The sequence below is a fragment of the Maylandia zebra genome, linkage group LG23 (assembly GCF_041146795.1).
Source record: "Maylandia zebra isolate NMK-2024a linkage group LG23, Mzebra_GT3a, whole genome shotgun sequence".
NCBI classification, from domain to species: domain Eukaryota; kingdom Metazoa; phylum Chordata; class Actinopteri; order Cichliformes; family Cichlidae; genus Maylandia; species Maylandia zebra.
Genome location: NC_135188.1, coordinates 930,528 through 1,071,102, shown reverse-complemented (window position 1 = coordinate 1,071,102; position 140,575 = coordinate 930,528). Strand labels below are relative to the sequence as shown.

Below are 140,575 nucleotides of genomic sequence, written 5' to 3'. Positions count from 1 at the left end.
CTGCAGGCAGTTCCCATAGCTCTGCAAGAGGCCTCATGACAAGCGACTCAATTGACAGGAATGCAAGAGTTTCTTTATGGGCTTCCAGACCGTGGAGTTTCCTCATAGAACTGGATTATTTTAATTTATTGCCCACTAGTCATTTATAGCTACTATCCATGAAAATGACGTGAATGTCTGGATAAATCTATTCATATTTAAAATAGAACAGGGACGAAGCAGCGTTGAGAAGAGAGCCAGAGAAGAACTAATAACTGAATTAAAGTGGTGTATAAACATGCGAAGAAACACAGTGCATCATGGGAATCCCAGCAGCCTGGCTGCCTGTATCATAACTAAGGATTCCTTGGTTTGTTTAACAGCTTTAAACAAAACTTTTAACGAAATGTTTGATAAATGTAAAGAATATTTGCTGTATAACCTTTAAATCGGAATTCACTTTGTGGTGAACGGTGCATGAAGCCTTTCTAATTATTATTATTATACTTTTATAATATTGTCCTGTGAGCTCTCTGGGTTGTATGTCTGAATGAAGGTGCTCTAAAACGGTACAAAAAACCATTTATTTAATAAACAATAAACCCAAAATACATTTAATCATTACCTAAAACAAAACAACAGTTAAACAGGCGTGTAAAAAACACGATTTAGCCCTTTGTTCCTGAGTGGTTGAATTTTTATCATTTGCTCTAAGAGGTGATGAGTCTCATTTACATGCTGAAGAGCATTCCTATGAGTTGGGTCCAAAACGTTTCTGGATGCATTTGATGGATAAATGTAAAGATGAAGCTCGGTATAGTTTTAGCTTCGGCTGCCTGTCGAGCAGTCAGCAGCTAACACTGACTGAAGTGGCTTTGTGTTCAGGACTGCTCCTTTATTTCTCTTTAAAAACAATAAGTACATGCTCTCACAGCGGTGACCTGCTATTACAGACTTGCTCTTGAAACAGAGCATCAACCCAGTAGTTCCATTAAAGCTGTTGTCTTTGTATGTGTGTCACCTGGGCGGCGGTGAAGTATCCGTGGATTTTCCTGTCCCAGTCTGACCCTTAAGGCCATGTTCATGGTCTTTTCTGATTACCAAGATACAGACAACAAAGAGCAGCTTACATAACAAAGTTACTGCACTGCAGTATTCAGTACATACTCTGTGTTCTGCAGTTTCCATCAGGATGGCAGGCAGCAGGAGGGCACAGTGCTTAGTGTAGAAAACATCAAGCATGGAGACAGCTGAGGTATTCAATTATTTTATTGTCCACACAGGTGGTTTGTCCAATGTGAACAAGCATCAAGGCAATGATGAGGAATGTCACACTCACTAAAAGTTCATCTAGATTATATGTGTCACAAGTCCTTAAAATAATAACATGTTACATATATTTTGTATAGAGCGCTTTGAGTCCATTTACCAAATATTTATCAGCAGAGAAATCAAATTAATTTAGTGTAAAATGTGGATACGATGCTTTTATGTTAAAAGGACCAGCTGACAGCAGAAGGCCACTGTGGTGAACACTGTCCTGCAGCAACACATCTAAAATATTCACATGCACATGTTCTTATTGCCAAACTTTAGAAGACCAACTATTCCCCAAAATATGGTAAATGTGCGGGCAGCAGAATCAGGCTGTGACAGACGACACGATGGCGGCCGACAGCTTTCCATGTGTCTGCACAACGCTTCGTCTCAGACGGACAAAACAGCAACGCAAGAAGTGCAATCGAAAGGTTCTGGGAGTGTTCCCGTTACGTGTGGATGGAACACGTCGTGGTCGTGTGCATCAGCTCACACGCTGCCATCAGAAATAAAAACGTCATGTTAAGAACGTCTTTATTATTAGGAAACGTTTTGGCCTGAACAAAATGTGTCAACATCAAAGTGTTTCCTTTCCCTGTTCTCGGCTCCGTTTTTATGTTTCTGTGACTTTGTTACCTTCAAAGCCAACTGAGGACAAAACCTGCAAATTATGGCGAGCTCTGCGGCTCTTCGTGGACCGCCCCGGCTTCATTTTACTAAAGGGCATTTACTGGCAGTAGTCTGTAAATCATCCCTGTTGAATGAAAACAAATGAAAAAGTAAATAATAAAAACACGCGGAGTCATTATTCAGAGACATGTTGCACAACCAACATCAGGAGTGCATGTATTTTTGTGACCAGCGCCAGATGTGCCTCTAAAAGTTTAACTGCAGACCTCAGAAGCAGCACTTTGGGCATTCAAAATAAATAAATATACATCCATTAAAAAGCTGACTTCCAGGGAATGTGTCAGGCATGGCAGGAGAAGAGGAACAAAGCAACTACTTGGAAAAGGACGGCGGCCAAATTTAAACGGGTCACAGTTTTCACTTTCTTACGGGCTCAGGCTCTGAACCTTTCGATCGCACTTTTCTGTATCCACTGTCAAGTTCGTACGTAATAAAACCGACGTGAAATAAACCAGCAGAATAACAAAAGCAAACTGAAAACAGATGATCGCTCAGAGAATAGGCTCTGTGTCATTCCAGCTGACACATGCATCCTTCCACCTGCAAGAAGAGCAGACTCGTCTATTACAGCTTCAGAACTCGTTACAGGATTAAAAGGAAAAGCAAAACATGTCGAAACATTTTATGGTTGTTTCAGGGATCTGTCTGTATGACGGCTCTCACCTTGTTCGGATGCAGAGCTCCAGAGGAGGAGTGAGGTCAGTATCCACCTCCTGACTGCTCTGGGACAATCTGCCGACCGCTAAAAGTAAAAACATTTTTATTTCGCAGCTTTAGGAACACTCAGAAGCAACGACTTGAAAAATCTGACTGAAAACAGGTCACGATTAACCCAACACATTTTAGACGTCATGTAAGGCAGCGGTCTCCAACCTTTTTTGTGCCACGGACCGGTTTATGCCCGACAATATTTTCACGGACCGGCCTTTAAGGTGTCGCGGATAAATACAACAAAATAAAACCAGTACTGGTACCGAAAAAAAGAAGATTTATTCATAACACACGTGGAAAGACCCAGGAAAACCGAGTACACGATAAAAACGATGACAAAATAACGCTGAAAACCGATAAAACCCTGAAAACCAGACATTTCACACCCGAGCCTCTACTCTCGCGGCACGGTACCAAACGACTCACGGACCGGTACCGGTCCGAGGCCCGGGGGTTGTAAGAAGACAGACTGGACACACGGGGCTGCAGACAAAGACAATCAGATAAACGATGCTACGTACAAACAGTGAGGCGGATCTCCTCCTGCTGGTTGGCCAGTCCATCGAAATAGTAGAGGTCGAACTCCGTGCCGCCGCCCTCGTTGGTCAACAGCTCCCTCTGCAGGCCAAACAGCACGCTGAAGTGGCTTTCACTGCACACCACCCAGATGGGGTAGCGTGGCGTCTTCAGGTAAGCTCCTACCTTAGAAGGAGAAAACCAATTGTCTTTGATCACATCAGCCATACAGAATCACTGAGTGATGCAATATGTGTACTGAAAGCAACGCAGGCATTACTGCTCTGTACGTAAGCCAAACCCATCTTAACCATTTATTCCCGACGACCTGATGTAAAGACGTCTCGTGTGTAAGACGCCAACGAAGCGAACTACGACAGAGTCGACGTAACAGGTCGCCGAGCAGAGCAGCAGAGGAGTGAAGTCAGACACAGATGGTGCTCCAAGACTTCATGAGTTTGGAAGCTCTGCACCGGCCAAAGAAACAACTACAACAGCTTTGAAGGATTTGGGTGTTTCTGGAGCTTTTGGTGTCCCGGGTGTGCACAAAAACAGCTGAGCCGTGACGCAAACCCATATCCCCCTTATTCAAACTTTTCAACTATGAGAGGAAAACCCTGCTCACCTCAGGGTGTGACCTGACCAGACAGTCTGTGAAATTCAGCCCCAGAATAATGCTGGTGGCCTTCCCGTCTGCGTGGACGGGGACCAACTGGTCAGGAGTTCACTCATTTACCAACACGCTACCAGTTATTACGAAAAATCCAGTTAAAAATGAAGATTTTTGAGTACTGGTTTCCAAATGCTGCGGCACATACGTTTACTTGAATATCATATAGATTCTATAATAGTTTAAGAATATACTTGTGGCGATGCTCCCATCATCAGAGTGAACAATGGGCCTGAAGTCAGGGCTTGTCGGTGTAACATGAATCAAACTGGGATGTGGTCTGTTAGAGGCTCGGTGTTTCTCACCTTACAGATGTTATAATGTTCAAACAAGGACAGCAGGCCGACGTCGCAGTGACCTTTGATTCCTTTGAGCAGAGTCATGTTGCCGTTGCCCGAGTCCAGCTCCACGTCATCATCGAACACATTGGAAACTGCTCTGCCACACAGCAACAGGTTGACCAGCTCCTGGTGAGAAAACACACAGTTATTACTGCGTCGTGTTTCTGTTACCTCCTGTAAAGCTTAGACAGCGTGGCGCGTACTGTCAACACGTATGTTTAAAAACAACAAAGACAAAATGAAGAAATGTTCCTCTGACAGCAAACGGCGCAGAGAGCGAGCGGCCTCGGCCGAGGGGTTCATTGCTTTTTCACTGTTCAGTTAAAGAGTATTGTTTAGGATTTAGTGACACCTAGAGGCGAATCTTCCAAGCTACACTTCAAAGACACCTGATGTCGCACCATCACTGCAGATTCACAGCCCAGAAATACAACAACACTGTGACAGCTTTAAAAGCAGCTTAGAAGCTGAAGCTAATGAATCTTCTTATATCCAACTAGCACAATACCTGTGTGCAGTACCCATGGGCTCCAATCAGCGTGGTGGTGGGCACATCCATATCTTCCTGTACTCTAAAGAAAGAAGAACCACATCATAGTTGTTTCACAGTCTGGTTCCAGCTACTTTGTTCTGCATAAAAGATGTTTTTAAAAAAGTACTTTTGAATGGACCGCGAGAGAACAGCAGACACAGTCAGCAGCACGCAGCCCAACATCCCAGGTTCAAACTGTGGGGAAAAAACAGATAAAAAGGAAAGTGGAGGATAAACGTTTGTGCCCTCGAGAGGGAAAAGGAGAAGAAATGTGCTTCTCTCACTTGCTCAACATGCTGCTCAAGGATCAACTCCAGATCTTTGAGGTTCTCCACAGTCAAACAGGTGATCTAGAACAAAGACAAGTCGTAAAACGTCAACAGAACAAAGTTACGGTTACGGCTCTGAATCTTACGTAAGTTTGACAAATATCATTTCATGAACCTCACCAGTTATCTTACATTCATTCTGATTAGCTTCAGTGCAAATATAAAAATGTGTACCTTTTCAAGCACCCCCTCAGATCTGTAGGGTCGAGCTGGGGTGAACTGATTTCTCCCTGAATTTCTGTTTCCAAACAACAAAACCACAGCAACACCTTCATAAACGTAGCGACGCGAGAGCAGACTCACACCAACGCAGTTCCTAACATCTGCACAATATCTGCAGATACAACACCAATAAAACGGCTGTGTGCTTCAGTAAAACTGGAGATCTCACATTGCAACTGTGGCTTGCTTTTCCTCGCCAGCCCTCCACAAGATCTCAGCCAGAGCCAAAACGAGACACTTTCTCCTAATGCTGTTGGACGGTCTTAATCTCCTGAAGGGGGAAAAAAATCTCATCTGAGCGAGAAGCTCTCTGGTGATAGTACGGTTGAAACTGAAATACAGAAGTCACTTGCTGAACATCATTCCCCCGTGTGAAGTAACAGCTTTAGAAAGTGACTGGAATAAAGTGCTCGCAGGTTCATGCCATGAACTAAAGGGTGACTTACTGCAGGCCCGTGGTACAGCTCTCAGTGCTTTCAAACAGCAGTTTCTTAAGAACAAAGGCTTGAACAGACGCCAGAACTCCACAAGGACCTCCCTTAAAAAATTCAAAGCCACAATTAAATAAAGCCTGTGAAAATAAAAACAATTTAAGCATCCGGCTTGATTGAAATCACCTTTCTCTGCACAATCCCATATCGGAGGTCATGCGTGTCTGAGAATGTGAAACCCTGATTCCTCCACTCAATATTGAAACAATTTAGGCTGGATCCAAGAAGAAGTGTTTTTAATTCCTAGAGGGAATAAACGGAAAACAAAGACATAATCAAAGGCAACTGCAGAAAGTCTGCGCAGCAGCTTGAGAGAAACCCTGGTGTAAATCACCCACCGTGGCAGTGCCCTGGTCCATCGGGCGACCGGCGAGGCTGTGTTCGGGTAAGGTTCCCCGCAGAGGGGCGTCGCAGAGTTCTCGCAGATCGTCATCATAATCCTCGATGTCATCTAAATAATTAACACAAATATATCCTTGAAAATCAAAAGTTAGGCACCGATTTGTTTTCAAAGGGCGAGAAACAATCAGTGAAGCCCCGGACCGCACATACAGAAAGTATTTGCCCTAAAATAAACTTTAATACTAGATGAAGACAGCCCAACGCCGTTTTTAAACGATGAGTTCACTTTTAATGGGAAAAGATTATCCAAACCTTAAACTAATAACTGCTTGTGCCACCAACAGGAATTTTGGACCCGTTTTTTGGCAGAATTGCTTTGATCCAGTCACAATGGGGGCTTTTTTTTGCAAGCCCCTTTTTGTTTAAGGTCATTCCAAAAGTATGATTGTTTGTTTTGCTGCCGGTGTGCTTCAGGGCTTTGTGCACTTGAGCTTCACAAACAAACGTATGATTAAACCTTCTCCTTCTGGATTTTATAGCAGAGAGCAGAATTTGTGGTTCCATCAATTACAGCAAGTCATTCGGGTCTTAAAGCAGCGAGGCAGCCATCTAACTAATGCTACTAACTCATCAGGGAGAGTCAGGGTGTGGCTGCTGACATCCACCTCAGCTTTCCCGAAAATGAATTAACCACGGGTAATTTATGAATAAAGAAGGTTTGGATAACTTTTAAAATCTGCGCTTTGCATTTACTCAGGTTATCACGCTCTAAGGTTAAAATTTGTTTGGTTTTCTGAATGCTTAGGTGTGACAAATATGCAAAAGAAATCAATAATCAGAAAGGGACAAGCACTTTTTAACAGCCCTGTACTGCACAGCACTTACCCAAGACCATCGCAGACGCATCCAGATCAGCCACACTTGGCCTGGTCTTTGCTCTAAAAAAGAAAACAACGTGTAAATATTGAGAACAAAGCCTGGGAAAGCAGTGAGCATGAGGCCATTACTTATTATGTGGAGTCAAACAACTTAAAGCTATTTTACTTTGCTGTCGTCACCATGCTCAGTCTCACTCGCTCAAAGCTGTTTTCACTCGGTGTTCTCTGTGAAACGCTCAGCGCCTCGCGCCCCGCTCGTACACGGTCAGCTGAGCCGATTTCACTTCTGCTGCCTTGTAAACTTCCAGTCACCAAACGTCCATCCTGAGTGGGTCTGGTTTCCTCTTCTCCTCTGAGTAGCGGCTGGGACACCTTTCGACTGTTACGTTTTCTGTTTGATTCCTGAAAGGAGAAAGTGGAGGATTAACAGCAGATGAGCACGCGATCACATGTGTTTTTAGGCATAAAAGCTTTAGTACCTGGGGTACCGGTCCAACCAATATGCCTCTCCTAATGCGATTAGTTCTGCTCCTTTGGGTGGTCTCAGAGGTGGTTTTTTCTGGTTCTTTTTGGATTAAGCTCTTCTTGTCTTGGAGGGAATCCATCGCTGGATGGTCTTGTTGAACTCCTAAGTCAGGACCCCGGAAACCTGTCTGATTATTACTGGACTTTCTATCGTTTGCTGGCATCAGTGAAGCATTTGTAGCTTGAGAAGGGAATGTTGCTGTTATATCAAGCCTGTGAAAGACAACAGCATATTCATTTAAGCACATTATTACAAAAAAGAAAGTAAAATCAGTAGAAAATAATCACAAACGCTGCCTGTAAAATACCTCGATCTGGTCTGTTTGCTTGGAACAGAAGCCGGGCTGCGGTCCTCCTCTCCTCCATTATCCATCGAACTAGTTTGGGCTCTCCGTGGGGAAACCTCACTGCTCACTGGTTTCTCATTCTTTACTTGTTCAATGAGATGCTTTACAATAACCTCCAGTAATGTTTTCAGAGGGTTATTTTGAAGCTGCAGTGACAGAGAGATCAGCTACACACGTTACCTGTTGCGCACCACAGCAGTCACCTTGCAGCTTTAACGCTTACCTTGTTCTTCCTGTAGAGATCCTCAATGCTGAGAATCTGCCTCAGCTCCGACCTGTTGTTGATACTGGCCTCTGTGCGTGGATGCTCCTCATCCATGCAGGCAATAGTCCTCTTCAGCCCCTGAACAACATTTCCAACAAAAAACAAACAAACCGGGAATTAGTCTATTTATTTCCCCTCATATTGCGAAAGCTTGCATCTTGGTCGCATGCTCTCCCTCGTGCACTGCTGCTACGACTACATGCACGTTTTCTTATTTTAAATAAAGCAGGGCTGCTTACAGACACGCTCGCTGGACCAGAATCGCATCGACACAAACTCGCAGCGGAGCTGCAGCTGGCTAGCTAGCAGTGTTAGCGGTTTGCACAGAAACGCTGTGATGGGCTATCAGTCTGAATTACCACACGTTAGCCGACTCACCTTACGACTCAAATACTCCCGTACAAGGGACGAAGACACCTCTTCGACTGAAGGGACCATGCCGAGGACGAGTCTGTCCGTGTTAGCATACATGATCAACGAGAAGCGGCCATGGTGTTAGCAAACAGCAGCGGGATGCTGCGCCGACAGCACTGAAGAGCTGAGTTAGCTGCTTATTGTTAAGGTCTTAATAAATCATAGCTGGGTACAGTTTAGGTTCAAACAGGGTGAAAAACATGCAATCTCCACTCGGTGTCGTGGGGTGTCCTCGCGGGGGCTACAGCTCCGTGAAACTGCGGCCCTTTCTGACCCTGTACGGCTGCGTTACCATGGCAAAGCTAGTCGTTCACGGACGCTTCGAGCTTTTTTGATGCCCTGGGCTACTTTAGCCTTGGTGCCCTTCTCTCAGGTTTGTGGGTACAGCTTCTATCCGGTACAGCTCGGTAGCACTGGATTCGACCCCCCCCCCCCTTTTTTTTTTTTTTTTTTTTTTTGAATTACGTTCGTTCAATTTGTGTAGTGATTTGTTCACTACACATGATGCAAATCTCCTGTTGCACCACATCCCAAAGCGGCTCTATAGATTGAGATGTGGTTACTGTGGAAACCATGTGAGTACAGTGAAGTCACTCATGTTCAAGAAACCAGTCTGGGATGATTTCATATCTAAATACCACAGAGATGCACCACAGATAATAAATTGTTACGGACAACAAACAGCTCAGGAGCTGCTGCTGAAATGATGTTTCATCCTTCATTTAAATACATCACCACTGATTTTTTTAAATATTTGATTCATGATCATTTCCCCTCCGTGACTGTTAAGTTTGGAGAAATCAGTGTGATTGTAAACTGTCACTATTTCAATTACCACACCACCCTGCCAACAAAGAGGAACAATGTGTGCTTGGAGATGAGAGAAGACAAAAGGAACAGACTGCCCATGAAATAATCGTGTTTGCAGAAAAATATCTTAGAGCTTTATGTGACCTTGTATCTAATCCATGTGTCTGAAAGTGCTATGAAACTATGCTGGGAAACCCACGGTTCAAACAAGCTGACAGGACTGCTCTTCAGCGTCCTCTCAGACTATCACAATTTTGCTTCTTCTTGCAAGAATAAAAGAAAAAGCTCTTTCAGCACATCGATCAGGGTCTCCATTGCCTTGGTTTTTATTAAAGTGGTGTCACCTTTGGATTTATCTGACATTCCGCTCCTTCAAGTCAGATCCTACATCCCAGCCCTTTGCCAAAAATAAGGAACCTGCAAATTGTGGGAGGCCTTGGGACCATTGCTGGATACCTTATTACTCCCACTGACCACAAATTCAAAAGACCTGTCCGACAACATTTGTGTTATCTGAATCTTATCCAATAAATTTACCAGGAAAATGTTTGACGATAAAATCAGACTTAAGTGTAATTCCAAGTGCAAAGGGAAAGCGAGCCATCAGGTTAGTGAACGAGAAGCTTGCTTGTTAAGTCATTGAAGTGCAGGGAACTTCTGCAACCCGATCCTCAATAACTTCTGATCTTTGCAGAAAAACCAAGACATAATTATGCCATTTAAGACAACTTAGCAACAACTATCAGAACTACATTGTACCTTTATATTATAAACACAGATACCCGACCTGATTTAAATGATCAACAGATCAAAATGGGAAGCAAGCCACACACAAAGAGATGACGTCTGATGCACTGGGAACTACTTTGAGATAACATAGGCACATTTAACTGTAGAGAGCCTTATTGAGCCATGGGCCTTGCTATGCCTAAACAAACAGGAGGGCTGGTACAAGGTTAGAAAGATTTCTATGTGATGCTGAGGAAGACAGCAAGGGTGTACGATGTGCTCTGCCCTTCCAACCTTTCAACTGCATTGGAACCAAAGAGTGAAAAATCACCCTGCTCCAACCAGACTGGGCCAAGCTCCAACTAAGTGATGTGCAGCAGCTGACCATTACTGGTTGTTGCTGTGTGCCGTGTCTAGGGTTGCCAACTCCCTGAAAAATAAATAAGGGACACCTCGTGGCCAGGACCGGGCGACCCAGTTGTCTTCACCCTTCCCAGTGTGGTGAATTTTCTAGCTCTTTTTTTGTGTGTGAAATTATTTTTTTAACCATTTGACTTGAAGTTGATTTAAGTAGATGCATATTCTATTCTTTGTGATATCAACACATGTGAAACAAATGATCATTTAGCTATTTATTTTTAGCTCAAAATGACAACATTAACACAATAAAACAAGTCTCTTTCTTAAACAGAAGCCTGTCATGCTTAACTTTTGAGAATATAAGTAAATCTTTCTTTAAAAGAACTCTGTCCTGCTTAACTTAAAATAATAGAAAACAATAGAAAGAAAAATATTCTTGTAACAGTGCCAAGCTGGTCAAGAAGGCTCACCAGCGCCTCTTCTTCTTGAGGACTCTGAGGAAGAACCACCTGTCCTCAGACATCCTGGTGAACTTCTATCGCTGCACCATCGAGAGCATCCTGACCAACTGTATAACAGTCTGGTACGGGAACTGCTCTGCCTCGGACCGGAAGGCGTTGCAGAGGGTCGTGAAAACTGCCCAGCGCATCGCCGGAGCACCACTTCCTGCCATAAAAGACATCTACAGGAAGCGGTGTCTGAAAAGGGCTGGGAAAATCATCAAAGACCCCAGTCACCCATCACATGGACTCTTCACCCTCCTGCCCTCTGGGAGGCGCCACAGGAGCCTCCGGACTAAGACCACCAGGTACCAGAACAGCTTCTTCCCCACAGCTGTCAGACTCCTGAACTCTGCCTCCTGACATCTGACCCACGTTAAACTATTGGACTGAACATACACACACACACAATGGACAACTGTACCCTCAAACACACAATAATAACATGGAGTGAACCACCACTCACAACCACCAGCACTTTATATAGCCTCTGTAGAAACTATCTACACCCTCACTTATCTTAACTGCACTACTGTATAGCTCTGTGTAAATAATCATTCTGTACATTCGATAATCTTTAATCCTACAACTGTTTACAACTTGCATAGTTCCCATTTCTGTATAACTGTATATCTCAGATTTCTGTAAAGTTATTTATTTCATATTCTGTATAGTTTTTCATATTTATATCCTGTCCATAGCCTGTACATACTTATAGTTATAGAATATTCACAACATACTTCATACCGTGTACATTATAACATACCATAATAGACCCATTTCTGTAATATACTCACATATCTATATTATTGCTAATATATATTGTAATATATCTATATCACTAAAGCACTTCTGGATGGATGCAAACTGCATTTCGTTGCCCTGTACCTGTGCATGTGCAATGACAATAAAGTTGAATTCTATTCTATTCTATTTAGTGCATTTAGTACAATTGGCTTCAGTTGAGGTATTATTTCAGCTTTTCTAAAGCTAATCAGCTGCTCCTGTTTGTAAACCCACTTGTTCCCATGATTACGCATCATAACTCATCATCATTATTCACCTATGTATTACTTTTATGTATTAGTCATCTATTTGTTGTAATCATCTATCCTTGCAGTTGTTTATTACACAAAATAAATTATATTATCACACTTCTGGCCACATAGCGCTGATATTCACTGCACATGCCCATATTAACTTTTTCCAGCCAGGTGTTTTCCTTTTCCCATTCTTCCCTTTCTCTGAGGGGAACAAACATTGCTGCTCTAATGCTGGGCTCACACTGTGCGGTTTTAGGCCCATTTTGAGCCGATTTTTGAGTGATCGGACCGATTTTGGCCTTCATCGTGCGTCGTGTAGTATACGTGGGGTAACGAGAAGTGATTAACACCTCACGACCAGCTCCCGATCATCAATCGCTCGTGAGGGTGTCACCGCAGCTGCTCGCGCGCAAACACGTAAACGTCGGTGAAAAAGACGGAGCAGCACGGCTGTGCAGCGTGTGATCTGGACACAAGTGATGGAGGCACAACTTGTAGAACTTTGGAAAGCTCATCCGAGCCTTTTCGATGTGGCATCACAAAATTATCACGACCACAACAACCGTGAAAATAGTTGGATTTACACTGCTGCTCAATCACAGCTGCCTGATCATGTTTTTCATTAGCAATTTAGCAAAGTTGATGGTGGTGGTGTGTCTGTGTGAGTGAAAGACAGAGAGAGCGAGCGACAGATTGTCTGTTATAACCTTCATTTTATGGCGGGGGTAACTACTTTGGCACAACAGCGGCACAGTGTGAGCACTCAGGTCGCATCAGAGCATCGGGCGGTATAGTGTGAGAGTACATCGTGACCTATGAACTTCTAACCCCTGTGAGTCAATCGTGCAGTTTGAGCAGGAGCTGAATAACGTGACTGAAAAAATCACACAGTGTCTGCCCAGCTTTAGGTGTACTGTCGTCCGAGACTTGCACCGCAGAGTCGGCGTTTGTTTCCCTGTTGGCCATGCTTCTTGTTGTGGTCATCTGTTGTCTTCCGGTATTTTCTCCGAAAGCGACCTTTCCTCGACCAATGAGATGAGCGGTAATCTGAATTGTCATACTCGAATTGTCATAAGTGTGCTGTCAGCTCATTGGTCACAAAGCAGGAGAGGGGCTGGGAATTATGTTTTCAAACAAGGCGTTAATTCCATAAACATTTATAGACCACTTTTGGTTCTCACTGTATTACGGGACAAAGTGCGTCCCTTATTAGCTCAATACGGGACGTGTGCTTTTGTTTCTAAATACGGGACGATTCCGTATTTTAAGGGACGGTTGGCAACCCTATTTGCTAATGTACACAGTGTTTTAGAAGCTAGTTAGCTCACTTTCTAATTTCTGCACCTTCATTCGGGGATTAGTGGTGTTGCTTCACAGCAGAGGGAGATGGGGGATTGATTTTCTTCCTCTTTGTTCTTTGGTCAGTCCAGATCACATACTGTCGTCTTACGTCACATACCTGCTGCTCAGTGTATGGCTTTTTGTCTGCTGATGCGGTACCAGCTACTACCGCCTACTGGGAAACCCTAAAAACAGAGTCAAGCTGAGCTGAGCCGAATAGATACCAGTGGAAACTGAAACGGTCGAGCTCACGAGAAGGTTGTTAAAATTGCAAAGAAGGAGAAATTTTGGATGAGAGAGATCAAGGTGCTTTCTTACTGTTAGTGTTGTACTAAAAAGGTTATTCCAGAAAGTCACTGCACTTTTTTAAAAAAGAAAAACGGGACATCTTCTTCAGATTAACAAAGGAAAGTGCAGATAACGAGCTGCCAGTGCTTTTCTGTACTTTCTTTTTTTTCATTTCTTAGTCAAGGCCCAAAGAGCCAAGCTGAAGGTTTCAGACACCACAGCATTTCTTTATAATGTGGAAACACTGAGACATATTGTTGAAATTACACTTAATCTTCTAAGGACATCTCAGGGATTAAATGTGGAGTTAAACGAGGTGAGAAACACTTTAGAGGCTTCTAACAGTAGTTTCACTTGTCTGGCCCACGTAGGATCAAACTGGGCTGTATGCGGTCCACAATGTTCTCAGTTTGACATTTTGTGCGTTACGCTAAAATGTACATTCACAAGTATGCATTACATTTGAAATCCCACTTTTGAATACATAACGGGGAAAAACGTTACATTAAAGCGCTGTAGGCCTGGACCAAAATCCACAATAATACACCCACATCGTTAAGAGTGTTCATGACTCGATGTTGTGACAGAGTTTTTATAAACCAAAGAAAGAGCTCTGTTTATCCACCAGTTGTTTTTTGTGGTCTTTCACCGAGGCTGAGCTGGTCAGTTTTTCTTCTTTTGAAGATTGTCATGTTGTTGTTGTCTCTCTATTTTGGTCTTTTACCTCCACATCAGCATCAACATCTCTTTGGACCTCATGTTGAGAGTGAACAGCTACTAGGTGCAAGTTCGATACTTGGGATCAACTCTGAAAATCAGGAACTATGTACAAAAAAATTGGAAATATAAATATTTGCATGTGTGTGCAAAGTCCAGTTTAGTGTCTTAAACCAGGTAAGGGTGAAGCCTAGCAGCTACAACAAAAATGAGCTATGCAGAACAGCTTTTAATAATAATATAATAATATATAATATAATATATAATAATATTTATTATGATGGTCATTTCCTTTTGCCACACTAACGCACAAACATAATGACATACAGTACGTCTGCTGTAAAGGTTGAGTTGCTCTTGGAGACACCCTCAAGTGGCCATTCAATGAACTGCAACTCTGTGGTGGCATTTCTTTAATTTAATAATGAAGTAATTTATCTATTTATTTATTTTAGCATGTGCTCCTCAGACTCTGGGATCGATCCAGATCGACAGGCAGGAGTTAAAGAAGACCACCCAAATACCTCGGGTCCCTGGTCCCGGTGGATGGCGAGACGCTTCCAGATGTGCGCTCACGAATCAACACAGCATGGCTAAATAGCACGAATCCACCAGCATCCTGTGTGATAAGAGGATGCCTGAACACCTCAAAGCTAAGATCCAGAAGACAGTCATATGGCCGATGGCCCTGTATGGAGCAGAACGCTGGCCAGCCACCACGAAACACGAGCAGATCCTCAATGCTGTGGAAAAGAAGACAGTCAGGTGGATGGTGGGCTTCACCCTCCTGGATCGTGTGACGAATGAAGCTGTTTGAAAATGACTAGGAGTTGCCCCAATCACAAAGAAGATGAGGGAAGTGCGCCTATGGTGGTATGGGCACGTCATGGACACGTATGCGCAGTGAGGAGAATTCAGTGTCAAGAACAGCCCTCTGACTCGACCCTGGAGGCCGCCGACCGTGAGGAAGACCAAACGAAGGATGGATGCAATCACCGAGTGGATCTTGCCCCAGAGTACACCCAAGATCGATCCAAATGGAGAAGAAAGAGCCACGCAGCGGACCCCATGCTGGGAAGACGCTAGGAAAGACAGACCTATATACTTACCGCATTTTTCAGACCATAAGGCGCACCAGATTATAAGGCACATTAAAACAGTCAGATAAGTCAGACTTTACTCAACTCATTCTTCTTGCTTCCTCCACTTCTGTACCGTTGATTTATGAATGTTGAATTCTCTGCAGCTGCTCTATTCCCATGTTGTTGCAGTATATTAATGACTAACCTCGTATTGTGGATGGATGATCTCAGCTGTTCTCCTGACTGAAGTTTGGTCCGTTTACAGCATCCTGCCATGCGATTGCATTTGTCCCTAACCATCGGGAACCCTCACGTTAACTTTTATCGAGGGGAAAAAAGTTAGCGTTCATCCTCCAGCTTCGCTGTGTTTATGCTAGGCTAACATAGCTGTGTAGCTAGCGATCACATAGCAAATCATTACATAGCAGCTAGCCCAACTTCAGTAACCCTACAAACGTCACTGCTGTTTAGTTTTCTGTCTTCATTTATGTTGGAAGTGATAACAGAGCTGTACGTTTGAATTTGTTTCAGAAATCTCTCAGTCAGAACATGCTATATCATGTTTAGGTGGAAGCTAGCGAGCCAACTTCCTGCTAACTTCTAACTGTTAAATTTAATAAATTCTGTTTTCATGGATGTCTGGATGTTAAACTTAATTGTTACAACGCTGATTATTTTATTAAAGATGAAAGAATTTGGACAGTTTGTAACTCTCAGTGATGCTGCAGTGTTCGCTTGACTTTGTGACCTGAAAAGACGGAGTTTAGGACCCAGATTACTCCGCGCGGCTCCTGACTACGGTAGCTGTAATGCTCCAACAATCCATCCAGCGGTGCGGCTTCGTAGCTTAGCAAAGTCGTACTAAAACATTTTTGACAGATGTTTGAGCGCCGTGTAGCACATAAAATCGGTTCGAGGTCAGTAAGCACAACTAGAATTCATACATAAGGTGCACTGTCGATTTCTGAGAAATTTTAAGGATTTTAAGTGCATCTTATAGTGCGGAAAATATGATATTTATTAAATTATTTATTGGCTCCATGAGCTTGCTGCTTGTATTTTCTTTCTTTTTACAAAGATCTGAGAATCTTCCTTTGCACATCTGCCAAACATGGTTTCTCTTTTAAGGCAAAGGCTGTAAGCATAAATGCACGTTCTGCTTTTATCTTTATGTTTGAGTGTAAGGACATGCAATCGTATTCAGTGACTCCCTTGGTCCAAACCACAAGTAGCCACTCTAGCCATAGCCACTCTCCAACATGTGTTTCCTTTGCTCTGACAAGTGTGATCCTGCTCAGCTGGGCTATAGCTGTTTGTCACCCAACTGGAGCTCCAACACAGGGCGCTTTGAAGTGATGTGGGCCCCCCACATGGAGAAAGCAGTGCTGTAGGTGTACAAGCAGACAGAGGCCCGGGGGTGAGACACAAGGGGTTGTTAGGATGAAAGACAGTGCTGTGGCAGTCCAGCTGTTTGCTCTGCCAGCCCAGCGCTAAAGAAAGACGGGCTAAGAAAGAGTCAATATTTGGTGCTTTGTGTGTCTGCTCATGTCAGTAATAGACTTGTTGAACTCTTGAGAGATGTTGCTCAGCTGCCAGTTCACCATTTTTGTGGTTCTTTGAATTCATGCTTTTTCAAAGCTGTGAAAAACACTTTTAATATATATCCTGAATAAACAGCAAACCTTGGCATCACATTTTCCCAAAGCTTCCTGTAATGTTAATCAGAAGGAAAAGAAGCAGAGACATGACACCGAAGCTGTGTGTGTGGTCTTAGTGAGGAAACCAATGGAAGCCTTTCTATACTGTAACGTGGTCGCCATTATCTGGCTTGAAAGCTGGTGGTTTGATTGTTCTGCACATTTTTGAAAGCCTCCACCACAGCAGCGCAGTGTTTGACTTGATTAGCAAACTTTACTCTGCGTCACCAAATAAAACTCCACATGCAGGCAGACATCGAGAGCTAATTAACAGAAAGCAAGCATAAGTGCACACACTTGTCAAAAGCAGGGTCGTGTTTTCCCTTCACAGATGAAGAAATAGTGTGGAAAGAGTGTCGGCCTCTTTCCTCTCAATCAGGGTCCACGCAGGATCGTGCTAATAAGATGGCATAACTGAAGTATGTTTGTGTCTTTTTCTACATATCGAAGAGGAAAAGTTTGTATACACTGAATAAATGAGGATTAAGCTCAGTAATGTTAGAGTTCAGTAAAGCATACCACAGTGATGTGGGGATGTGTGAGTGAGAAGCAGCCTGAGGAATGTGACTCGTACTGTCAGCGCTCTCTGCAGCCCGTCCATCTTCATTATACCTACAAAATGCTCATGTGATTCACTTCTCCAGTGGGCCCCAGCTCTTGTGATATAGGGCAAATTCCTGAGTGGGATCAGTCAAGTTTCATAGCCAGCGGGGGTCAGGAGCCCAGGAGAGTGGAGGCATGAAGATAGGACCGTGGGGAGGTGATAAGAAGCTAGAATTAGTGCATACAAAGAAAAGGAAAGGAGAGATTAAGCAACTTTAGCTCATATTTTTTTATCATAACAACATATCAAATGGCAGAGTTCATGCAAACAGCAGTGCCAGAGTGGAGCATTACGCAGCTAAAGAGTCTGAAATATTATTCAGGAGCAGAGATGTGAAAACAAACAAACCCCACAGAGCTCGGAGAGATCAAACACTGAAGTGGCATTCACTATGTGACCATCTGAATGCTAATTTCCTGCTTGCTGACAGGTTTGCCATATGTGCTTAAAGGGACAGTTCACCCCAAAATCAAATCAACATGTTAGCTTGTAGTGCTGTTTATCCATCCAGAGGGTGGCCTTAAAGGGACAGGAGCTGGAAGCAGAACAGCTCGCAGCAAGGTGCAGTTTAGACAAGTAAAACCCACTTTAGTCCAAGAATGCATGCAGTGTGATGCCAAACCTCAAAAACATAAAAGCACCATATAGTAAGACTGTAGTTTTAAGAGCTAGCAGACAACAAAATGCACAACAACACAGAAGCAACACCAAAGCAACTGGTGTTGATTTATAAGTAACACAACAGGCCAGAAGAAAACCGTGTGTGTGTTTATTTCTTTGTGAACTGTCCCTTTAAAAGGAACAAAATGCTGAGATCTTAGCTTGTTTCTGCTGCCCACAAGTGGCCAATGGATCATCTATTGTAGGTTTAATGCAGCGATGTACATGTGACTGATAACAATCAAAGACATGAGTGGGGAAGACAGACAGACAAAAAGAGGAAAATCCAAACGAGTCACTTCAGGCTTTTCTCTGGGAGCTGTGAGGTTTTACTGTGTTTTAAAAAATCCAAGTTTTGTTGATACAAGACCTCAGCAGAGATTGCAGGCAAGTTCAAGGAAGCAGCCAGCTGCGCAAGACACAGCTGTGGGCTCACGTAGTGCTGTGGTGGTATTCAGCCTGAAATGTAACATATGCTGTTCGTGCACGCTGTCGGGCTTTTATACGACATGACGTACGGTTCAATTTCACAATGGAAAGAGGCGCCGGTGCCAAAATCCACTCGCGCTACAGATTTACGAAGCTTTAGAGATAACATTTGTAGCTCCTACCAAACCGCATGTAAACCATGCGACGTAATGTGTTGTCTCTTAATGGTGATTTACTTAAAGCTGCTGTGTTTCTATCTGTTTACATCTCAGATATGTTAGTATCAGCTCCGTGGGAATAACATTTTATGAAATGATCCAGCTGTCTATTAAAATGATATATACTACTCTTTAATTAGTTTAGATATATTTTGACAATGTCTCAGGATTACTCGGATGATAAAAACATGATGTGTAACAGACTGAAGCCAGCCTGTAAGAGAAATGAGCTAACGAGAGCTGCGTGAGTCGTGTGGTTGAAAACTGGGAAGCACATGTCACTTACATTGATTTCTTTAATAGCCAGAAGCTGTGTATCCAATGGGAGGAAGGCTTTAAGACAGGTGATTTCAGTGACTCTGAAACATGATTGCTGGCAGCAGACTGGCTGGTCTGGGAATTTCATAAATCAAAATTCAAATTCAAATTTTATTTGTCACGTACACAGTCATACACAGTACGATATGTAGTGAAATGCTTGGACAACTGCTCGTGACCTAAAGAAAACAAAAAAGGAAAAGGCTATGAATAAGATAGGAAATAAATATGAAAAATTAAAAAGGGTAAATTTAACTAGGAAGGAATAAAATATAAATTAAGGTTAAAAATGAAATAACTGTACAACACAAATTAGAATGAAGGGTAAATTTAACTGGGAAAGAATAAGATAAAATATATAAATTAAAGTTGAAAATAAAATAACTGTACAACAAAATACACAATATAGAACTATATAAGAATGTATGAAGAAATATAAATAAATATATACACAATAACAGCAGCTGTACAAGTATTAACCGGAAATGAAGAATATAGTGACCAGTGTTGTGCAAAACCAAAGTCCAGAAAGTCCAGTGTGTGTGTAAGAACTGTATGTGTGGGTCAGTACTGTGTGGTGGTGTGATTGAGAGACCGTATCGCCTGCGGGAAGAAGCTCCTCCTCAGTCTCTCTGTGTTGGTCTTCAGGGAGCGGAATCGCTTTCCTGACCTCAACAGAGAGAACAGTCTGTTGTTGGGATGGCTGAGGTCCTTCACCATCTTCCTGGCCTTGGTCCAGCACCGCCTGCTGTAGACTGAGTGCAGGTCAGGGAGCTCGGAGCGGATGGTGCGCTCAGCTGACCGCACAACCCTCTGTAGAGCTCGTCTGTCCTGCATGGTGCTGTTCCCGAACCAGGTTAAGATGTTTCCCGTCAGGATGCTCTCTATGGTGCACGAGTAAAAGTTCCTGAGCACCTTGGAGGGCAGTTGGAAGTCTCTCAAGCGTCTGAGGTGGTAGAGACGCTGTCGGGCCTTTTTCACCACGGTGTTGATGTGACAGGACCATGACAGGTCCTGCGTGATGTGAACTCCGAGGTATTTGAAGCTGTCCACTCTCTCCACTGGGCACTCGTTGATGACGGGGGTCTGGTAGTTCCTCTCCTGCTTAGTGCTGAAGTCCACTATCAGCTCCTTTGTCTTACTGACGTTTAGAAGGAGGTTGTTCCTCTGGCACCAGTTCTCCAGATTCCTAATCTCCTTCAGGTAGGCCGTCTCGTTGTTATCAGAGATCAGGCCCACCACGACGGTGTCGTCAGCAAACTTGATGATGGTGGTGGAGCTGGTAGTGGCCACACAGTCATATGTGTACAAAGAGTACAGCAGGGGGCTCAGAACACACCCCTGGGGGGCTCCAGTGCTGAGAGTGGTGGAGGCTGAGACATGTCCGCCCATCCTTACTGCCTGTGGTCTGCCAGTTAGGAAGTTGGAGACCCACTGACACATAGATGAGCTGAGTCCCAGATGCTCCAGCTTGGTGGTGAGTGTGGAGGGAATTATGGTGTTAAATGCAGAGCTGTAGTCTATGAAGAGCATTTTAACATAATTCCCCCTTCTAGTGTCCAAGTGAGTGAGTGATGTGTGGAGGAGATGAGAGATGGCATCGTCTGTGGAACGATTTGGACGGTAAGCGAACTGTAGTGGGTCCAGTGTGTCTGGTAGTGAAGAAATGATGAAGTCTCTGACCAGGCGTTCAAAGCACTTCATCACTACTGAGGTGAGGGCTACAGGGCGATAGTCATTGAGAGAAGCAGGGTGGGGTTTCTTCGGGACAGGAACAATGATGGACTCTTTGAAGCATGTGGGGATCACCGACTGAGATAAAGAGATGTTGAATATCTCAGTGAACACAGGAGCTAGCTGGTATGCGCAGTCTCTGAGGATACGACCTGGGATGCTGTCTGGTCCTGCTGCTTTCCTGGTGTTCACTCTCTTGAAGGCTCTCCTTACTTCATGCTCGGAGATGACGAGCACGTTTCCGGTGCTGGCAGTATCTTCCTGTCTGCAGCCGTTAGCGCCGCTAGCACTAGCATTGTTGGAGTCCTTAGCTGCAGCCTCGAAGCGAGCATAGAAAGTGTTCAGCTCGTCTGCCAGAGTCACGGCCGCGTTCGTCATACCGGTTGTTGGTGCTTTATAGTCCGTTATTGTCCTTAGTCCCCGCCACAGGCTCCTAGAGTCACTCTGTTGGAGTTGTGACTCTAGTTTCCTCCCGTAGCGCTGCTTCGCCTCTTTCACCGCCCTCCGCACGTTATATGACGCGGCTTTGTACGGGTCCATGTCCCCCGTCATGAGTCCCGTGTTGTAGGCAGCGGTGCGGGATCTCAGAGCGTCGCGGATGGTTTTATCCACCCACGGCTTCTGGTTGGGAAACGTTGTGATAGTCTTTGTCTCCACGGTATCATCCGCTAGTTTCCCGATGAATCCCACAACCGCTTCCGTAAACACGTTGACGTCATCGTCGGAGCTGTTTCTGAACATGCCCCAGTCTGCGTCATCGAGTGCGTCCTGTAACGCGGCCACCGATTGATCCGTCCAGCGCGCGACCTTCCTCTGAACCGGAACTTCCTGTTTCAGCCTTTGTTTGTATTTTGGCATGAGGAAGATGGCGGCGTGATCAGATTTGCCAAACGGGGGGCGGGATTGTGCCTTGTAGCCGTCCTTGACCGTAGTGTAGCAGTGGTCCAGTGTCCTTTCACCCCTGGTGGGGCAGGTGATGTGTTGATAAAAGTTCGGCGCTGCGCGTTTGAGGTTGGCGCTATTAAAGTCCCCCGTCACAATAAGCGCAGCGTCCCGGTGTTGTGTCTGGTGCTGTGTGAGTGCCTCATGCAGCTCGCATAAGGCGGTGACCGTGTCCGCTTGTGGTGGAATATAAACGGCACTTACAATGACCGATGTAAATTCCCGAGGTAGATAAAAAGGACGACACATGATGGACAGTAGTTCCAGATTTGGTGTGCAGGAGCGTGTGAGAGGAACAACGTTCGCACTGTTGCACCAGTTGTTGTTCACCATTAAACACACGCCGCCTCCCCTTGACTTCCCCGAGTCCCGTGTCCTGTCCATGCGGTGAACCGAGAAGAACTCGGCCGGCTGGATGGCGTGGTCCGGCACCGCTGGGTTCAGCCATGTCTCGGTGAAGCAGAGGAGATTGCAGTCCCGAATGTCTCTCTGGAACTTTATCCTGGCCCTGAGGTCGTCAAGCTTGTTCTCCAGTGACTGGACGTTGGCGAGCAGGATGCTAGGCAGAGGTGTGCGGTGTGCACGAGCTCTCAGCCTGTTCCTGACGCCGGCTCGCTTCCCTCTAGGCCGCCGCCGCTTCCCTTTGTTCTCCCTCGAGATCTCACTCGGCCAGCTCGGATCCGGAGTTAAAAACTTCGAATTGTGAGTACATTGTAAACCAATAGAAACAAGAGTGTCACTGTCATACCTAATGTACCCAATGGTGATGATTTTGCCGATTTAGAAACGCTGAAAACTAACTTAAAAAACAAAGACAAAGAAAAAGTGGTCGGAGCAGTCGTGACGGCAGCCGACCTCACCGGCGCTCTGCTGGGACCTTCCCACATAATCATCTTAAAGGTTTACAGAGAATACGCTGAGAAGGGGGAAATATGCATTGCATGGCAGTTTTCTGACTGAAAATGCATTGTTAATGCTAGAGGTCAGAGGTCAGAGAAGAATGGTCAAACTGCTTCACTCGATCACTTTAAACACGGTTTGCAAAAGAGCCACAGCAGAAGATCACAGCAGGTGCAGCTAAGGGCAGGAACTGAGGCTACGATTTGCACCGCCTCACCAAAGCTGACTATAGAAGACTGGAAAAGGCGAATCTGCTGCAACATTTGGATGGAGGTGTCCGGATTTGGCATAAACACCATGAAAGCAGGGATCCATCCTGCCTGGTGGCGTAATGGGATGGGGGATGAGCACACTTTGTTCCCTTCTACTGAGCATCATTGAATCACTCATCATTACCACGGCCTACCTGAGTGTAGGTGAGTAATGCACCGTTTCACAAACTGGTTTCTCCGACATGACACTGACTTCTTACAGATCTCAGTCCAATGACAGCAGAAGGAGGTCAGCTGTGGCTGGCAATAGCACGCTGTACCTAATAAAGTGTCTGGTGAGTGTATGTTCAGCATGTGCAGGAAACAATGAACATTTAGCTCACAGAGACCCACCCACTCGCCAACATACAGCAGCGCTATGAAAACAAGGAGGTTTGTAACCGTGCCGACACATTCCAGGCTGTTGTTCCCGATGATAAGCGTCGTTGCTCCGGGGCGACCATTCCTGCCTCGCCGAGGGGCCGGTCTGCTCAGACAGCACACTCATTACCTGCTTGTACAAAGAGCTTGTGACGTGAGGTCATGTGGCAGACGTGGTGTGTAATGTCTTCAAACAACTTCAGAGCTCAAAAGGGCAAAAGTGAGGTGGTGGGGAAAGAATCAAAGTAGCAGCTGGCAATAAAAGCACGCATAAAAAGACTGGGACTGGTGTTTGTCTGCTGGGAGCCAACAATCAGATGATAATAAATCTGATTAGTATTTACATGATAATAAGGCCAAGTAACATATGACCACAGCAGCATATGTTGCTCCGACTTGAACATTGTTTTCCAACCCCGGCACCTCTCCTTCCTCCTCCACCCTACATCCCTCTGTGCCTCCCAAACCTTCATTTTTTCCTCTCCTCCTGTGATCCCTTTTCTTAAAGATGGGAAAGAAGCCAGCCAAATATGATGCAGTTACAGAGAACTTAATGGCAGTATGATAATGATAATCATTACTGAAATGATGATGAAAGACGTGCGCCGTGAGTAATTCTGTGATGTCAGCGGAAGACAATGAAAGCTGAGGTGCAGAGAGGCAGCTGTGCACGTCCTGACCTGTGAAGCCAAAGGACGAGGCTGAGGGCAGCTGGGATGAAGTAAGGCTCGCGAGATTCATTGTGAAGGACTAAGTGGAGGTTGTCAAAGGGAGCGTGAATTCTGGAAGGATTTGCAAAATTTATGATCAATGAGGCTGCGTTTGTATTTTAAACTTTTGGCAAAATACAAACAAAATTAAGGTCATGTGGGAATCAGGCCTAAAAAGAACAATGTGTGTATACTTAATATGATGAGCGGGGATGAAATCGGAGCATCTTCTGGAGCCAAGATTTTCCAGATCAGAGCTTTTCTGGTTTCCAAATATTAAAACGATTGCTGTAAATATGAAAAACACAGAAAAACCCAACAATTGTGTGAGGAAATCTTCTACATTTAAAAACCAATAACCTGTAGAGGCTTTCTACGACTGTCCTGCTAAAAGCACGTGGATTCATCCAACAGCAGTGAGACCAGCCGGTGTGTTCATGACAGCGTGATGCTCTCAGTAGGAACAGCAGGCTGTCGTCCTCCTATCAACAGAATCAGTTTGCTTTTGTCAGCAAATCGAGTCTTGGAGAATAAGACTGATTCTTTGCACTTACATGCATTTCTGTCCGTAGCTGTTATTCTAATTCCCTTCTTCTCCGTGGATCTTTCCTACTGACCGGTTCCTCTGCTAAATCAAAGAACTGCTTTCCTGGACAACTCTGTGATCTGCTTCAAACTTTGCAAAGTGGTGCTGAGAGGTCGATGTCCTTTCATGTGTTTTAGTGAAACATGGCGTAGTGACGTCATTCTCCCCCTCGTGTTGTTTGGACCATCAGATGGCCACGTTTGAACGAGCACGAGTGGATGTGTTTGTGCAGAACCAAAGAAATTCAGAAGATTGTTTATTTTCTCTGAATCAGTCTCTCTCTCCAAATCCCCCAAGTATTATTATTATTATTATTATTATCATCATCATCATCATCATCATCATCATCATCATCATTATTATTATTATCATTATTATTATTATCATCATCATCATCATCATCATCATCATCATCATTATTATTATCATCATTATTATTATCATCATCATCATCATCATCATCATCATTATTATCATTATTATTATTAGTATTATCATCATCATCATCATTATTATTATTATCATTATTATTATTATCATCATCATCATCATTATTATTATTATTATTATTATTATCATCATCATCATCATCATCATTATTATCATCATCATCATCATCATCATCATCATCATCATCATCATCATTATTATCATTATTATTATTATTATATACATAACTGTCGAGACTGGGCAGTGATAGGACGAACCAGAGGAGCTGAAGAAATAAAACACAGCTCAGAGGAATGCCACAAAACACATGTATACATGAGAATGTCTGTGACCTTTAGCCCGCACAAAAGTAGCTAAACAGCAGGTTTGCATAATAGCAGGTCATCAGGTGTAGTCCTAGCTGAGGGCCAAAGGCTGATAGCAATGATTTGGCAGCTCGGCTTCACCTGGTTTTCTCTTTCCAGACGTTTTAGAGCTGCTGCAGGACTGGTTGTACCGTAGTAAGAATTGTTTCCTACGTTAGCTTCAGAACCAGGTTTCCAGTTTCTCGGATAACATGAAGCTAAGTCAAAGATCCAACTCAGCATCAAAGCGTTACCATTTCCAAAAACTATTTACATATTACACTTCAGATGTTGGCTGATGTTAACTTCATTTTTGGTCATGGAAATTTCAGATCCACTCACACCAGTTTGTTACTGATGATTCATTTCAGCCGCAAGTATTATTGAGTGGTTTCCATAGCAACGTAGCAGTACTGTAACATGGAGCAGGAAGAGGAAGTACCCAACACATCACCGTGTGCGGCTACATTAGAAACACAGTGCGTCTTGTTAAATGGGACATTTTCATGTCCCACCAATCTCAGCTGGTGCAGGCAATGGTTTCAGAGCCATCCACACTCTGCTGCTGTGTAGTCGCCCTGATGCTCCTGCTGTCCTCGACCTTATTGAGGAATTTTCTCCACATTGAGGTGGAACGTGTATGGTAGGCGTCCGCATCAACACGTGACCCTTCTCCGGGCCGTGGATGAGGCATGCAGGGACATCACAGCAGACCAGAGTCCGGCTGGATTCGTCACGCCTGAAGGTTCTTTCCAAGATGTTTGGCAAGTGAGAACATTTGTTCTGACATGGATGAGAGAGTGTGGCCAAGTCCACGTGACAGAGCTGATTTCAGAATTGTTGCTTTTCTTTCAAAGGAGGTCGTGTTGTGATTTACTGTGTATGTCATCAGTCAGATGTGTTCAGTTATTCCACTGATCTCTGTTGTTTTTATGAGTGCATGTAGCACCACGATGAGACATGCGACACGTCCTCTGAAGCTGCATGAACAACAGTGAAACCGTGTTTGAACATTAGCCTGTTTGATTTTTGTGTTTAGTTTTGAAAAATAAAGAAAATGTTGCTTTGCTACAATGTAAGTTGCAAATGTTACTGACGAGTTCACAGCGCTGTCAGTGTAAATGTCACCGCCTTTCTATAAAGTGGTACATGAGGAACACTACAAAGATGTTGATGAATGATTACAGGATGAGTTAAATACTGAGAAAACTAAACTAAGCTTCAGAGTAAGTGGCTGACGAGAACGCACTTAACTCCCATCATGTCTCTGCCAGTGTTTCAGATGTTATTAGTCCTTTATTTATCCAGGTAAAAATCTCATTGAGATTAAAAATCTCATTTCCAAGAGAGACCTGGCATCATGGCAACAAAAGTCAGATGTGTGCACTAAATGCCTGAATGAAAAGGGTGCTTTGTTTCATTGGCTGTGGGAATATCCAGACATCCAGAACTTTTGGAAAGATTTCAAATGTTTGTCAGAAACACTAAATATGAAAAATCCCTTTTGGTCTTAAACTCTGTGTTCTTGGAATATCTTCAAAAGACTTTTAGGTAAGATCAAGACGGAGCAGACGTTTGGACAGCAGACTGCTTCAGCCCGAGACGGTTATTTGATGGTTATTTTGGAAAAGTGCAGCTGCATAATCACTGAAACTTGGCTGAGAGAGCTTTTGCGCTGCAGTGATGTGGAGAGACGAACGAATCGTTAAAGTAGGAGAACTTCTTTTTTTAATGCAAATCTTTTTTCCCCATTAAGTCCTATTTTGACTGTTGTAGTAAATTTATGTTAATATGCATTTTTATTTAATGAATGTCCAGTGTCTGTGTGCATTTGTGTGTTTGTACGAAATGTTCTGTTTTAAAAAGGTAACAAAGAAATACTCCAAACACTTTGCATTGAAATCAATGGGAGAATTTGACACAGCAAACGATGATAGACATGGATCACCTCGAAGACTAAAGGCTTTGTTAAATCTTCTTTGGGCCACAGAAACATTTTAAGCATTTTGATTTACTCATAAATTTATTAATTTATCAGATTTCTCTGATTAACAGTTTTTTAACCACTAAAATTAAGAAATTACAGGAAAAGGACCCAGAGTCAGACTGAAACAACATTTAAATTAGCAATGCAGGCAGAAAAACAACGAAAGGAAACTATGACAAGGACTCAGAGGAAGACACAACTATATCTACACAACAGGGCAGTTAGAGGACACGAGCGCTGCTGGGCACAGGTGAACAGAATCCAGGTAACGACACAGGCAAGGAATACAACTAAATACACAACAGAAGAGACACAGGACTGCAAAAACAGCAGAAGGAAGTCGCTGACTAACACTTACACGAGAGCCTAACACACTCAAACACCACATAGAAGATCAAAGAAACCAGAATTCAAATACAAGTAAAGTGAAGCCGAGAAATAAACAAAGTGAAATATAACAAACAACAAGAACCAAAGTGAAACCACAAACTCAAAACACTGAGTCACAGACGCGGGACCGTCACATTCATCAAACTAAAGCTTCAAAATAGACTTTTTATGACGGCAGCCAAAGAAAGGCCATGCTTCCTCGCACAGAGTAATTCCTCCTCCTGCAAAGACATGTTGATTACATTTCCCTCGTTAACCTGATAATGTAACTATAGTTTAATTTCAGAGTGCCCTTTCTCTTCATGTCCTCTTTAATCCTTTATGAAAAATGGTTCATATAAATAAGCATCACCTTGGATTAATGCCATTGTTTCTATCAGCCTTCACGGTGACAGCGAGTGAGACTGTTTCCACTTACTGTGGATAAAAAGATAAAAATGGACCTTTTGACCTTTTGCTAACTAAACGAAACATAATCAAACGTGTACGCGTTGTCTCGTGGTCTGCTTGCCTCCTCAGCTTTTCTGATTAGAAGACCAATAAGTTCTGTTACTGTTAATGCTGCCAATACTCAGCGTAGGTTGCTTCTCTGGGAGGTTATATTTTATGACTTTAAGGTCTCTTAAATTCTTCCAGAGTGAAGCTATGAGAGCATGACCCCCAGCCTGGTTCCACTGATGACATAGCCTCCATCTAGCTTGAAGTTTGCCTGTTAATTAATGAACAACATTGGTCAGATGTTCTACACCTGTGGAGGCAACAATAGAGAAAGAAAAGTGTAACCCGGCCAGCAGCAGCACGATTACGTGTGCCTGTGCACAGACATGTGCTCGCGTGCTTGGAAAAAGGTACATTTCCATCCTTCAAGGGGACCTGGAGAGGTAAACATCATTAGTCTTTGAGACGTTTGATGGTCCAGCATAAAGCCACAAAGCAGCTCTCACCCACCTGTTTACAGACTTAAATGCAGCTTGTTTTTGATGCCTGTGCCTCTATTCCACTTCTCATTTAAAGAAAAGCAGAGTAAAGTCTTTTATATACAACTATTACAGCAGTAACTGGTGATTTCTGGAGAAAATGTGCTTCGATGCACTTTTAGTTCTGCAGAACTTGTTAACACAAAGTATGTTTATCCAGTTTACACTCTGTGTGTCTCAATAATTAAAGGTTAGACGCTTCTGTGGGTTAAACAACTGCACATAATATTTTCTCTGACTCCAACCCTCTGCTGGAGTGGCACTGCTATAAACTGAAGCACAAATACTCTTTAAAATGATTAATACTTCAGATCTGTTCTTTCATTTTAAAATTGTATTATTATGCCTTTTTAAGTAAGCACAGTTATCATAAAGCAGCAATGCTTAAAACACCGTGTGCGCGACGTCCTGTCCAATGCTGCTCTACTTAACCTGCGATGTTTGGTGCCCCCTGCAGGAGCACAGCAGCCTCTGTGTCAGTGCTGAATGAGGTCAAACAGTCAGGAGACTTCCAATCACTCCAGCAGCACCGTTTTTACTGAAAGCCTGCAGCGGTTGCTTTAACTGCGCCTCTGACAGACTGAGTGAGCGAAGACTCGCTCTTAGAGCTGCAAAGTTCACTGGTCTCACTCTGAGATTAACTAATGCAAAACAATAAAAACAACAGCAGAGAGCACAAAGAATGTTTGAAGAGAGAAATTAATAGAAAGCAAAATTGAGAAAAACATAAATGAATAATAAAACAAACAAAGAGTGGAAACAAAGAAAGGGAAGAAATCTTCCAGAACAGAAGTCTTGGTGTGCTGACAAAACAAGGGACCGACAGAGACCAGGGGACAAAGCTAAATGTACGAGCATGAGTGTGTTTAACCAAGAAAAACAAGAGAAGAGAAGAAAAATGTTAAACATGCAGCACAAGCATCCATGCATGCTCGTGTGTCTGGACAAACACTGAATGGGTTTAGATGAGATGTGAATATGGGTTTATTTGACATCTGTGGGACGCTGTCTGTGTTTCTTGGAGGACGCCGCTCACTTCCAGCTCAGCCAGCCTCAGAGCTGCTGCTGTGTAGCTTCCTGCAGCTTCCTGTCCACATTCCCCACCTCCCTGCCTGTGTTTTTGTTGGCCAAGACAAAAGGAGGCACAACTTAGAACTTCTCCTTCATGTTCAATACTCGAAGTGTTATAAGATTGCTGTTCAAAGGTTCCCACCATGACTCTTGTCACACTTTTTTACCCGAGACGAGCGTGGGACTCACTTTTCTGCATTTTGAGTAAATGTCTCACTTAAATGGTTTTATATGAACTCTAATACACGTTTTCAAGGTAACCGTCCATCTTAAGGTTAACTGTGACTGGATTCTTTCTTTAAGTCTTCAGGTAACACCATCATCAGCTGATGCAGGTGTGTGTGCACAGCAACATAAGCGTGTGTCACTCGTTCGCTGTAATAATACAGGTGCAGAAATACCTGGTGTTCAGACTGAGTCCTGCATGCAGAGCCTGTTGTTTTCTCTCTTTTTAACCTGAGATTTATCTGTGCAGCACACTGACACACACGTGTTGTACTCTGTGTTTCTGCTGTGTTGTTCGTTTTTGAATGTTTTTGTGAGGAACATTCAGATTTGAGCTTTCCAAACTTTTTTCATCAGGTAATTATACAACATCAAATCACCATGTTTAAGAAAATTACATGTGTGATTGATGAATGACCTTCATGAAGTAAAGGATTGACTACTCATTTGTCCAAAACACAGTATATATAACCTAATGGCACTTTGAAAAAATTAAAAGGAAACTGCCATCTGCCAATCAGCTCACAGGCTTGTGAAGGCAGGTGAGTGAACACCTGTGACACTGTAGTGAATTCTCTCTTATTTGGTGTTCACAGATCAGGGGTTGCGTTCCTAAAAGACTGCTTCCATCAGGAAGGAGGTTCTGCAGCATCCGGTCCCGAACCAGCAGACTGAGAGACAGCTTCTTCCACCAGGCCATCAGACTGCTGAACACGTCATAGACACCTCAGCTTCACTGCTGGAACTTTAACATTATGCACTCCATACTGTACAGTAATGCCACTGTTTTGCACATATTCAACTCTGTATATTTTATATATTTTATTTTATTGTTTACTCTATTTAATTTGTAAAATATGTGTACACACACACACACACACGTAGAAAAACATTTAGTATACACATCCAGAAATGCATATACTATTATATATTACATATATTTATTAGTCTCAGATGTAGCCATTCTTGTATTTTGCTTGTTTACATTATTGTATTTTGCACAACTCTGTTGCTTGTGAAGCTCGCACACAAGAATTTCACTCACATGTGCTGTACCAATGTACCTGCACATGTGATATGACAATAAAAGTGATTTGATTTGTTGCCTGGGTGATTTTACCTTTGACATACCTGACACCTGTAGTGCTAATGCTAATGCTAAACTAAAATGGTAACCAAAGCAAACATTATATGTTCCAGTCATCTCGAGGGCTTTTGCATGCTGATATTCAAGGGTGGAGTAAAGGGTTGGTGATGAACACCATCATCTATTCAACATCCTGCCCTCTGGATAAGGTTCAGATCCATCAGGTGCAAACCAGCAGACTAAAGATCAGCTTCTTCCTGTGAGCTGTCAGACCTCTGTGTGAGCACACTTCTCCCATACAACCACTCTGACGCTGTTATTGATCAACTGCTATGTGCTATATCTCAGTCTTTCCTTGTTCGGTGCAATATTTTGCTCTCAGTGAATTACCATCCACCATAGCTCCTTCACCATTATTCATTTATTTAATATATTATATAACTGCCCTTGTATACAGCCCAACAACGTTTCTGTTTCAGTGTTTCATACACCATGTCTACAGTTTACTCACATATATGGATACATATATTTTGCTTTTTCCTCGTTGTAGATTGTTTTCTTTACTTTTGCACCTTTGTGGTCCTGCTACCCAATTTCAGTGTGCAAGAAACCGAACAATAAAAGCTCTAAAGTCTAAAGTCACTGGACACCAGTCAGTGATGAAGGCTAAAGGGGCACGTCCCTTGAACCTAGGGTTGCCAACTCCCTGAAAAATAAATAAGGGACACCTCGTGGCCAGGACCGGGCGACCCAGTTGTCTTCACCCTTCCCAGTGTGGTGAATTTTCTAGCTCTTTTTTTGTGTGTGAAATTATTTTTTTAACCATTTGACTTGAAGTTGATTTAAGTAGATGCATATTCTATTCTTTGTGATATCAACACATGTGAAACAAATGATCATTTAGCTATTTATTTTTAGCTCAAAATGACAACATTAACACAATAAAACAAGTCTCTTTCTTAAACAGAAGCCTGTCATGCTTAACTTTTGAGAATATAAGTAAATCTTTCTTTAAAAGAACTCTGTCCTGCTTAACTTAAAATAATAGAAAACAATAGAAAGAAAAATATTCTTGTAACAGTGCCAAGCTGGTCAAGAAGGCTCACCAGCGCCTCTTCTTCTTGAGGACTCTGAGGAAGAACCACCTGTCCTCAGACATCCTGGTGAACTTCTATCGCTGCACCATCGAGAGCATCCTGACCAACTGTATAACAGTCTGGTACGGGAACTGCTCTGCCTCGGACCGGAAGGCGTTGCAGAGGGTCGTGAAAACTGCCCAGCGCATCGCCGGAGCACCACTTCCTGCCATAAAAGACATCTACAGGAAGCGGTGTCTGAAAAGGGCTGGGAAAATCATCAAAGACCCCAGTCACCCATCACATGGACTCTTCACCCTCCTGCCCTCTGGGAGGCGCCACAGGAGCCTCCGGACTAAGACCACCAGGTACCGGAACAGCTTCTTCCCCACAGCTGTCAGACTCCTGAACTCTGCCTCCTGACATCTGACCCACGTTAAACTCATGGACTGAACATACACACACACACAATGGACAACTGTACCCTCAAACACACAATAATAACATGGAGTGAACCACCACTCACAACCACCAGCACTTTATATAGCCTCTGTAGAAACTATCTACACCCTCACTTATCTTAACTGCACTACTGTATAGCTCTGTGTAAATAATCATTCTGTACATTCGATAATCTTTAATCCTACAACTGTTTACAACTTGCATAGTTCCCATTTCTGTATAACTGTATATCTCGGATTCTGTAAAGTTATTTATTTCATATTCTGTATAGTTTTTCATATTTATATCCTGTTCATATCCTGTACATACTTATAGTTATAGAATATTCACAACATACTTCATACCGTGTACATTATAACATACCATAATAGACCCATTTCTGTAATATACTCACATATCTATATTATTGCTAATATATATTGTAATATATCTATATCACTAAAGCACTTCTGGATGGATGCAAACTGCATTTCGTTGCCCTGTACCTGTGCATGTGCAATGACAATAAAGTTGAATTCTATTCTATTCTATTTAGTGCATTTAGTACAATTGGCTTCAGTTGAGGTATTATTTCAGCTTTTCTAAAGCTAATCAGCTGCTCCTGTTTGTAAACCCACTTGTTCCCATGATTACGCATCTTAACTCATCATCATTATTCATCTATGTATTACTTTTATGTATTAGTCATCTATTTGTTGTAATCATCTATCCTTGCAGTTGTTTATTACACAAAATAAATTATATTATCACACTTCTGGCCACATAGCGCTGATATTCACTGCACATGCCCATATTAACTTTTTCCAGCCAGGTGTTTTCCTTTTCCCATTCTTCCCTTTCTCTGAGGGGAACAAACATTGCTGCTCTAACGCTGGGCTCACACTGTGCGGTTTTAGGCCCATTTTGAGCCGATTTTTGAGTGATCGGACCGATTTTGGCCTTCATCGTGCGTCGTGTAGTATACGTGGGGTAACGAGAAGTGATTAACACCTCACGACCAGCTCCCGATCATCAATCGCTCGTGAGGGTGTCACCGCAGCTGCTCACGCGCAAACACGTAAACGTTGGTGTAAAAGATGGAGCAGCACGGCTGTGCAGCGTGTGATCTGGACACAAGTGATGGAGGCACAACTTGTAGAACTTTGGAAAGCTCATCCGAGCCTTTTCGATGTGGCATCACAAAATTATCACGACCACAACAACCGTGAAAATAGTTGGATTTACATGCTGCTCAATCACAGCTGCCTGATCATGTTTTTCATTAGCAATTTAGCAAAGTTGATGGTGGTGGTGTGTCTGTGTGAGTGAAAGACAGAGAGAGCGAGCGACAGATTTTCTGTTATAACCTTCATTTTATGGCGGGGGTAACTACTTTGGCACAACAGCGGCACAGTGTGAGCACTCAGGTCGCATCAGAGCATCGGGCGGTATAGTGTGAGAGTACATCGTGACCTATGAACTTCTAACCCCTGTGAGTCAATCGTGCAGTTTGAGCAGGAGCTGAATAACGTGACTGAAAAAATCACACAGTGTTTGCCCAGCTTTAGGTGTACTGTCGTCCGAGACTTGCACCGCAGAGTCGGCGTTTGTTTCCCTGTTGGCCATGCTTCTTGTTGTGGTCATCTGTTGTCTTCCGGTATTTTCTCCGAAAGCGACCTTTCCTCGACCAATGAGATGAGCGGTAATCTGAATTGTCATACTCGAATTGTCATAAGTGTGCTGTGAGCTCATTGGTCACAAAGCAGGAGAGGGGCTGGGAATTATGTTTTCAAACAAGGCGTTAATTCCATTAACATTTATAGACTACTTTTGATTCTCACTGTATTACGGGACAAAGTGCGTCCCTTATTAGCTCAATACGGGACGTGTGCTTTTGTTTCGAAATACGGGACGATTCCGTATTTTAAGGGACGGTTGGCAACCCTAGCCGTGTCTTCAAGGACTTATTCAGAGAATTATTATTACAGCACTGATTAAGGTAGATTGCATAGATGATATAATTTTGTATACAGAGGTACCCACGATGGGCAGATGGTGGCCATGATGACACCAAGTATTGGCGATCTATAGCTTTGTGTTTGGTTTAGCTCCTTTACATATGAACTTGGTTGTAGCTTTTCTTTTGCGTTTATTATATTTTATTTGCAGTCTGTTTGGGTTCTGGTTAATCTTCCGAGTTCAGTCATATTAAGTTGATTCCCTTTGTGATCCTTTTTCCCAGCCGTCGATGGTCCTTCGTCTCGTGTGTGATGTTCTGCTTTGCTAGCTTTGGTTCTTTTGTGGGTTCTGTTCAGCTGTGTTCCCCAGATGTTTCCACTCTGCTCTTACCTCATGTGTGTGTTTACGTCTTCAGTCTTCCTCTGTTCTTTCTCACATTGTTGTCATACGTGTCCTCACGCTGTGTGTTCTACGTTTCCTCCATAGTTCATGGCTTTCCATGTGAGGTATTATTACCCTTTATACTCATGTATTTTGATCTTCTTGATATTGTTTAGATAATAATAATAATAATAATAACTTTATTTATAAAGTGCCTTCAAACAAAGTGCTGTACAGCTATTTGACAGTAAGAAGATGAATAAATAAAAGAGATAAATAGCAGTACAAGTAAAAACAGTAAGAATTTAAAAACTAAAAGGCAAAGAATTAAGACCTGTAGGATAGGGTGAACAAACATGTCTTCGACTTAGTTTTAAAAACCTCCACAGTGCAGGTCTGCCTAATATCTTGAGGGAGGCTGTTCCACAGAAACTGGGCACGAAAGGTAAAAGCTCTCCAACTGTCTTTTTTCTGGCTCTAGGAACCTTTAGAAGGCCAGAGTCCTGAGATCGGAGCGCACGAGATGGAACATAAAGGTGTAAAAGGTCGGAGAGGTATGAAGGTGCCGATCCATTTAGAGCCGCGTAGGTGAGCAGCAGGACCTTAAAATCTGCTCGAACCTGACGAGGTAGCCAGTGATCTCAGAACAGGGTAATGTGCTCAAATTTCCCAGTTCTTGTTAAAATGCAAGCAGCTGCATTTTGCAACATCTGTAGACCTCTGAATCTTTTCTTTGGTAGCCCAGAAAGAAGAGCGCTACAATAATCAATACGTGAGGACACAAATGCATGGACAAGAACCTCTGCAGTGTCGCTTGACAAAACTTGTCTGATTTTGGCGATGTTCCTCAAATGATAAAAGGCGGTCTTTGTTATATTTTCTATATACTACTGTTTAAGCTTTTTCATTAATATGTAGCTAAATTATAAACAGAAGGAAAGTTAATGAAGTTCTGAGAAATCTGTGTGCTTATAAACGCTCGTTTAAGTGCGTCTGTTTCACCTCCTGCTGTGCACGAGGAACAATGTGTTCTAGGACATGAGAGACGACAAAGGAACAGACTGACCATGAAATAATTGCTGTGCAGAGAAATATTGTTGACTTGCATGTGACCCTGTATCTAAACCATGTGTCTGAAAGTACTATGAGGAAAAGCTGAGGGGCCTGGCTCTCATCTTCCTCTCAGATTATAAGAGTGAGAGTGTTCTTGCAAGAATTAACAAAAAGCTTTTCCATCAGTCTGACAGTTCCTCCTGCAAAGTGCAGGATGCAATGAGCAGCAGCACTGTATACAGAAGTATTAGCCTAAGCTTATGCTAGCACAACCTCGCCCAGAGCAAGGAGGGCTAGAGGGGCCGCCAAACCACAGGCGTAGACCCTCCAAATATGTGGAATGATTAAAAAAGAAAATACATCAAATGCATGTTTTTAAACTGACAGTGTGTAAATTGCTAAGACTATAAACCTCTTTTTGAGGAACTTGCTCCTTGGTTGAACATTATGACCACAGGCCCTGTTCCTGCTGTGTAACTCCTCAAGTCTGAACACAAACTGTATTGAAATCACGTTTCAGCTGAACGTGTTCTGAATACAAATGTAGAGATGCAGATAAAGAAAAATAACAAAACTAATACCTACATTTTGTGACAGAACAACAACTAAAGAGGTGCAGTTCTCATCAAGTGCAGCTGATGAACGGGCAGTGCGACGATGCGGTTCGAGGGCAGTTGCCTGCTTTGTCTAAGGCATAGGTGTCAAACTCTGGCCCGCGGGCCAAGTTTGGCCCGCAGCCTAATTACATTTGGCCCGCGAAGCCACACCAAATTACTATTAGAGCTGGCCCACTGGTATTATACAGCTAATATATATATTGTTTAGTATTAAGCTCGGCTTGTTCCATATTCAGTTTTTCAGCAAAACGTGTCCATAAGAAAAGATTCATTCTTATATCTGGAGGAATAAATATATTTCAATAAATATTAGCGTTAGCCCGCGACTTTGTTCCAGTTTTGAATTTTGGCCCACTGTGTGTTTGAGTTTGACACCCCTGCTCTAATGTGTAGTCAACCAAGGATGGGATCCAAACATGTCTTTGTAAGGGAGGAAAACTTTGTGCGGCCTCCTTCTTGAAACTGCTTCATCCTGTGTTCACAGCGTGTTGCAGTTTACTCAGCAGTGTTATCCTGTAGTTACAAGGCCCTTTGATTGCATTTGAACACAATACTTACAATGTCAGGTCACAAGACATTTTAAATACTTTGCTGCCTTAAAATAAAACTTATAGAAAAAAGCAATGAACCTATTCTGGCATTTCATTCTACAAAGGTTACATTTATGTATTTGCAGTTTCCTTCCCACAGTCTTTTCTTATGAACATGTATAATGTTCTTTTATTATGTGCATGTCTTTATTGTTGTATGTTTTCTCTGCACAGCTCTGTGTTGGACAAAAAGATGTCCACCTCAGACGGTTTGGAGCCATGGTGCGCTGTCCATGTCTTAACGGATCATTCTGAGTATTCGAACATTTTCATGGTTTTTATGGGGAACTTTTCATTTTGATAAATTACCACCCACTGCATTTCCATGGCATACAGCTCCATTCATTGTGCTGTACTATGGATGCATGCTACACTGGGATGCTAGTGTTTGTGGAGTGATGATGGGTTTCCTCAGGTGTAGCTTGTGGTTACTCATTCGTGACGGGACAGTCCGTCCTTTCAGGCAACAGGTTGCAGTTTGTTGCTGCAAAGGTTGTAACAGTGAAAGAAATCAACAATGCAGTTCTTTGTGTTCATTTTATTAAAAGGTTTTTTTTCTATTTATAATATACGACAAATAATCGGACATGTCTACTTTTATATTCATTATCAATCCTCGACAACTTTAAGTGTAGTACATTTAACACATGAAAAATTCATCTGTAGAGGCTGCAAGTAAAACTCAGGGATGCAGCTGTTTTGTTCCTGCAACATGTGGCTGCCTCTAAATCGTCGATATAACTGCTGTTCTTTAAGTGAATGCACATCTTACATTTAACATTTCAATACCTCAAGCTTAACATTTGCCATTTATGGACCAAAACGTGTGATATTTACAGAACAGTACCAGAGCAATGCAGGAAATGTGCTGGTATGACGAGTATTGTCAGGGCCGCGCAGGAGAGATCGTTTTGAAGTTTTGGTGCAGCCCTTGTCGTGGGAACAAGAACCACGTGTTTTTGGCACAGGTATCATCTTCTATCCTAGAGGGGAGTGCAGCTTTACATTTGAGCAATACGTAAACAACATCTTGTCTTTGTTTTTTGCATATGTGTGTTATGTGTCCCTCCCTTAGGAATGCCAAGCATACTGCTATTTCCTTCCCTCTGTTTGACAATGCCAGGAGGGACGACGTTTTACAAAAGGAGTGAGAGACAGAGGGAAACTCTCTAGATCACGAGGCGGCATCAGTAGTCGTAAGCTGCAAGAAAGAAACAGAAGGACGGTTATCCAACTGGCAGAGTCTACGAGGAAGAGGAGCATGCGATCCACTTCGTGAAGAGAGGTTCATATCCAGACGGGCATGCAATCACACCAAGGTGGTCTTACTTTCTATTGTGAGGATGCAGGTACTTGCTGCCGTGCCTCTGCTGTTCACGGCCTTGCACATGTACTCTCCCTCGTCCTCGGGGAAGGTCTCCGGCAGGTAGAGGCAGTATGTCTCTCCTCTCTCTATGTACTGATAGTCCTCACAATCTTGAAGCACCTCTCCCTCAAACCACCAGGTCACCTCTGGCTTTGGTTCCCCGGTGATCTTTACGGTGAACCGAACTGGCTCAGAATCTACCACCGACTGGTTTTTGAGGGGCTTTTTAAACCACGGGGCCCCTGACCTGGCGTGATCCTCCTCATCTTCGTAAGCCGCAGAGCCGTTAATGATGCTGCCCTCGTCCTCCACGTCGTCATCCTTCTGCAAACAGAGGACAAAACAATCACAAAAAGTTGTTCGTTTGTTATCTCGGTGCAGTTTGTCATGAAAATGGAAGATTTACTTTTTGGAGCGCGGCATCGATCTCCTGCTGCTCAAACTGCATCCTCTGCAGTTTCTGCTCCTCTATCCTCCTCCGTTCCTCCTCCTCTCTTGCTTTGGCCATCTGCTCAAAGCGGGCTCGCATGTCCACTTTCTGTTTGAACGGTGACTCTTCGGCCCTCGCTGGAGTCGTTTCTTGGTCCTCATCCTCCGGAAAAAACAAAAACTTGTAATACATGCTGCCGAGATCATCTTCCATTGATATGAAAAAAAACCACATGTGCTATAAAGTGCTCTTACCTCCTGGAACCGCTCAGCTTCTCTCTCCTTAATTTCATCATCGATGGCCTTCCTCTTGGCTCTCTCCGTCTCGATCTTCTTCTGAATCTCCTCCTCAGTCAGCTGCTTGATCTTCTCAAACTTGGACTTGAGGCTTTTGGCCTGAATGGAGCCGGTTCTCTTGAGCTTAGTGAGCTCTTCGTACTCTTTGCTTACAACATCCGAGCTTTCATTTATTTCTTCCTGTAACGATATGTGGAACACAACTTTAAACATTTAGTCACATTTTTCTGTAAAACACGCTGTCGACTCGACTGGCTGCTGTCTGATATTTTCAGCTGTTCGAGACTGACCTCGCCCATCTCTTGTCTGAGTTGTTCGAATTCCTGCTTCTCTTGCTCCATTTTCTTTTTGCGCTCCTCTGCCTTGCGTCTCCTCTCAGCTTCCTCCTTCTCTTTCAGCAGCTCTTCAAAGTTGATCTCCAGTTTCCTGGGGTGCAGGGCTTCCTGAGACTCACTCTTTACCATCCCTTCGTCCTCATCTAGTACCTAAACACACAAGCACCCACAAAAGTGTTTCAGTATTTTAATGTTTAATGAAATCCTGCAGCAGTAACATCTTCAATTTGCAAAAGCAAGTGCAAATCTAAAGCATTACAAACATTAGATAAACAGCTGCATGCAAAAAAAACAAGATGCATCGTCTGGAGGCCACTGTGTCCTTGTATGTGTAGGGAACACATTGATAATAAGACTCTTGGAGTAAAAATAATTTATACTATATCTGAAACTGAAAATCTCTTACTGTTTCATCTCCAAATGCAGACTTTTCCTGATCCAGACCAGGGCTCTTGAAGAAATAATTGAGACAAGGAAACAGCAGTGCAGTTGTAGCCCATCATTACTGATGTGCAGCATGAATCTATTACAGGCAACACTTCTGCAGGGTCACTTAAAGAAGGTGTTGGCTTAATCCACTGATGCTGAATGAAACTGTGTTTGATTGTTTTACAAATATCGTAAAACTGCTTTTCATGCATGTTTTCCTGCTCTGTAACAAGAGAGCTGAGCAGCAAAGCAGCAGCAAATCAACTTGAGGCTTTAACAGCACAAAAAAGCAGTAACACATTAGTGATCAGTCCAAAACATGCAGACTGTGCAACGCTTTTGTCACCAAGTGATGGACGTTTACCATGCTCTTGCGGGCCTCAGCAAACAGCCTCTTTTCCTCCTCCAGTCTCCTCTTAGCCTCCTCCTCTGCCCTTTTCTGCTCTTCCTCTCTCCTCTGGCGTTCCAGCTCCTCAAAGCTGACACATATCTTCCCAGGCTCACTGCCCTCCAGGTTCAGCAAGGCCATCAGCACCTCGTCATCCTCGTCTACAAGCTGAGTGAAAACCCAACGGTGCAAAGACCACATTAATGTCTGCCTGGTTTTAAAAAGCAGTTGATCTCAGCGCCTGTACACACAGTAAAGGCAGCTCTGCACAGAAAGCTCGATAATTATCCAGACTAGTTTGTTTCACTAACCAGGCCAACCAGCTGCTGACTAGAGTGTAACGTTCAGTTGGCAGATGATCGCTTCCTCACGCACAAAAGTTCAATCTACACTTTTAAGGCAAACAAATTCATTGATATAATCAACAGATATGTATCCACTCTGAGAGAAAGGTTTTGTATTAAATGCAGATTTAATATTGACCATGCTTTTCCTGGCTTCAGCAAAAGCTCTTCTCTCCTCCTCCATCCGTCTCTTGGCCTCTTCCTCTGCTTTCTTGCGCTCTTCCTCTACCCTTTGTCTCTCCAGCTCTTCAAAGCTCAGTCTCAGTTTTCCTGGGCGAAACTCCTCCTTGTCTTCCTGTCCTGTGCTTTCCTCGTCTTCTTCCTGATGGGACACAAACATATCGCAAACGTGATTAGGCCATCTTCACAACACAAAGGTGATTTGGAAGCGCAAACACAAATCCCCTAAAGTTGTTTTTAAGAGATGTTAATCCCAGGAGGACTTCTGAAATATTTTCACATGGCTCGTGATTTATATCTTGCTTGAAGTAACTGTACACTGGAAGATGCTGGCAGTCAGAAGGAAGGTTGTTATATCCGTCTGTAGATATGTATGTGTGGTTTCTCTGGTACCGCCCTAAGCTTGCATAGAGGAGGGTTGCAAAGCGACATGCAGATGTACAGCAACTATGGGAATGCTAAAGCTGCTGAAGCGCACTTGTTGCCTTCATGAGATCTGCCAGTGAATCGCACATGTACAAAAGCTATGCTTGCTGTTTTGCAGTCATGTGTACCATTCCCAGCCTGGCCTCCTCAAAAGCTTTCTTCTCCTCTAGCAGGCGGCGTTTGGCTTCCTCCTCCGCTTGCTTCCTCCTCTGCTCCTGCCTTTCTTTCTCCAGCTCCTCAAAGGTCAGTTTCAGCTTTCCAGGAGTGACTTGAACCTTATCGGAAGCTTTCTCCTCTTCATCCTAAAGCAAAAGAAAGCAAGAAAGCAGACCTGTGGCTGTAAAACACAATATCTCCTGTTAACACTGCGTTCACATTGACATCTTCATTTACCTGTTGATTAACTGAGCGTCTCTTCACTTCCCGGAAGGAGCGCTTGTTTTCGTCGTAGCGTCTTTTTTTCTCCTCTTCTGCCTTCCTTTTTAGCTCCTCCTCTCGATTCTTCTCCATGTCTTCAAAATTCACTTTGATTTTGCCGGGAGGTCGTGACGGCTTCGCCGGGACCACACGCACCAGGATTGTGTCATCTCCTTCCTAAAAAGTTAAAACAGCCGATAATCACGGTCTAGAGAATTCACAACAACAATATCATCACAGTTTATATTAAAGCAAATGTGACGAGTCAGATATGATATTATTATTACTATTATGTGTGTTGTCTGCAGCACTGAGAGAGCAAACCTCCCACGTTCACTGGGACTGTGTGTGGGTAGGGAGCGACTCTGCAGTTCGCAGTAGGTCAGTGTACGGGTGTCAGTCTAAGATAGCAGCAGTCGCAGCAGGGAAGGCTCGAGCTAATTCTGTCTGTGGGAGGTGTGGGAAACAGCTGCCAGTCATCTGCTGTCTACACCTGGCAGCTCTGTTCCAGCTGTTTCCAGATCAGTGCATTCCTATATGTGAACAGGCTCTTTTTAATGGTGTGATCTGAAGCGTCATTGTCTTATGTGGTCAACGAGGCACAAAGGAAACGGTTAAAGCAGCAGTCAGGGGTCAGAGTAGCTTTTTAGACACGCTTTGAAGAAACTGATTTGACTTCATGATCTGATCTTTACCATAATCAGGGTCCCAGATACACGTAATTGTGTAACGTAACGTACAAAGTACAATGGAATCTGTTCACTGGTACAGATTCAGCGAGATATTTGAATAAGCAGAAGTTATTGTTTCAAGTTTGAGGAGAAAACATCTTTTGGGTTTGTTTTTTTCCGATTGTGTTTCAGTGAAAGCAACAGTGTTACGCTCCTGGTCTTTCAGGCTCAGTGTTATTAGTGATGACTAAGGCAGAGCTTTGCAGCCACATTCAAAGTTTCACACTGAACAGGATCCATATAAAAGTCCCATTTTCAGACAGCATTGTGAACCTTATTGCTTTGCTACAGCAGCAGAATCAGGTCAAAGAAGTAGTGCACTGCTGCTTGTAATTGCCTATTTGGCACGAGATCACTGACGTAACCATTTCCAAGAACTGCACCGTCTGAATGTATAAGAAGCCTGAAAGTGGACTAATTGGAAATCTCCGTCTGATTTAGCTTGAATCGTTTTCCTGCATAGTGAGGTTAAATGTGTGCCAGCAGTTCACAGACTGGTCATGTTAGCAATGCTACTGGTGGATTCAGACCTACATCCAGTCTGTGCCAACTCTTTGGACCTCAAATGCCCATTACAACTCATCCGAGAGGCAGCTGAGGATTAACCATTACAGTGGTAACCACACTGGTTCATCGCAGCCTCTCAAACACCAAAACACACTTTGTTTTTGCTTGAGCCCAGGTTCACTGACCTCAGCGGCTTTTTGAGCCAGTTCTTTCTGGATTTTGGCTTTCTCCAGCTTATCCTGGGCCTCCCTCTTCTTCCTCTCTTCCTCCATCCTCTTCCTCTCCTCCTCCTGTCTTTGTTTTTCCATTTCTGCAAACTTCCCCTTCACGCTACCTGAGGATTTCACAAAGCGAGACACAAGCCTTAAGCCTCGTCTTCCTCCTGGATAGTCATCGCTCATTACCATCCCTTACCTTTGATTTTGGGGACGTAAGATTTTTCCACCTTCGCTGGCTTCACCTCCTCTTCCTCATCACTGGAAGCAAGCAGTTCTTTTATCTGTGATCGAGCAGATAGAAAGTGTGACGAGGTGAGGTTACGGTTTAGCTGGGATCATCTCCTTTGCCACTCAGGAGCCATGCTGGTCCCAGCAAGAACACGAGCCTAATCCCTGCTAATAGCAGGGTCATGTGGCTTGCAGCAGGCCTCTGATTGGCCCGTCGTGTTGTTGAACAGATAGGGGATGAGTGCAGGTGTCCGAGCCTGGCCAGCTACGGCACAGCAGTACACAGGAAGGGCGTTTTGTCAGAGTGCCTGATAATCACACAACACCGTATCACTGCCTGTATTTCACTGCAGTCGAGTAGGAAGAAAAGCTGAACCCTGGAATTCTTGATCTCTGACCTTCTCAGTGGGACTGATGTCTGCTTTTTTCTAATGGATTAATGACGTTTTGGTGATATATTAAATCAATTTAAAGCAATTTACCATCGTGGACTAATCTGATTAGTTGATCACTGGATTCAGACGTTTCGGGCATCGTTCATGCTGCTTCACTATCACGTGACCCGCTGGATATTTGACATATGGTGAATTCTGAATTTAAAGTAGTGGTGAGAAAGTTGTTCAGTGCATATTAATATGGTTAAAGATGGCTTTTTACAAAAGGTCACTTTAACAACAAGCACAGGCCAGTTTGACTGAACATGGGCTCATATCTACAACGTTTAGCAGGTTAATACATGAGATGTGACAGATGTGACAGATGTGTCGGTGCAGTGTAAAAATCGAGTTCTCTCACAAACCGCAGTCTCTGTCACGGCGCCATGCCTCATCATGCCATGCAGATCACAGTGGGAGGTTAGTGGGGTTATCAGCCTTTGACCTGCTGCTTCCTGCGATGCCACTCTCTCTCCTTGATGTATTGCTCCTTCCTCTTCTGCTGCTCCTCCCTGTTCCTCTGCCTGCTGCGCTCCTCCCTGGCCTTCTGCATGGCCTCAAATTTGCTCGTCACGTTCTCCTTGTCTTTGTTGAGCTTTGGCACGTAGCTTCTTGCCACCAGCTTTCTGGATCTGAGGAGTTTCTGTGGTTTAACAGTCGAAAAAATGATGAGTTCGTTGATGTAACTGTGGGAAAAAATGGTACCAGAAATGTAAAGATGCTGCCAGTGTTTTCCATCTCACCTCTTTTTTGAATGCCACATCAGAAATGTTCTGGTCTTCATTTGTTTCAGGCTCTTCCTCCTCCTCGTCCTCCTCCTTCTGTGAAACACCATTAACATCTCCCGAGCTCTCGTTTCGCCCTTTCTTTTCTTTGTGCTCCAAGCCGTTCACGTGTGTCTTGTCGGTCTCATTGCTCGCCGTTTCATTCCTGCCACGAGGTTTCTGATCTTCTGTGGATGCTCTCTCACCTCTACCCTCGACGTCATTGGCTGTCACATCGCTTTCTTTATCTTCCACGTCGTGGGCATCTACAGCTGCCACCTCAGTCATGTTTGTACCACAGTGACAGGCCGACAAACACACTCTGTTTAAAGTTCTTCACCTGCAAAGCACACAAGTCACGGTTCAAACACTGATGACCAGCCAACCTTGCTTTTTTATTCCACCAAACGTGTTTTTAAGAATCTGCTGTTAAACACACAAAGACACAACTCACTCATCACAGCAGAATAAAAGCTTAAAACTAAACTGACAGATACATGCTGAGTTTGTTAACCTTTGCCATGTAGTGCCGCACATAAGTGCTCCCTTTGGCCGACAACATGGCAGACTACATTAATTTTACATGATTAAAATCCTAATTTTAAATTTTTTTTTTTTATTAATCTGTGTTTTGAATCAATCATTTTAATGCCATTTCTATCTTTGCCTAATTTGATTTTCCATCCTTTAGCTGAATATCAGCGTAGCACTTTACTGTCGTTTTGCTACATTTCACAGTTACTGTCTGTCTGCACTGTCACATTTTTACCACTGCAAACAGAGCTGTTACTCAGTATCTGGAGAAAGAGTGCAATGGAAGCTTGCCGGCCCCTATTTATAGCCCACTTGTGGCTCTAGGGCATGTGATCGTGACTATTTCTGATGACTGATAGGCAGTTGGACACAGCTCGAGCTGGCACCCACATGTCGCCCCACAGACCCTCGACAAAATGGCCAAACTGAGAGCAGGACAACTGGATGAATGAGAGCTGTTTGGACTGTTAGTCACCCCACACTAAAACTGTTGCTGTGTATCAGCGTCCCCAAATACCTTTCAGACTCAGATATGAAGATCTCACTGTGACCCGGCACAGCTAATCAGAAGCTCTGCCATTGAACCAACAGTCAACGCACTGAGGCGGATCACTGTAGGCCTCACAGGTGGGTTCAGCCCGACTTCAGAAGTATTCGAAGCACTTTTACATTATAGCAGAGAGTGGCTAATTGAAGCAATTATAGTTATCAATTTTAGGCCTACAACACACTGCTGGAGCCAGGGTAGGTTGTAGCTTGATTTAGGGACGGCTGATTTGATTTTCCACCCTCGTTTTAAGAGGTGAATGCCAAAGTCAGACAGTGACAGTGTTTGTTGCCCTTTGTGGATCTTCACGCCATATTCTGACTGTTTAAATTCCAATTTAGAGGGATTTTGAAAGAAATCCATTATAACTCTATTGCTGCTGATAAATAAAAAGAACCTCTCTCAATATTTAAACAAACGCTAGTGTGATTTCTGTGCACAGCTGGCAAAATCATGCCATAAAAGCCTGATTCTAACCTCAGTCACGTTTAAAACTATTATTAAGCAGTGAAGCTAGAGCGACACCAATGAGCATGGCTAAACCCGCAGTAACCAAAGAGCTGGTTAATCCTAATTCAGGGTGTAGGTAAATAATCTAAAACCACACACTTTGGTCTTTTCCAATCCCCCTCGTGCTACAGAATTATGAAACCAGACTTTACCTCTTCAGTGCTTTCGTCCTCCTGCTTTGATTGATTTTCTTTCTTATTCCTCTGGGAAGCCACAAAACCTAAAGTGAGACCAAGCGGAACAATGCGAGGAGCGACCGCTTCCACCCACTCGACTGGCTTCTGGTTGCTGGTTGCCTGTTGGTGAGCAGTTTCCTTAAAAGTACCGTTACTTTCTACCGGACACTGCATTCCGCGCGCGCCTGCTGCAGGTTCAGCTGTTCAGCCCCGCACGCGCTCCCACACACATGCACGCGCACCGGCGCACGGCCCTATCCCGGTCATTTATTCACAGCTCGAAGCCTTTGTTTTTAATAAAATAAATACAGTAATTGTTTTGGAGGATTTCTGGCTGCAGACTCAGCGTTACTTTTGTCAGATTATTATTTATGTATTTATGAAAAGATCGTTACAAAAGTGTAATTAGCGAGCTAATTATTGCTGATTTTATACCAATGACAACAGATGGATAGGTTATCATTTTTGGTTTTTATTAATTTGTCTGATTAACGTTTTTGTTTTGTTTTTAGAATGAACAAAATGAGCATCATCATCATCATCATCATTATTATTGTTGTTGTTGTTGTTGTTAACCAAGGACGCACTGCTGAGATAAGAGCAGCTCGTTTGGACTGTTTGGTAGAACTGGAGTCTAAATGCAGACAGATTATAATTATCTGCTCGTTATCCAGTTCAGCGCAGATTCAGGACTTATCAGTTCAGAGGGACAGCAGCTTGCCCTTTCCTTTTTTCTAAAATGACCTAGATGTTGCTGTCAGTATGCTATGCAGTGACAGTTGGTGCTGACATTGTTGTGCCAACACAAATCCAGTTGTTCAGTGTGTCACATGCGCTCAGGAACCAGGCATCTGTTTAACTTATCTTAAGTCAAATAACTGAATAACAGCTCCACGGTAGTGCTGATAAGCCTTCTTCTTTAAACTGAGGTGACAAAGTGTTTCTCTCACTGTAGATGGATGTAAATAGAAACCTGGCTGCAGACAGCCCGCTCTAATGCCCCCATGCACAGCTGCTGACTCACTGACCACACAGGCATCCGGCAGAAAGTGCACAAAGTTAAGTCCCCATTCAAGCACTCCAGGGCCCGTATCCCTAAGGATTCTGAGAATCCTCTCAGAGAGCTCCTAACTTAACCTAAAAATTCCTTGCCAGGAGTTTTAGCTTAGAAGTGATTCCAGAACATTTTCAGTGAACTCTGAGCAAGGAATGGATGGAAAATCCTATCTTAGTGAGGAGGTGTGGTTGACCCCGTTGCTAGGTATGAGTCATCATTTCAAAAGCCGTGATTGGTTGATCCTACAAGTTTGATGGAAATGAGCTTTTGGTGATAATGAGCAAAGGATGTACCCTCAAATCAATAAACATAATTATACACTCTAATCTTATGCTGACTGTAATTGTAAATAATATTTCACATTCAAGAAAATATCTGGAAAATGAATAGTAAGCTGTAGGGGTTATAGCCATTAGAATCTAAAATATGTGAAAACTTAAACTCATTACACCCTGTTCAAATAATGATTCGTGTCTTATTTGCTCATATTAATATCCTAGCTGGCATATTTTGTACTTTCACTCCCATATGGACCCCGTTGAAAACAAGATGGCCTATCTCAAGAGGCTGTCCTTAATGAAGTAGAAATCACAACGTTACAAGTCCAGTGTGGTCTTAACGAGGGTAACACGGCTCAGCTTTTAGCAATGTCTGTGATTGCAGACCCAAGTCATCACTGCTGCATTGTTGCATTTTCCCGGTTGCCAAATACCTCGGGGTTGTGCTTACTTTCGTCTCCGGTGTAATAGCGTTGTGGCGTTGAGTTGGTGAAGTAATTGCATCTCTAAGGAGATCCACCACAAACATGATTCCTGCACGATCCAATCTGTAGCGTCTCAATAATTCCCTGTCATCCAGTGTTTGCAGGACATCTCTCCTGCCTCTTCTGTTGGCCATTTTGTGCAGCTGCTTAGGGGAACTCCTAAGCCACTAAAAGTCCTCTTCCCTGCTCGTAGCAGATCTCGCCTTAGGAGCCCTTTTAAGCGCTAGGAATCTTGAGGAATAGCTTTTATATTAACTGGGATTGTCGTGTCACTTTTAGGGGAAATTCTAAGAAAAGGTCATGACTCTGAGAATTTTCTTAGAATTTGGCCACTTTTTGCACAAAGATTCTTTAGGGATACGGGCCCAGGAATGTTGCAGACAGTTTTTGAGAGGCTGCGCACAAAAGGCTCTGCTGATCATGCTGCTCATTTGTCAAAGCTTTGGTCATATCTACTTTTTGGACATGCCAAAAATGTAGGAAAGCTTCATGATTCTAGCAATTACACTGTGACTATGTGAGAGGTGTTGATATTTTGGACCCCCCCCTCCCAAACTGAAGAGCTAAAACTCGGGCTAGTGTTGCACTTCTAAGTGAAACATGAGAGTCACAGTGCCTCTGGAAAAGAAAGAAAGCTCGAGGAGTCCTTTGAGGAAACAACATTAAGACTAAGCTGTTGTGTTAACTCGTTCGGTGCACACAATTCATCAAAAGTGCACAGTGTAGATAATAAACACAGAGAGTTTGCCAAGGTCACTACACGTCTTCAAGCAGGCATCGAACTTTGGATTGTTGTATCTGCGTCTCGACTTTGACTGATGTTTGCATTTGAATGATCACATGAACTTCCTGCCCAGATTAAAGCATTAGCTGGTCAGGGGTACTGTTCAGTGAGCTCTCGGGGCACTGGGGTCGTGGTCCTCCTCTGTTTCCGAGTCCGGTGGGGTATTAGGGACAACAAGGGGACTGCTTTAAATAGCACCACAGCTGTGGAAACTAATCAGCACTGCAAGGACAGCTAACCTGAGTCAGACTGGGCCTTAGCATCAGCTGCTGCAGCACAACAACTCAGACTCCCCTGTGGATATTTCATGGTGGTACAGCCCGCGCCCCCACGCTGAAACCCCTGTAAAGTGGCTCATCGGGTCAAAACTGCGCCATGTGCTGCTGAATGGACACACCTGTCCACACCTCTAGCAAAGGTACACATAACTTATGAGCAAATTTCAAACCACATAACCAAGCAGTCAATAGAAAAGGCCGGCGCTACGTGACACGCTCATGAGCTCAGCAAAAGGAAAAAAACTCATCAAATCTTTTATGTCTCTTTTCATTTAAGTCACTTATAAACAGGCTGATTCACACAAGCAGGACTTGGACCAGTTAAAACACATTTCAGCGACCCTCTGATTCTTCCATCCACGCCTCATATAAAATATATTCCTGACACTTGGTCATGATGAAGCTCAGCCATGTCGGACTGTGAAGCAATCCTTCCTCCTGAGCAGACAGGCCAGTCCAGTGGCATGCAATCATGATACAAAGTTGTGCTTTGGAAACAGTTAAAAGGCAAATGGAAAGTAACAAAGTGTGATCATGAGCAACAGCCTGCTCGGGCCCAGAGCAGTACTAATCTGCAGGTTGAGCTGGATGATTGCATTTTTAGAAGAAATTGCTGTGTTCTGGCCAGACTTGGCAATGCACTGTAGGACATGAACTCTGTGATGCCTCTGCCTTTTCTCCAGCCTACATAGTTAAATGAGATCAAATTAGGTGGTCCGGAAAGAACAGAACAACCCTTCATCAGCTGAGACATGAACAGATGTTTGTGCTGTTTTCAGAAGAACAAGCAGACTGTTGTTCAGCTCGTGCCCCCGTGTGTCTAAATCAAAATAATCAGAATGAATGCTTGTTAGCATCCGTGTTTGTTTTGTTGTTGTTGTTTTTAACAGTTTCTCTCTTGAACTACATTATAACTAATTTGGGAAATGTTACATACAAACATGAGATCAATGTGGTTTTATTTGGCTCTTCTGTATTAAAGTAGGGACTTAGAACATTTCCGTAATAATGATTCAAAACAGCCCAAAGTTAAAATATTCCAGTTATCTGATAACAGGCACTGGCTTCCACTCTGCACCACTGGCTTGGTGACAGCCCTCCGAGGGACGGTTATTATGGTACTACCCATGACTGGACACAATATTAACAAGGACAGATTTATATGTAATCGTGCATCAGTCAGCAGCTGGTCTCATGGCCCGGGGCTTGTGTACATTTATTACCTGAAATCATGAGGAAAGCTGGTTTATCCTCCTGTGCTGTTAAACAAATTAAACCTTCATCGAGGCGCCTTCCTGTCAGCGTGGATGCAGAATATGAGCGTCTCTCACTGCCCCCTAGTGGAAACAAAGGGAAAATACCTGTAACAGTCCTGACCGTAAAATGAAAGGCAAGAAATATATCATGTGAGCTGGTGACTAATTATAAATATTCATTATTCTGCACTTGATGTCTTTATGCTTCAGTTTAAAGGTTGTTCAACGACCTGAGCAAACTAAGAAACTCATTATGATGTGTTGACCTGAAGCCCCTTCATTAAAAGCCTGTGTGTATGTGTTTGCATTGATGTCGTCGGTTTGTGTCACTGTGGCTGAACCAGTTATTAAGTAACAAAACACGTTACTTCACTTTAGAATCAGAGCCTTTCAGTCTCACTGAAATGTGAAATTAAGTGATTTTATGGAGAGAACATTAAGATTTTCTTTGACTGTTGCTGAATTTTGGGTTTTTTTGTTACTTTATTTGAGCTTTGAATACTAACACCCTTGTTTCTTTTATTTCCATAATGTTGTGAAACATGTGTCTACAGGTGTGTTTATGCTTTATTGGTAGTGCTGTAAGAAAGTCAAACATTAATCATAAACAGTGGATTTCAGACTGTGGGCTGGGCACTGCTGGGCACAGAGCCAGTGGACGTGTGGGTGTGGACTAGTGGAAATATCGATTGAAAATAAGTTAAATGAATGTGATGTTTGTTGTCATAAAATGATGACAAATATATGTTTGTGTGTGTGTGTGCGTGTGTGTGATTTTTGTAGAAAAAAGTACAATTTTCTTATACCCCACCTACCTTTATTTCACTAAAATGTGACATCTGACATGTTTTCAGCTTCCAGAGTTAAAGTATCTTCTTCTTTTGGGTTCCAACACATCAACCCTCTGCCTGCTCTGCTTCAGTACATCCATGAATCTTCTCTGTGGTCTTTCTCTTTTCCTGCTGCCTGGCAGCTCCATATTCAAGATCCTTTCTCCAACGTATCCATTGTCCCTCCTCTGTCCCTCCACATGTCCAGACCATCTCAGCTTTTCCTTTCTCATTTTGTCTCCAAGCTGGTCATCCTGAGCTTCCACTCTGATGTACTCATTTCTAATCTTGTCCGTTCTGGTCCCTCAGGCCAAAAATCTTTAACTCTGCCACCTCCAGCTCCTTCTTCTGTCTTGTTGTCAGTGCTGCCATCTCTGAACTATACATCATAGAAGGTCTCACTAAACCTTCTGGGCATGAGCTGATGGCTGGATATTCTAATAGAGAGCAGAAGTCACGATTCCATCAATTACAGTGTGCAGTCGTCCAGGTCCTGAAGCAGCAAAGCAGCTCAGACCATCATACTAACAGACTAGCTACGATGGTCTGTTTATGAAAAACCTTCCAAAAAGCTCAGTTTTTGTCTCGTCAGTCCGCAGATTATTTTTCCAAGAGTCTTGGGGATCATCAAGATGTTTTTTTTTGGAAAATGTGAGACGAGCCTTTGTCTTCTTTTTGGTTAATAGTGGCTCTTTCCGTTTTTGCCCACTCTGTCTTCCTTATTGTTGAATCATCAACACTAACAATAACTTAACAGGTGAGGCCTGCAGTTCTTAGACATTGTTTTAGCCCTGTGTGGAAAGCTTTTCGACACAGGGCCAGGTAGGTTTGGATGGCTTTTTTTCCCGTAATAATTTAAACTGTCTATTGTTATTTGCCTGAGTGTGACAAATATGCAAAAAATAAAAATAAAAAGATAGAATCTATTTATATATCTGTATGAAAATGTATGTGTGTGTGTGTGTGTGTGTGTGTGTGTGTGTGTGTGTGTGTGTGTCGGGGGGGACTGGCTCAGTATTTACAGGAAATACATTGTTATTCACAAGCATTTGTGCCCCTGTGCCGAGACAAAATACTGAAAGCAGTTTAGCGCGCACGCTCCACACATGCGCACTATTGACAGCGCCCATCACGTCGAATAAACAACTTCCTGGTCCGGGAAAATCTGACATTATCGCGATAGACGGGCTGATCTGTTAGTACTTCTGCACTTCAGCGGCACGGGCCTGACGCTGGAATGCAAAAGCATAAGTTATTTAGCCCAAACAAAGAACCGGGAAACGTCGGCGCACCTTTTCAGAAGTATCACAGCTATCCCTCGGGACTCCGCTACAGCCCGAGACATGAAGGGGACTCTTAACGTGTGGTAAGAGCCATGGAGCCGTTTTAGTGGCTAACGTTGGCTGGCTTTAGCATAGTTAGCTAGCTAATCCATCAACACCCGGGCTTGTGACAGCAGCTGACCAGCCAGCCGGACCGAGCTAGGGTTAGCATTAGCATATTTAGCTGACAGGCTGTTGAATTAAGTTAGCCTGGTTTAAACGCATTGTTGGTTTAGGGGTTTATGACGCTGCGTTAGTGACAGGTGACATCGGAGCGTCTTCCAGGAGTGGCAGGATTGTCTTTTAGGGTGCACAGGTGCGGTTGTTTATGTGAGTGATGTACGGAGGCTAATTGATGCTGATAACTAGCCTGCTAGCTAGCATTGGTATGTCGTCGTTGCTTGGTGCAACAGTATGGCAAACAAACAACAGACTGACAGCCACCTCCTTACTTAGCACGCGTGTGCTAATGGGAATAAATGGCACAATAATCCATGTTTTCGTTTCGTCTGTGTCTTCCATTCACGGATTAACTGTATTCGGTTAAATAAGCAACATGACATGCCGCACAGTGACTGTTTAATTGATACGTGCGTTAAGATTACTGCTGACACATAGGGTGTGTGACTGTCATTTGGCAGGCCGACAGTCCTGATGGGATCATTGCAGGAATTTCCACGTTCAATTATTTGTTTGCTTTGTTTGTCATCAGGGGATGAGACGAGATCGGTTATTTCGACATTTGCAGCTCTGGGCTCGTTGACTCTCTGTTTTGGCTCAGGATGGCGCAGGGAGGCTCTCAGCTCGACTACCACATCCTGCAGGACCTCAAGCAGCGTTTCCCAGAGATCCCAGAGGGGGTAGTGTCACAGTGCCTTCTGCAGGTACATATTGAAAGCTGCTATTTGGATTGAGACTTGTTATAATATATGTATTAGTGCATCATGTGTTTGCACTAATTCTTGCATCGTAAAAACATTGCAGAAGATATTTATGATCAGAACATGATACCTATTAATCACACTCCTTTCTGCCTCAGAACAACAATAACCTGGATCTCTGCTGCCATCTGCTGGCTCAGGAGAGTAACAGATACCTGTATGGTGATTTCCATCCCAGTCCAGAGGAGGGGCGGCTGAACCGAAATCACATGCTACACATTAGCTTGGGCTACCCAGGTTCAGATGCAAGCAAATCAAATGGAGGAGCAGGAGGAGTAGGGCGCTCCCTAGTGCACAGCACCAGTGACAGTCACATCGATCCGCAGCGACCCAACTACCCCGAACCGCTGTCAGCTCCTGCCGCCATGGCTCCTTCCCCTGGATACAATCCTTTTTTCATGAATGATCAGAGCCGCTCGGCCAGTACTCCCACCCCTCCACCCACAATGCCAGGCATGTCTCCCACATACTCTTCTGTTTCACATTACACCATGAACCCTATAACAGTCACTCTTTCGCAAAGCATACCCAACGTCCCACAAGCTCTGCAGATCCCTCCTGGACACTACGCAAACAACACCAACCCAAGCCTGTACATTCGACCCTCGCCATCTCAAAGCCCACAGCCAGCACCCTGGTCCTCCTCAGGTGCACCTGTCTATCAACATCAGCAGTCCCCTTACAGCACTCCCACATACGGCTCACCTTACAGCTCCCCACAGCATCAGGTCCAGGCGCAGCCCCAACCGCAACCCCAGCTGCAACCCCAGCTGCAACCCCAGCACCAGCCCCAGCACCAGCAGTATGTCTTCCTCCCTATTAGCTCCCCAACTCTTCCCAGCATGCCCTACCATCACCAGCAGCCGCCCCAGCAACAGCCTCCTGTTTACAGGCCGTACCAAACAAAGAACCTCCTTAAGAACCAGATAGAGATTACTCTGGAGGGTCCGCGGCCTCGCAGCAATTCACCTGTGCACACTCCTCACCCCCAGGGACAACTTTACATGTCTACCAGTTCTTCGCCCAGCTCCCCTTCGAGGGGCATTGCAATGAGTGCAGGTCCGCAGTCGTACCACCCTGGGGTGTACATGCAGGGAAGACCTCGGCCCGCCTCGTCCCCTCAACCGGGGCAGTCAGCCTATACGTTCAAAATCAAAGTGTCCCCAGGAGGCCAGGCTCAGAGGCCCCCGAGCTCACCACCCGTCACTGAAGCCGAGCCTATTCTCAACATAGTAGACCAAGGGGCGCACAACGCCGCCCCTGCACCCATCCTGCCCATCTCCGCTCTACCGGGGACTATCACCAGTCAGTTTCAGCCAATGCCCAGACGTTCCAGCTCGGGCTCTGATGACTATGCCTACACGCAAGGTAAGGGCTTCTTGTTTTGGTTTGTCCATCAAAATCTTATATTTCAATATTCATATCATTTTATATATGTTATGCTTTGCAATACTTAAGATCTCGCCTGTCATGGGTTTATTAAGCAGCGTGACAACTTCTGCTGCTCATTGTTTGGACAGTGTGGTTGCAGCTGCACCTTCAGCCTTGTGATATTTTTTTACTGCTTTGTGCTTGATTGTCATCTTTAAGTATGTTTGGTTGTCTGCGTGTTGTGATGAGAAAAGGTGATTGTCAGCCTTTTTCTTTTCTTTTTTTAATTTAAGGCTGCATGTTGGTCTTTTGCACGTGTTAAGTACACATGACACTGCTTTCATGTGATTGTAGTCTTCCCCACGCCCTCTACCTGCACCACTTTCAGGCTTATAGCAGATTGGAGTCGCAGCAGAGCATTGCAGCTTTTCTTTTCTTTTTAAAAAAAGCCTTTTTGTGTTTGATGCGTTTCCCTTCAGCTCTCCTGCTCCACCAGCGGGCGAGGATGGAGCGTCTGATGAAGGAGCTGCGGCTGGAGCAGCAGAAACTCGAGCAGCTGAAGGGTGACGTCAACAACATGGAATACGATGCCCTTCAAAGACGCTTCCGACGAGTCAACTCCACCAGTCTTATCCCCCGAGTAAGGCCTGAACGTGTGCTTGTCTTACATGTCAGTCTTTGTGTGCTGCTTCACTGACCAAAGCTATAAAGGCAAGCTGTGAAATGATCACTGATTTTATTGATTATTATTTTATTCACTGGGAACTGCTTGATTATTCTCCCAAGACCTTCGTGGCTGCTGCTTACCTTGCAGAGTTTTCACTTGACTTCATTTTCGTTGATGTGCTGAAGGACTTGTCTGTGCATGTTTGTCCTGTTTGTGCAGTATTATCTAATCTCACCCGCTGCACACGCCTCACCGGTCCAACACCTGCAGTGAATGGCTTTTTGTGGTGTTAAGGTATATTGCCACCACTTTGTGGTGATATGTTGCCTGTAAAAACACCATATTTAAGGAGTATTAGAAAATCACTGAGACGGTCAAGCTGGTGTTAAGACTGGTTTGATTTCACTGCTAATACATATGAAAGTGGAGTGCGAGTGTGGGAGTGGGCTAATCAGACCGGCTCGTGTGCTTACTGTCTGCAGCCTGAGGAGATGACCCGACTACGCAGTCAGAACCGACAGCTTCAAATTGATATTGACTGTACACTGAAGGAAACAGATCTACTGCAGTCTAGAGGTATGTACGCATCACTCGCACACAAATGCATTCCCACACAAAGCTTTGAAGTGTCTCTGATTTATTTGAAAGCACTGATCTTGAAAGAGCCGAGGCCTGAAGCAGACGGTGTCGGGTCCAGAATGATGGACGAGTATCCGCTGCAGCGCATGCAGATGCAGGCTTGTGAAATGACTGGCCGGTGCGTTGCAGGCCTCGGGCTGATCTGTGCTCGACCTCCACTCTGGGCCCTGCGTAGTATTTCGCTGGCACATGATTCTTGTTGATTCTGCAGTTGAAACACTTGGCCTACAACACAGCGTGTGGACATTAGTTCCAATCCTTTATCTGTTTAGCAGGAGTGATGATGATGATGGAAGCAGCACACTCTCAGGGACCGTTTCCTTCAGGATTCATTTGGCTGTGTTCGTCTGACCCTCTGCTTTGCAAGATGTGCTGCAGAGAGCAGCCCCACAACTCGATGCTGCCACAACACACTCCATGGCACATTGTGTGTCTGTGGATGTGACATAAATGTTGGCCTGTGCGATCAGACGTTTCGTTCAACAGGATGGCAGCAAATCACAGTGCTCGTGTTCACCTGTGCCAGCACCGTTAGGAGTCTGATACCTAATTTTCTAACAAAGACAAGATTATCAGTGCCGTTAATTCAAGATAAGCTCGTGTGCCTGTGAGATGTGGCCTCATGTTATTCATGTCACATCGTGAGATTCTTGTTGTCCTGAAATGGTAGCTGTTAAAGGTAAAATTAATTTGACAACACGCAAACATTTTACATAAAACTTGTTTACAACTTTCTTCTACAAACTCGAGGACTTTGCTTACAGAGAAAATCCAACAGTTATTTAAGTAAACGTCTCACCAGCCTGATAAAAGCAATCACAACATGTGTGAATGTGTCATTAATCTGTAATCTATTATTTCAGTTCAAACAATCGTTGTGAAGCCTGCTTGTTTGTTGTTTAACGATTCTGTGTGTGTCTGTTTTTCTTTGCTTCAATTTAATATAAAAATCTTTGAGAAAAAATATTTTCCTATAGATGATAAAACACTTAATTATTTGTCATCAAACAGTTAAAGCAACAATTACTTGATGCTCCCAAAGTAGGATAAGACGTTTCAAGTAGGCCTGCACGATGCTCGTCTTCTTCCAGGTGTTTGATTGGCCGACAAGTTGTTGAGTAAACTGAGTCTTTGTGACAGCTGCCTCTGTCTGTCGTTGCCTGTTGGGACAGTTCTGGCTGAAACAGGCTCTCTTTAAAACAAACTAAAGCTTTCTGTCTGATCTCTGCAGGGAAGTTTGACCCCAAAGCAATGAACAACTTTTATGACAACATTCAGCCTGGTCCTGTGGTGCCACCCACATCTGGAAAGAAAGGTAAGCACTTCTGCAGAAGTCAGAGACATTTTAATATTTTACCAAGGTGCAGATTTGAGGCTTCATTCAGATCTTTGTCTCACTTTGGTCTTAATTCTTACTGTTTGGTCTGTTCATGCTGACAGCTGTGAAATTAAATGACACAGAGCTTTTTATAAAGTGCTGCAGATGCATAAAAATGTGTCCGTTTAAACATGTGGTTGCTCGGCAGCATCGTGATGCGATAGGTGTGTAATTCAACTATAAACGAGTTTTTGTTGCCTTAAGATTAAAACAAAAGTCTTTTATAAAAAAGGATTTTAGGAAGATAAACGTTAAAATCAGGTCAGTTTAGGTTACTTAGTTGCTAGGCAACGTGTCGACATTATATCAGACTCAACTGAACTTTAGTGGATAAAAATCTGATTTCACTGTTGTGAAATTAAAATGCTGTGTAGCTTTTCTAAGGTGCTGTGGTGGCCCCACAGCTTACACGATCGCCTCACTGAAACCCTTTCGAGCATCTGGAGTTAAAGTTGGCCAAAACAAACATGCGGCACTTCCCACACTACCCACCCAAAAGTAGAACTGGCTGTAGTGCAGGACATCCACTAATTGGAAAGTTGGTGGTTTCTTAGCTTCTCCAGTTTGATAGCAGATACTGATCCCAGAGCTGCTTCACTCACATTCGATAAAATGATAGTTTAGCGTAGACAAAAGGAGTAGAGTAGGAAGGTGCTGTATGAGAAGCAGTTCATCTAGCATCATAATATCTGATGTAGAGAAAAACCTTCAGGGCCAGACGATGCACCTGTTGCTCAGCTGCTGAGTGTAGCAGGACCTCGGACAGAGATGTAAGATTCGCTCTGCGGTTTAGTAAATGCATGTTTCTGTCAGGTTTCACCCTTGGGCGGTCGTGGCTCAAGAGTTGGGAGTTCGCCTTGTAATCGGACAGTTGCCGGTTCGAGCCCCGGCTTGGACAGTCTCGGTCGTTGTGTCCTTGGGCAAGACACTTCACCCGTTGCCTACTGGTGGTGGTCAGAGGGCCCGGTGGCGCCAGTGTCCGGCAGCCTCGCCTCTGTCAGTGCGCCCCAGGGTGGCTGTGGCTACGATGTAGCTGCCATCACCAGTGTGTGAATGTGTGCGTGAATGGGTGGATGACTGGATATGTAAAGCGCTTTGGGGTCCTTAGGGACTAGAAAAGCACTATATAAATACAGGCCATTTACCATTTTTACCATTTGAATGATTACCTGCATTCGTTTTAATGCAGCTCTGAGTTGCAGCCTTTCATTACTGATGCGCATGTTTTACCACGTGAATGAGCTTCTTTCTTTTTGTCAGAAGGGACACAGGCCTCGAAGCGGGTGCCCCAGACGGACGAGGACTTTGAAGGCGCCCAGTGGAACTGTGAAAGCTGCACCTTCCTCAACCACCCTGCACTAAACCGCTGTGAACAGTGCGAGATGCCACGCTACACCTGAGCTTACGCACTGTGCTGTATCTCCACTCCTGCCTCATCCCTTGCAAATCCCTGGATACTATAAGCCCCGCCCCTCTACAGTCTGCAGAATCTGTGTAGAGGTCTCATCCCATCAATCAGTATACGTCCCCTCCTACCTGCTGAGGAAGAGCCACTTATCCCTCTCGTCCTGCTCTGGTCCCCTACTCCTGTGCACTTTGACCTTTGTTTTCTTTGATGGATAATGACCACGGAGGGCTGGAGCTTCCGGCGGCAGACATGTAAGAGCATACTGCGGCTCAGACGGCGGGCGCAGCAGGCTTCAGAGATGTCAGAGCGCTTTAAGGATTGAGGAGGAGGAGCTGTGGTTTACCTGGCGACCATTCCATGCAGAACTAATGACTGCCCTGTTTACACTGTGCCCATTCCCGAAGTACAAATGGAGACACTTGTTTTATCCAGGACCTCCAGCTCCCCCATTCTGACAGTGGAACAATGAAAGCAATGAGTATATAAGTTGTGACTAATGCGAAATGTAGACTTTACACTGTATCTGGCTCTGTATGAGAGCTCACTGAAAGAACACTAAAGACACTTGCATACGAGTATGTTCCTGGTACTTTTATGCATATTATTACCACCCTGTATTATGTGTTCAACAGATGTTGATTTCCTGTGCAAATGCCTCAACTTGCTGTACTTAATAAAAGAGCTGATTCTATGTGACTTGATCCTGCGCAGGTGCAGAGTTTCTCTCCTTCCCAAATGAAACACGCACGATTGATTTATTTTCTACTACATGTTTATTGTGTTTATCAGACCAGTGGGAATTGTAAATGCATGCACACATTCATTTACTTTGATGTTGCAGGAGGGAGTTCATGAACGCTATAAAGGAGCTTTAGGAAGACGCCCGTTACCACAGCACGCCGCCGTAGGTCGTCTACCTCGCGGTCCTCGTTTCACTCGTACACAGCACGTCTCACTCTGGCGTGCACCTTCGCTCAGACGCTAAAACCGAGTCTGTTGCCTTTTTCAGCTACAGTCTAGGGAAGCAGATGTATTTTTAATGGTGCCTGTTGAGAGCGTTTCATTTCCTACTGAGAGGGAAGATAAGGAGGCATCACACGGGTAGGTCTGTGAGCACATGCTGGGTGGTATGATCATGCACACTCGCTCAGCAGACGTGGTCATTTGCCCTCTACCTTCCTACTGCTGTGCTTGTAACTAACAAGCTTTATTATTTTATTTATGATGCAGTTTCCTGAAAAAGAAGGTATGACTGGGGGTATTTGAAAGGTTCTCACAGCAGGTTTACTAAAGCCAAGACTTCAGGTGATCTCACGATCGGCCGCTACTTTTAGATCGCCCTCTGACACTGATGCTGGATCTTCCATAGTGTAAAAGCTATGATCCGGGGCCGGGCAGCAGCCTAAGCAAGGATGCCCAGACCTCCACAGCCCAGCCACCTCCTCCAGTTTATCCTGGGAAATGCTGAGGAACCTCTTCAGCTCGACTCCTGTAGCTGGACATCTTAAACCAGCGACTGTCCTCCCTACGGAGGGCTCAGGTTCAAACAATTCAATTCAATTTTATTTATATAGCGCCAAATCACAACATAAGTCGCCTCAAGGCGCTTCATAGATACAGAGAAAAACCCAACAATCATATGACCCCCTATGAGCAGCACTTTGGCGACAGTGGGAAGGAAAAACTCCCTTTTAACAGGAAGAAAACAGAAGCTAATGTTTGCAGTCTGTGGTCATGGATACTTGGAATTCCAGGGAGCGATCTAAAAATAACAGCTGTGCTGGAAGCTTTGTGGGCGTGTCGCGGGTAAAAGGTAACTTTGAACGTTAGATGACCAAATTAAATTCAGGCAATGCTTTGGATTTTTTTTATAGTTTTGTTCTCAGAACTTCTTGATCGCATCTTGTAAATCAGGTTTTGTGTAGAAGACACTCGTGAGTCATTAACTAGGATTGTGTTACTTCCACCCGTTTGGAAGGTGTTAGCTGTCTTAGGTAGCTTCTGTTTGTTTATTGACCCAGTTATAATAGACACAAGCAGGACAGGACAAATGCAGTGAGTCCAGGGAGCTCCGTGACATGCTTTCTCCGATATATTAAAGTCTGCTGGCAGCAGAAGAAAGCTTGGCCAGCCTCCAGTTATTGTTGCGTCTCTGGGGAAATGTGGCATGTTGCATTCTTTAGGTGTGCCTCCTCAGTTTGTCATCCTCAGGATATCACTTCAAAAGAATGTCTTCCTCTCTACATCTCCTTCTCTTCTCTGATTGGCTAATTAGTCCATCAATTCCTCCGGGTATGGGGCCAGCGAATCCATCTGTTCACAACACACCTTGTGTCCAGAACTAAGACCTACTGGAGTTACACTTAAAGGGGACGCAGGATTATCTGACCGGTGGCATTCGCTCCCAAATGAAAGTGCCTCGCTTCTTTATATGACTGGATTCGCTGCCAACCCTCCTAAGAGACCTCAGGGCTTCAGTCCAATGAGCAAGGACAGCATTTCAGACAAGTTCACAGTATCAAATACAAGAGCTCCTTTCCAGTCCTGAAATTTTTAATGAGCATTTTTTTTCCTATTTCTGGTCTGGTTGTGCGATGTGTAACAGAGGTGCTATTACTAATGTGGACACTAGCTGGGTGAGGTCCCAGGTTTCTCCTCTTGTCTTTTCAGTAGTAGTCTTCATAGTTTTTGGGGTTGAGGCAGTAGAGGAGGGCGCCTCCGAAAGAGAAGATGGTGGATCCCCATGCCAGGCCGTAGCCCCAGTTAAATTCATGGTAGATCCTCAGACTGACCGTCTCTATGAACTTGATGGGGAAGAGAACCAAGCTGCACACTTGGAGCACAACTGCAAGAAAAACAGACAGTTCAGACGCAAGATGCATCATTAAAGTTGGGGTCTTCCTGTGCACATTCGATGAAAATGTATTTTCTTTACATACCTGCAGAGAAAAGCATGACGGCCACAGGCTTGTAGCAGCGACTCCTGGAGCCAAAGCACAGGGAGAACAGCGCCACGAGGAAGGCGAGCAGCGTGAGGGCTGCTCCCCCCAACAGCAGAGCCAGGGTGGCGATCTGCCAGTCTGAGACGAGCACAAACACAGGGGCAGAGAGGAGGGAGAGGGGGAGGGAGGAAAACCGTGAAATCACACTGAAACAGAGAGTGACACAGGTAGCTAAAAAAAGGTTACTCTGGAGAGCCGTGTCGGCGCTGCTGACAGGAGGGGGGAAGCGGAGAGACAAGATGAGGACGGATAAAGGGAAGAAGACAGAGGCAGCAGAATAGGTCACAGGCTGCAGTGGTTAGCCACAGTAACAGTGCAATACTCAGTCCCTCAAAAGTAAATAACACTGGTGGTGAATTGCCACAGTGTAAACACAAACTATTTGTGGTTCGGAGGCTGAGCGATGGCGGCGATGGCTCGGAACATTTCTGAGCCACCGGGGACCCGTTGGCGGGGTGCAGATGAGGAATGCAAACCCTCAAACTGAGCACAGGCCTTTTTCTGGCACGAACACGCGCCTGGTTACACGTGCACATTTCCAACAGTCCAGTAATGGATCCCAATGGAGCAGAAAGGTGACTCTGACAATGAGTATATCCCTGTCGGCTGATGACTGCTCAGCAGCATCCTCAGCATCCCATCCACACTTGAGTGGAAATAGCTGTCTGCCCCAAACAGACGCAGCTGTGAAAGGCAGAAAAATACGATCGTAGGCTTCTTCTTCTTTTTTAGATGCCTTGCCTTTTTCTTGAGAAAACAGTTTTTCTTAGTCTAAATTAGCCACGGGACACCAACTGACTGTTGAGAGACAATATACGTTATTGTTTAGAGATTAGGGGTCTCTTTCATTGCTTTACTGTTTACTTGCGGAAACAGGAGGTCTGCATGTAAACAGGAGGAGGATATTATGATGAAGCATTTGATTACACAGGAGGAAATCATTTAAAGTACGGTGGGTGGAAAAAGGTAAACATCAAAGCATAAAGGGGATTGGGCTCTGTATACGCGGCTCAGTGTTACAGAGTGTGGAAAAGTTTACAGTGACTGACTAAAGTTTATTTAGTCTGTTTTTAGTACGTGTACGAGGTATTGTTTATTACGGAGTCTGGGAAATAAAAAAAGATTAAGCATGGCTGAGAATACTTCCTCTCTGCTGAGGCAGAAAATCATTAAAACAGCAGAAGAAAGTGACGGAACATAAGCTGCTTAAAATACAGTTCCCACTCTTGTTGGAGGGAAATTTTATTGGAGGGGCCAAGCCGCTCAAATATAAACAAACATCAACCACTTCTGACCAAATATGGCTCAGGATTTAGAGTTTAAAAAATGGGTCCTGTCACCACAGGATGCTGGAGCGAGCCCACAAAAAGCAGAGCACCACTTTTCCTTCAGCCTCCCTGCTTTCACAACCACAGCGACCCCCTCGCTGCTGCTGCCTCTCAGCAAAGAGGAAGGGTTACACTGACTTGACCCGCAGCTGTCACAGACCCATCACTGTTGAGATACTGTATCTTTCCTGGGTCATTTTGGTGCCCGCAGCCCAGCCGGCGCGCAACTTTATCATGAAAACAGCAGGATGCAGAAAGTCATCTCATCTCAGAATTGGAACGGATCCTGTTCGCTGTGCGAGAGACACAGCCAGAGTTAGGGTGCTTAAAGGCTTTGACGAGCAGGAAGTGCCAAACTATTAATCTGAGCCCCGCACGATAACAGATGGAAAAGGAGATACAGTACACAAGATCCAATCTGAGCATTAATTATGGTCCTCTGTACGGATGTCAGGAACTGCTGAAGTGTTAAGCAAATAAATCCTTCAAGGCCCCCGATTCAGTTGCTTTGTCTCAGACAACTGTGGAAGATCTGTGTCACAGAAGTGCCTCGAGTGTCTCTCTCTCTCGCACTGTCACACAATCTCAGCCTCACTCTCTCAAGGCAGCAGGATGAAGGCCTGTTTGAAGAAGCACCATCTTCAATCGGAGGCCCCAGGTTCGTGTCCTCTGTGTCGCTGAGCTGAGGCTCTGTCCCACAGAGCCGGTATGTGGCCTGCACAGTTCTGTGACCTCCCGTAAAGAGGAAGCAGGCCCCCAGAATGGGATAGCTAACATATTACATTATTAATACGCTTTGCCATCACTGCATCTCACTGAGCTGGACGTGCTCACACTCTGGCTCCACATTGATATCCTGATCTCGCACCACCCTGGCATGAACACACTGCTGCTGCTGCATTCCTGGCTCTATGTGGAGTCTGTAGCATTTATACTTGACCACCGGCAGCTCCTGACTACATGTGTGTGCGTGTCTGTCTGAGAGAGAAACACGCAGACAGGATAACCTATATGCATCTGCACAAACACTAGAGCACGTAATGAGGCCATACTTGATGTCTACCTTACAGCACATTATTACGGTTTAAAGAGAACTTTGTGCAGAACAAGTTCAAAACATCTGAGCTGCTGTTTCAGACTAACAGGATCTATTTAATGCCCGAAGCATGACACCAAGGAAATATCGCGGGTTGATGAGGGGAGGGGGTGGTTAGAAACTGATTACTGGGATTCAAATCAATAAGCCCTAGCCAAGCACGAGCCTGAGGAAATGGGAAGTTCACTGTGTGCATTTACTGTGGTATGCTGCTGCTGCTGGGAGCTGACACGGAGACTACGTGTCTTTATATGGCACCAAAGTGCACTTTGTCTGCGCTGACAGAGGAGGAATGGGGCCAGAGTGGCCCGCAGTTACTCATCTCAGACAGAAAGAAAACATTTTGTCAGACTAACAAAAATGCAATTCACCAGTCAGCACGCAGGAGCCGCTCAGAGACAGCAGAAACACAGACAGGAAATGTTAGACAGTCTGCTCAGGGATACAGCAGGATAAACCCGTGTAAGCTTTAGGCACATTTACAAGAAAATTAAAATGACAAACCTTCTCTGTGCGATCAGTTTCGACATTTTTTTGCTTTTATTGTGTTGCAAGATGGATCGTCATCTACAAACTGTGGCTTGAAAGCCTGCCAGTGCGTTAGAAATGTCATAAAGGGCTGTTGCACTGCTTTACATATGCAGTAGATATTTTGCACAGCGCTACAAACACTCAACTAGCGATAGGATCAATTTTCTGAGAGTTCAGCCAGCTTCTCTCTTCCTTTCTCTCGGTGGATTAGTAGCTATGATGGAAATATGAAATGCTTCTAGAAAAAAAAGCTAAGTGAGGGGACTCCATAAATAATTTTTTTTCCCTAATAGAGAAAATTTCTGGAGTGTTTCAGCTTGTTTCCCTGGTTACTAATCTGCAGGCATCTGGATCTCGGGGGAGTTCTCTGCTCTGAGCTGCCCCTGCTCCTTGGCCGGTGAAGAAACCCACACAAAGGCTCATTTTGATCGCAACAAAAGGCCAAATGAAACCCCAGCTGGACCGCTCCTGGCGAGGCAACATTCCCACATCATTCTGTGGCGCACTGAGCAAACGCTTTAAGCAAAAAAGAGTCAAACGGCCTAGAAAGAAACCAACGCGTCTTATTCATCAGACTTGTGAGACTTCACTTTTTCCTGTACTCGATTATTTCCCAATTGGACAGCAGTGCGCAACACACCGTTCTAGATCCTATTTCATGCAGAAAATGTCGGCACTTTAAATTAAACAGGCAATAGCTAATTATAAAGTAATTAACATCTAGCACTCTCTGGGGTGATGTTTTATAATTCTCACCCACAGAACAGATTGGTTCAGCAGCGCACTCTCCGCGGGGACCCTTTGTTATCCCTGAGAGCTGTGCATCGCACTTCATTTGAATATGAATGTAGGTGTCTGTCTGCGCCCACAACCCTGCGATTTCGAAGGTGAAGCATCCCTTAAAACTACAACACCCAACTGGTTTAAAACTTTCAGCCAACATGGTGGCACGTCACGCCAGCAGCCGCCAGTGTTAAGCGTGTCTGTGCGGGCACATGAGCGTCTTTCTCACCCGTGGCCAGCGTGCTGTTGCAGGACCAATCCTCGGAGCTGACGGGCTTCCAGCAAGACGCCCACAAGGACAGGGAGTACTGATCATCCGCGGTGACCCACGCCGGGCTCAACATGGCACCGACATCCAGGCAGAGAGCGAGAAAGACGCACACAAGTCCCACCAACTTCAGGGGCGTCAACGCCGTCACCCGCACCTCCTCTGTGCCGCTCACGGATGAAGCCATGTCTAAAGTATCTTACTCATTAAATAACAAATAGTAGCAAAAAACAATGAAACAAATGCGGGAAATCGCCAACCTTGAACCAGTAATAACTTGCGGTTGTTCCCTCTTGAACGCGCACAGTGTGGTGGCGAGCCTCCGCTCACTCTGCGTCCTGAGCCCAGAGGACGCTGCCGCGGTGTGTGCTGTGGATCCGGCGCTCTGCCGACGGAACCGTGCCACGGAGCTCTAAAATAACGGGGCTGCACCTGCTGGGTCCTAGTGCCAGGGTGTGTGTGTGTGTGTGTGTGTGTGTGTGTGTGTGTGTGTGTGTGTGTGTGTGTGTGTGTGTGTGTGTGTGTGTGTGTTCTAATGCTCTCACTGATAACCAGACAGATTTATGTTTCCATATTCAGATATTTGGGGGCTCCCAGCTGTTGTGGTCCTGCTCTTGATTTGAGATCAGTTAAATCTGTGTGTACTTATGTTACAGACCTTAATGTCACGGTACTGGGTCGTGTGACCCAGTGTTTGAGTTTTTATGTATCTTTTGTATTAATTTGGTTTCTAGTTTAGCTCATCTAGTTAATTTCTAAGTTGCAGTTTAGTCCTTTGTGTCTTAGTTGTTTCTGGCATCTCCCCCTGTACTGTCTACCTGTCATGTTTCATGTCTGTGTGGTCCTTGTTGTCAAGTTCGTGTCATGTCTGTCTCCATATTTCCTGTTTTATTTTGAAAGGCTCTGGTGTTCTTGCTCATTGCATTTAGTGCCCCTGTCCTGTCATTAGGTTCATGTGTGGCAGCTGTTCTTCCTCATGTGTTCCCCTGATCACCCCTGTGGGTATTTAGTCTGTGTACCTTCCCTCTGGTCAAGTTAAGTGTTTTTCAGGATTCTGTGCAGTTCGTGTTTGCCATTTGGTTTATGTTGTTTTTCATGCAGCCGCACGATGAGGTTCCGTGCAGGTCATGTTCATGTCTGTTTCGTCACGCCATTTGGTTCACAGTTTCCATGCATCTGCACAGCATTCTGTTCACAGTGATCATAGTTTTCCCTTTCAGTCGTGTTAGTGTTTTTCCAGTTTAGGTTTCTGGTTAGTTGCCTCTCTGTCCCTGTTATGTTTTGTCTACTCCCCTCTATATCAGCCCAAATAAAGGCTCGCTTTCAGTTTAAGTTCACTCCCGTCTCCTCACCTGTGTTCGCACCTGGGTCCACCACACACACCTCCTTATAGCGCTTTATCACCCCAGTAGAGCGCTTTGTTCTCAGACTGTTGGCTTACTTGTGGTTCCAGGATATTTAAAAGTAGAATGGGAGACTTAAGCTTTAGCCCAGTTTGGATTTGGGCACCAGACACCCTCTTAGGCTTAAAAAAAACATTTTTCATGAAGCATATATTTAGGGCTGCATCAGGTGACCCTGAATTCTCCCTCAGTTATTCTGCAGAAGGCCTAGGCTGCTGGAGGCTTCCCATGATGCTATGAGTGTTTTTTCTCCCTGCCCTGTGTGTTTATACACCCCTCTGTATTTTGTTATTAATCCCTGGCTTTGTTCGACACCTTGTCTTTTGTCCTGTCTCCCTCCCCTCACCAGGGACCCGTCACAGCCCTGAGCCTGCTTGTGCTGGACGTTTCTTCCGGTTAAAAGGGAGTTTTTCCTTCGCACTGTCACCAAAGCGCGTGCTCATAGGGGCTCATCTGATTGGGTGCAGTTTTCTCTCTTTTCTCTTTATCATTGTAGGGTCTTTACCTTACAAATAAAAGCCCCAACTTAAAACCTTTTAATGACGCAGCCTTCCGATGTTGTTTTGTTAAGTTTTTCACTCCCTTAAGTCACTTTTCCAAAAACTGACTGCAGCTTCTACCTGGTGATAGGAATGTTCTTTCTGGCTCAAAAGGCATTGATGTTATTCCCGAGAGGCATGTTTGACATATGTTTGACGGATTATAGGCCAAGAAGTCATTTCTGAAAGTTTACATTCTTGCAACAATGGATGCCCAATGCATCCATAAGGCAGCATGTTAGTGAAAGAATCTGAGCTAATAATTAACTAATTTTTATTCTTTAACTGTGTGTTATTTTACAAATTTAAAGTATTGTGTACAATTTATCATCAGTTTTCACTGGATGCCTAAATACATGTCATAGTGTGAGTGTGACAGTAGGTGTGTTTTATTGTAGGATACAGGAAGTCCAAAAAGCATAGCTGAATATTCCTGAGATGCTGTCTGTGATCTCTATGTTATATGAAATCATTGTTCAAATTGCATTATATAACCATTCAATATAAACTCACTGGACACTTTATTAGGTACACCTTGGTGGTACTGGGTTTGACCCCTTTTTGCCTTCAAATCAGTCTTAATTGTTTGTGGCATAGATTCAACAAGATGCTGGAAATATTCCCCGCAGCTTTTGGTTCATACATGATAGCATCACACAGTTGCAGCCGCGTGACGTGTACAGACCATTCTCTGTAAATGCCAGATATTGCTATGTGGGAAAAATCCCAGCAGACCGTCTGGCACCAACAACCATGTCATGCTCAAAGTCACTTAAATCCTCTGTTCTTCCTCATTCTTATGCTCAGTTTGAACTTTAGGAGGTTTTCGTTTCTATGTCTACATGCCTGTATGTTGCTCCCATGGGATTAATTCATTGGATATTTGCATTAACAAGCAGCTGAAGAGGTGTACTTAGGTAAGGCAGAGAGGGTTTGGACATGTGTAGAGAAAGGGTCGTGGATATATTGGACAAAATATGTTGAAGATGAAGCTACCAGGAAAGAGGAAAAGAGGAAGACCTCAGAGAAGGTTTGTGGATGTAGTGAAGGAGGACATGCAGAAGGTTGGTGTGACGGTATAGGATACTAGAGACAGGGTGAGATGGAGGCAGATGATCTGCTACGGTGAACCCCACAGCAAATCTTCTGCAGTCACCAGAAGTGGAAGATGAGGGCTCGGCTTTTGTTCATTCACTTTGGCTTTAAGATCATCCTCCCTTTAGGCCAGCTTTGTTCTGATTGGCTGCCCTTCCCAAACAGAGAAGCTGGTAGGTGGAGCTGCTGTGCTGATAAAACTACTTTAAGGACGTCTCCACACAATGACATCATCAAGAGTGCTTTGAGCAGTGCGAGGTTGTGGATCACAGCGCAGACACCGACTGTATCACTTTAAACACTCTGTGAGACAAACCTTTATTCTGTCTCACACAGACTCAGAGCTACGGTTAGAAGGCTGCTCGTGTTCTTTCTAATTGAACTCAGTGATTTTTGTCCCCAGGGACGAATCTTGGAATTAATTCATATTGATCACAAATGCACCCTGAGAGAGACGTAGACGAGTAAATTAACTTCATAGCTACATTTAATTAGAAATGCACCATCAGCATCTGTGTTGGAGTCCTTGTTAGTTTTAGGTTATAGACCGCAGTTAGCATGAAAGGAAACTGAAAATAAAACACAACGTTTGAAGTTTCATGAACCAGTACATTGATATTATATGCAGGTCTGTACTGTACTGTGTGTGTGTGTGTGTGTGTGTGTGTGTGTGTGTGTGTGTGTGTGTGTGTGTGTGTGTGTGTGTGTGTGTGTGTGTATTTACCCATCCAGCCTCTCCTGATTACAATCTGTTTTCATCAGTAATGATGTTGAAAGACTTTGCCGGCAGGAACATTTGACCTACACTTTGGTAAGACACACACACACACCACACGACATCATAACTCATCAGTGTTAATATACTGCTCGGAGTTGCATATTTGATTGCACGTCTAAGGCACAAAATATCAATGCTTAGATTGAACTGATGACTGACACAGAACACTGAGCACGAGGGAAACCATGTGGAAACAAAGTGAAATGAACAACTGTATCTTCCTCTGCCACGAGGAATTGGAAAATGTGGTGACGTGAGCAAAAAATGAAATGTCAGGCAAACACTAGAGATAAATATATTCTTTAATACTAACGTCGCTGCACAGCAAAATCTCCAGTGTTAAATTAACACTGTTGACAGTGTTATATGTTTAAAAGTAACCTAGTCAGTTTTGAAGATTAACAATGGCTAACACTGAGCAGTGCTGATTTTCTAACACTGGAATATTTCTAACATTTTGAGTTATTTTCCAGAGTTAGAAAATCAGCACTGCTCAGTGTTAGCCATTGTTAATCTTCAAAACTGACTAGGTGTGTGAAAGAGGATGGTTTTCTGGATCTGCATTTTAAGATAAGATAGAACTTTATTAATCCCTCGGGTGGGTTCCTCTGGGAAATTCGACTTTTAGAATCATCCTCACTATCTGAGATTTGAAGTGAAATTTGTCTCAGCTTGGCAAATATTAACGTCCCAAAATCTCAAACCAAACAGAAGGTCTCTGTGAAGGTTCTCAGTGATCCAGGTCATCGTAGTCTAAGGAGCTTGGAAAGAAAAGCGTCTGGACTTCTTTAAGTTGCTTGAAGACGTTTCACCTCTCATCCGAGAAGCTTCTTCAGTTCTAACTGGTGGAGAGTCCCAGATTTAAACCCAGTGTTAGTTTCCCCCCAAAGAGGACCATCAGGGGGTCCTTTGTCCCTCTTTGGGGGGAAACTCCCACTGGGTTTGAAATACAGTGTACCCCTTTGGCCTCTACAATTCTCCTGTGGGAGCGGTTGGCGTCATTGCTTTCCTAACACTGTACAACACACATATAACGTATATTTAGCCACCCTGATGTTTCTGATTGTTATTTTAGTTCATTTATTGTCATCATTGTGCCTGTTTTTGTTAGATAAATGTGTAGTATGTGTGTGCCACAAATGTGTTGTAGGCGCCGTTAACGCTGAATATATAATTCTGGCTAGCTTGGAAGTTGTGATGGGCTGAGCTAACCCCCCCTGTTTGTATTTGGCTGCAGGAGCTGGAGCGAGTAAGTTAATGACTTGGACGTCTTTCTTTCCTTTACCTTTCTTTGTCAGGCACGCAAGAACACACGGTTACAATAGCAAGGGTTCGATTTATTCTATTTTAATGTTTTCTTTCACTTTTTGTTCTGCTTAGTTTCATTTTAGCGTCTGTGATTTGAAGGCATGTAGGTTTGGTTTTCGTTAGTTTCAGTCTTTTTATTGTCGTGCGGAAAGATCTAAGCAGCTGACTCAGTCTTAGACGTCCAAACTCTCAATAAACATGTCAATCAAAGCCTTATCAGAAACGTGAAAAATGTTAGATATAAGATTTAAATGTTTTACCTAAAACTACGAATATTTCCTCTTTATTTTCTTTTATTTTATTTGAGCTAGTTTTCCAAGTTCACAAAATAGTTTCATTATTTTTCATTATTCTTTATGTTTTTTTGTCACATACGATTTTAGCTTCGTTTAATTAACCTTGCGGAGGATGGAGAAAGCAAGAACTGCCGCCTTTCATCGATGACCTTTGATTTTTATTGGGTGGCCTATTTGTGAACTAACTTGCATAATTAGATTATTGGTTACATTTATGTATCTTTAGTTATTTTTTCCACATTTACCTGCTATTCTTCGTGCTAACGGCGGTGTGTCTCTTTAACTCGGGGCAGTTCGTGAAGCCGCGATACCAAACAGACCTTGTGCGCCTGCGCAGTTTGTACAACAAATCTTTCGGGCAGCGGAGGAGACGAACGGTCGCTAATGCGCATATTTGGGGACGAAAAAAGGTAAGTCGCAGCGATAGGCGTTGTGTTTGCAGCAACACGCGGTTTCGAGAAGCAGTGAAGCCCGTAGCGTTTGGCGGGACTCTCTCCCGGGAAGTCTTTGTTTGGATCCTGTGTTGATGGCCAGATTGAATTTAAAGGTGAAGGCTCCGTGAGCCCACTAATCGACCTGCCAGGACACTAACCCGCTCAGCCACACACCACCGAAGCTAACCTAACCCGATAGAGACCGTTAGCACACCGCCGTGTCCCCGGTGGCTGTTTGGGGCGGAGGCGCTTTGTGGTGGATGATTGTGCTGATGGTCATCTATTTTTGGATCCGTGCGGAGCGCTGGACGGCAGCCGCCATTGGTCGCTGTCACTTCAGCCACGGATGTCTCGTGGTCATGGCGTAACGACGCCCTTTACCGTGTCCCTGTTAGAAAACGTCGGTCTGTGTGAGAACAGCAGAGATGTGGTGTCTGAGAAGGAGCTTGGAAACCGTGCTGCTCGTCTTTAAGTAGGACCAAAGGAAGGGTGTAGCTGCTGAGGTGGAAGTTCTTGTTAACTGTCATCTTACTCCATCAGCAGGTTCAAACTGAAGCTTAATGCCTGTTTGCTTTTCTGCAGATAAACCCCCCCAAACAGACCCGCGGGAATCATGGGGAGTGGTAAGTTTACCCACAAGCAGAGACGGAAACACGGATTCCTCTTTTTCCTACTCTCGCTTGTTTTTCCTGTTCCATTGTGTTGATTTTCCTCATTGTCCATGCTACTAAACCACTGCAGTGCCCCCCCTTGTTGACACAGTAACAATTCCCATTCTGTCCGGGGGGAAATTCCTGTTTGGATTTTGCTCTTTGTCCTTTTTTCTGCTTTTAAGCCTTTTGCTGATCCCATTCCCGAAGTTATGAGTCAGACAGCCGTTACTTGTTAATTTGGGCATGTTGTGGCATCTGACTGTTTCCTTGGGGGAGTTTATGTTTATATTCTGGGTGTGAGAAACAGAGAGCCACCTTGTCTCTTCAAGTCCGTTCTTCCAGTTTCTTTTATTTGGCAGAGGGACGGATGCCTAAATCAAAGGAGCTTTTGTCTTTATGTAGAAATGTGGGCACTGACCAGCGCTCGGCTCGGCTGCCTTTGTTTCAGTCCCCACCTCGCTCCTCTCCCCATTTTCCTCATTATTCTTTTCCCAGCATCTCTTTCCTTTTTGCCGCCCTTTCAATGCCGTCTAAATTCCTCCCCCATGCTGTTCTGCTTGCTGACTCGCCCTCACTTTCCTGTCATCTTCATTCCTTTCCTGTCTCTGCTTGTTGATTAATGCATTTTTTTCTTTCCCCTACTCGCTCCTGTCTTTGCTTCCTCCCTCCTCCACTCGTTTCAGTGTTCCTGCCAGCAGAAGCGGCCCACTCGGTCCTGCGGAGGCTGCGCAGGGCCAACTTTTTTCTGGAGGAAATAAAGCAGGGTAACATCCAGAGGGAGTGTCGGGAGGAGACCTGCACCTATGAGGAGGCCCGGGAAGCTTTTGAGAACGAAGAGAAGACGGTGAGAGGATGAGGAGGCGTGTCGCATCACACAGTGCACATCAGAACTCCAACATGAACCACGCGTCGTTTTTCTTTAACAGGAAATCATTTCCCATTGGGGCACATTTGTGGAGTGCTGGAAATAAACAGCTTAAAGTTTTCCTGATTCTTATAGATGAGGACAAAATTATTAGCCCACCTATGAAATTTAAAGTCTTTCCCGGGTGCTTCTTCAACAGAGCATGTTTGTGCACAATAACAGAACTGTTTCAGATTAGTTTGACCGGGGTCAGTATTATTCGCCCTTCTGGAAAAATAGACCTTTTTATCGTGCCACCGCACAAAGCACTGCTGGGAAATGATGTGATTTAACTTGGTAATGCTCAGAGCTTCTAGAATCAGGATAAAACTGAAGGTTATTTTCCTATTTTCACTCAGTATAAAAACTTCAGCGAGGGTCTGAGCTATCAGTTGAGAAAGCATACAGAGTTTCCAGAGTAGAAAGCAGAGACGATGCTTATGTTTGGAGAGAGAAGTGAGAGGTGTACAACCAAAGAGCGCTGGCTCCACAGTGAAACACGGGGGTGGGAGTATTATGCCGTGGGAATGCTTCAGCCCACTTTAAACAGAGAGTCTCAGGATGGAAGGAATCGCGAAGAAAGAAGGAAATAATAATAATAATAATGGATACTTTATTGATCCCCATGGGGAAATTACTTGTTTTTTCTCTGCATTTGACCCATTCACTCAGTGAAGCAGTGGGCAGCCCACTAAGCAGGTGCCCGGGGAGCAGTGTGTAGGGACGGTACATTGCTCAGGGGTACCTCAGGGTAGCCGTTAAGTGGATTCGAACCGCCGACCTTCCGATCATGGGGCAACCACTTTACCTACTGAGCTATCCCTTGAACTTGAAAGGAAGCTTTAGAAAGAAAACCTCAGGCAACCAGCAGCAAATCTGGGTCCTAATGTCTTCCAACACGACAACAACCCAAAACATGCCTGGTGAAGAACAGCTGGTCTGCACGGAGCCCTGACACCAGTGCCAGTCTGTGGGGGGGCCTGAAGATCTAGGCCAAGGTGATCAAGTCTGGAGGATCTTGGGAGATTCACTGAAGAAGACACGTGTTAGCATTGGGGAGCTAATCATTTTGACCCTGGTAGTAAAATAACATGATCATCCAAAAAACTAGGATGTTTGGATAATTGAAACTGCTCGCCCTTTTTAAAAGCACTTGGGAAACTTGAAACATGAAAACATGGCTTCCACTGCAGCTAAATCCCACAGGTCAGCATCACCGGTGGAGAGTAACCCACGCCAGCCGCTCTAACTACAAGTGATATTTTGTGGCGTTCATGTGTCCAGCAGTGAAATCCTGTGCCGAGAGCGGAACGAGGGTGTTTGTCAGAAAGTGATTGCGATCAGCAGGAAGAACAGCCCAGTGCAGCATTGTGTGGAGGCTGGAGCTAGGTCATGTGTGCGCTCACGTGGTCTCTTTTTGTTTGTTTGGGTGCTGTTGTCGGTTTCCTTGCGTTGCAGTAATGTGGATAAAAAGCGCTTGCAGTGGGGGGGGGGGTGCACGTTTGGGCTGTTTTATTGACAGTGTGGATGTTCTGTGTGCAGAGGCAGTTCTGGGAAGAATATGTGCGTGAAAGCAGTCCGCCTGGAGGCCTGGAGGCGGCGGTGGGCGGGATCCACTCGCTCTACCTGATTGTGCCGCTGCTGCTGGTCGTGGTCATCATCGCCGGCGTCGCAATCACTGTGTGGCGCTGCCACTCCCGCAAACGCTCACAACGCAGCCCCAGCATGGGACTCTCGCATCACAACAACGTCTTGTCAGTGGTCTCTATGGACCACTGGGGGAGGGAATACCACGGTGACCAATCAGAACTCAGCATCCACAGCAGCCCAGCGTATCCAGGCTCAGAGTTTACGTCAGGGCACGGAAGCGCCGGCGACCCGCCGCCATCTTACGAAGAGGCTGTGGGCCACACGGACGTCCAAATAGAGACTGAGCCGCCCCCACAGTATGAGGACATAGTCAACAACAGTTCTGTTAGTGTCAGTGGGGGCCAAGGGAAGTGAACGTGTTTTTAACCAGCAGCCTAACAAAAGCCCTAACACACACTAAGACTTATTGTTTAGCAGTGCTACTGCTGTGGTTTCACCAGCCCCCCCCTGCAATCCAACACACACGACAGAAACACTAATAACTGTTTGGTCAGTGGACTAATGCAATCATCAGTGCTGGAACAGAAGTTGCACTAACCGTTGAAGGAACGAGTGACGGTGCAATACCACGCTGCTGCTTCTCCTCACGCTGTGTCACAGCTACAGATTCACAAACAGGGTTTGTATCACAGGTGTGAGACCAATGCTTTAGTGGCGCTCGGTACCGACTGATGCCAGTTTGAGACCCGAGTGGGCGGCGTCACATCATTTGTTTTTCATCTTTGAATACGTCCTTGTCAAAAATACTTCATCCACAAGTTTGTGGTTGTACATTTGCCGTGTGTGACTCGATCATAAGTGAACATAATGCAGACTTTTGAGAAAGGACATTATTCACCAGCCGGTCTCTCGTGGTGGGCCGGGAGCCTGCATGTGGCTCCAATGAGGGTTTTACCTGTAAACAGTAAACAGATGTCAAGGCATAATATATTTTTTTTTATTTAACCAGGAAGATCCCACTGAGATTAAAAACCTCTTTTTCAAGGGAAACCTGGCCAAGATAGGCAGCAGCAGGTGTCTCCCAGTTACAGAAATGACTCAGTTAATATGCCTTAAACCATGAGGTGACACGCCAAACCAAAGCATTGGTCCATCTTTAGTAAACACGAAGGGTTAAGGGAAGGAGGGCAGTTATGCGTCATTACCTGCTTATATTTCGGTAACGCCTGTAGTTCATGCTGTCCTCGTGAGGTTAGAGGTGTCTCCGTACTGTCTAATTTGATTTAATGGTCAGGACTCACTGGCCCATGAACACTAGTGGGGCCTCTGACAGCTGCTTTAACTGTGGAACGCCCTCCTTCCCAAACGGACCTCCTGGATGTGAAGCTGCAGCTGTGCTACAGTTACTGACTTGCACATAAATGTGGGGCAGAAAGCAGCAGAGACGGGTTGTCAGGGGAAGCTTCTGTATTTACAGTCACCGTGGATAAAGTCTATGTTTAGCATGAGTAATGTATCTATGTAACTGTGTATCTGTGTGCAAACATTACGGGGAGGCATTTTTTAAAGCTTAAAGGCCAGTGACTGCACCGGTGCTGATGTAACCGTAGTACAGTCGGTTGTGAATAATGGAGGGGCGAAGCTCAGAATGAGCTGTTTCATAGAAAGTAGGACAGTCTGTTTCACGTTTGCTGTGTCACTCAGCAGTAACAATGACGTTGTAATCCTCAGAGTGCTCGGTCTATATGAAACGCTGCTGCTGCTGCATACACTCTAAAGCCAAATATGTCGTCACTAATGCTGATCACTGTCACGCAGCAGAGCACTGAACGTTTGCAGCGTGACCTTTGAGCCTCAGCACTCGCTGCGACACTGAGCTGACTCGTGCTGGTAGAGGTAGCAATTTTGGTTCGGCCACTTGTTGTACTGTTACTTAACCGAACCCTGTTTTTACAAAGCCTTATCGAGGAAAAACACGTTACATAACACTAAAAGTAAGGAGCTTGTTATAAATCTTTCACTTGTGCAAAAGCTTGAATTAATTTGTAATAAAATATTTAAAACTCGCTGCATGAATCTTTCAGCGTCTCGAGAACATGTTCAGTTTGTTTGGGTGAGCACTTGTTGCCCCCCCGCACTGTTACCATCATCACTCACAAAGGGACAAATTATTCATCGCCTGGTGGTTTTCCAGGCGCTCACAAAGTGAGATTCTTACCAAGGATACAGATGTATCCAGTGTGAGCTTCACTTTATTTTAAAGGAACAGAAGAAACTGTAGATAAGACAGATTGTTGTTTCCACCTGGCCTGTGACTCACATTCGTCCTCTGTGGGTCAGAGATCGTTTACTGCTGTTCAAACAAACCATAAAGTGATTCATTAACCACAAATCAAAGACCAGCACAAAGTGAATGGGCCTCAGCAGAGAGTGGCGAATATCCATTTATTCATTTTGTGGCAGAAACAGTCATTGTGGACATTGAAACCAGCTTCTATTAACATTAGATGGCAGAGCTGACACAGTGGCTCAGTTTGTCCTTTTCAGGTGTTTGTTGAAAGCGAGCAGAGGACGGCTTTAACAGCTTTGAGCAGAGCGAGCCACATTTAGCTGGTCATAGAACAAAACACACACGTTTAAAGGAGCACAACGGAAGTGCAGCTGACCTGAAAAGGAGGTCGCCCATTAAGTCACATTATTTGGTCTTGCAGTAAGCAATGGCACCAAGCTCATGAACTGAGTTTGACATTATTCAGGGTCCGTTTTACCACGGCTCGTTTGACAAAATGAAAAAGCTCTTCAGACATCTACAGCGCAGCTCCATATTATAAAAGCAGGGTTAAATGTTGCCCAGCTGGTCGATCAGCCAGCTTTATAAAATAGATGTTTTTGTCCATACTGACGTCCAAACCCGGGGGCGCTCCGGTCACACCCAGTCTTTGGGGTTTCGTAACGCATCCAGCATCTCAGCCTCCCGGGTGCCTTTGGCAGGCTCGTGCATGTACTCCCACCTGAGGATGACGAGTGATTCTGTTACCACGCGACGCAGGCAGCCTGCTGTTGACACAAGCGAGGTGCAAACAGTGCTTTGAAGAGGCAGCAGCTTACCTTGCGGTGAGTGGGAGGGACATGAGGATGCTCTCGATTCTTGAGCCGGGCGTGGCCAGGCCAAACTTCACTCCCCTGTCGTACACCAGGTTAAACTCCACATACCTGCAGAGCAACACATCCTCACTGTAGGCTCAAAACTTCCTGTTCATTGTTTAAGGTGATCAGGTGCTGTATGAAAACACATAAGAACAAACCAAGGCAGCCCATGCTCTGGGTTTACTTTCACAGGAATAATATTGTAATGCGTATTTATTCATTTTGTTTTCTTTGTTACTGTGACAGGTTTGTGGTAGAGATGGCACGATACCACTTTTTAATGTCCGATACCGATATCATAAATTTGGATATCTGCCGATACCGATATGAATCCGATATAGTGTTTTAATCAGTACGACTGTTTTATTAATATCTTGCTGCATTTTATACAAGTTCATACTCAAGTTTAAAAAAACAAACACTAAAGCTGTTCTGTTGAACCTGTGTGTAAAAACTATTTCATAGTTCAGCAACACTGATCAATCTAATAAACGTAAACCTGCTCCATCCTCCCTATTCTGGTATTTTAAAGAGTACTTAGCAGAAATATTAAGCAACCTAACTAATAGGGTTGAAAACGCCCCACAAAAAATAAATATCTAGGGAACCACCCCCACCCTCCGCTTCGTGATGCTTAATCGACGTAATCAACTTTCATTTCATGTGTGTAAAAGAAAATTCACAGAAATCAATTATTTTTCAAGAAATATTAAACAGATTCAACATCTTCCTTCAACAGATTTGCAGACTGCACAGATGGTACCTTCCCAAAGGAAAAAGTACTATAGCTTACTAGGGTATATTAGACTTAACAGTTATTACACTCAACAAAAATATAAACGCAACACCTTTGTTACTGCTCCCATTCCCCATGGGTTGGACGTAGAGACCTAAAATTCATTCCAGATACACAATATAACCATCCCTCCCAAACAGTGGTCACAAATCAGTCCAAATGTGTGGTAGTGGGCACATCTGCTATATTGAGATAATCCATCCCACCTCACAGGTGTGCCACATCAGGATGCTGATCTGACATCATGAGTAGTGCACAGGTGTACCTCAGACTGCCCACAACAAAAGGCCACCCTGGAATGTGCAGTTTTTTGCGCTATTGGGGGTCTGGGGACCCAGAACCGGTCAGTATCTGGTGTGACCACCATTTGCCTCATGCAGTGCAACACACCGTCGCATGGAGTCTATCAGATTGTCAATTGTGGCCTGTGGAATGTTGGTCCACTCCACTTCAATGGCTGTGCGAGGTTGTTGGATATTCGTGGGAACTGGTACACGCTGTCGTATACGCCGGTCAAGCACATCCCGAACATGCTCAATGGGTGACATGTCCGGTGAGTATGCTGGCCATGCAAGAACTGGGACATTCTCAGCTGCCATCTGCCCTGAACAATGTGAACCATGATTCATCCGTGAAGCGCACACCTCTCCAACGTGCCAGACGCCATCGAATGTGAGCATTTGCCCACACAAGTCTGTTACGGCGACGAGCTGGAGTCAGGTCAAGACCCCTATGAGGACGACGGGCATGCAGTTGAGCGTCCCTGAGACGGTTTCTGACAGTTTGTGCAGAAATTGTTTGGTTGTGCGAACCAATTGTTCCAGCAGCTGTCTGGGTGGCTGGTCTCAGACGATCTTGGAGGTGAACCTGCTGGATGTGGAGGTCCTGGGCTGGTGTGGTTACACGAGGTCTGCGGTTGTGAGGCCGGTTGGATGTGCTGCCATATTCTCTGAAACGCCTGTGGAGACGGCTTATGGTTGAGAAATGAACATTCAATGCACGGGCGACAGATCTGGTTGACATTCCTGCTGTCAGCATGCCAATTGCACGCGTCCTCATTGCTTGTGGCATCTGTGGCATTTTGCTGTGAGACAAAACTGCACATTCCAGGGTGGCCTTTTGTTGTGGGCAGTCTGAGGTACACCTGTGCACTACTCATGATGTCAGATCAGCATCCTGATGTGGCACACCTGTGAGGTGGGATGGATTATCTCAATATGGCAGATGTGCCCACTACCACACATTTGGACTGATTTGTGACCACTGTTTGGGAGGGATGGTTATATTGTGTATCTGGAATGAATTTTAGGTCTCTACGTCCATCCCATGGGGAATGGGAGCAGTAACAAAGGTGTTGCGTTTATATTTTTGTTGAGTGTATATACAGTAATGGACTTCTATACATCAGATTAAAACTTTGGGTGTAAGATTCAGATAATTTTTTTATTAAAAGCTCGACATTTTAAATGAGAATAAGAAAGAAAAGTATGTCTTTGTGCCCCCTTTTCCCTGTTCATGCCCTATCGGCCCCCCTGGCTAAACTTTGCTAGATCCGCCCCTTTGCTTTACTTCTCTGGGATAACTTCCTCGGAGATGAAATGCCGGGTTGGTAGCGAGGCAGCAAATGCTGAACCAGACTGCCGACAGGCCTCGCACGCCACAGCCGCTCTGTCACGTGACGCATACTGCCCCGACGTGCGAAAGTTATGAGCTGAATTACGTCATGTCACAAGTTTTGTGAGGTGCTTTCTGTATGTGCCAACACATACCACACTGAGCTAATCTGAACAGTCTAATCGCTCTACTGGTTTCCAGCTTGCTATGTACTTCCCTCTCAAACTCGCCCTTTAAGTCAGTCTCTGTGTTGTTAGCGACTCCCTGCCAGGATCCACTCCAGCTTCAGACCACACTGCAGTCATTAAGTAGCTCAATCACACAAGTGAAGGAAGACTAAACCTGAGACTGGCAGTCACTGCAAGTGTGTGGCCTGAAAAACAGGACGGACTGACTTGGATCAGCTGGTCTGTGAACCCTTTATAATTTTGTGTTTATTTGAGCTCAAATATTCTTAAAGGAAAATCTGAATAAAAATAATATCAAACTTTGATGTTTTACTTGTTGTAGAAAATGAGCAAAGGTGCAAAAATAAGTGAAGCTTTGTTTCGGTGTCTAGTGTGGATCCCTCCTGCAGCAGTAACTGTAACTAAAGCTTTGTGTCGATCCGACCTGTAGCTTCTTCCTCTGCAAAGCACAGCATCACCTCTGGGACGTCTGCGTTTCCTTGCATGACGTGCTCACTGCAGGTTCTTCTGCAACATTTCTGCGTGTCAGGACGCTCACTCTGACTTCAAAACGGTCCCTTTAGTCTTCTTCGACTCCTCTATGATACAAAGACTTGTGTGTTTAAGGTCACTGTGTTGATGTGTGAATTTTATTATTTGTGCAAAATCCAAGACGAGCATGAACAGCTCTTTGTTGAAGACCTCAGAAGTCTTGTTTGTAGACTTCCACAAAGATCTGAAAATCAAACTGATCAGATGGGTTCTCTCTTATTTACCGTTTGGTGCTACTCACCGGCCTCGTCGAACCTGCTGCCAGTCCTTCTCCTCATCAGAAAAAGAGTCATTGAGATGTTTGTACACGATGGGCAGATAGCAGGGCACCACCGTGCGGGCGCAGCTCTTGACGAAGCTGAACACTTCCTCCTGATTCGGGGAGTCCAGGTCGTCAAAGAAGATTCCTCCTATACCGCGGGTCTCTCCTCTGTGGCGGACGTAGAAGTACCTGTCACACCTGGGCAACATGCAGTAACATATACTGAGACAGAAGCAGGGCCAAATAAATATCCAAATATATGACATACGACAAATGAAGTCTGAAAGACAGATTTGCCTGTATGTTGATATCAGTATTTATAATGACCGAGTAATGAAAATTTAGAAAGTAAAATAAAACGTTTAAAAAAAAGAGAAAATGTCCTCTCAACCACGTTATGAGCAGTGATGTTCCAGTTTGTCCACCAGAGGGAGCTCTGCAACTTCTCTGTTGCTTGGACCACCACAAACACACCAACTCAGCAGATTCAACAAAACAGCAGTAATATCTTAGTGAGGATTAAAAATAAATATGAATTGTGTTTATGTTCCATTTTTCCTGAGAGAAAAAGAAAAATATCGGCCAATATATCAGACTTTTAAATCATCAAACGTCAGTATAGGTATCAAAGCTCCAAATGGGCTCTAAATGAATTAACAGCAAGTCGACTGAAAGCATGTCTGTAGAGACAGTAAACTGTGCTACATTTAGTGGATGAGAGGGGTGCCAATCGTCTCTGTAACAGGAAAGGCATATTTATGAAAACATCACATTATTCCTTAAATGTAAAACTTTACCTCATACAGCAAACATCAGATAAACCACACCCATCATTTCCCACTGAAGTCAATCCCTGACTAACGTCTTGCTTCAACGGTTTTTCTGCAACTGCAGATTTTAGGCAAAGACTTCCTCTTATCATAACTCCACAGTGGGGATACACCCAGTGCAAATCCACACACAGCGTACGTGCTGAAGGACGCACGTGCAAGTGCAGGGGACGAGCGTGGGGCTAACCAAACCGTACCATTTCTTAAAGTCGGGGTAGTGCTGTGGGTGGTGCTTGTCACAGGCCTCCTTCAGGGTTTTGTGGAAATGAAAGGCATCCTCCTTATCTATATACACCGGGGTCAGGTCTGTGCCTCCACCGAACCACCACTGCTTAGTGCCTAGAACAAGGAAGAAGGAAACAAGGGTTATCATTCACTCCACACTCAGCTGTGTCACTGACACTGAGAGCCAACTGCTGATGTGATGAAGGCCTAATGCTTACCATCTTCCTCCTCAATCTCAAAGTATCTGTAGTTGAAGTGCACAGTGGGAATATGGGGGTTTTTGGGGTGAATAACGGAGCTTACTCCCATGGCAACAAATGGCAGTTTACCTGGGAAAAATAAAGATACCAATATTAAAGTTTAAACCGCTGTGTTCAAGAACACAAATCGCAGTAGTCAAAACTCACCATCTTTCCCTTTGAGGACCTTTCCTCTGCTCCTCATCTGCTTCGCCGCCTCCTCTGTCAGGTTCCCAAACACCACCGACACATTAACACCCGCCTTCTCAAACACCTTTCCGTCCTGCATCACACAGCTGATGCCTCCACCACCTGACACAGACACAGTCTGTTTACTTTTGGTTCTTCTTTAAGCAAATATAATCATGTTACACTCTGTTACGCTGTACGTGGATATTTTATGTCAGGCAGAAGCGCCTCACCTTCCTTCCTCTTCCACCGGTCAACCCTGAACGTCCCACCGTCCACTTTCTCCAGGGCTTTGCAGAAGTCGGCCTGAGTCTCCATGATCAGCATCTCCATCTTCGTACGCATCTCGTCCTTGTTCCCCTGCAGCACACTAATGTCAGTCACCGGCGGAGACATGAAGCCCCGGCACCTCTGAAGAATGTCCGCTTCTTCCCCCGTCTCCTTTGCGGCTCGGGGGACCCTCGTTGCCATCTCTGCGCGCTGGAAGTGGTCAGTGTTAGCTAGAAACCCCGCTACGGCCGCCGCCGCTGTTACTGCTGCGGCTCCGCTGAGCGCCAGGGCTCCCCTCCTGGTATTCCCGGACCTGCCTGCGGTCCCATGGGACATGAACCTCACGCCGGTACCCCTCGAAAACCATCTCGTTCCCGGAAGCAAAGGCACTGACCGACTGTGAGTGGAGGCTAGCCGCGAAACGGACTCTCCGGCACTAGCGAGCCCCTTTAACGGAGAAGTTAAACATCGTCTCGCGGCGCTGTGAGCCGTTTTGTTCACCGAGTAAAAGACGATGGTGGCCATCTGTGGACAAGACACGATTCTCTGTCCGTGTGTCCGGCCTGTCACTGTGTTCTCACCACCAACTTAAAACTGTGTCAGAAGTTTCACCTACGTGATATCAGGCATGTCTTAGATGAAGGGGCGTGGTTTGTCAAAGGAGATAAACGCAACATGGGAAATGTCGTTCTCCATTATCGCGGTGCGGGGCTCAGAATGATGCATGCCTACACAGAACTCCAAGACCCAGAGTTCAGTGCGCCACACAAACGTTGCATTCAAAGACTTCAAAGACTTCTCTGTTTGGGGAGGCATTTAAGGACCTCTGTTTCTCATACGATTGTTCATAACATTGATTGATTTTTTAGACTTCTGCGGGAAATCTTCGTCTTAACTTCGACGACGTAACCGGAAACCCCATTTAACCCTAACGCTGCAACCTCCTACAGCTTTCAGGTCATTGCGGGCTACATGTTACATATCCTGGGAGGTGCACATCCGGTTACATGGAAGTTTATCGGGGAGCGTTAAAAGGAGTTTGTGCTTACTTCATAAGTTATGACTTAGAATTGCAGCAGAAGTGTAAATCAGGCATTACTCTTTATCAGTGAGTCGAAATATAAAACAAGCTGATTCCCTAGCTTGGGGTGTCAAACATAGGGCCCAAGGGCCAGAATAGGCCCACCACAAACTCCAGTATGGCCCACTGGATGTCTTTGGAAAATGTGATGGGAGGCAGTTTGGACTTCTAACTGTACTTTCATAAGTTTAACAGCTTTTTCTACTGACAAACACCACCATGGCCATTCAAACTACACCAAAGTAATTAAGAAAAAGATGGGGAAAAAACATTTTTTGGACCATCTACTATAGAAATATTTATATATATTTATAATTATTTCTTTATTTTAAAAGTGGATGCTTCTGAAAATTAGCAAAAACTTTGTGTTTAATAATTACAGCACCACCTGGCCAATGAGCTACCAGAACTTTCTGTAATTGAGTAATTTCTTACAATTTAAGCCCAGAGAGCCATGCTGATAGCATCATTTGTTTATCGTGTGCAAAAAAGACATATTGTTCAAATAGCACTTCTTTTTCTTATATTAGGATAAATGCAGGAATAAATGTGTTGTTAAACATTTTCACACTGACAGAAGTTTCACTGCTCCTACAAACATAAGATCAAACTGATTTAAAACTATTACAAATCTCTGCTCTGGATCCCCGCTTTTCTTATCAAGAAAAAGAAAAAAGTATAACAAGTAATGATTAAATTTTTTTCATCCATCTAAACTGGTTTGATCGTCCTGGCATTGTGCGTACAGACTCCCTATCATATCTTCTTCTTCAGTATTTTTTAATTATAACGTGTCTGGTTTTACACAACATTTCTGGATGTAAAATCCCCAGGCTCTATGGCTTCCCTTCTTATACATTTTTATCATTATCTGTAACAACGAAAGAGTTTCGGATTAGTGTAAAGTTTGTGTTCAGGGTTTTGACACGCTGAGCTGCACTGTTGGAGGTGGTCAGTTCTGTGGAGCTTCAGTGTTTCTCCGCACTTAAAGAAGAGGCAGTTGGGAGTAAACGGGAAAAGAAAGGGTCTGACAGTGACACAGGAAAGGTAGAAAGGTAATAAAGAGGGTGGGGGCAATAAAGAAAAAACAGGGGTTATGAGGAGGTGGACAGATAAGAGGTAAAGAGATGGGATGGATGAAGGCTGGGGTAGATGGAAAAATGTTAGGGGAAGGGTGGAGACAAGGCAGAGGCATGGGGAAGATAAAGGAAGGTAATAAATAAAATAAAATACATATTCAAAGTGGGAATACGGTGATGACGATGATTATGATTAAAATATAGTCATACAGGGTGTAACAGTAACAGAGAGATAAACATATCTGTATTTATAAATGACATACTGGGTAATGATGTATAAATGATGAATTAAACACTTACTAATACCTTACTAATGCTTAATACTGTGACATTATTATTAAGTATATATATCCAGTTGCTAGCTTGATAAAATCGAGCTCTCTTGCTGCAAAGAGGCAGAAACTTGTACCCACGTAGTGTGCACTGTTGCTGATTCTAATCATCCACGAGTGTTTTTTTTATTGACTCATACATAAAGAAATACGAATTTACTTTTGAAAAGTAAACACATCATATAATGTGTTCGTTTTTATAAAGTCCTGAATCATTCACCAGCATCTGCAGCATTGCTGCCACAACACTTCCTGCTGAAGGCTCCTTTCAGTTGTTTCATTTTTGAGAAACATCTTTGCAAAGGTTCACCCTTTAATCACAAGGCTTGTTATAAACAAATGAGAGCATGCAAAAGTACAACTTCCAAGTTTTTTAAACTACTTTGGGGTGAAAGTCTAGAGTTACTTACTTTAACCTGTGCTAACCATTTACACTGATGTGTTGTACACATACTTCTTATCAGAGAGGTGGTTGGAGATAAATGACTTCCTTGTAAATTTTCTCTTTTCTCTGCCCTCTTGACACTTTTTAATCTTTCATCTGTTGCCTGATTTTGTTTTACTTGCCTGCCTTTTTTATTCTTTAATAAAACCCAAACTTAAATAAAAAAAATGTCACGACGTATAAAATGCAAATAAAAACGTAATGCAAAGACTCGCGAATCTCACAAACCCAAGTTTTATTCAGAACATAACACAGAAAACATATCAGTGTTTAAACTCTTCGTATTCTGGTTTTGTTTACATTTTACACGTCGTCCTGACATTTTTGGAATTGGTTTGTTTTTTTATTCTCACCGTAGATAAAGAGGCAATCTTCTAAGTGCAGCCTATCCGGGCTCAAATGTGCGCTTTAGTTTTGTTTAGTCATAAAAATGTGCAATAATGGAAAGACTCGCTCAAAAGGACCCAGTTTATCTATAGTGCTTTAAATTTAATCGACCTCAGCCTGGAGGAACAGATAACTCATTTAATAACTTTACTTTATTCAATATTTACGGTCTTTTAACACCCCCTGGCTTTTCCCTCATGTTTACGCTGTGTTCATGGAGATTTTCTTTTTTGTGAATGCGTTTAGCAGGTGGCGTGCGCATGCGCATGTGTAAAGCGTGTTGCTGGTCTCTATGACGACGTGTCTATTAAACCTTTTAGGGGCCGTGGAGAGGCTTGAAGCAGATTATGTGCACAGGTGTTGCTCCACAGGCCGGCGGGGACTACGCAGGCCAGTTAGACGGTCGATTTGTTGTTTTACTGAAACAGGAAGAGCTGCTGCTGGTGAGTTTAACATCACTGTTGTCACATTTTACACTGCTGCTTTAAAACCGATCGATGTAATCCGACTGGGTCCAGTCTGCTCTCAGCCTGCCCTCTATACGCTATAAAGCGATTGAAACAAATAAAGTAAAAGCTAAAGACGACTCGACTCTGTTTCTGTGTTTTAAGCTGCCTGGTGGAAGCGGCTGTGACCCAAACACACATGCACTGAATCAAAAGCGCGTATAAATCTATAGATGTTAGCAAGTGAGGGATATTATATAGGTATTAAAGCCAAAAAGAATTGTAGATTTTGACAGCTATTCAACTTTGATCTAATACATGAGATGGGCACAAAGCCCTGCTACAGATTTATACCTAACATATAAATGAACCCACTTAAAAGTGGCTGTGATGGAGTTTTTACCATAACATGGCAAATACAGGTGCTCACAAACGCTGCAACACAGAAATATATTTCTTTTGGATTGTCTGTTGTTAGTTTTCTTAAAGCACAGGCCCGCTGTGAATAACGCCGGTCTGCCTCTATGTGCTGATCTTTGCATTATTCTTTATACTTAATGTTAACGAGCTGTTAGTGGTGCCCAGGTCGTTGGACATCAGCCATCATTGGCTGGATGTCATGTTCCTACACTTGGGTAAATAAGGTTATCTGTGCTGATATGTACCTCCTTTGTTTTCTGACCTTTACTGTTATATTTCGGCATAAAATAAACAGCACATATTATAGAGGGACACTGGATTTATTCAGGTTTCTGTGTGATCACCACAAATAATGTATTTAATGAGGAAGACTATGATTATGCACTTTTTGTCTCATGTATTAAGCACCAGTCAAGAAATCATCCAACCTGTTGGTGGCAGCCTCTCTGTGATTAAACACTACAAGAGAAACCCGAGAACACAACCAGCAGATAAAAACAATATAACAACACAATCCACACAAATGCAGCATCATAAACAGCAGGTCAGATACTAAGATTTAAATCAAGGGAAATTTAAGCCTCAAGTTTGAGAACAATGCACGTTTTACTCTACAGGAAAGATGCTCACCGTGTAATCCCAGATGTATCCTGCAGGGTGTTTTCTGCACTGTGATCTGTACTTATTAGACTTCAATGAATAATATAAAACAGCTACTTTTCTCTTGAAGCCAAGTCACCCTCTCACAGAAAACAGTGAGCAGAAAATAATCATCAGTGATTTTAAACCTGAGGTGTGGTTGGGCTGCACAGGTGATCTCCACGGTCTACAGCGATGATCGCATCGTCACTGTGCTGTCTCAGGCTTGACTTCACTTTCTTTGGGTGCTACAGTGTGAGTGTGTGCAGGGAGAAAAACTTTTATAAGCATTACGTCACATCCTTCCGTCCCCTCTTTCAGTTCGGTGGTAGATGATGAGCGAAACAGTTTGCACAAAGACTCAGGAGGAGTACGAGGACGACTTTGAGAAAGATCTGGACTGGCTGATCAGTGAGGAAGGCCGGAGCGGGGACCAGGTAGGTCTGACATTACATCTCCTGCATCTCGTCTTTCTAATCTTTCTTTCCTTTTTAGCATGCAGTATATATCTGAATGCTGCTCTACTTGCTGCAGGCTGAATGAGGTGTGTATACCTGAGCCTGCTCTGTGAAAGTGTGACAGCGAGCAGTGTTGAGTTACCAGACCTGGCACACCGAGTTTGGATGTGAAACCTATGCTGCTGAAATGCAGCGGCATACTTTCACTGTTCCACTGCTGGATGTAATATTGATGAGCAAAATAAAACATACCTGTTATCTGTTGCTCAGTATTGATGTTGCACCTTCATTTATATGCAGACTTAATTAATGCATGCAAAGTACGTCTGTCTTATCCCCCACAGGGCTCTGACTATGAGGACATAGAGGCAGACATTGACAAAGAACTGGAGAAGGGTGAGAAACGACAGGGAATGAAAGGAAAGGAGAATAACTACAAGGAAACAAAGCGAGACAACAAAACAGAGCAACTGGAAGAAGATGAAGAGAGGTGGCCATCTCCCATGGAACCATTGGAGTATGACTCAGACAGGGACAGTCCCAGTAAGTCATCACCTACAGCCCCACCTCCTCCAGGGATGGATGACCAAACAGACGAGGAGAAGAAGTACATCCTCGAGAAGATCCAGCAGGCTAACCGGGAGCTGCAGGATCAGGAAGTGCCAGATATGACACGACGGAGGCGGTTGCATTTTAAAGAGACATTGGTGGACCTGGTGGTGCCTCCGCTGCAGTTTGAGAGAGATGGCAGCAGCGATGAAGTAAAGGGGAAAAATGGGAGCAAGGAAAGAGCTGAGGATGCACCGGCAGATACTGAAGTGTCGGGAAAGCTGTCCGAGCTAAAGATTTCACCTCGCAATGAAAGCAGGAGTTCTGAAGGAGGTTCTGGCAGGGCTGGGGAGAGCAGCGAGGGAGGCCAGGGGATGAAGGAGGGCAGAGTCCTTGTGGAGAAGGACGGGAAGTTTGACCTGGTCAGCCTAAAAGAGGTGGAGAGTCAAGCCCTTTTCCCTCCTTTAGCGAACAACTTCAGTGACAGTTCACGCTCCTCGCCTCGTGTTCAGGAGCAAAATGTAAACTCTGTTAAGATCCACAGTTCCTCCTCTTCTCCTCGCCTTCGGGCTGCCTCCTCCTTGTTTCCACAGGCAATAGATCACCTTCGGGCCCCCAGACCTCCAGCACAACCAAAGAGCAGGCCTAGCTCAGCCAGCCAGAGTCAGAGAGGCAGTCAGAGGAAAAGCAGCAAGAGGCGGGTGCAGTCTGCCACGGAGACACCCAGCCAGGCCACGTACACCCTGACCCCACAGCAGAAAGAGCAGCTGCAGAAGATCCAGGAGAGGAAGCAGAGGCTGGCCAGAGAGGTAGGAAATGCAGCGAATTAGGTCATTTCAAAAAAAGGTCTGGCTATGGTTGCTACATTTCTTCACAGTTATTATGTTTCTCAGGCAGAACAGAGGAGGCGTGAGGAAGAAGAGCTGAAGAGGCAGGAGAACGAGCTGGCCTTCAAAGCCTGGCTGATTAGGAAGAAAGAGCAGCTTCAGGAGGAGAGAAGGATCCACAGAGCCCAGGAAATCGAGAGAATGAATTGTCAAGTATGGCCACACGGGGGCACAGTAAGCTCATAACACAGTCGCTACACGAGGACCACTTTTCCCCCCAACACTTTCCGTGTCTTAAACTTTGATGCAATACAAAGAAAGTGTCCGGTAAAAGTGACCCGACTGAGGATGGTAATACGCTGCTTCTGCGTCCCCCGTTAGAGAGACTCCAACCCGGACCCGGAGGAGGCCTTCAGGTCATGGCTTCAGAGGAAGCAGGAGCAGCAGCACAAGGAGAGGCAGCTGGTGGAGTTCAAGAGGCTGGAGGAGGACAGTGGGTACCTGTTACACAGCCGTGAGGAGTGCGACGAGGCTTTCAAACTGTACGTCTGCTTTTAAACTTCGTAACCTGCAGAAAGTTTCATATGATGACTTCCTGGCACACGTAAGAGTAGAGACAATCACGTCTGTCACCGCTTGTTTCTGCTCTAAGGTGAAGTTAAAGATTTACAGGTTGAATTTTGGTTCGTTGATTTATATCCTGTCAGGAGTAAAGTTACATTTAGACAATATTAATAATAAAAAGCAGGCTAATGATGCAGCCCTCATCTGGCTACAAAGGGCAAATATTCTGAAAGCGTGCTGGAAGTATCAGCTGACTGACAGATACCTTTTTCCTCCCTCAGGTGGCTGAAGCGAAAGCGGACGGAGAAGCGAGCGGAGCAGCAGGCGGCCCGAGAGCACTCCCGCAGGCTGGTGTTAGAGGAGCGGCGTGCGCGGCGCATGAGGGACTTGATGTGCACCGCCAGTGAAAGCAAACCGTTCAGAGTCACTGAACAGCTGGCCTACCGCTTCTGAGCCGAACCAACCCGGCACGCCGACCAAAGCCACATGTTACCTCTAATCAGGGTCCCCACAAACTCAAACTAAGGACTCGGGCTCGTTACAGAAAGCAGGTATAAACTCCCAAGTTTGTTAAACACGAGATGAGCGAAATCCAGGTTATTTGTTCCAGAAAGAGGGTTAACTGAAACTCTGACTCCCCCCGACACACTGTTTCATTTCCTCATTGATAGGGTTAATATCAAAGTGTGTAGCAGAATGCATTAACATGCACATGAAACCCCAGGTTTAGTTTAGTGGTGCATTTAACACGAGTGCTTTCAGAATCAACCAGCCTTGGATCATGGATGTGATCAGCACACACTGTAGATTTATTAACAACTCAAAATCTGTTGGCTACATGTTTGTAACATGCTGACTCTGTGGTCAGTAAGGCAGCTGTCTGCTAAATATCTCAATGACACTTTTCTGTCCACCTCTTTTCTTTTTTACGATAAATATGACTCAGTCCACTGGATGGGTAGGTGGATGGATGGATGGATGGCTGGATGGATGGGTAGATGGGTGGGTGGCTGGATGGATGAGTGGGTGGATGGATGGATGGGTGGGTGGGGGGATGGGTGGATGAATGGATTGGTGGGTGGGTGGGTGGATGGCTGTTTGGATGGATGGATGGGTAGATGGATGGATGGATGGGTGGATTCCCTGCTATGGTGAATCATGATCAGTTCTGATCAGCGGGAAGCACAAGCTCAGAGTTTACTGACCCTGGTTTCTGTAGCAGGGCCCTGGTGGAGTTTCTTGTTCGTCATTTTTGAGCTTGAGTACATTTGTAAAAGTACCACAGTGACCTCTCCTCTGTAAATAACTGAATAACAGGAAATACAGGTGTGGCATGGTTTGAGTAAATGCTTGCACAAGTTGTGAGTATGGGCGGAGCTCCTGACAAAGTGCTGCGATGTAATCCTGAATAAAAATGACCTTTTTCCTATCGTCTGTCTTTTCTCTGAGAGTTTGGTTACATAAATACGTTTTCTGATAAATAGTATTGTTAGTTGCTATACGTAATTACACACAAAACAATAGGGACACAAAACACGTGAAATATTTTTACTTTATAGGCATGTACACATACATGTGTTCTTCAGCATTTCAGAATTAAACAGTAAAACATTTTGAACCCACGTAGAAAAGCCAAGTTACTCTTATTTATTTTTCTTCTCCACCTGATCTCCAGTGCACGACTCGACCGTTCTGGACCAACCACACAAAGTAATAAAAGACCGTTATTCAACACGTATTCCTTGAAACAGGAATAATTGGCATCTTTTATGAAAAAAAGTTTCTTATATTAAATGTAGCCAGCAGCTGTCATTACAAGACAAACACAATGAAAAACCAAACACACTCTGTCCTCGTGTCAGTGAGCATCTTAGGCAGTGTTGTGCAGTGATTTATTACAACTAATGAACTAAACTGACTAAAGATGTTTCCCGTTTCACTTAAATATTCAACAAGACACTAATTATTCAGATGAGTCTCATTTTAGACTGAGAAAACAACAGTGCACCGCATATTTAAAAATATATTACAGTCATAGAAATACAAACTAATAAAAAGGGATAATGTGCTTAATATCATACTTGCCTGTACCATTTGTGAAGACACAAGTTAATATATGAACATACAGTGAAAATGTTGGTGTTTAAGTCTGTTGACCAAAGCACTGAAACTTCACAGTTGAGTGAGATTACAGATACAAGCTGACGACATCGTGTCGCTCCAAACACACGGAGGCTGTGATTGGATCGAACGCCCAAGAACCAAAATGTAAACTCAAGGTTGAACGAGAAGCAGGAGGAAAAATCAAAATAACACAAAACGACATTGACCTTGCACTTCCAAAACAGTAGAAAAATAGAAATGTTCTGATCCAGAGGTCATTCAATAAATAACATATACAAGTGTTTGACTGAAGAAGGTGGCGCCATTCTGACGTTTCTACAACTCATCTTTGGGGTTGATGTTGAGACCTTGACCGAACACATGCTGCGTGTCCAGGGCCTGGACCACCTCGTCCGCCTGCAGTCGCTCCTGTAGCAGGAAACAGTTTGTCCAACACACTTATTAAACAGCACAAATTCGGTGAGATTTTTTTGTGTTTGTACATTTTTGGTTAAAACATTCTTCCTTTCCAAACGGTCCCAGTGATTTCTACCCGTATAACCAGTATCACACAGGATTACTTTTCATAATAAGTTGTTCTACTGTTGAGACTTTAATACAGCAGCATGTAATTAAGTACACAGTGATCACTGGCACATGACTCCTGCCTCTTAAGAGGTCCTGACATATCGACAGAACACCTGAACCTTTTCTTGATAGAACGACAACAAAGTGCACGAAACAAAGTGTCCAGCACTGAATCCTCTGACAGCGTCCTCCATTAGAAACTAAGGTAGTTTTTATTCTACCAACTGAGTAACAATGTGACACTGTTACAGTGTAACCAGTTACTTCTCTCAGTTTATTCTGCAAAGACGGTAACTAGACACTCCACCAGCAGATGTAGACAAAGAAGCTACGTTTTACCAGTTCTCTGTAGAGTGGGTTCAGGGTGAACCAGAGAGCCACAGCACACCTCTGTCCACTCGTAACGGCCTTCACGCCGTGTGGATTTTCCCCTCCTGATGAGAAACCTACCATTCTGCCACACTTTGGTTTCACTGATGCCTGAAGGGGACGACAGAAGGACAGATGTGAGGCTACGATGATCTTGTGATGTGAGCACAAAGCTGAAGATAAACCGTGACACTTAAAAATCATCAACTTCACACATTATTAGGATTTTAAAGTAAATATTATGTTCATGAGTTTTTGGGTTTCCAACGGTCCAGATCCTGCACACCATGCTGGGATATTCCAGCTTTCCAGCCATCAACTCTGTGAAACACCTTGTTGGTGCAAAAATACTCATGCTTGTCAGACTATGTTAGCATTTTAGACTCAGCTGAAAAAAAAAGGGCAACAATGTGTCCTTTGGCTGGTTTCAATTTAAAATGAGTTCCTTGCCAGGTTGTCTTTGAATGATTAATGTGTTAAATGGCTTAAACAAAAAAACATTCCTCTGAAAACTAGTGACAAAGCAGCCTGAAGAACTACTGCTCAAGAACATTTAACACGAACTTACAAGTAAACGTGTTTGGAAGCAAAACAAATAAAAGCTATGAAATCATCTTTGCTGGGCAAACTTCTCACCGTGACGGTTTTGGCATCCATTTCTGTAAATATGAACTCCCCTCCTTCAAAGTCGGCATTTAGATATAACAGTGCACTGAAACAAAGAAGGACATTGAAACAGGAACGTCTCACAGTATAAAACAAACCTCACAAACACTTTAGTCTGGATAAACCTCGTACCTGTAGTCTCTGTTTGTGTAAGCTGGAGGTTCCTTCCAGCACTCATTGGCATCAGGGTCCAACAAGCAGTTGTCAGCATGGATGGGATGGCTCAGGTCATTCCTGTGATCTTGCTGACCTAAGGGAAAAATGACAACACTGCTTTTCATGTGACGGTAAACGCAACAACCATCCATCTTCCTGGATATCCGGTCGTAAAGTCTGACGTCACTAGCCGTGTCTGGGCCTAAACTCCGCTGCAGGTCCATATATCAAACGATCACTGTGGCATTACTGAGAGTTGAAAAACTGTCTAAAGTCTTTCATCTTTAATAAAATGATCAGCGTTCTGCTCTACCAGGTGTAACAACTGAGTTTAACATCCAGGCATCCATGAAAACGGAATTTATGACATTTAACGGAGTTAGAAGTTAGCAGGGAGTTAGCTCGCTAGCTTCTATCTAAATACAATATAGCATGTCCTGACTGCGGGGTTTTGGAAACAAATTAAAACGTGCAGCTCAGCTATCACTTCCAGCATAAATGAAGACAGAAAACTAAACAGCAGTGACGTTTGTAGGGTTGCTGAAGTTGGGCTAGCTGGTATATAATGATGTGCTACGTGACCGCTAGCGACACAGCTATGTTAGCATAATATAAACAAGCTAACTTTTTTTCCACTCGATAAAAGTTACCGTGAGTGTTCTCGGTGGTCAGGAACAAATGTAATCGCATGGCAGGATGCTGTAAAAGGACCAAACTTCAGCCAGGAGAACAACTGAGATAATCCATCCACAATACGAGGTTAGTCATTCATATACTGCTGCATGGGCTGGGCTGCAGTTACATCCTAAGGTTTTAAAAACTGAGCTTAAATAAATGATTAGCGGTAATAAAAGCCGAGGGAGGTCAACAGGGATCACTGACTGTTTTAGGAGCTTTTTGAGATTAAATAGAAGAAAATACATAACATTAAACATGTTAACAACACAAAAGCCATATTAAACGCAGACTACTTTAGGCCCGGAAGTAGGATTCGTCGCGTCATCACTTAACGACCGGATTTGAAATCATTGGTGTGAAAGGCAGCATTTTATTTCCTTTACTAAACACTGGTTTTGGCATCAGCTGAAGACCTTTGATGGCTGTCCGGCACACCAGGTGTGTGTAGGAGAAGTGCAACGTGGAGTTTAGCACGAAATACGACTCGATGATTCGTCTCGCCCGCTCGCTGGTTTCGTAGAAGAGGCGAGCACTTCTCATTGGCACTCTGCCCTCAAAGCTGTGCTGGGAGGAGAGAGGGAAATTGTAAACGCCATCAGAGTGGAGGTAACCTAACAGTCCTGTTTACAGTTTATGAAGCTTGTCCTAACATTCATAACCAGACTGGAAATTAGAGACTTGTTTGTTTAGTGACCAGTGTTTACCTGCAGGGTTTTAAGCACACTGGCTCCTTCGAACTTCTCATTGGGAGTGTGAGGGGACATCCTGCCTTTGTAACCGTCTCCTGCCATCGTGACAGTCTTTAGGACAAGAATACAAAAACCACTTTAAATACAGTTTCACACACTGAGACAGAAACAAATGCACGATCTGTAAAACTGTCCTTACATGTGCCAGCTGTCTGAGCTCTGCACACTCTTCCTCAGATAAAACATGATCCAGCAGCACCCGCTGGGTCCCGTTCAAAGCCGCCGAGTTCTGCACCAGCTGCACGCCCTCGTACAACAAGGGGCCCCCTGCCCAGATCACAGCATGGGAAGAATGCAGACTGTTATCTCAGCCAGTGGTGGTCTTCATCCTTTTAGCTCCTCATTCTGCTGTGTTAGCACCAAACTTTACCTTCCTTGAGACTCTGCGGAGACGTGACGGTGACATTTTTCTTATGCGAGATGGGAACATACTCCATCCAGCCATCGGTGCCTGAGGGAACGCTGAATGTGGAGAGAACCTGGTGTGAAGATACCCACTCAGGAACAGCAGTACGAACATTTTCTGAATTTAAAGCTCACAACACAAATACTGGAACTGTGTTTAGCTTCGTAGACATCTCCACCTGCCTGGAGCTGGAACAAACCAGCGTGCCCTTTGAAGGTTTGACACACAGATTTAAAAACGTCCGTCTATAAAGCTGAGCGAGCGTGGCGAGGGCGAACCAGCACATGCCTTTAATCTAGAAACTTTGGATTTGTGAACTGAAGGCAGTCTTTTCATTACCAGACAAATATAATATAAACAAAAGGATGAATACACATCACGTTGTTTACAGTGTTTCACCTGTTTGAGTCATCTCTTCCACCTGTGCTCCTCCAGTAGTTCTGAAAGAAAAAGAGAAACTGTAAATGTGCATGTATTGTTACGTGTGGCGGCATGGCCAGCAGGTGGCGCTGTTAGCTGAGCAGATAGACGTGCAGCAGCCATGCCAGACACCTGTTACCCCTGCTTTGAATGAGCCAGCAGCAGCAGGGGCGCATTAAGGCTGCTACACACTCTGCAGGAGATCTGCTCTGCATCACAAACATACGGACTCACTTACCAACAACTGCTCGTTAAATTACAAACTAAATCTCCTTCATTTTTGGGGGAAAACAAAATTAAAGAACGTCGGTTTGTTATTAAGCGCTCAAAGGCTGCTCCAGGGTTTAATAGCATAACTTACCCCTTCTGTGAATTCTGCACCCATGATTTTGCTGCCAATCAGAAGGAGCTTTAGTTCCTGTTTGTGCCTCCTCAGGTACCATGCAGCTTTCTGTTGAACAAAAAAGGATTTATGGTGAACAGAGTAAAGGAAAATGTCATCTGCATTGTTTTTCTGCTCTCTGACAAACTCCACCTCTCTGAGGTTAAAACCCTGCTGTCGACTCACCTGATAACAACCAAACTAATTAGTTGCAAATTGTTTCTGTTTTAGTTCCACTTACTTTTCCAACCCTCGACTGCAGAGACACAACAACGGCATCAGATGGCAGCAAACAGTAAACATGTCTCACTTTAAACATTTGATTTATTTCTATGTTATAAATAATAAATAACGGTTTTATTTTGATCTCTCGTGCATAAAACACCTTCAGACAAAATTATTCATATTTTAATACGAGTCCTAGATAACTCAGAGGTCTGTCCATAATTTCTCCAAGCTCTAAAAGTCACAGGGTATTCCTCTTGTCCGTATGAAGGAAATGAGAATGAGACCGTGTTTCCTTTGGCTCTCTGCGCTTCAGTGCCAGGGCTAATGGTTGTGATGTGCTCATTTTCTCAGAGGGAAACTTTCCCTCCTCAGGGTAAAAAAAGAATAATATTGCAGTAACACAGAGAGCTGCTCTGCATTGAGGTGGATTGTATAAGATCTAAAGCTCCCACAGTGTCTCACACACTTCTGTGATTTTTTCCTCCTCCCGAGTGCCTAAGAAGCCAGACTCATCAGCGGGGAGGCGGTCGGACGTGGCACGGGACCCCGGACTCTGTAAACGAACTCTCCCCAAAAGAGGGAGAGGACGCAGAAGAAGAGAGTCTGCGGCCCAGTGACTCTTCTGTAAACGGATGGGGATGGAAAGACAATACACACACACACACACACACACACACTCAGTGTCTCTAATGAATAACAGGCTTTAGGAGAAAAGCTGTTTACTTGGAGCTGGACTGAGGCAGCGTTTCCCTCTTAAAGCAGCTGATCAGAGTTTAGGAAGAACAAACGCTCAGCGCACAAGTAGCTGATGAGCAGTAGTCAGCCTCTGCAGATTTCATTTTCACTAGCTTGCAGACATTTAGCCTTTAGTTACTCAGAATAACAATAAAAAAGATGGCAGGGGAAACTATGTTGCCGTAAACATTGCATGTCGATAGAGTGAAATGTGCCGAGTGCTGCCAGCTGGATGGAAAACGTACACGAGTGAAAAGCAAACTTGAAGAGGCAGCAGCTGCCAAGTGGCAAGTAGCTGCTTCATCCAAGACATACAGCAGGAGGGCCGCTGCCTCTCGTCTCCTCGGGTTTCCTTAAATCCACACTTTTCCTCTCCAGTCCCGGACGTCTCACGCCAACACTCCTGTTACATTACTGCACATCCATCTCAAGTGGAATCTTTAGCCTTTATTTAATCTTTACTGTTTCTTTGACGCACTTGCCAGTTACCTCAGCCTCATTCCTCTCAGCGCAGAAAGGTGTTTGAAAGAGTTTGTTCTCATAACTTAAAAGAAACCGCATAAAGCCCGGAGCGCCTCGATTAACCTGATTACACCGTCCAGCTTTGAGTCTTTGAAAAGAGGGAAAAGAACAAGCAGAATCACGTCTGCAGATAATTAAGAAGTACCGGCGGCGATCAGTGCTACCCCTCAGCCTCCTAGTGATGCACATATGGGATGAATTTCAAAATCCTACGTCACCTTGTTCCCCAGTTATCGCATTCACAAGATTTTCAGGAAACATCACCTCTGACCTTGAGGTCAGAGGTCACTGAGACTCGAACTTTGTGTCCACGCCACCTGCCTTCCAGTCGCTTCAGTGAAATCTTCTCAAATGACTTGTTGGTGTTTTATTTGCATTTTTACTTTCATCGGTAAAACTTCCATCTTTACATACGAACTCAAACAAACAGAGGCCAAAACAAATGATCGCAGCTCTCTCATGCAACATCCTGCATATTCGAGCAGTAACGTAGCCGGGCACAGACACTAAACACACTCGACACGTTGCTCTTCTTATGAAGTTTAATTTAGAGGCCCATTCACTAAATTCATCTGGTGTCTTCACGTCCAAACACATCAGCTCCTTACCTCTCGTGGCTCAGCATCATGTCCCAGCTCCTCTCTGTAGTAATCGGCGTTTTCCTTCATGAACTCCTCTCCCTCGTGGAACAAAAGGTAGGTGAGGGCGCACTGCAGCGCCTCCTCCAGCCTGCCCGCTGCAGAGAGACACACAAAGCAAATGAAGGAGTTTTATCTTGGAGTTTCCACAGGAGTAGACTGTATCATGCATGTCACACATGTGCAAAGTGTGTACCGAGTGTTTTGTGAAAGGACTGGAGTATGTGAGTATATGAGACTCATTACAAACAAAGCCAAAGGTTGACGTAGTGGAGACGGCGCACACACAGGCTCAGGTTGCTACAACAGAAGGAGACCAGCGCCCGTCACCGAGCGCTTCCTGAGACGTCTGCGAGCACAAACGCACTCCTGACGAGAGGCTGAAGGTTAACCAAAGCTCTCCTACCTCTGCTGCAGTTTATTATCTCCTCCCAGGCGTCAGAGTGTGGAGCTTTGAGAAAATGCCACTGACGTGTTTAGGAAAAAGCTGCAACGGTATGAGTCCTGCTGGTGCTGAGGAGTGAAACAGCAGGAGGTCACAGGCAGCGACGTTCCTGCCTCGCAGGCAACAAGCACCTGCCTTAAACTTCCAACCTTTAACAGGATGTTAGCGCGAGCGCTCCGCGCATGAACTTTTTATCAAGAAAACAATGTCGGACAAAAGTTCAAACTTTTTAAGTCTGATTTTTGAGTCATTCCCATTATTATCACACCCACACTCAGACCCACTGATCCACGATTCCTTATTGGAGCCACATGTTTACAGGTCATCACGATAATCAGTGATGTCACAACTCCTCAGCGCCATCTTTTCCCGTCTACGCGTTGTTGCCGTGCCAACACTTCTGTGCTGAACTCTTCACTCCCTCGTTTAGATGTTTTCACACTCGCGCGCACCACAGAGCACCAGCATCAGGTTCAGCCACGCCGTTGATGCTCGTGATACAAGGTGAGACTCGACCGGCGTGCCGATCCACTCGTCTGCAGCTCTTTGTGGTCGTGGGGCCTTCGTGTACACACATGTCTGTGTTTGTGTGGGCGTTGGACTCATGGGTGGAGCCATCTTCATAATTGTGCAGTCAGACTGAGCTTCACACAGACAGTGTCTGAAAGTATTGTGCAGTCACCATTTTTTACACTAAAGAACAACCTACCTTTGAAGTAGGCAAACTGAAGGTAATCGTAGTGCAGAGGCAGGTAGTTCTCCATAGGTGAGAGGCGGCCGGGTCGAGTGGCGAGGTCTCTGACACACTCGTGCTCGCAGTGCAGCACCTGAGTGAAGTGATCTGCAAACAACGAAAGATCTCAGAGCTGGTCTTTGATTTGAGTTTAGCATAAATTCCTTCTGCTATGAGACGAGGACGTAACTCTTCCAGGCAGGTAACCACGGGGTCGTGCAGAGAACGAACTCTCATGTTGTTGCTTTATATGTTCATAGTTCCAGAAACTGAAAAGATGTTTGACAATAGGCCTGAAAGAAGCCGCAGGAGGGATCCTGTTACAGGATGTCCTGTGTTCAAAGTGCACAGACACGCCATAAATGCACTCCAACATACACACATAACAAACTTCATGTTATAGTTACTGCAACTCATACAGATGGTATGAGACCAGATCTGGGATTTACGCACATTAAAGGCCGACTTTCAGCTGGTCTAATGGAAAAGAGCCCGAGCTCATCTCAGGGCAGATACTTCATCAAAACACTGACGAGTCCCAGTAAAGTCTAATCTAAAACACAGAACATCTGAGAACTTTCCGAGTCCAAATTTGGAAAATAACTGGATAAAAACGTTGATGAATAAATGAAAAAGGTTCTCGCAGTTTCCAGTCTTGGCAGATCTTTGTAGAATGAAACATTAATGGAAATTCAAAAAACAAGGCTCAGCACATGATTTCCTCATGTTGATCCCTGAGAGGAGAGCCAGCAGAGCTCGATGAGCGTGCTTTATGAGGACGTGTGCTCATCGTTTATGTGCAAGTATACTGAGGCGATGTCTGAGCAGCTGCAGCAGCGCTTTCCTTACTCTCTCGCAGGAGCAAAGGTCGGATCTGAATCATGCAAAGGGATTTGACTTTCTGGGTCAGTGAAGGAGAAAGTAATCCTTTAAAACTCCCGTATATGCGAGTCATGTTGCGCATTATGACGATCGCAGCCTGTGCCGTGGCAGCGCTGTGGAAAATGAGCCTCCAACTGTAAGTAAAACAAAGCCTCTCAGCGTTTATGCATCCTGGATACGACTAACCTGCAGCTACTGCTCAAACTCAAAAACTCTTACAATAATAATAATGATAATAACACCCTGCCCAGTCACAGTGTAATATAATAATACTAAAATTATAACTGTGATCTGGTTCAACAAGATCATTAAGGTCTACAGAAACAACACAAACTGACAGCAGTATGTGAAGCATGAGATAAATGCCTGTTATTTATCCAGCTCATTAAAAACGTTTGAACAATATTTTGTGATGAAGCTATGCGGTTAACCTTTCGCCAGCTGTCAGTGTGATGGACGCCAGGCTGCCAGTGACCTTTGGAGTTGAACTGAGAGACGCCATTAGGGAGATAAAGTTGTGTAAATTACACTAACTTTCATTTTTGTGGTTAAAATCCCCCAAAACTGTCGACGGGAAAAACACTGAACCGTTTAAAAAAGCTTATCTCGTGGTGTGTTCAGGTACAAGAATAAAAGCTCCTAAAAGTCAGCTTCACAACACGTTTCCTTTTATCTGTCACACCTCGAGTCTCAGCTACAGAAACCTTCATATTCTGAATGAATAAAAACCAAAACACATCCAATAATTGCATGGATGTCACTACAATTTTAGTTAATGAGCCCAGGCATGTAGTAACTAATGCTCCTTTAAGCAAAGACGCCAAGAACAACGATCGCAGCAGTGGAATGAGGTGACGGGAGAGAGAGCTGGCCTGGGTTCAGGCCGTTTCTGCCAAACATGGTTATGAAGCATGTCGACTGCCTCCCAGAGCTAACCGCACAGCTCTGCTAATAATTCTGAACAGACTCAACTAAACTGGGATTTATTGGGACTCTTAAACATGCAGCTCAAACTCGACTCTGACTGGTGCAGACAGACGTGCCATAGCTTTTGACTTTGCGCGGGACACGTGAGAGAAGACGTGACCTCGGTTCTGGATCTCAACTGCTTTCTTTTGTTTGCTTACTGCAGTGAAAAGCGGGAGAGCAAAGCAAAGGTCAAAGGGCAGACTGGAACCCAGACGCCTCCTCGACAGAGCGCCTGATTTCTTACCTGATACGACTTCATGGAGGCTGTAGCGGTATCGGAGGTGATCTTGGCCCTCAAACTTCTGCGGGCCTTGGCACAGCGCCCGACAGTCCACGTCTGCCTTGTAGTATTCCACCAACGCCTCCTCAAAGAGAGCAGTCGCTCCTTCGTAGTCGCCTTTATCGTACAACTGCACTGCCGCTGTGAAGGAGCGCTGCGACAGGAGGCGATAACCAAGACAAAAACGATTTCAGCCATATAGTCGCAGAGCAATATGATTCCCATAATGATGACAGCTGGTGAACGTCACGTTCTGCCGCTGAGGAAGGGCGGGGCAGCACATGCTTCAGCAGAAACACTTGGGACTCATCCACAGTTAAAACTTTGAACTGAAGCACAAGTTTCACTCAGTGAGACACTCAGAGGCAGCTTCACCACAGCTGCCACTGAGATGTTTCCAGTCATTAAACTGCAAGCACCATTAACACAAAGCCCCTTCAAACAGGAAGCGCCGCTTCCCATGGTTTCCAACTTTTGGAAAGAAGCAAAGTAGGAAAAGTGAAACCTCGGGCAGAAATGCTTTTTGTATTAAATTCAGTACACGTGGTTTATGAAGATGCATCAGGACATGAAACCCAAATAAACTGAAATGTCTGACAGATTAAGGTTTTGTGTCTTGCCTGGTGAGGCCGGGCTTCTCGGTCCACAAAGTGAGTTTCCTCGACGCCCTGCAGGTTTTTGTACTGCTCCAGGTCCCGGCCCATCTCCACATGCTCTGGATTGGCCTGGAAGTAGGTGTGAGCCGCCTCTGCAGCCTTGTCGGGCCGCTGCAACTGGAAATAAAAAGAGCATAGACAGAAAGAAAAAGGGGTTATTGAAATAGTCGTGTCAGCAGAATTAAGAACTTCAAGTTTGTGACGGGCATTTTTGGAGCAAACTACAGTAGAATTCAGACAATAAATTTATCTTCATGTTTGCAGCATTAAACAGATGGACAGCTCTCTGTTATCCATAAGCTGACGTGCTATACCTGGAAAGAATCTGCAGCCGTTCTTCTGAAGCATCTGCCCGAAGAAACAGATTACTTTCCTAAAATGTTTGGCATCGATTTTTGAACTCATAAAATAATCATTTGTACAGTGTTTCTTCCTCACTCAAACTCAAATGCATCCAAGGTGCTCGTCTGCCATAAAGCAGCAACACGGGGGGGCAAGCACACGCTCAGCATGTGCAGGAGCTGAAGCAGCAACGCTGCACCTGAACAACTGCTGCCCATAAAGCCAAACAACGAGAGGTTTAGACATTCAACGAGACGAACATTTGGGCGTGACCACTGATGCTTTTTACCTCTAGTTCTCCATCGCCTGCTGAAGTTCAAAGCAAGCACAAAATAGGAAAGACAGAGACTTTATTGCCCGACAGGCTAATAAGAGTATTTCAGAAGCTGCTGACCAAACAACAATCAAGCTGATAGGAAGGAATCAACCAACGAATATAGAAGAGCATCTGTGAACACACACCACACTGAATCCTGAAGCAGCCACAGAGCCCACCGAGTGCTGAGCCAACAACAGGAAACTCGGTACCAGATTGGAGAAGAGAGGAAACTCGCTGCCGGTCTGCTGGCTCTCGGTGGGCTGAGGATTTGATGTAAACGATGTGAAAACCTGGATCCCTGTATCAATAACTCCTGCTGGTGTAATGATGTGGGGGATTGAACACTTTGGGCCGCTCAGTACTAAGGCAGCACTTGGTTACTGTTACAAACCAAGTCCATCCCTCTGCGACGGTGGGGCTGGTTGAAGCCACGCTGGGCTCAGCATATATTAAGCTGCTTTTTTTAGATGTAACCTTTACAAAACACCGCTGCTGGCTCCGGCCTCAACCGAACAGCAACAAACCAAACAAACGGATCAGGGGGAAGATTAAGGGCATCTTGAGCAATTTGAATTCCAACGTTTGCCCTTTTCATCTCTAAAACGACCCACGCGGTTTGTAAAAGTCGGCTATCAGGACGCGCCTGGTGCCTTTCAGATTAGATAGTCATCGCGTTCAAGCCTCAACACGGACACATTTCTCTCTGCAGCCAACTCTGTATACAGTCAACAAACAAAAGGGCTCTAAACACCAGCCTGCATTGGATCTGGTTCACTGGATGTCACTCTGTTTGAACTCAAACATGATAAGTGCCTGCAGGTTTTAATCTGCCGTTCTGTTGGATGGCTATAAACACGCTACCAACAAAGCCAAAACTGAGCGATAAAGAGCTTCGAAATTCAAATGAAGTGCTCGACAGTGACCGAACTGTAGGCAGAAGCAGCCGAGTAGAGAGCAGAACGATTACAAGAGAACAAAACACAGAAAGGTGAAAGTTGACAAGGTTGGAGACGATGTCGGCTGCGTATCCCCTGGAAGGCTGCTCAGCAGCAGAGCCATCTGACGCTAATTGTCTCAATCCATCATGTCGCCAACAGGTGCAAATTTAAAGCAGACCCCAGCATTTCACAAGCTAACCTCTCTCCAGTCGAGTATGTCGGACTGACAAAAACAGAACTCCACACACGCCAACCCCTCATTTGGCCACCAGGCACCGATTCATGTTTGCCAGTAAAAAGGCATTTGTTACAGTAAAGGTCTCGCTTTGTGCTCCTTTGTTCTTTATTAGATAAAGTTCGGGAAAGTCCACATGTATGCACGGATATCCTTTCCTGCAGGGACCTTAATGCACAAACTCACATGCTGAAGATAGACAAACAGAGACGTCTTTGTGTTTTCTGTGGGGGATAAAATCTTCCAAGAAGTGTACATCATGAAAGCTGCAGTGGCCTGCTCTGATGGAAGAAGCAGAGCCACAAATAATTAATTTCTTTTTGAAGAATCCCTCCCCGTCTGTCTGACGGCCAGCTGGACATGCTGGGTTAGTCCTGAGAGTGAAGCAGCATTCCTGGACTGAAGACACGAACACAACTACGATAAGACCGAGGTGTCTTCGACACGTTCCTGATGAAGTTCAGAGGTTTAAGATAAGGAATAAGATCAGATGGTTGATAAGTAGATGAGAACGTGTGTTCTGAAGATCAAGATCAGCTTCTTATTTTAAAAAAGCATGGATGATCTTTGTGGCACGAGTTTGGCTACCAGCCCACTCCTGCTGCAAACACTGGGAACTCCACATTTTAACTCAGCGTAACATAAAAGGTTTGAAAGCTTTTGAAAACCACACAGGAAGAAACGGAAACATCAAATTTACACAACCACGACGTGCACATACATGCACGATGACGAGTAATGCAACCTTCGCTGGAGTGCACGGTCTGAAGTGGACCAGAGGGAGGAGCTGATGGCACAGCACACGCTGCTGCGTTCGAGATACAACATTCTCCTTTAAGACACTGTTGTCAGCTCTGATCATCTGCTTTGTGCACAGTACCAGCAGGTCACAGCAGCTTGGTACACAGTACAGCCACCTATTCTCTCCCCAGCTGCTAACATACATTCACAGGGACGACATGGCTCAGGGCCTGCTTTACCAAGGCAGGAATCATTCAGCCAATCAGACACAGCACACAGTGCGAGGACCCCTGCACACTCAGGACTAAATATACTGTTCATTAGCAAATAGCAAAGTTTAATAGTGCCGGAGGTCATCAGTCTGAGATGCTCGCTACCATTTTATGGAGAGATAAAACAAAGTATTTCTGAGAGTCGGTGTACTGACTCAAACTGCGAAACCCCCAAGTGAGTCCAAGCTGGAAGCTTCTGCATTGAAAACACATGTTCATATATCAAACACTCCCTCAGCATGACGGAGCCCGAATCAATCACGGCTGTGGGATTTCCATCACGCTATTCGGCCGAACGTTCGGCATAAAGACAGTCATGTGTAGGTAAAGCCAACTGATGTTTTATTAGCAGCAATATTTCTGCATGTGGTGCAAATATTGCATCGTTGGTATCACTTCTGACTACACTCAGACTAAATGCTGAAACAATTCATTTTTTGCTGACCGTGCAAATCAAGCACCTGACTGCAGCAGATGGCCCCGCCCCTCCCGGAGCCTGGTTCTGACGGAGGTTTCTTCCTGTTAAAAGGCAGTTTTTCCTTCCCACTGTCGCCACAGTGCTTGCTCACAGGGGGTCATATGATTGTTGGGATTTTCCCTGTATGTATTATTGTAGGGTCGACCTTACAGTATAAAGCACATTGAGGCGACTGTTGTGATTTGGGGCTGTATAAATAAAGCTGAATTGAATTGCAGTGTCGTCCTCACTCGTGCATGAAACAACACATTTCCCACACGTGGGACTAATAAAGGTTATCTTATCTTAAACCAGAGACATTACAGGCAAATGTTACAGGCAGACTTTCTGATGGTAGTTTCTTTTCCTGTCAAACAAACGATTGCAACTGTGAAAACTGACGGATTTTAAATGAGTTAGCCATATTACACGTATTCATTTGATTGTTAGAAAGCTGCACTGTCAGTCACAGTGAACAGAGTTCAGCTTTCACTCTCTCCAAAACAACACAGCAGGAATATTTTTCCTGTGCATTTAAAACTCAGTTTCTGCCACAGAAAGCAAATCTTATGATGTACAAGATGTAAACTGTGCTGACTTTCTCCTCCCTCGTGAATTTCAAAGCCGCACCTGCAGAGATGAATAAGCACCAGTCAGTGTGTCCAGCCTTGAAAAGAGCGACCTGTGTACGAGCTGCTGGACCGCCCTGCCACTCAGAGACGTGCTCTTGATGTGGGAACGTGTTAGTGCCAAGTTAAATGTGCATTTGCATGCTTTTCTCCTCTGGGGCTGCACCTTCCAGTCAAAAGTATGCAGATAGGTGTGGGCTGGCGCTGAAGACGCAGTGATGATGTGACACAGTGCACACATGGCAGCGCTACAAGTTCCTCTGCACACAGTTCTGAACAGCTGAGAGATGAGCAGTCTTTATAAGCTTCTAGATACCAAGAAGTTTGAGCTTTGAGAGTGTTACACAGATTTTAGTGTTTACGTCAAAAGTAGGGGCAGGAAAAGCTGCAGGATAGTAACAATTTCAAGATTATAGTGCACAACTCCTCTCCTATTCCACTTCTTCTTGCAAAGGTTTCAAACAAACTCCTCCCAAAATGTTACAGCTTTGAAACTTGAGGGTATGCAGGCTGAACACGGCGTTATTTTTCTGCCACTATTCTGAGCGCACGTAAAAAAAGTTTGGTTTTGTGGCACAAATATAACGGTGTAGAGAAAGAGTTGAGCGCGAACGGGCAGAAATGTTGAGAGCGTGAGCAACACATTGTGAGCGAGCGCAAATGCAAAAACTGAGCGAGAGGGGCTGCTGTTGTGTGTGTGTGTGTGGATAATAGCAAATACTGAAATACATTTTTTGTACGCAGCAATGAATTTTGTTCACTCAAATTCAGCTTTTCTTTGCTCGAAATAAATTTCTCCTCAAAATGCAACACTTGCACCTGCAAAGTTTGTTCACGTGCGCTCAGAATAGTGGCACAAAAATAACGCCATAGGCTGAAAGGCGTCGCTGCTGTATGCTTCAGCCACTCAGTGAAACTGCAGTTTGTGTGCATCTGTCCTGATAGAATTAGAATAGAATAGAATTCAACTTTATTGTCATTGCACATGCACAGGTACAGGGCAACGAAATGCAGTTTGCATCCATCCAGAAGTGCTTTAGTGATATAGATATATTACAATATATATTAGCAATAATATAGATATGTGAGTATATTACAGAAATGGGTCTATTATGGTATGTTATAATGTACACGGTATGAAGTATGTTGTGAATATTCTATAACTATAAGTACGTACAGGCTGTAGTGAGTACAAGCTATGTACAGGATATGAACAGGATATAAATATGAAAAACTATACAGAATATGAAATAAATAACTTTACAGAATCTGAGATATACAGCTATACAGAAATGGGAACTATGCAAGTTGTAAACAGTTGTAGAATTAAAAATTATCGTATTGTACAAAATGATTATTTACACAGAGCTATACAGATCTTTAGGATATGAAAATGTCAGTACCTCGGTTTATCTGCCAGATGCAGATATGAAACGCTGTCATAGTTGGCAGGAGACGAGTCAGTCATGGTTCAAAATACGTCTCCTTACCAGGGTTGTAATGGCTCAGCAATGGCTGGCTCTAGCAGATCAATAATAAACGAGGACAGGACTGGGATTGGTCTCACCTGGTGAAGAAACCTGCACACACCTGCTGACTCTTAAGGCTTTTTACTGCCAGTGAAAGCTGCTGCAGCTATACTGAGTGAAAACTTGACACCGGTGCCTGCAAGAGAAACCCACCGTGGGAAAATGTGTCCAAATGGATGATCGCCTCCGATGAGGCGAGCGCATGCTTCCTTCTGCTTTGCTTCAGAGGTCACCAGCGAGCGCTTTGATTGATAATTCAAGCGTGGAAGGAAGTCTGGAAAAGACCTCGTGTTTGACGCTTTCAGTGCCCGTTTTGAGACCACGTGCCAACATTAACAGGAATGAAGCCCATTTTTAAAAAACACAAACTTTAACAGAAACATATTACAAAGCTTGCTTTTGATTCACGCGACTCTAATTGGCAAGGAAAATGTTGTTACACCTACACATTAGCCTTTCCATCTCGCACACTTAAGTCTTTGAATCTCTGGAGCTTTGATGGACAAAACATTGCTTCAGTAGGAGCTAGCTGGACACACGGCCACATAATGTCTTTACTGTGTGAGGAGGAGTGACCGAGCCGCACCTTCATCTCAGCTACACCAAGGCTTGACTTTTTTTGCTCTACTGATATAATCAAAAAGCCCAACACATTATTTGGACTCCAGCTCAGTTTTTCCATGCTAGCGAGGAAAGCAGCCAGACGCTCAAGGTGCACATGAAACACGGCTAACGCATGAAGCACACGCTGTGGGAGAAGACAAAAAAGAAAAGTGGGCCAGTGGAACTTTTCCTCTGAGTGATGTCATGGTTAAAGTGGTCCGCTTTGATCTGCTCCATCCTCCTCCTCTCTCATTTGTCCATTCCTGCTGACAGATCTGCACAGTGGCCTCTTTCTGCCCGTCCTTGACCCTCCCCGTCCTCGGCCCAGCATGTGCTGATCTAATAAGGTCACGCCAAAGGAATTCCTAAATAAACCCTCACCGCTGCTAAAAAGCCTCTTTCATTCCACCCATCAAGATAGGAGTCCCGTGTTTCTTCCTGAAAGTGCCTCAGACTGTACACTGAAGACAAAACAGCAGTAGATAATAACGCCACTGTTCAGCAGCGAGCTTCAGACACGTGTTGTGAAACTGCTGGCTGTCCTTAGAGAGCGAGGGGAGGGTGAGCGTAAGCGACCACAGTGGTCTGAACTCATAATGTACAACAGGCGCTCATGATCCAGAATCTCATTAGCTATCCAAACATAACGAGTCCATGTATGAGCTCAAGTGGATCAGACAACCTGACCTGAGGCGGCTGGAATCTGCAGGCATGTCTGGGCTGCGACTGACGACACCGGGCTGCAGGGGGAGCATCACTCCCTCCAACTTCAGCGACATCCAAGGAAAGACTTGCAGGAACGCCAAGACAACCTGACTTTCCCTGTAAGCTATGCTGACGCCACCACATGAGCTACTGTATCCTTGGACAACCATCACACTCTTTCCCACGTCAGATCGTGCTTCCCGGGCAGCGTCAGGGAACACAGGACCGACTTTGTGTGGAAACGTTAAAGAAAACATTAGGTGCAAATGTTTGAAGCAGTGCAGACGGGGTGGAAAATCACCCATGATGTCTTTCTCCTTCCCCCTCCTCCCAACACCTTCCTCACATTCCCTCCTGCCTGAAACACAATAACACGCTCTCTTCTTCCAGGGAGAAACAGGCCAGCTTAGCCAACGTCTTTATTTGGTTATTATCCCGCAATCTCACACTCCATCGGTTTTCATCCACATAAAAATAGGTGCCTCTTTCCCAAACTGGAAAAGTGTTGACCAGTCCAAGAAGTGTGAAAACAGTCTTGTCTGTTGCTTTGTGTAGATCTTTTTTTAGACCCTGACAGAAACAGGAGCCCGTGAACGAAGTGCCACCGGCCCAGCTTTCTCAGCAGCTTCTACCATGTTGCACGGGATTCAAGGAACTTACTTCAGCTTTTACTCTCCCACAAGATTAAAGGGGAAACGTTCGGTATGTAAGAGTTTAAAAAAAGCTTTACATTCACACAGGTGGAAACCTACACACAGAGGTTATGGGTAACATGAGCTGACTAATCCCAGCATGCAGCGCTGCAAATGAAACAGGCTGACGCAGCCGAGGATCAAACTCGTCCTTGGAGTTGGTGAGAAAGAGACGAGATGTCACAATAACCTCTGAAAGCTGTTTGCTCTCATCTTATCTCTCTCTGAATAACCACAGAGCGAGGAATCCTCCATTTTGGAGGATGTTTTGAGAAACGGCACATTTAAACACACTGCATGCCAATCAGGCTCAGGGGTCAAAGGTCATTTCCAGATGTGGCGTTTGTGTGTCAAAGCTAAAATAAAGACAAATGTTGAGTTTACACGAGAGAAGCGCAACAAATGAGCGAAACTGTCAGTGTGGGAGAGACTGCCTCTGCAGACAGCATCCAGCTGCCCCCTCAGCCCGCACTCCCCAGAGGAACAGAAAATATGTTAGTTCATGGAAACCTGCTGATTACCAGCTGCCTTTCAGTGACACCCACCTACTTCTTCTGTGGGGCCTTTGCTGAGAGGCTGAAATGCATCCAAGAGCCACAGCTGGACCAGAAGATTTCAACAGAAGATTCAGGAATTTGGAAACACTTGAAGCCTTCAAACTTGTGTCCTTTTAGTTTGATAGAAATCTCCATTGAATGTGCAATTAAGCTCATTTCCCCACGTCTCTGTAAAACTGAGCGCATCAGCTACCACGGCAGAAGGAACATCCAAAAATGCACTCAGCTGCCGAGAGTCAGGAGCCGGTTCAGACTTGGTTCAGCTTCACTCTGATTGGAGTAATGGACCCACCTTTTCCCTCGGGATTAGAAAAACAAAGAATGATGGAGTGGTTCTGTTCAAAGTGTCATAAAAAGACTACAGCCCATAAATCACACCACAACCCTCTGAGCCTCAGTCAGGGGGGAAAGAAAAACCCTTTTACTGCATGGGAAAGGTGAAGAAATGTCCAAAGAAGCAGAAACAATAAAACCTGCGTGAGTCAAAGACGGAGCCTCGTCTCTCTAAGCTGACGTGCTCCAAGAAACCAAAAAGAAAAACGTCTCAAACCAGCTATGACCGCTCTGTGTCTAATTCTTCCCTTTCACGACCGTCCCGCTGAGTTTCGCATCTCCTGCAGAAACCACCATCACTGGAGAGCGATGCAGCGAGGAGGTGGGAATGGGGAGAAAACGCAGACGGGAGTTCAGCTCGCAGTAAGAGGCAAAACGCCGAGTTCATAAAATATTTACTACAAACTTTTGGACGCAGAGAGAAACACTTGGCGTTTCTTCTGATGTGGCGTTCGCTTGTTCTCCTTTAAACCAATCACATTAAGGATGTTTTTCCTGGTTAGTTTAAAAGTGCTTTTTATTATAACTCTGTTATAAATCTGCCACAAAGGCAGCGGACTCTGTTTTGTGAGCTACAAACTATTTGCTGCTCCCTTATTTACAAAGGGCTCGTCACAGCAGGAAGACGTGTGTCGTCTCCGGGGAATCCAACCAGGAATCTTTGGCGTGTTAGCCAAGTGTGCAAACTGCCACACTACGCAGACACTCTGGGGAACTACAGAAGTGAACAAATAAATAAATCAAGCCACATCTGTGTCAGCTAATATGAACATAGGAGTGAATTTCGATTAGCAGCTGTTCAGGAATGAAAAGCTCAGGATAAATTAGCTGCATCATCCACTCAGACTGGAACAATTATTAGACGTAGAAGAAATTCTCGATGTAGCTGAAACCAAACCAGACGCGCTTTTATGTCCTCCCGCTGCGAGATTTCAGCACAGCCTGCTTGCACATGACAGCGACAATAACTCTGATTCATGAGCACGTTTTTAACAGCCCAAATACATTCTGCACATAATGGGATGATGCAAAGAAAAGCACATGAATCCTCAGTGGAAGCACTGGGACGAGACGTTTTCTCCGCATGTCGCCACTTCCCTCTTGGGGGCTGTTTGAATGCCCCCCCCCCCCCCCCCAGCCTTTGTGGGCTGAGCGTGGCTCTTTGCACACATTTGCTGGGGACTGCAGCGGAGTGTGGACACAAACGCACGTTCAGGATGTGTTGGGACATGTGGAGAGGAACTCCCGCTCCCATGAAAAGGGTGAAAACATGTGATGTCAAACTGAGGGTACAGCTGAGCAGACCTCTGCGCTGCATTAACAAGTCAGTTCAAAGGGCTGTGATTTCATTGGTCGGATACCTTCACACGTGTTTTCTAAATTTATCCTTGCCTAGAAAAGAAAATGAAGAGAAGGAATCCAGTCCGTCCACGGTGAAACCAAAATATTTTACTGTGATTTCTGGAAATGAACATTTTTTAGTGGAAGCAGTTATGAGGCAGATACAGAGCAATGCTGCTCTGCACTCACACACAGCACGACTGCTGATGCTGTCACATTACACAAATGTAACATTCCTGACACCCAGCATGGGGACTGGAATCCAGCTCAAGCCTGCCAGTGCATGCACACACACACACACACACGTAAAATCACATGATAATGGTTATGAGACATTTTAATGGGAACCTGTCAGACCTGAGGCTTTGTTTGTGTCCGTGCATCTTTCCACAGCAGTGGAATTCAGAGGTTTGTGCTGCAGTCACCGTAAAAAGAAGGAAAAAAGTCTCACCAAGCAGGTCTGTGCCTGTCTCCCTCTTCCTGTTTGTGGTCACATCCTCTGCAGAGGCATTCGCCCCCTACCGGCCCTGTTATTTGATGGGCCTGGCTGCGAGGAGCTGGACAGGTCTGAGGTCAGGGGTCGCGGAGGTGTCGGGCTGATGACCCAGAGGTGACACGTTGCATGCTTTGCATTCTCAGGTAGTCATGGAGGAAGCATGGAGCATAGTGGGGGGAAACTGTCCAATAAAGAGAATATCAGGTGTCGATTCAGATCCAAACCAGCTTCACTGGTTAGTGACATTTATAATTACAACATAAATACAACATAACCTAAAAATCCATATTTATTGAATTATCTTTAGCTTAAGAGTCAATTTAATATGAAATCTCTGGATTTTATTGACTCAAAGTCCGTGTCCAACAGTCAGGAGGAACAGATGATGGGTAACAGAAACAATAGGACAACATGTCTTCATTCACCACCAGTTGTTTTATGAGACAAGACTAATGGGTTAGTGAGCCTTTGCTTGGCTGAATCACCTTATGCTGAATACATAACCTGAAGCTGCTCATGTTCAGAGTTTCAGTTTAAAATCAGCTGGAAGCAGAACATCTTTACAGGTTCTCTGCTCGGCCAAATGCAATTTACAGCTGAGGCCCGGCTGTAAAGTTACCGCAGCACAAACTGTCAAGTACTCGACTCTAGTCTGTGCACCTAATTCCTCATCTTACTGTGGACCAATCGTAGCATCTTTTACTGTAGTATTTGTGATGCTCTCTGTCATCAAATCAACAGGTAGTCGGCTAACTTTGATCTCCACTGTTGAAACCTAGATAAGGACTATTTATTTCCTTTTGCATTTCTAAAGCAAATCTTGATGTAAAACGTCATCAAAAGTGTTGACAGGCTCAAAAAGTGTTACAAAGGGTGAGATGTGATAGTGCTGCCGTGGAGAAAGGATGTTTTTAAAAGGTCAGTGCTCCTAAACTGCACAGTGGAATCTTGTTTGTGGTTTTTGGGAAGCGTGAAGGACAAAGAAAGACAAGTTAACCGTGAGGCGGCTGAATATTTATGTCACAGTTACAGAGATGAAATGATCTAGAAAACTTTACTGCTCCTATCTTACAATCATGAATCCAGACCTGCGGCGTGCATTTCCTCCTTCAGGCCTTAAATATGATTACAGGATTTCCCTGCCTCACTACAGAAACCTGTTTCGACTTCAGGTCCTCTGTTCGTTGTTAGAAGGGCAGCGCTCGCATGCCTCCGCTCTGCATTTCCATTAACCTGCCCCCCAAGTTTGAGTGAGAGCACGTTTGGTATTTATTCCACAGCAAAATTAAAGAAATATGAAGTGTGTCTGTGTCTCCATGAGTACTGAAAAAAAGCTGAGCCCCTGTAACCCTCAGAATAATACGTCTCCACAGCGAGGTAGGTGACGGTGGACAGCGAGTGGGTCAGAGACCCCCCACGGAGCAGTCTGCCGATGGTCCTCAACTGTTTGCCACTGGTTGTAACAAATCCTACGTGGCCACAAACACTGAAAGCCTCACAGCGCCTCAAACTCTGCTTCCTGATTAAACACCTGCAGGACTACACGAAACACTGAAAAGGAAAAAAGCAACCAAAAGAGAAAAAGGCCAACAGAGTTATTAAGCACAAACATTCAAATCCATCCGACTCGTGTTCATATTTCATGACTGTCACCACAGCAAAGATAAATGACACCACGACAACCGCGTTTGAAGGGTGGAGCTCGTGGACGTTACCAGGAAACCACCAGGAATGCCCCGCCCTCTGATGACAACACAAATCAAACAAGGACAAAGTGGCTAAAACTCTGGTGTTTGTGGCCTCTGGGCCCCATAAAGCCCACAGCCACAGAGCCTCTGCAGCAACATTATGAACCCAGAGCTGCAGCCTTTGAACTGTTGCTGCTTTGCTCTTTAAATACATCCAGGATCGACCACAGGCCCGTCCTTTTGGTAAATGTTTCTGTATGTGTCTCTAAGTGTCGCTCGTGATAGTGACTGACGGCAGCTGAAGCCTCAGTATCAGCCGTCATGAAGCACATCGAGATTTCCATCAGCACCCCCGAGTCTGCGCTGGTCCTGCTGCAGTGCTGCAGTATCAGGCAATGCAACCGAAACATCTGCAGAGGTTACTCTAGAGTATCGGGTCAGGAGATGTGTGTAGGCAGAGTGAGATAAAAGTGTTGATTTAGTGCCACAGAGCATGTCCCGCATGTGTTTGTGTGCAGCCTTGCATGTCTACACCTCAGCAGAGGTTTATTTGAGCATCCTCTGCTCGTGGATGATCCTGTGCATCTGCACTACACCCGTGAGTGCTCCAGCTTCCCGACAGGGACTGAGAGCTTACAGGCTGCTCAGTAACAGAGCGAGGAGGTTAAATTACCATAAGCGCTGACCCTTGGGTGGGAGGGGCACAGGTGGCCTCGTGTGTGTACTCTGTTAGTCTGGCAGCTCTGACACTGCTCGACTTCAAACTTATTTTCAGGGCGACGACTCTGCCAGCTGTCATAAACATTTCAAAGAGCAGCTTCTGGTCCTCAGCTACAATAAAACCCCGGAGAATATTTTGAGATGTTTGTCGGGCGTGAGCTGCAAATGCAGAGGTGACGTCTCAGCTCCAGGTCTGGGACTCTGCCCTATTAATAAACTGTGAGGAAGTGGTTTGGCAAAGATAAACACACATCTGTTCATTACAAGAGGTCTGCTTCTGTTCTCTGAAAAATCTAGGTCATCAATGGCAGAGCGGGCAGCAGAACCCTTCACGACTCCCTTTGTTTCACATACACGTCGCTCCAGTTCACAGAATTATCAAGTAATGTGTTCAACATCTGAAAACTTTTCAAAAGGCCCAGAAATACTCGTAACTCATAATACCATTCACAAACGAGCCAGAGAAATCCAGGACGAAGGGAAATTCCCGACAAAACATTTGGCGACCAAAGCTGACAGACTTTTGGGACAATAAACAGATTGTCCAGCGGGTGTTTGTGCCAGCGAAACTTTCAAAACAACATTAAATAAACTGGTCGTGTGCAGCACGCAGGATTGGAGGAGCCAAAGTGCAGGAGGGCTTTGCTGCTGAACACCAAAATAACTAAACTGAATATCCTCCTGTTGGAGGAGTTTGGTTTGGGGAAAGTTTTTAGGCTGAAATTACATAATTGATAAAAGCACTGTCAAAGTTAACATCTCAGAGAAAACTAAGATGTACTGTCCAGCTTTCTGGGGCCTGGCTGGAGCTGAGACGTCTTACGTTTCATTGGTCTGTTTCAGATTGTAGCCAAAGATTTGTAGCTGTGAAGACCTCTGAGAATGCAGTACCTACAGATAAAAGGTCAAAGGTCAAACATGGTAAATGGTAAATGGCCTGTATTTGTATAGCGCTTTACACATCCAGTCATCCACCCATTCACACACACATTCACACACTGGTGATGGCAGCTACATTGTAGCCACAGCCACCCTGGGGCGCACGCACATGTGCGACATAAGACATAACATGACATAAGACTGTTTTGTATATTGATCCTGAAGATCATTCTTCAGACGCAGACACACTACATGCGATCGCTGCTCCAAGTTCTTGCAAAGGAGGAAATGAAGAGTGGAAAATGTCTGAGGCTAAACTTGGACAAGACTCAGAGTCTGAGCCAAGACTTCCAGGAACTCCAGATTAATCATGAACCTGAGATTTGGTTTTTCAGACAAGAAAGAGGCAAACATGTGGATGTTGTGTGCAGACAGCTGAAGCATCCACATGTTTGTGTCTGGCTCAAACATATTATCGGTCTCAGCCTTTGGATGATGGCTTAGAAAATAAAAACAGTGAGTCTTAAAAACTCGTCAGGATCTTTTTGTTGTTAGTGTCAGCGCTAAAAAAGCATATTTGGGGTCTGACTTTACAAGAGTAACATAAATAAGAGTCCACGGGGAGGGGGGGAGCAACAAAAAGAGACACAGCTGGGCACCGCTGGCCTACATTGCTCTACTTTCTCTAACAGCACAAAGAGAAAACTTATGTGACACATTAAGCATCAATCTGTTTTCATGGTGCTTAATTATAGGAGCCGAGGGCAAAAAGACTTCTGAGGTCAGACTTTTATAGCGGAGCGGGATCTGCCGAGGCCCCATTAAACCGTCAATCCCATTTGGACGACTGAAATATAAACTAAAGGACACAAAGAAGTAGCATCTGAAGGACAAATCCTCGTCCCATCTCAGTCCATTCAGGAATTTTAAAGCCACAATGCTGGACGTATTGCAGGACTTAAAGATGTGACGACAGTGTCAGAGCTGCGCTGACGTTCACACCAATCAGTCAATAACCTCAAAACGAGACTGAAAACTATTTTTGTTGTCCAAGTAGGTGAACAGCGACTTCGTCCAAATTCCTTAAAATCGTATTTTCCACAACCAAAAAGTAAATTTTGGAGCTGTTATTTGAATTTCCCTTCTGCACAAGAATGTGTTTACTCTTGGCCAGACCAAAGTCATCCCACACACAGCTGCTCGAGCGATACGAGGCAATGATGGATCGGTTGCCTTGTCTTACCCTTGCATGAACCGGCATTCACACCTAGAGCGAGGCCGCGTAACGTGAAGTTTAAGATAAGAAAAACTGCCCTCGAATCAATCAACTACACTAATCTAGGGGGAAGAAAAAGTCCAGTCACTGAAATGAGGCCTTTCCAATGAGTCACAGCTCAGATAACAGGATGTCCCCGGGGGGGTGAGAGGAAATCCCCCACAATCTGGAGAGGAAACATACCACCAGACCTCTCAAAGCTAGCTGTGTGGAAAAGTTTGAGTGTCGCCAACATGAGGTGCTTTTCCTACGCTACCTTCTACACAAACACGGGAAAGAAATGCATCATCATTACTGCTGATGTATGTGGGGGCAGATCCAGAAATATGACTTCCTAAGAAGAGGCTGATCTCATTTCCTCTCCATTCACAGCTGGCTCTTGTTGAGCTCCTGAGAAAGAAATCAGCTCCAATGTTGCCTTTTTTTCTCCCATTTTCTTGTCTGCATCCACCCAGGACAGAGATGTGACACAGCCTCCGGCCACGACTGCTCTTTCCATTAACTTCAGTAGCTGCGATCCACAGACACGATATTCCAGAGACGTTTGTTTGGGTTTCATTGGCTTCAGTGTCAACGCTGTGATCTTCATCATGTGCAGTATTGTGAGGAAGACTAATAGATGGAAACAGGCAAGAAGAAGGAAAAAAGTAATCCATCATAAAAGGCTCACATTCTTCACCGTCAGTGGAAACGCACACTGGGTGATGTAGCCCGAGGAGGCGCTGCACAGGAATGCTTGTGTTAGCAGCTGAAAACATAGTAACACACTTACAACATGTGTGTTTGTCCCAAAGCACAATGCCTAAATTACAAAGCGGGGGTGACGAGTATGTGTCTCAACTTTCACTGAGGAATCCACCCACATGCTCCGAGTGCTGGAAAAACCCTTTGGTGCCGTAGGTAATAACCCCCCCGACGTGTTTCCTAGGCCTGCAGGATAACCACAGATGTTTGAAAGCAAGCCATGACAGCTGTAAGAGGTGGGACTGATAAAGCACACCTAAGACAAGAAACATCCCCCTGCCCTGCTCTGACATGACAAAAGTCAGTGAAGGTCTACTTAACACTTAAACACAGGACAAATTTAGCTTCACTTAAAAATCCTCACATACAAAGGCCTTGAATAACCAGGCTCCATCAGCCTACCTTAAGAAATTCATCCCATCATATTCCCAATATCCCAGTAGAGCACTTTGCAAAAGTAGAATGGGAGGCAGAGGCTTCCAGGCCCGTGTCCTGTAAAACCAGCTCCCAGTTTGGATTCAGGACACAGACACTCTCTGCTTTTTTAGATAAAGCTCACCGTCTGGATCAGCTGATCCAGAACTTTCCCTGTTATTCTCCTACAGGCTCTTTGTTTATACACCATCCTCATCCTCCAACAGGCAGGTGGCTGCCCCGCACTTATCCTGGTTCTCCTGTTAAAATGAAGCTTTTCCTTCCCACTGTCACCCAGTCCTTGTTCATCGTGATCATTAGATTGTTGAGGTTTTCCCTCTAATATTGTAGGGTCATCACCTTACAGTATAAACTGTAAGGTTTATACCTTATAAACTTTATACAGTATAAACTGCATTGAGGCCAAATGTGTGCTTGAACTGGTGATACCCCAATAACAGAGGAGTTGAACTGATCTACTACCAGATCACCTTTACAGGAGACACCAGAGCCAGTCAGGAGGTGTGTCTGGTGTGTTAATGAGCAAGAATGCAGGCTGATGTCATCAATATCACGTATACTTCAGTAAATTTGTTGTTATGGTGTTCACTCAGTGAAATATTTATAGATCTAAGCCACAGTTCCTTAACGAGACCCTGAAGTTGTTATCGTGTGAGGAAAACTGTCTACTGGCTGCTGGACGATCCAGTTCATTCATTCCTACATCCAATGGGGAGTACTCCTCATGATGTCATGGCTTTTATAGCCAGCTATAAACAGCTTCATTTGTTTTGTTGTCATACCTGCTGACACATACTGAACAAAAGCGGAAAAAAAGTTTGTATAATTTCCTTCATGTGTTTGGTGGGAACTGGGAACAATCCCATCCAAACATTTGGAACCACGGATTCAGATGAGCTCACTCTGACCTGGCAGCAGTGCAGCGTCTGAGGCCATTACAGAGCTTGCCCTTCACGCCACACGTGCAGCCCGGTGGGAAGCCTCCCACTCGCTGTCGGTGCACCGAAACCTCACCGCCTGTGCCATCAACCACAGCCAGGCTGTACTGTAAAGCCATGGAAACATGAATGACCCAGACTGCACTGTATGTATGACACGTCTGCATGCTGCTGAAAACCACACCGCCAACGGCAAGTAAGAGGACAAGAGGGGTTGTGATTGTTGGCTGTGACAGAGCCACCGAGTGGAGGCCCACACTGGAGTTTGAGTGAGGAGGCAGACAGGATGAAGAGGCTGCTTTATACATGGAGCATCTTCTAAGAAGGTATTAATGTGCTCTTATTTAAGGATAAAGCCGGCCTGCTGTCTGAATCTAGTGCCAGCTCCATCGTGATGAACAAATGAAGTCGTCATTGCTGCAAAACTTAAATTCACGTTTTTAGCCCAGAGCAGCGTTTTCCCCACAGACTATAGCAAACAAAAGGAGAGTTGTTTACTGTCCAACATCCACATGATGTCATGAAGACATTTCTGCACAATGGCTGCACTGTATAGAAAGTCGCTGGGCCTAATACGAGTCCATGGTACAGACTCTCTGGGGGAACTAACCACTCATTTCGTCAGAGTGACACAGTTTCAAAGGTTCAGCTTTCTGCCCAAACCATGTAAAAATTCCTCTTGGATGAAGAGATGCTATAAACCACTGACCCAAAGAGAAGTAGCCCTGTCATTGGGTCTGTTTGTATCCCCACTGCTGCTTAGTAACCAACCCACAAGGTGAGTTTCTGTGTGGGTTTCGTTAATATCGCCAGACGTATGCCAGCCTTTTTGAGGCGGACGCTAATTTTAGGAAGAATTTATTTTTTCCCCTACTTCATGCGATATTACACCATTACTAAATGATTCCAAGTATTTTTATTATATTATATCCTATAAAAAAACACCTCAAAAAACATCTTAATGCATCTTAATTCAGTTTTTTAAATATATATACAGTATATAGCACCAAATCTCAACAATGGTTGCCTCAAGGTGCTTTATATTGTAAGGTACACACTATGTGATAATACAGATGATCCCCCCATAAGCAAGCATTTGGCGACAGTGGGAAGGAAAAACTCCCTTTTAACAGGAAGAAACCTCCGGCAGAACCAGCTGACAGTACAGTACATCCAGAAATCTGTGGTGACGGGAGGGACACGGGACAAATTACACACTGTGGAAGACAGAGTTTAATAATTAAGTATTGAAGGCAATGTGGCGCATAAACACAGCGAGTGAAGATCGTTGAGATTGTATCGCCACAACACTGGCGAGCAGCTGATAACTGTAATTCTTTACATTTTGTCACTTCTGTCTGGAGAAAAACAAGCTGTGAGAGTTATGATGCTAAAGTGCTTCAACATGAAGAGTGGCTTACAGACAGGCTATCTCCATCTTTTAGCTAATATATTGATCTGGTCCAAATGAGAAGAAGTAGCAAAGTAGTAAAAGACGGTCGTGCGTAGTTCCACACTGTTGACCGACATCCAAAATGTTGATGGGCTCCATTGCACGTGAGTCACGGTTAAAGTAAGAAAGTCAGTTAATTACAGACACAGCTTATGAGTGATTTCAGCTGTGCCAAGGAACACTACACTCTCACAAACATTCACCATGAACCAGTGAGATAATCTTAGGGCTTGACACCTATAATTAACAAAAACACTAACTACACTGTATGGCCTTTAAAAAATCTGTTTTATTTTACAAGTTTCTGGTCATCCAGGAAAGCGACATGAAAGGAAATCTCCTGCTATGTCAGCACGTTGTGGCTCCATGGAAAAATGTACAGAAAGCTCGCTGTAAACCAAGTGCACGTCTGCTCAGTATATGCTTAAAAGGCTTCTTTGGATTTATGTTTCTAATCTGCTCGGGTGTGAAAACAGCAGGACCTCATCCAGAATAAGCGGCATGGTTGCTCTACAGATGTTGTTTCTGATGCAGCCATGAAGTGTATACAAACGATGCATTGTTCTCAGCCCACGGCCCCACTCTGCAGCGCATAGTTTCCACATTTACACCACTTAATAGCACAGTTACACAACAGCACAGGCTGTAAATCACAGCATATTCTAATATGTAGTGAAAATCATTAAGTAACCATTATGTTGGAATGGCACAGTACACTTACTGTTGCGAGTTAGCGCCACACGACACTACTCAAACCCCCAAACACAGAATATATTTCTCTGAGTCAGTGAGCTTGGCCTGCTTCAATACATCAGCCGTTTACTTGCAGTTTGCTGTGGCTGTAAACAGAGTTCGGACCCTTTGTTACGGCCCTAGCAGGGCCTCCTCCTGAAGGTGCCTGTGTGGGCGTGTCCCACCACCTCTTCTGCCTGAGGTGCTACCTTTCCCTGTTACACAGCTGACTCACATCAGTAATTAAAAGTATTTAAGCCCAGGGAAAGGTGAGCTCTGGGCCAGAGTGCCGTTAGTGTGGTTACAGCTTGTGAGCTGAGTGTTTGTTGTGTTTGCAGCTAGTGAGCTGCTCTCTTTCTTTTTGGCTTACGTTTTACTTTATTGACCAACGCCTGAGTTTTGTTTGTTTTCTTAAATGGTGATAGCGGCTTGTCCGTCTCTTTTAGTTGAGCTACTTTAATAAAACTATTTAATTTAACCCTTTTGCCTCCTTGACTCCTTTTTCTGACCCGGACACTTTTTGTTACTTCCCCCTCACCGCCTGGATCCTTCTAGGGGAACGTAACACCCTTGCTTAGAAACATTCAGCCTAAGCTGATGTGTTTATTATCAGCATGCTTCTAGGACTTAGCTTGAAGCAAAGTAAATATTGAAGATTCAAATCTAAAACTTAAAAATGTTCTTTATCATCTCTTGAAGGAAAATGTCCTGTAACACCATAACAAGTACGACAGCAGTAACACGACGCTGTAGGGCAGCTTTTCTAAGACAATGAGCACAAAACAACATCAGGCTTGAGGTAATGCGACATACATGTTCATGTGCAATACTGCAATGCATTGTGGGCTGCTTCTTGTTGAGTCTGACCGTGGCTGTGAATAGAAACGTACGCTGCAGACAAACTAAGGGCTGGTCGGGACCTCGACCTTTCCCGCCCGAGCAGTAACTCTGTGCCAGACCTAAAGCACTCCAAGTATTTGTGTCTGCTAAATTAAGAGGCCTGTCGAATCCATTGGATGGGCCATGTTTCCACACCAGGCAACAAAGATAATCGTGCAACTATTACATTCCTACCAAACAGACATTTTGCTGCATGAGAAGAGACACTGGAGCCTTCTAATCTATAAAAATAGTTGGCTGCTGTTCAGGAGAAGAAAATAAGAAGGACATCGTTCCACTGGCTGAACCCTCATTATCGTTAGTTACCGGGTGGAAATGCAAAGACCTGTCGATAATTACGACCTCTGCATGGACAGAAGAAAATGGCAACATATTCATCAAAAGCAGATTCAGTTTCAATTCTCAAATTCAGTTTTAATTATGAAAATGACTGAGCGAAACAAGAAGAGGCTTTCCTTTGTCCTCTGTGCAATCGAGCCGCGAACCTTCGGATCCTCGCGTCTTTCTCAGGACTCGTAAGGATCAGTAATATCCTCCATAACTAAAACCACACAACTCAGAGATTAAGCAAACAGGAAGCAGAGACGGCACAACAAAGCAGCTCCAGGCACAAGACAATAAACGACTGTAAACACGCCACCTCGCTATACGGAGCAGGCGTAGCTATGGTTACACTGGAGACGCTCGGGATGGACGTCAGACTAAACGAATGCGACTCTGCTTTCAGCATAATGTTTACGATTACAGCAGGAGGAAGCGTTTGTTCCCGTATCGCTCCTCTACACCCCCCCAAATTTTTGCACATGTCGAGGAGCGTGTCAGGTTACATTTCACTGTGTGTTATACTTGTATAACTATGCATGTGACAAATAAAGACAGCATGGAGGAAGCGTTTGTTCCCGTATCGCTCCGTCTAACAATGCCATCTGCATGTCGACACTCGTGTCTTCTCTTTCACTGAGTGTCAGGATGTAATGCATCGTCTTCAAGTGGCAGCTCTCAAAATCCCAATGGGAGAAAAAACGTTTACGTTCATGTGACGTCACATCGCAGAGAGCGCTTCATATCAGCCGCTCGTCCAAACCATCCACTGCTAAACTGTCAAACTGAATGCAAACACATCCAAAGCGAACCAAAAGACAGCATCAGAGTGGTGCAGTGTTTCAAACAGGCCGAACACGCCGCAGTACACAAACATTACATCGTGTGTATCAGCCAGACTGGATCTCTGGATGTGACTCAGCGAGGTTAAAACTGGATCATCATCATGTTACCTACAAAAATTTAACTATTACTTCATATTACATTATATATCTTACTTATCATTATCTCTTTGCAGGTTCTGGTTTTAATTCATTTGCCATTATAGCATCACAAACACATAAATACACATTCAGTTCTGCTAACTAGAATTCACAGACCTGTACACTGTATTATTAAAAATAAAAAAATAACAGACAGCGTCTAGTCCTGAAAGATGAAGCCGATGAGGATGTGCCTAAACTCGCTTTTGTTAGCCATGAGAGGATATCTGTTGTTGCAAACAGAAGTCTAACTATAAAAGTGTAAAAGAAAAAGCTCGCCTGCTCACTGTCACCGCAGTAAATGCTTTCCTTTAAGGTCTCAGGAGAGTTTCACTGAATGCATCACCGTCCCGTGAGAATAAAGAATGAGAAAGCATTATTAATATAATGCTATTAATTAACATGATGCTGCGAAATGCTTGTGGTGCCAACCCAGCAGGCCCGTTCAGAGGAGACCTACAGGAGGCCCGTCCTACTGTCAGTGTGCACAGTCCTGCTGCTACAACAGACCTGACAGACCTCTGCAGTCAGAGCGGGCTTCCTTTAACGTGGACAGACACGCCGTGGTGGCACTGAGGACAACGTTGTGCGTGCACCGGTTTTTGCGTCTCACTGGCTCGACTGATCGAATTCTGAGGCGTACGAGTGGATTTGCTTGTGTCTGACCGACCTCTCCATCGAAAGTATGTTTGGGTTGATTGACACATCGCAGTGAAATGGATTTGTTGCATTTCATGACATAAAACGTTTGTTTTTTGACTAACACGCAATGTCCCTTAGTCCCTCGCTCACGTCCACACGATGAAAGGCAGCTCACAGCTTTCCAGACCAGCGGGCGTCTTCATACACACAGCCTTCTTCTCTTGGCCGTTTTGAACAGACTCTTTCCATTAGACGCATAAATTCATTTGTTGTGAACTTTTTACTTTTGCCCAGTCCAGGTTTTAAGTCCTGCATGCGTTTGTTTGTCTCACACTTTCAGCCGTTAATCAGTCTAAGAAAATAAAAAGGTGCGAGCGGGAGCTGATGTAAAAACTGATTTGGGTTTCACAGATGATGCGATGCGGCTGCTTGGGTGGAAATCCTTCATTTATAGCAAAGGTTCATTTGGCTCGAGACATAACTCCACATATGTTGGGGTTTAAAATAACTGCTCGCAACTTTCTTGTGCTATTTTCTCATTTAGAAACTAATGCATTATTTTTGTAATCAACAGTGTTGTTTTAGTGTAAGCACCATGTATAATGGTGTAAACAAGACGGGGAAATGTGATGTTATAAAGCATCTCTGTGATATGACAGCCAGTGCTTTTAGACGGCTTATTCTTACAAATGACATGAAGTTTACCCAAAATATTCAGACCAGCAGCTTACCCATGATGTCATTGGTCCATGACCTCAGAGAAGGATCTCTGCTTGGCTACAGATGACATAATGTGCAGCCAAAAAGGACAAACGTTCCTTTGGTTGCACACTTTCTCCTCCTTTCTTCCACTGCTGTCACATCACTGTGATGAAGCAGACAGGCCTGTCGTTGGCTGCCTGTTGAACTCTGTTATTCGTTACAATTCAGAGATCTACAGCAGATGTGAAGGCCCCGAGGTCAGTAACACCCAGGGTCAGGTCAACATGGGATCGTGAAAACACGGGGAGAAAAAACGTTCTCTAAAGACAAAGGAGCAGGTCTGAGCAATGCTGAGCATCAGGATGTCCCGCTGGTTCTTTGGTAGTGAAGAGTCAAAAGGAACGATCTGAGCAAACTGGAAATAGGAAGGCGTGGCCCTGCCAGCTGTTCATCTTGGTGATGTGTAGCATAGGGTGGATGCAGCTGCATGGCTGTGTTTGTATGCTCAGGAAAAACATCTGCAGTGGGACATTTACAGCACAGTCTGATAACCGTCTACAGTATGCCAGTCTCTTCTGTGCTAAACTCAGCAAATGCACTGCAGCTCTGCAGGACGTTAAACCTATTTCTAGTCTTCAAGCTTCCTACATGATCGGTCATCTCAGAGGAAGCATGTGAGAAGCACGTGCTCTGCTCAACACCCTCGATTAAACCAAAACCTCGCTGAAGCAGACCACCTCCCAGCGTGTGCCCACTGTGATAAAAACCAGACAACTCCGGACAATCTCCCAACACTGCCCGCTGTTCCTGTGGTAAAACGAATGCTACGTAAATGTGTGCACATGTCGGGACCCTGTGTGCAGCCTGATGACAGCAGACTGGGCTGATAAATGATCAACACTTTAAATTGGATGTTCCTGGAAACAGCTGTGGGTCAAAGAAAATAAACTGTCCTCTTAATATTAATGAGAAGCCTGGTGAAAGCTCCAAAAGGAAAGGACATTAGACACACTTCACTTTCAGCTACTTCCTGCTCACACTGGTGTGAGAGCTTTGGTGTGGACCACACAACTGAACCAAAGACAACAGTCACGTCAGCTTTTTAGGCAGAACAGAGGACAAACATTTCCCCAAGCATTTAGGGGATGTGTTTTCCACGTTGCATTGGAATTTAAGATAAAGACCTCAGAATTAACTTGCATGCTTCAGTTTTGGGCAAACCCCATCTCCTGGTGACGAGGTCTCCAGTTTCCAGAGTCAGTAAGGACTATTGGACCCATATTAGATCCTCAGCTCTTAACATCAGCCAGGTTACCACACAGCTTCACTATGCATTAAGACACAAGCCACACTGGGCCCAGCACAGCTGTGTTGCTTTATCCCTGCACTCCTTTTGGAGCGCTACAGCCAAACTACACTTGCACAAGCCTCGAGCTAAACCCATTATTGTCAACACAGCGAGGTCGAGAGGGTGGAGACGATCACAGCTCGGCCCAAGCAGAACCACAACAGCAGAACAGTATCAGTTACCTTCTGCTTTGCTAGTTCAGTGGAAATGTATACACTCACATCTTGCCATTGTCGTGTGTGCTTAACCAAACAGACAAAGGGGATAACAGGCATGTGACCTTACTCTGCTCTGAGGCCTGCAGCTCTGTGCAGCTGGGACCTCACACAAAGCACCACAAACCTCCTGCCATCAAGAGTCATTTTACCCACTTTAGTGAGGAAGATTCAGGTTCCTGTGCACTCGCCCTTCTTTGCGGTTTCCACTCTTAACGGCGCACAACTTATTGTGGTCGAGCACAAAACCAACTTAATGCGACCGCACAATTTATCAGAACAAGCTGTGGGCTGGATATGAGACACATCACAACAAGATGAGTATTCTACATCCTTTGAGAGGTTGGCTAACGTGGCTTAAACCAGTGCCAACAGTTCAATTGTTCAAAATGTTTAGTCTGAATAAGCAAACGAGTAAAGCTCTTGAAGTGACCGCTGGCTACGCGCAAGCAAACATTTTGATTAAAAGAAAACAGCAGCAGGGGAGATGGAGTTTAGCAGCGGGCATGCCAGTGGGTATGCAACTGATCAATGTAGGCTGTAATTCATTATCTGTGAGTCCCTCCTCGTGGTGTCAGCAGGCAGCTCTGTCTGCAGCATCCTCCAGACCATCCAAAGCTGACTTTAGTATTTTTCTGGGAAAGTCAACACACGTTACTCAGGCACACTTTGTGCAAACACACGTCTCCTCCCTGTGTGCTTTGACACACTTGACTGAAATAAATGTGGCTCCCACCCATCTACCAAAACACACCTCACGATTTACCAAAATCAGTGAAAAGTGTGTAAATGCAAACCGACTTTTTCCACGCTAACTCAGGTTTCTGTGCTCAGACACCACAGAAACGTTTCAAAGCCACCAAACAAAGATCGACAGCCCCCATCAGAGGCATGCGAACCCTTCAATGTGAGAAAAGGGGGACAAAATCCACATGAACACGTCTAAATACTGTTCTTCCGCTTTTGCCCAAATCCTGCTTATCGGATAAAGAGGATATTGTGAACTTTCATGAAAAAGGAAAACAGTGCAGTCACCATGTGGTCAGTGTGACTAATCCGTCAGTGAATCCAAACTGAAGGCGTCCTGATTCCTGTCAGATCCAACTACGTCTGTTCTTCTACTTGGACTCATTTCCACAGAGGCCAACTCTGCTCCATTCATCTGTCTTTTTCATGACTGCAAACCGACGCAGTGTTTTCAGCTGATCCTGAACCAGCCTTCTGCTCTGCGGCAGCAGTTTGTTAATCAGGGCAAGAACAATATAGGTGCCACGCCCCCACATTCCTGTCATGGGTTCTCTGCTGAAATCCAGTCATGCAGAAGACCTTTGGCACTGCTAAGTGCCACAATGTCTGATCATCTGGGCAAATCGCAGCATGCTTCACCCAGGAGGGCATTATGATGGTGCAGGTGTGGAGCATTCTGACTCTGAATGAGGTGTTCAGTTTTACCACTCCTGTTTCCCCGTTACTGGAACAACACAGCAGCGCATTTGTTTTTTGGAACATTTCCATTTAATCTTCATTGTGTGACAGTTAAAGAAACACCAGTGAATCCATCACAAGCAGCAGCACAGCTAAAACCTTTTAAGGTGGACCTGAAGCATCAAGCCAGTTGGCCTGTTGGACTCACGCACACACACAGGCTGACTAAAGTTTAAACTCAACGCATCACGACGGTGAAGATGCAAGAAGATGTAGTCGTTTTTCTTGGCTTCGTGCGTAGATGATGAAAGTTTTTGGCTCTGGTGAGATAAGCCGCGATCTTTGAGGGCTTAATGTCTTGCAACTTTGAGCACGTGCAGTGGAAGCATAACCTGCTGGTGATCCTATGCGTGCACGTGTCCTGGTAGCCCTTGAAACTAAATTTGCAGCTCTCATTCATTTGGACAGCAGCTTGGTCTTGTTAACCCCAAATAACCGCCCAGAGGCAACCTTTTCTTGGCTCGCCATTTAACAGATGGTTACCAAGTGGCAAGCCAAGTCTTGTATACCTAAAACTAGAACTTGCTGGTTTTAGTTTGTGCTCAGACTAAAGCAGAACACGCTCGAGACCAAGAGCAGACACACACACGCCATTCATAGTTTCCTCTTTTCAATTCTCCAACACGTCAAACCAGTTCTTAAACATCACGATTAAAAACAGTCTGGGTGTCAGTGACAAACAAATCAAGGCGCTGCTGCACCCAGACGTTTGATGAGACCTTTAAATTCAATGATCTTCTCATCTTCCTTCCTTCACTTCTCAGGTCAACCACAGAACGAGTGCTGCCGACACAAACGCACGACTCAGACTCAGCAGCAGCTGGACTGTTTTTGTTTGCTGTAACTGTGCCAGATGCAGAGCTCACTCTCTGTGTGCTTCAACCCTCGTGTCCCCTTATTATGTGCAGATGACGACACCATCATCTCAGACTCAGGCTCACTGCTTTTAATACAAAATCTTTTCATTCTTTCTTAACAAACAATCACTTTGTCCAGGATCTCGAGTCCAAACTAATGTGGACGTCTCAAAACAAGGAGCAGACCCCGGCCCAGCCTCCCAGGGCGCTTGAGTCTCACAGGTTCGTCAGTTTCTTTTCATTTAGCTTTTCTCTGATTCACGTACACACCCGAGGTTTTATATAAGCATACAGGATGTATGGAGTAGTATCGCAATCACGACCTTCCAGCTGTGCTGTAATCAAATCATCGTACTCATGAATGAGTTCGAGTTTTAAACTATCCCAAGGAACAGCAGCAGACTTGAGTGTCCTGACCTGCTGCCACGTTCTAGCACCATGCTGGGAGACACGGGAAAGTCCTCAAAGCAGAAAAGATCAATGGGACAGTCGGACAAATCGTGAGAAAGCTGCTTTCCCTCTGTTCTCATCTCTCAGAGAAACGTAAACTCGAATGAACAGATTTACATGATTCCTGCCAAGTCTTTGCATTTTTCCCATCACTGCTGTTGCATTCAGTCCCGTTCATTATTAGAACAAAGCCCATCAACAGGGTCATTAGACCATCCCACTGTCCCAAATCTGTACGTGACGACTCTAATGACAGTGGGCAGTCTGAGACGAGCCCTGCTGGGTCTGAAAAGTCTCGGCTTAATCTACAGTAAGATGAAAATTATGTGAAGCAGGAGAAAATGTCTCCACAGCAGTAATAATGGACCATTACCTGTACACGATGGAGAAAGGGAGACGCAGCTCACTTTGGACCAGAACATCCACTATGCTGACTTTAATGCAACATGTTTTTACCTGCTTAACTAATCACAGCACTTCCCTTTCAGACTACAGAAAAGTAGACTGGGAGGCAGAGCCTTCAGTTTTCAGGGCCCTCTTCTGTGGAACCAGCTCCCAGTTTGGGTTCAGGAGACAGACACTATCTCTACTTTTAAAGCTTGCAGGGCTGGATCAGGTGACCTGGTGACCTGGTGAGTGTTTTCTTCGTCACTGTGTGTTTATGCATCACTCTGAACTTAACCATTAGTTATTAATAATCTCCTGCACAACGTGTTTTTGTCGTGTTTTTCTCTCTTCACCCTGAACCGCTCACAGCAGACGGCCGCCCTTGCCTGAGCCTGGGTCCACGGGAAGTTTGTTCCTGTTGAAAGGGAGTTTTTCCATCCCACTGTCACCCAGCGCTTGCTGATAGGAGGTCGTTTCATTATCGATGGTTTTCTCTGCACCCTTCAGCGTGGTCTCCTTCTTTCCAGTTGGTGTCCTGTTTTAAAGTTTGCACGTGTGCTGGATTTTCTCCATTTTATCAAAAAGGCCATCCTTCAGCTTGAATTTCATTGACAAAAGCAATGAAGCCAAGTTAGAGTGTAACAATTGTTTTGGTGTGACACAAATCCAAAAGTGCCACGTCAGCGCCCTTTGTGGGCATTTTCTCTGAGCTGTGGTTGAGGCCCTCACTCCCAGCGTGCTGCCTTCAGGCTTGGAGCACACTGCGGACTCATCCAAGTTTTTGGTGAACTGCTGGAAACCCTGATATAGGTCTAGTGTGAAATGCCAGAAAAGCTGATTGTAGTAGAAGTGCTGGACTCGCCGCAGAGATGCACAGGGAGAATATGGTGACGTAAACAGTGGACGAGAAAACTTCCTGAGCACACACAGTATTTGGTGTGAACTTTGAAGATTTAAAATGTGTGGTGTGGGACTGAATGATGGCTGCCCCACCGACTGTCATAACAAAGAAAAATCTTTCATGAAACTTTTTTGAGAAGTTAAAAAGAAGTTTTAAGTTTTTCAAAGCAGCTCTTGGAATAACAGTGGATTAAAAACAAACTGTTGCTGGGAGAGTTCAGCGAGCGCACAAAGACCGCTACACAAGTTTCCCTTAATACTTACAAAAAAAGGTGATGTGCATCTTTTTTTAGAAAGGTACACAAACCACAAAAGGAAAATAAAATATTTGCCCCGCTGAACGACGGGCGAGCCGGAGACTTTCACCCAACAGCAACATTATGCCGTAGAGCGTCAGGAGGAGGGTGTGGCACAGCGGAGCGTCAGAGACTACAGGAACACGCCTTTTTATAACAGCGTGCACTTAATGGTCAATGTGGCCAAACAGAGCAGCCCCGCTCTGCCCCTCCTTACCTGTGGTGAGCTCGCTGTTTCCAAAGGGCTCACAAAGATGTCAAAACAGCAAAGGCAGGGCTGTGTGTGTGTGCGTGCGCGTGTGCGCGTGTGCGTCCTTTTGTGGGGAAATAAAAACGAACCATTATGTGCCATTTTGTTCTCAAAACAGAGAAAACATGATTCTTTGCAGACGTAGAGAAACGTTGTCATATCTGGACGAGCATCTGTCTGTAAAGTCGAGTCTATAGTCACGTCTAGACAGGAGAGAGCGCTCAGCTCTGAATCTTTCGCTGCTGATTCAGGAGAAAGAACAAAAACCACCTCACAGCGAAGCAGCAGCCCTAACACGATCAACTTCCTACCACAGTAGCAGCTGTGTGTCATCACCTGGGCATGTGGGGCTGGTCTACAGTCAGCAGCAGTCCACATGTGGGAGGACGGTGCCAGCTGTCAGCCAGCTGGGTCAAACTGCCCTCATCTGACTTCAGTGAAACAATCTTATTCCAGTTTTTCCTTTCTTACATTTTATAGCTTGATTTAAGGCTGCCACAAACGATTATTCTGATAGTCGACTAGTCACCGATTATTTTTGCGATTAGTCGACTAATCAGATCATCATCCATTGGACGTAAAACCTACAAGCTGTAGGTTGCACCAGCAGCATCTGGTCTTATATAACTATCATTAGCTTACAGCTTTAAGTGTTTACGGTGCTAACTAAAAATAAAGACAAGATGATAGTTTATTAAATTTTAATTAAACTTGCAGATTGTTTCGGTGAAGTTTAATAAACTCCTTGCTATCTAAAATATAACAGGACACCGGAGTATATTCTGGAGCATCTCACACTTCTGATGATCAGCTGTCTGCTTGACGTTTATTCAGCTGTGTAAAAACTATAACTTTAATCTCAGCCAAACCGATTTACTCAGGAACAAATAAAATACTAAAGAAAGCCAAACAATAACATTTTTAAGTTATCTAAGTGACGGCCGGGAGTCCGGTGTTCTCACGGCTCTAGTTAGCCTAGCCCCCGGCTAGCTATCGAGCTAGTGGGTAACAGATGCCTCCGAAAACGTCGGAGCGCTTTTGAAAATATGTGGTGTCCTGATAAACTGAGCAGATATTTGAGGTTTACACAGCTACATTCTCGCCTGAAAATATGTTAAACGTTTATTTTGTGACTCAGAAAGAATAATAAGTAATATTAAAGCTAACTAGCTGCCGCCATTGTTGGAAACTAAGCTGGGCGCTATGAATTCTGGGACACAGCTTCTTCTCCTTCGGGGTTTAACGGCAGCTGGCATCCTTGTACATGCAGTGCTGCCATCTTCTGTTTCAGTCCGTTATTACACTCTTAAATCCTGCTACTTATTCCTGCGTCTTTTGTGATCTTACAAAGCTTCAAACGATGCGTCGACTATTAAATCAGTCGTCGACGATTTTGATAGTCGACGTAATCGTGACTAGTCGACTAATCGTGGCAGCCCTAGCTTGATTGGCACAATCACATGCCGCGTGATAGTTGCACTAAGAATTAAAGCGTCCAAGCTAACGCGTTTACTGCTGAGGGACACATGAAGAAGTCGTGTCACAGCTGTAGCCATGTTGAAGAGTTCTGGTCCTCACGATCCATCCAAAACTCCAGGAGACGCTTCCCTCACCTTTTCTCCCCCCTCCCACACAAACTATGAAGAACAGTGACTGGACTGACTAAACCAACACGGGGCTTTCCAACTTTTCTCTAAACATCCTTTAATGAGAATGACCAGCAGTGTTTACAGTTTGGTGAAACCGTGCACAGACAACCCACAAATATTCACAGACTGCCAGGGACACAAACCTACTCCTCCTTGGGGGACAAAAAGCAGCACACGGAGCCTGAATAAGCCATTACACTTTGTTCCCAACTCTCCTGCTTTATTTCTCTCTCAGATTGTTCCCACGCTTTGCTTTGCGCTCACCAAATGATGAGCCTCATGGGAAGTTCCATTTAGAAAGTCTGTGATAATGCAGACGTCATCTTAATTTGTGCCTCTTATAGACCTGAAGCTGTCCAAAGAAAAAAAGTCAAAGGACAGGCTGAATTTGTTAGTTCAGCGCACTTCAAGTGGACCTTGATGTATCCGCTTCATACAAACAAGCAGCTTTGTAACACTGTGGATGTGGGAAGAGAGAGATCGAAAACCCACAAACGTGTTGAAAAACCAACAGTGCACGCTAAGAAGCCACAAAGCCAAACAAAGCAAAGCACTGCTGTAAAACAAAGTGCACAGATCAGCACGACAGCATTCACAGCAACACAGTTTTATGTTACAGCACATTGTTGTGGATGGAGACTGAGAGCATCGCTGTCAGCCTACAGATGTATAGAGCTGCATTATCGTGACAAGCATGATTGATCTACAGGTAACTGAGCTGGTGGAAAAATCCAAGTATTTGTACTTGATTACAAAGTGTCACTTTGGCTCAGCAGTGTATCTACTGTATAATGTATTTATGAAAATGCTGTATTTGTGTTTTACCAAGTCTTCTAATATTTGCTGGTCTGGGTCTCTCAGCCTGAAGAACAACGATGGATTGAAGCACTTTGTGAAACTGTCGCAAAGCAGCAGCGCTCCGTGTAGAGTCTTCTGGGTGGGTGTGTTTCGTGGGGTATCAAATTGCCCCTCGGGGATCATAAAGCGTATCTTGACTCTTAAAGTGATGGTTGCCAAGTTTTCAGTAAAAGAAAACTGGCAAGTGTTTTTCTAAATACTTTCATTTCCCTTTGATGTGTATTAACGTGTCTTGCAACAATAACACACCTACTGCACGCACCGTGTACGTGGGGTACATTGCGCAACACTTGGCACAAGCAAAACTCTGCTGTTCTCTCGTCTCTCTGCTTCTTGTTGTCAGGCAGCAGAAACTTTTTCCTTTTTGATGAGGAATGCAGCAGGTAGCGCTGAGCAGACCAGCCAGACAAACCTTCCCCCGCCGAGTCCACAACAATAGTGCTCATTCAGCTCCAGCAGTTCACTCCTTCTCCCCCTCCTTACCTTCTGATACGCCTGCTGGAGGTAGTTGTACGGGATCCTCCTGTTGAAGTCCTGCACCACATCCTCGCTGACTTTGTGCAGAGACTGCGTGCCAACTTTCTCCTCGATGCATTTGTTCATACACGCTGCTCTCCGCAGGACCGAGTCGAAAAAGCGCAGATCCGAGAAGCTTTCATCTAACGGATGCTGGTCCTGGCACCTCAGCCGGCATCGGACTCTGGTGGCCCGGACCTGTCTGTGGCTGCTGAGCGCTCCCTCCATGTAGCGCACCACGCTCTCATAATCGGCACTGTAAAACGCTTCCACCGCGTTATCATATAAAAGGTCGTACGGCTCCAGCACACCGGCGGAAGATGGCAACACGGCTGAGAGCAGGACCGGGAGGAAGATAAGAGTCGGAAACAAGTTTCCATCCATCCTCTTCTCTTCAGGCTGCGAGGAGCTGCAGGCGGAGAGCACACAAAAATCAGCTCAGCCTCCTTTTCCAGTTCATCCAAGCGCTCCTCTCAGAGGGATCAGCCGAGCGAGGCGGAAATGGAATAATTACTTATCGAGGACGCACTTGTTACGACCCCCTCTCGCTCCTTTAACTCCTCCCCTCCGAGATGAATGGCCAGGGTACACTCAAAGCTCGTTTTCGTAACAGGGAAACAGCCCCCACGGGGAAGCACGGGCAGTCCCGTGGGTCCCGTTTATTCAACGTTGAAAACACGAAACGCTGCGTTTAAAGGAGGAATGCACCGTTTAAACTGTTTGGGTTCATTGAGATAAAAAACAAAATCTCCAGTTTTAGACAATTTGAGCTCACTGAGACAAACCTGAAGATGTTTTCAGTCATAAAGAAACACTGAAAAGGAGACATTTGACTTCTCAGACCTAAAGAGTTTCCAAAAGTAACCGAGAGACATTCAAACAGGTAAGCAAATCCCCCAAAGCTGGTTCTGTTCACTGGATGTGTCGCCTTCACAGGGAGAAACGTTTTCGTCGCTCACTCCTTCCAAATGAACAGAATCAACTTTCTGGGAGTCCTAAACAACAAACTCTTCAGCTCATGCACATCAACGAAACTTCGTTTCCACGCTGTTTGGGCAACTTCAATAACTCTCATGTTAACTCAGCTACGCTGTTTAAGAATAAATTCAGTTATACTGCGAGCGCAGGAAACAACTAGAAAATTCTTTGTCAACAAAAGAAAAACGCGCTCGCTCCGAGTCCCCGCCAGACGCAGACCCACAGCTTTTCCCACATCAGTGGACACTGTCTCCCTCTTCAGGTTTTCGATGTACAAACACTTTTTTAAAAACACCACAAAACGACATGAAAGTAGAGTCCAGGTCAAAGCACTTGCATAGACTTCTTTGATAAGTCAAGTCACTTATTTACATAGCTTTTATTCCTGGTCTCCAAACAAGTAAATTATAAAGAAGCAAGAAACCAAACGTGACAGAAATAAAAAGCACACAAAGCAGATATTTCAGTGATAATAAAAATGTGATGAATCGATAAAATAGGGGGGAAAGTCTAATAAATAATAAATGGAGAAGTAAGGTGAATATAAATAAAACATATAATTTCAGAAAGAAGAGTCGAAATAAAAGAGCTGTAAGAAAACTGTCCAACTGTCTTTAGTTGGACAGTTTTTTGTGAGTCTGTTTTTTAAATGTTATTTCATCTGTTATTGACCTAATTACCAATTAAGCCAAACTGAAATATGTGATTACTTAATTTAATTAAGCCACTGTATGTGGATTGCACCACTAGGTGGCAGTCAAACCAAGGAGATTTACACCGATCACTCATAATATGAAGAACCACAAGAGCCCAATGAATGTAATACACCGCAGTGCAACACGTTTTAGACACACCAATGAGCTAAAATAGAGCTGTATACATGTCAAATCAAATCAAATCAAATCACTTTTTATTGTCACATCACATGTGCAGGCACACTGGCACAGCACATGCGAGTGAAATTCTTGTGTGCGAGCCCCACAAGCAACAGAGATGTGCAAACACAACAACACAAACGAGCAAAATACAAGAATGGCCAACCTGAAACTAATAAATATATGTACAATATATAATAGTGTATGCATTTCTGGATGTGTATACTAAATATTTTCCTACGTGTGTGTGTGTGTGTGTGTGTGTGTGTGTGTATACACATTTTTACAAATTAAATAGTAAAAAAATAAAATAAAATAATAATAATAATAATAATAATAATAATAAAATATACAGAGTTGAATATGTGCAAAACAAGTGGCATTTATATACAGTGTGGAGTGCATAATGTTGAAACATGTTTACTATATGCTGTGAATACAATATTCTAATATTGAGATGATCTTTGAAAGTAAGTCAATTATTTGTGTGTATGCTACCATTGTATATAGTGTATAATCTTACTTTTTTCATTGATTGTACTTATTTGTATTTTTGTATTTCCTTCATATATCTGTACCTGAGCTGAGGTGACGCAAAAATTTCCCCGTTGTGGGATCAATAAAGTCTTATCTTATCTTATTTCAATGGAAGAAATGTAGATGACAGTCTATGCTGGCGGTGGCAGAGCATTTAAAGCTCCGCCCTCCCTGAGCCTGGTTCAGCTTCCTTCCTGATAAAAAGGAGTTTTTTCTTCCCGTTGTTGCCAAGTGCTTGTTCAAAGGACGTCAGATCAGATTGAATCAAATCTAATCAACTGATCACATGGCAGCAATGCACTCAATGCATTAAGGCATACAGGCATAGCTAAGATGGGCTGCTGAAGGTCAAACCGAGCATCAGAATGGGGAAGAAAGGTGGTTGTTGGTGCCCAACATGCTGCTCTGGGTATTTCAGAAACTGCTGATGGGGGATTTTCCAACACAACAATCTCTAGGGTTGTCAGTGTGAACAGTTCTCTGGGTGGAAATGCCTTGTTGATGCCATTTGAGGTCAAAGGCTTGTCTGCTGTGAGTCAATAAGAAGGAAACAGTAGTTCTAATAACCACTTCTAACAGCGAAGCCATGCATCTCTGAATGCACACAAGTTGAACCTTGAAGCACATGAGCTACAGCAGGTGTCACTCCTGTCAGCTAAGAACAGGAAACTGAGGTTAGACTTGACGTGGACTTTATAAACTGGACAAGAGAAGACTGTAAAAATGTTGCCTGTTCTAATGAGACTTTTTGGTGTAAACAACCATAAAGCATGTATCTATGCTGCCTGTGAGTTCACTGTACTGTAATGGCCTCTCCTATCAGCGGGGCTCAAACCAACAATAAGATAAGATAAGATAAGATAAGATAAGATTAAACTTTAAATCAAATCAAATCACTTTTATTGTCACATCACATGTGCAGGTACATTGGTACAGCACATGCGAGTGAAATTCTTGTGTGCGAGCTTCACAAGCAACAGAGTTGTGCAAAATACAATAATGTAAACAAGCAAAATACAAGAATGGCTACATCTGAAACTAATAAATATATGTACAATATATAATAGTGTATGCATTTCTGGATGTGTATACTAAATATTTTTCTACGTGTGTGTGTGTGTGTGTGTGTACACATATTTTACAAATTAAATAGAGTAAACAATGAATAGAATATATAAAATAAATAAAATAAAATATACAGAGTGAGACATGTGCAAAACAGTGGCATTACTGTACAGTATGGAGTGCATAATGTTAAAGTTCCAGTAGTGAAGCTGAGGTGTCTATGACGTGTTCAGCAGTCTGATGGCCTGGTGGAAGAAGCTGTCTCTCAGTCTGCTGGTACGGGACCGGATGCTGCAGAACCTCCTTCCTGATGGAAGCAGTCTGAACAGTTTATGGCTGGGGTGACTGGAGTCCTTGATGATCCTCCCCGCTTTCCTCAGGCACCGCTTCCTGTAGATGTCTTGGAGGGAGGGAAGCTCACCTCCAATTATCCGTTCAGAGCACCGCACTACTCGCTGGAGAGCTTTGCAGTTGTAGGCGGTGCTGTTGCCATACCAGGTGGTGATGCATCCAGTGAGGATGCTCTCAATGGCACAGTGATAGAAGGTCCTGAGGATGCGGGGGCTCATGCCGAATCTTTTCAGTCTCCTGAGAAAGAAGAGGCGCTGCTGCGCCTTCTTCACTGTTTTGTTTATGTGTACTGACCACGTAAGATCCTCAGCCAGATGTACGCCAAGGAACCGGAAGCTGCTCACTCTCTCCACAGCAGCGCCGTTGATGGTGATGGGGGTGTGTACTTCTCTGCACCTCCGGAAGTCCACTATCAACTCCTTTGTCTTTGCGACGTTGAGGGTGAGATGGTTGTCTTGACACCAGTGGGTCAGGGCGCTGACCTCCTCCCTGTAAGCCGTCTCATCACCGTTGGTGATAAGACCCACCACTGTAGTGTCGTCCGCAAACTTCACAATGATGTTGGAGCTGTTAGTGGCTGTGCAGTCGTAGGTGTAGAGTGAGTACAGGAGAGGGCTCAGTACACACCCCTGTGGAGCACCAGTGTTCAGTGTGACGGGGGATGAGGTGATGCTGCCCAGTCTGACCACTTGGCGTCTGTCAGACAGGAAGCTAAGGATCCAGCTGCAGAGGGAGCTGCTCAGTCCTAGATCCTGCAGTTTCCTGTTTCCTTTATTAATCCCTCGGGTGGGTTCCTCTGGGAAATTTGGTTTCCAAAAGCACAGCACCGACAGAAGTTACAGAACGTGAGCAGAATATTTTATATATACACACATATATAAATACAGAGACATATATGAATAAAATATATGAAAGGGATAAATAGAATAAATAGGAATAAGAATACAAGGGAATTGCACATTTCAAGGGAATTGCACATTTCAAGTATTGAAGTGTTTTGCACCGTTGACTATTAACAAAAAGCATTGCACAGTGAAGAGGCACTACAGCTTAGTTGTTCCCTCCTTTGTCCTCCTGTTTCCCCTCCCTCTCCCCTCCAGAGAGGAGTTAAACAGTCTGATGGCGTGTGGGACAAAGGAGTTTTTAAGTCTGTTAGTTCTTGTCTTGGGGAGAAGCAACCTGTCACTGAACAGACTCTTCTGGTTGTTTATGGCCGTGTGCAGAGGATGCCTGGCATTGTTCATAATGTCCAGCAGTTTCTTTAGTGTCCTTTTCTCTGCCACTGTCACCAGAGTGTCCAGCTTCATGCCGACCACAGAGCTAGCCTTCCTGATCAGTTTCTCCAGCCTGGATG

The 140,575-nt window shown here is 44.5% G+C and overlaps 8 protein-coding genes and 2 long non-coding RNA genes across 19 annotated transcripts in view; 5 read left to right on the top strand and 5 right to left on the bottom strand.

Moving 5' to 3' along the window:
* The window catches only part of LOC143415203 (uncharacterized), a 17,334-nt gene extending 2,316 nt beyond the window's left edge, over positions 1–15,018 (top strand). The window contains exon 3 of the long non-coding RNA XR_013095840.1: positions 14,813–15,018. This is a non-coding gene — a long non-coding RNA (uncharacterized LOC143415203). The remainder of the gene's footprint in view (positions 1–14,812) is intronic.
* Positions 1,231–8,982, bottom strand: mindy4 (MINDY lysine 48 deubiquitinase 4). Of its 2 annotated transcripts, XM_012924402.3 has the most exons (18): positions 8,534–8,980; positions 8,114–8,233; positions 7,852–8,036; positions 7,498–7,756; positions 7,185–7,420; positions 7,026–7,078; positions 6,137–6,249; positions 5,925–6,041; positions 5,754–5,845; positions 5,477–5,578; positions 5,260–5,323; positions 5,041–5,106; positions 4,884–4,951; positions 4,733–4,796; positions 4,189–4,350; positions 3,219–3,399; positions 2,650–2,728; positions 1,231–2,526 (listed from the first exon to the last, which is right to left on the bottom strand). In XM_012924402.3, exons 1-18 carry the CDS (start codon positions 8,624–8,626, stop codon positions 2,478–2,480), a joined length of 2,103 nt encoding a protein of 700 aa, XP_012779856.3. In that variant the 5' UTR covers positions 8,627–8,980; the 3' UTR covers positions 1,231–2,477. The 2 variants fall into 2 exon arrangements, with proteins under 2 accessions (XP_012779856.3, XP_012779857.3); XM_012924403.3 differs by lacking the exons at positions 1,231–2,526; positions 2,650–2,728 and having other exon boundaries at positions 3,248–3,395; positions 8,534–8,982.
* A 12,003-nt stretch (positions 15,019–27,021) lies between the features above and the next one.
* On the top strand, positions 27,022–31,416 carry LOC143415138 (uncharacterized). The gene is made up of 2 exons (XR_013095748.1): positions 27,022–27,373; positions 30,910–31,416. It is a non-coding gene; the product is annotated as an uncharacterized LOC143415138 (long non-coding RNA).
* Positions 31,417–38,040: 6,624 nt separating this feature from the next.
* nexn (nexilin (F actin binding protein)) lies at positions 38,041–46,923 on the bottom strand. 3 transcript variants are annotated; one of them, XM_004570207.5, is made up of 15 exons: positions 46,754–46,921; positions 44,990–45,350; positions 44,692–44,889; positions 43,781–43,865; positions 43,552–43,700; positions 42,105–42,305; positions 41,840–42,013; positions 41,245–41,427; positions 40,738–40,929; positions 40,351–40,395; positions 39,900–40,094; positions 39,568–39,789; positions 39,290–39,475; positions 38,847–39,207; positions 38,041–38,718 (listed from the first exon to the last, which is right to left on the bottom strand). In XM_004570207.5, the coding sequence occupies exons 2-15, from the start codon at positions 45,296–45,298 to the stop codon at positions 38,705–38,707; spliced, it is 2,514 nt and encodes an 837-aa protein (XP_004570264.2). In that variant the 5' UTR covers positions 45,299–45,350; positions 46,754–46,921; the 3' UTR covers positions 38,041–38,704. The 3 variants fall into 3 exon arrangements, with proteins under 3 accessions (XP_004570264.2, XP_004570263.2, XP_004570266.2); XM_004570206.5 differs by having other exon boundaries at positions 38,041–39,207; positions 46,754–46,923; XM_004570209.4 differs by lacking the exon at positions 40,351–40,395 and having other exon boundaries at positions 38,041–39,207; positions 46,754–46,920.
* Positions 46,924–52,851: 5,928 nt separating this feature from the next.
* Positions 52,852–60,172, top strand: tab3 (TGF-beta activated kinase 1 (MAP3K7) binding protein 3). The gene is made up of 7 exons (XM_004570210.5): positions 52,852–53,111; positions 53,780–53,951; positions 54,107–55,376; positions 55,859–56,019; positions 56,529–56,622; positions 57,917–58,000; positions 59,324–60,172. The coding sequence occupies exons 2-7, from the start codon at positions 53,850–53,852 to the stop codon at positions 59,461–59,463; spliced, it is 1,851 nt and encodes a 616-aa protein (XP_004570267.2). The 5' UTR covers positions 52,852–53,111; positions 53,780–53,849; the 3' UTR covers positions 59,464–60,172.
* Positions 60,173–60,225: 53 nt separating this feature from the next.
* On the bottom strand, positions 60,226–66,897 carry tmem47 (transmembrane protein 47). Of its 2 annotated transcripts, XM_004570211.5 has the most exons (4): positions 66,740–66,897; positions 66,441–66,668; positions 62,411–62,551; positions 60,226–62,316 (listed from the first exon to the last, which is right to left on the bottom strand). In XM_004570211.5, the coding sequence occupies exons 2-4, from the start codon at positions 66,664–66,666 to the stop codon at positions 62,138–62,140; spliced, it is 546 nt and encodes a 181-aa protein (XP_004570268.1). In that variant the 5' UTR covers positions 66,667–66,668; positions 66,740–66,897; the 3' UTR covers positions 60,226–62,137. The 2 variants fall into 2 exon arrangements, with proteins under 2 accessions (XP_004570268.1, XP_012779837.1); XM_012924383.4 differs by having other exon boundaries at positions 66,441–66,896.
* Positions 66,898–72,188: 5,291 nt separating this feature from the next.
* Positions 72,189–77,545, top strand: prrg1 (proline rich Gla (G-carboxyglutamic acid) 1). Of its 2 annotated transcripts, none has more exons than XM_004570212.4 (4): positions 72,189–72,308; positions 72,915–72,955; positions 73,669–73,829; positions 75,432–77,545. In XM_004570212.4, the coding sequence occupies exons 2-4, from the start codon at positions 72,946–72,948 to the stop codon at positions 75,891–75,893; spliced, it is 633 nt and encodes a 210-aa protein (XP_004570269.2). In that variant the 5' UTR covers positions 72,189–72,308; positions 72,915–72,945; the 3' UTR covers positions 75,894–77,545. The 2 variants fall into 2 exon arrangements, with proteins under 2 accessions (XP_004570269.2, XP_004570270.2); XM_004570213.3 differs by lacking the exon at positions 72,189–72,308 and adding an exon at positions 72,316–72,835.
* Positions 77,546–77,893: 348 nt separating this feature from the next.
* On the bottom strand, positions 77,894–84,429 carry cpox (coproporphyrinogen oxidase). The gene is made up of 7 exons (XM_004570214.5): positions 83,734–84,429; positions 83,480–83,623; positions 83,291–83,401; positions 83,045–83,186; positions 81,997–82,215; positions 78,588–78,692; positions 77,894–78,490 (listed from the first exon to the last, which is right to left on the bottom strand). Exons 1-7 carry the CDS (start codon positions 84,293–84,295, stop codon positions 78,406–78,408), a joined length of 1,368 nt encoding a protein of 455 aa, XP_004570271.1. The 5' UTR covers positions 84,296–84,429; the 3' UTR covers positions 77,894–78,405.
* A 2,007-nt stretch (positions 84,430–86,436) lies between these two features.
* Positions 86,437–91,999, top strand: ccdc181 (coiled-coil domain containing 181). Of its 3 annotated transcripts, none has more exons than XM_004570216.5 (6): positions 86,437–87,537; positions 88,921–89,036; positions 89,402–90,415; positions 90,500–90,646; positions 90,815–90,975; positions 91,279–91,999. In XM_004570216.5, exons 2-6 carry the CDS (start codon positions 88,932–88,934, stop codon positions 91,448–91,450), a joined length of 1,599 nt encoding a protein of 532 aa, XP_004570273.2. In that variant the 5' UTR covers positions 86,437–87,537; positions 88,921–88,931; the 3' UTR covers positions 91,451–91,999. The 3 variants fall into 3 exon arrangements, with proteins under 3 accessions (XP_004570273.2, XP_004570272.2, XP_004570275.2); XM_004570215.5 differs by having other exon boundaries at positions 86,439–87,537; positions 90,500–90,667; XM_004570218.4 differs by lacking the exons at positions 86,437–87,537; positions 88,921–89,036 and adding an exon at positions 89,046–89,143 and having other exon boundaries at positions 90,500–90,667.
* A 532-nt stretch (positions 92,000–92,531) lies between these two features.
* Positions 92,532–136,140, bottom strand: p3h2 (prolyl 3-hydroxylase 2). Of its 3 annotated transcripts, none has more exons than XM_004570219.2 (15): positions 135,383–136,132; positions 103,567–103,719; positions 102,911–103,100; positions 100,792–100,923; positions 99,608–99,735; positions 97,494–97,583; positions 97,112–97,152; positions 96,677–96,768; positions 96,446–96,573; positions 96,262–96,357; positions 95,971–96,121; positions 94,856–94,973; positions 94,694–94,769; positions 94,028–94,168; positions 92,532–93,529 (listed from the first exon to the last, which is right to left on the bottom strand). In XM_004570219.2, the coding sequence occupies exons 1-15, from the start codon at positions 135,797–135,799 to the stop codon at positions 93,437–93,439; spliced, it is 2,046 nt and encodes a 681-aa protein (XP_004570276.2). In that variant the 5' UTR covers positions 135,800–136,132; the 3' UTR covers positions 92,532–93,436. The 3 variants fall into 3 exon arrangements, with proteins under 3 accessions (XP_004570276.2, XP_076736314.1, XP_076736313.1); XM_076880199.1 differs by lacking the exon at positions 135,383–136,132 and adding an exon at positions 134,867–135,083; XM_076880198.1 differs by lacking the exon at positions 100,792–100,923 and having other exon boundaries at positions 135,383–136,140.
* Between the last annotated feature and the right edge of the window lie 4,435 nt (positions 136,141–140,575).

What these genes read in the sequence shown, in the direction of transcription:
- mindy4 (XM_012924402.3), bottom strand. Translation starts at nt 8,626, where the DNA reads ATGTATGCTAACACGGACAGACTCGTCCTCGGCATGGTCCCTTCAGTC. An exon ending in TGGTTGGACCGGTACCCCAG is followed by an intron (nt 7,421 to 7,497) that starts GTACTAAAGCTT and finishes TTCTCCTTTCAG; the next exon opens with GAATCAAACAGAAAACGTAA. An exon ending in ATGGGATTGTGCAGAGAAAG is followed by an intron (nt 5,846 to 5,924) that starts GTGATTTCAATC and finishes GAATTTTTTAAG; the next exon opens with GGAGGTCCTTGTGGAGTTCT.
- nexn (XM_004570206.5), bottom strand. Translation starts at nt 45,298, where the DNA reads ATGACTGAGGTGGCAGCTGTAGATGCCCACGACGTGGAAGATAAAGAA. An exon ending in GGCATCGCAGGAAGCAGCAG is followed by an intron (nt 43,866 to 44,691) that starts GTCAAAGGCTGA and finishes GCTCGATCACAG; the next exon opens with ATAAAAGAACTGCTTGCTTC. An exon ending in AGGAGGCCAGGCTGGGAATG is followed by an intron (nt 41,428 to 41,839) that starts GTACACATGACT and finishes GTGTCCCATCAG; the next exon opens with GAAGAAGACGAGGAAAGCAC.
- tab3 (XM_004570210.5), top strand. Translation starts at nt 53,850, where the DNA reads ATGGCGCAGGGAGGCTCTCAGCTCGACTACCACATCCTGCAGGACCTC. An exon ending in TGTCACAGTGCCTTCTGCAG is followed by an intron (nt 53,952 to 54,106) that starts GTACATATTGAA and finishes TTTCTGCCTCAG; the next exon opens with AACAACAATAACCTGGATCT. An exon ending in ACCCACATCTGGAAAGAAAG is followed by an intron (nt 58,001 to 59,323) that starts GTAAGCACTTCT and finishes TCTTTTTGTCAG; the next exon opens with AAGGGACACAGGCCTCGAAG.
- tmem47 (XM_004570211.5), bottom strand. Translation starts at nt 66,666, where the DNA reads ATGGCTTCATCCGTGAGCGGCACAGAGGAGGTGCGGGTGACGGCGTTG. An exon ending in CAACAGCACGCTGGCCACGG is followed by an intron (nt 62,552 to 66,440) that starts GTGAGAAAGACG and finishes TGCTCGTCTCAG; the next exon opens with ACTGGCAGATCGCCACCCTG. An exon ending in CGTCATGCTTTTCTCTGCAG is followed by an intron (nt 62,317 to 62,410) that starts GTATGTAAAGAA and finishes TTTTTCTTGCAG; the next exon opens with TTGTGCTCCAAGTGTGCAGC.
- prrg1 (XM_004570212.4), top strand. An exon ending in TTGAGAACGAAGAGAAGACG is followed by an intron (nt 73,830 to 75,431) that starts GTGAGAGGATGA and finishes TTCTGTGTGCAG; the next exon opens with AGGCAGTTCTGGGAAGAATA.
- cpox (XM_004570214.5), bottom strand. Translation starts at nt 84,295, where the DNA reads ATGGCCACCATCGTCTTTTACTCGGTGAACAAAACGGCTCACAGCGCC. An exon ending in GGTCCTCAAAGGGAAAGATG is followed by an intron (nt 83,402 to 83,479) that starts GTGAGTTTTGAC and finishes TATTTTTCCCAG; the next exon opens with GTAAACTGCCATTTGTTGCC. An exon ending in TGAGATTGAGGAGGAAGATG is followed by an intron (nt 83,187 to 83,290) that starts GTAAGCATTAGG and finishes TCCTTGTTCTAG; the next exon opens with GCACTAAGCAGTGGTGGTTC.
- ccdc181 (XM_004570215.5), top strand. Translation starts at nt 88,932, where the DNA reads ATGATGAGCGAAACAGTTTGCACAAAGACTCAGGAGGAGTACGAGGAC. An exon ending in AGCAGAGGCTGGCCAGAGAG is followed by an intron (nt 90,416 to 90,499) that starts GTAGGAAATGCA and finishes TATGTTTCTCAG; the next exon opens with GCAGAACAGAGGAGGCGTGA. An exon ending in TGCGACGAGGCTTTCAAACT is followed by an intron (nt 90,976 to 91,278) that starts GTACGTCTGCTT and finishes TTCCTCCCTCAG; the next exon opens with GTGGCTGAAGCGAAAGCGGA.
- p3h2 (XM_004570219.2), bottom strand. Translation starts at nt 135,799, where the DNA reads ATGGATGGAAACTTGTTTCCGACTCTTATCTTCCTCCCGGTCCTGCTC. An exon ending in ATGATGCTGAGCCACGAGAG is followed by an intron (nt 97,584 to 99,607) that starts GTAAGGAGCTGA and finishes TTTGTTCAACAG; the next exon opens with AAAGCTGCATGGTACCTGAG. An exon ending in GTGTGCTTAAAACCCTGCAG is followed by an intron (nt 96,122 to 96,261) that starts GTAAACACTGGT and finishes CTCTCCTCCCAG; the next exon opens with CACAGCTTTGAGGGCAGAGT.